Raw genomic sequence first — 140,761 nt, forward strand, 5'->3', positions numbered from 1 at the left:
CTGCCTCACTGACACCAAAGAGAAACACGGCACAAACAATGCACAACACCAAGCCCCAAATGTATTAATCATCTTTTTTCTTTTCTCTCTTTTTTGCTGATCCCTTTCACCTATCTTTTTTGGGAAATTCAAAAATGGCTACGGGCAACTCAGTAATTCTTCCCTCATAAATATTAGATGTACACGGAGCATGAATATTTGAGTAGCTAACTCTGACTTAGGTGAAACCAATTGCTAATAGCAATTCATTTTTTCTCAGTGACATTCCACCAATAATCAGCGTGAGTGGGACAGGATGATGCAGGTTGGAGCTGAACAGCAAACGGGAATGAAGATGCCAACTGGGAGCAAAGATGCTTTAGTGATCTGGCCCTCAGGTGGGACTTGGGGCTGTGCCTTCCCCCTTACCTTGGAGAAAGTTTGAGCAGGGAGATCTCTGCTCAGCAGCTACATGTGGATCTTTAGGAACCAAATATGGGAAAAAAATTTTAAACTGATTTTTATTATGCCATCAAACTCCCACCTCTCAGTGTGTTATGCCCTGTGCAGTGTCACCTGTGTGATGTGCAAACTGCAGTAGGAGAGACCCAGTTGGTCCCAGCACCTTAGGATATACCACGCCCCTACTGTTGGGAAAGGCTTTGGGGCCCTTGAATGTCTTGTTTCTCAAGGCAGGTGAACCCACCCTGCTGCACGAGGGCTGCAGGGATGTGTTGAAATGGTGGGGGGGTGGAGACAGGGCTGTTCCATTTGGTGATACCAGGCTATCTGTAAAATTGTGTGCTTCGATTTTTAATAAAAAGTAGAAATTGTGATTTTATGCCTGAGGCATAGAAAAGAAATGTAGTGTCTCTGGACCTAGGGAATGGCAATGAGTAATCAGGTGTGACCAGCTCAAACCTCAGTTGAAGTTCATGCTTACATGCCCCAGGGACACCAGTGCATACCTATCATTTTATATTGGTCCCATATTTGCCATTACTAGATAGATATTTTATAATCCATTGCTAATACTTACACACATTTGTCTGCTCTAGCATTGGGCTCCCCTTGCATGTACTTTGGACAGGAAAGATCCCACTGGGTCTCTGAAATCACCCCAGAGCAGCTCCTCTGTCAGGGCTGGCTGTTTGGGTTGGCTCCCTCTCTCCATCACAGCTGGCTGGAGGAGTCTGTCCCCATCCACACAGAACAGCTCTCAACTTGCAGAGGCCAAAGACCAGTGTGAACAGAGCCATTGCCCTTGCTGTGTCCTTCCCCCAGGCAGCCTGGGCTCCAGTCCCACACCAGTAAAACCATCAAGGCAGCACTCAGCCATCCCCGTGCCTGGGCTCTCCCGCCTCTGAGAACACTTGTGCCAGCCCCAGGACACAGAGAACACGCTCTCAGTCTGAGAAAGCAAAGAAAAAACTTCACACTGAGAGAAAAGCCCGCTTAGTTTACAGGTTGCTTTTATTTACAAATATACCGAAGTGTAATCTCTCTCTTTTTTTCCTTTTCTGCTTTTGTTTAGAGTGTGTGTGTGTTTGTGTGTGTGTGTGCACGTGCACATGCACGTGGGAAGTAACACAGTGTGTGAGAAACTCATGGATCTTAGCTCCAGGCAATGGTGGCAGGAAAAAAAATGCAGTGAAATGAAATTTAAAAACACTAATAAATAATTTAATAACGACAAATAATTAAATTAAAAAAAATTCCAATCTACATACATTATGGTGGTTTGTTTCCAACACAGAGGGAAAGGAGCAGCGAATCTACAGTGAAAGGAGCTGGTTAAATATGAGAGAGCATAGTCATATTTTTTACAAGTTAAACAAATTGTAACAGACAGCTACAAAATACTACATTTCGATAACATAAATACAGAATATATAAATATACAAGTAATACAGCCATACACAGCTAAAAAATAGGGTGTTCACTTAAAAACAGAGTTCCCAATGCAAGGTATCTGCAGCCCCTTCACAGCTGCTGCTGAGCAGAACCAGGGTGCACTGAGCCAAGGGGACCTGGCTGCAGCCATCAGTGCAGTCAGATCAGCCTCAGAGGAGCAAGACCATGCTGAAAGCCCACCAAAGCCAAAAGACTTCATGTGTCTCTTGTGACCAAGTATCTCCCTAATCAAGGAGCACAGGTGCCCAAAGCTCTGGCTATGGCTTCCCTGTGCCCCCAGGCTAAAGAAGAGGGGCTGGGGAGGAACCTGAATGCACAGGGAGCAGCTGCTGGTCAGAAATGAGTGAGGTGGTTTGGGCATGGGGTTGTGTAAAGCATGATCTGGAGCACTGAGACTCTGGGTACTGTGGCTCCAGCTCCCACAATCGTGTCATGCTTCAGCAGGCTCTGTCCTTTCACTGCTGTGACTAAGCTCCGGGCTTGTGAGAAACCTTCCCTTCCTCACAGTTCTACTGTTCATTTCTAGTGACCTTCAGGAATAACCAGAGTTCTTATGACAGGGTTCATGGAAGTGCTCTTGCAAACCCTAGCTCACAGCATCTCAGCAGCATCCCAGAGCTGCCCTCCCTGGGGCACCTGGGGTGGTGGCTTGGGATATACTTCTGACTCTTAAGGGAAGTGGAAAGGAGTCCTGAGCTCAGTAGGAAGAGGTAAGTGAGTTCACATCATCCCTGGAAGGTTTGCTGTCATGAAGGACCTTCCCCATGCCATGAGGTACAGTGAGGTGGCTGAGCAATGGCCCTTCAAAGGACCTGGTGATGCTCATCCATCTTCTGCAGGATGGGTCTGAAAAATCCACTCAGCTAACGTGAGCCTCACCTCATTGTTAGCTGCAACTGGGCCACGTCATCTGGATGGTTTTGATGACAGTTTAAAGAAGAAAAGGAGTTCAAAATGCCCAGGATGGTGTTTCAGTATAAGTTGTTGCAACCACCACCCTTTACTTACAGTGACATAATTGTGTTCCATGTCATGACTGTTAAACACATTTGCCACCAGCCTCAGGGTTTGTCCCACAGTGTGGTGGTAATGGGGGGCTGAGAACAGCAGTGCACAGTAGGAATCATCCCCTCCACAGCCAGCCATGCCAAAGAAGGTGCTGCTGCTCAGCCCCGAGCCTGGCTGGGACTCAGGACCACCCAGCTCAGTAACCCCTCCTGAATGCTGGGAACAATCTGTCTGCCACCATCACAGACCTGCAGCTGCACAGTAAGGACCTCTAAGTTGGTACCCAGCATTCTGATCTCACCATCGTCTTTTTTATGCATTATTGAGCAAACACTGAAACCTAATCAATCATCTTTTACTTAATTGCATCTTGTCACCACTTTAGCTGCACACGTATTCTTTGATTAGCTAAAACAACATGATTGAAACACCATGAAGAGCTCACTTGATGCATTTCTATTAGAGAGGGGTTAATTTCCTAGGGAAAATGATCACTGTAAGGTGCACGTAATAAACTGCTGTCATGACCTCTAGCCTTTGAGCTCCCATATGTGCAATCATTGTTTGTGGTTTTCGTGGAAGTGCCAGATGCTAAGAATTTTTTGGCTAGAGTTTATCAATTTGACTCAATGTAAGATATTACTGTGATATGGCCCATTAAACATTTTACTTTCACCTGATTGGGGACATTCCCTTGACAATAGAAGAGTAAAGCAGAAATCAAAAAGGTCAGAGGTTGCTGTATAATCTTTTACTGCAGGTCCCAGGTTAAAACCACAATGATCACACTCCAGTAGAGTAATTTATTCTACAAAAAGAAAGTGACATTTATTTTGCTTTAATGAACTTTGGCCTTTGCCAGCTATAACAGGCCCACTGGAAATCCTTGGCTATGCATTCCTTCCCTGGACCAGCAGCAGCCCACCATGGCACGGAAAATGTCACACATGCCAAGGGCCTGACTGTGCTCTGTGTGTGGCTCCAAATGTGGCAGAACATGGGGCAACAAACAGCTAAGGCATCACCATACAACACACCAAGGGAAAGGAGATGGTATGTACAAGAAATGAAAAGGAAAAAGAAAAGGTGGCAAACAGTCGTCCAAGTCATCCAAAATCAGCAAATTATGATGGTTACTTCAACTATAAAATGGGATATCTGATTTTTTCCTTGGAGATGGATTGTTTTTTCAACATCCAACCCAGACACAGAGGTAGAGTTGGGACAAGGCAGTTCTCCAAACTGTAGGTCACATTAGAGTTCTCATACGAGTCCCTGTAAACACTAAAAATGCCATTTTCGGCCTGCCAGTAATGAAATATGAAGCAAGGTTGTGCCTGTGTGAGTAGTCTATAAACTGGTATGTCTGAGAGGGTGAAGACATTTTCTATGACTCCAAAGTAGCACAGCAGAGGGGTGAGGAGGGAAATGACGAATCCATTGAGATTGGTGGTGACAAATCTTTATATGTGCCATATGAAATCTGCTTGCCTTCTGCCCTGCAAGCAGTGAGGATCACCTGAGTTTTTTAGATGTTTGCTGTCATGCAGAGAGAAAGGAAATTGTTGTTTATTTTGATACACAGGGAAAGGGAAAAATAATTGAGTGGGATGGGCAAGAAAAGAAGATCCTTTCAATTTCAAAATATATCGAGGGGCTCACAACCCTCAAGTGAAAACCACATCCCTGCCAGAAAGCAGGGAATGGTCGCTAGACAAAGCATATGGATGTGATGGACCACCTCCCTGGGGAAAACAGCAATGGAAACCTGCAGGGACAGGGACAGGAGCATCCCCAGCACCCTCACAGAGCCACCAGTCCCTTCCCTGAGCAAGGCTGTGTGTGGCAGGCAGCGGAAGGGTTGGCCTTGGGCTGTGCTCTGCGCCCCTGCACCACACACACACAGAGCCTCCTCCACAGTGTTGTCCTTCTCTCCGGAGTGAGAACCCCTGTGCTTATCCTGCAGACAAAACTTGACTTTCTCAAGAAACCTCCAACATACTCGGTACACATTACCCTGCCATTGGAAAACGATCTCGTGTTTTCCCTTGGACCCATCATCCTACCTTCCTACCCACGCCTCCGGGACACCTGGAGGACCTGTCTCCATCAGTGATGCGGGGTTCCCAGCAGGATCACCCCCTAAGGCCGAGGACACAGTGCCCCCAGCAATGCTCCTCCTGCCCTGGGTGCCCAGGCTGCAGGAGTCCTGCTCTGGCCTCCCCCTCCAAGGCAGTCCCAGAGTCCCACGCTCCCGGAGAAGGTGCTGAGCCCCACAGGGACACTGCAGTGCTGGCCTGGTACCAGTCCTCAGCCTGGAGGAGTTAGATTAACCAGAGCTTTGGACTTGTTTTTCAGCTATTATGGTCAATATATTAAAGGTATTTATTTAAGAAAGTGCCTATCCTGCCAATCTTTCCCCGTGAGCTCTATTTTGAACACACCCTATAATTACTGATATTACCCTGGCAAATTTTCCCCATGAAGTTTTCTCCACTGAGAGCCATGACTGTACTTGTCTGCCTCTCCACATTATAATTATCACCAGGCAATATTTATAGCTATACTATTATTATTTATGATATTTTATGCCCTACAAAAATCTATATGACATATGCTCAAACTTCAACATCAGAGACAATCAGACTTCAGCTGGGACATCCCCTTCCTTCAGCATACCTGTTCTTCTGGCACTGGCACTGCCCGGGTGATCGGAGCCACAGCCAGGAGTCCCGGCAGCAGGAGGATCTGCAGGACTTGGTCAGACTCCAGCTCAACATACCTGAACTTCCCAGCGTGAGCTCTTTCATACTTTCCTGTTCGCAGCTGGTGCACATTTCAGGACTTCTGGTGTTTCAGGCTAGAACTGTGTATCCTCGATTCTTGCTGAGGCAAGATAATTAACTAAAGGAGTGCTTAATTATTCCAGATGGACAATAGAGCACAGCATATTTATGCCTCATGCAAAACATAAATAAACAGAACAGAAGGAACAAACACTTGTTTGCCAGTTGTGGTCTAGGCTTGAAATTTGGCACTGCAAAACTTACAAACAAATGTAAATGTTTTAATCTCACACTTAAAAAAAAAATTAAATAAAACTGTCTCGTAAGCACCCTTAGTTTTAATTATTTAAGATCAATGCTAACCTAAATGTCTCTGTCCCTAACATGCATGTCCTCTCCGGAGTCATAGACCTTTCTTATTCTGAAATCACTGGCTTTCTCCACAAATACTGTTAACCAGTTTCCTCAGTATCATATGCATAAGGGCTATAAACTAATGAGCAGATCTAGGTTATGTAGAAAAAGTGTAGAAAGGAAACAAATGTTGAACATCACATTTACATTAACTTCTCACAGTTCAAATGGCAATTTATCCACAACATAGTATGAATCATGCAGTAAGAAAAGGGAGGAATCTCCAGTTTCTTTGATTTATTTGTCATATGGTCAACTGATGTCAGTATCAGCGGCTTTAAAAAAAAAAAAAAAGTTTAAACATCCAAAAGAAAGGAAGAGAGAAAGGAGGAAAAGGTCTAGCTTTCCACAAAATCCATTTCCTTTAAGATGACGAGCTCAAACCAAACCAAATCAAAGGCTGAGGACGAGCAGGTTCTTCTGTTCCTTCCGTGCTTGTCTCGTGGTCTGGTGCAGGCTGGGAATCAAGGGTATGGGACGGGTGGATGTGTTTTGTTTCTCTATATATGTATGTAGGTAGGTAGGTATTAAAGTATATATACATACATACACATATATGCAAACAGAGACAGTCTTCCTAAAAAAATGCTCTTTGCAGTCCAGAGGCAGCAGAGTCACTGTGAAGGAAGAGCTGGGCAACATATGGCTGTAGAGTCTGCACTGGAAAAGTCACTGGCTAAACACACGCCGGCTGTTTGTTTTCTTATTTTCATGAGGCGAAATAGGAGCTCTGCATAGAGTACAGCCTGTCAATGGGGTTTCCTACTCTAGCCTGCATGGAGTTAACTTCAGAAGAGGCAAGAAAACAGTCGCTCAAGCTAGTTAAAGAGGTATCACTGTCGATATCATGAAAAATGGAGTCATTTCCTGCAAACGAAACGTACATGTTAAGCTGAGGCTGTGCAGCCAGGGGAGGACACAGTACTCACGGGTGCTCACAGCAACTGGGAACGCTCCTGGTTCTCTTATCACATGTTAACCTTATCACATGTACTTTGGCTCTAAGGGTCTGACCTATGATGATGGGGACTAAAAGCCAATCCAGCTGGCAGCAGTGCTCACCAAACCTGCCAGGATTTAATTAAGGCTTCAGTCAGCAGCACAAAAGGTAGTCTCGGCTGACAACGAGAGTAAACAGTGCTGGGGAGGAGCAGGTGCCCAGCTCTCCAAGGGCTGGGATCTGGCACTCCTGAGGGCACCAGGGCTGTTGAGGAAGGTGGGACCAGATACCAAGTGCCCGTGACAGGGAAGCATGGTCTAAGAGCCATAGTCATAGTGGTCTTCATTTACACACAAGGCAAAAACCAGTTCTACCAATGTGACAGGACCCAGGAGGAGACCCAGCTTCCCTGGCCTCAAGTGACCTACAATCGTAAATGTGCTCTCCTTTCAGAAAACTCCACTCTTTCAGGGCTAGTTTGGAACAGCACCTTTTATTTCCCTTAGCAACTAAGATTTCAGCTTACTTCAACTTCGAAGGTATCAGAAAAACCTCTAGCTCAAGTGCTGGAGGCTTTAACAAAATGTTAGTCCAGTTCTTTTTCCTCACACACTTGTTTGAAAGGGCTTTCTGCCATCCTCTGTACTCTTTTCGGAGCACAGAACCTGCCTCCCAAGAAGTTTTACTCAGAAAGCCCAGCAAACCAACAAAATCACAAGTCACCTATAATGCTTGAGGGCACTTTGTATGCCCTCAGCTCCTTACAGGACCTCCCAAATTTCCTGGTGTGCAGCACTGACTTGTCTCAGTGGCAAAAGCACTGACACGGACCCAAAGCAGATTTCCTGTTGGCCTGTGCATGCTGTGCTTGTGACAGTGATGCACACATGAGCCTCTACAGTGAAGTGTCCTGGTCAGCAGAAAAGAGTCAGAAACAGGCCCTTGTGGGCTACTGCAAGTCTGAGAATCACAGTCTGAAATATCCTCAGAAATTCTTTTTAAATGCCACACTGCAATTGTCCAGAATCAATTACTGGGCATTCAGTACTTGTAATGGCTCTGATGTGTGGTCAAGCAATCGTGAGAGCAAACCGTCATCTTGATATGGGACAGAGAACAAAACCACGCAGGAGAAATGTCCTGTGGTAACCCATCTCTTAGTAGCTCAAAAACTGTTCTTTAACAAATCCACACATCCAATCTGCGTGATTTTACAGGGCTGCTTATTCATTTTGGAATGAATAGATTACTTCTCTTTATTTAAGGCACTTTTTTCTCAAAGCTTCTAAGAAAAAAGGAAAAACTTGTGAGGGATCTAGAATTTGGTACTGTTTATTTTTCAATGTCTTGGACAGTGGTTTGAAAAAGTGGAGCTGGAGAGGTGATGTTTCTTGCTTTACCATTTATCAGAATCATACTGTGAAATAATTTGGAAGGGTGTCAAGAGCTTGAGATGAGCTCTGTTCTACCTCCTTATGTGTACAAGAAATTACACATGCAAAACTGACTGGTACAAATTCCCTGGTACAAATTCCAGAAAAAATATACTAAAAGCCAGCAGTGCTGCTGGCCTTGTGGTGTGTGATGCAGCACACAGACCCTGCTACTCCGGATGTGGCAGAATGAGGCATGCCTTACCATAGGGGTTCATGTGGTCGCCTGGCATTTGTGGAGGGGTAAGACCCTGCTGAAACGGGTCTGTGCCATAACTGCTTTGCTCCATTGCTACAATCTGCTGCTGTGGTGGTGCAAGTGGTGTGTAAGATGTCATCATCCCTTCCATTCGGTTGGACATTACTTCTGCAAAGCAAAGAAGAGGCAGAGTCATTGCTGGGGACCAGGGCAGCATTAGTGGCAACACTGAACCTGAGCAAATACAGGTAGGGGGATCCTGTCAGTCAGAGGAGCTTCCCAAATTTTGTTTGAGAGTAGAACCTTGAGCAAGTAAGTTGAAAGACTTGTAATTTCTCACTAAATCATTTCTGGAGGTCCTGGGTGCTGGACCCTATCCTCCCGAAGTCTGTACTGTGTGTGACAGAGCTTAGTTATTCTCTAACTTCTGTTGGTCCCAGTTCTTCGGGCTCTGGGTAAAGAAGAGGATTTGAGACTGCAAGGCCTTGGGAGCTGAAGACACTCAAGAGTACCCATAGAGCAGCAGGGCATGCCCTGGTGCCTCTGTGCAGTGCCTGCCCCAGGGTCCAGCCACCTGTGGAGGTACAGGAGGGGCTCCCCATGCCGTGCCTGGGGCAGCAATGCTGACACCCCTGCAGATTTCCAGCTGAGCATGGTGCACCTTACTGCAGGAGAAAACCAACTGGAGGATCTACCTGGATCAAGCCTCACGGAGATTTCCTCCAGTGGAAGTGCCTCCATATGGCACATTTTTTCTAGAAAGGAGGTAACAGCTTCTGTGTGAGCACCTCTGTGCTCTGGCCCCATCAAAGGAACTTGGGGTAACCTGGCACGGGCACTCAGGCACCCATCTGTGTGCTACCACTGCTGATGGCACGCCTCACCCACAGACCCACACACCACCTGGATGGCTGTACTAAGGTAACGTGCAGGAATGGCACTTCCAGACACCTGCAGATTCCTTCCCTCTCACTTTGCTTCATCACAAATCCCCTACCTTGTCCTAGTCGCTGCGAGTTCTGTTGCTCCTGCTGCTGCTGATGCCTTCGTGCCAGCTTTTTCATCTGAAAAAGAGCAGAACAGAACAATCTCATGGTTCTGAATGCAACAATTTCGCTTCCTTACAAAACTCTCTGCAAACATTGTTATCAGTAAACACAGACCATTTATACTCATGCACACACTGCTGTGGGTTCAGTTTCAATTCTAAGCTTAAACATCTCAGTTTCCTGTTCAGATTTGCATGCAAAATTAACTCCCAACCCTGTGCTGCTTTGAGCAACAGTGGCTGTGTTCGGAAGTTGCCTTTCTAGTGTGGACGTAGAGAGTGGTGCAAGGCAGAACCTGCAGAGCTCAGCCATGGGACCTCCACAGTGTGAGCTACATCCAGGGCAAGAGCCTGTGCTGAGGCATAACCTGCATTTGACTTTTGAGAATATGATAAACAACGTACCTTTGCTCTTTGGTTTTGAAACCAGACCTGGACGACTCGCACGCTGAGCCCTGTTTCAGCTGCTAGTGTTTCTCTGACCTGCAGGAGGAAATGCTTATATATGTTAACCAAAACAAACCACTAATCAGTTTTGTTAGGATGAACATTTGTACTTACAACAAAAAATTGCATGTATGGAATTACTTTTAAAAATTCCTCATATTTTTGCACAGTTTTTTCAAGTTCTCCCCCTGATGTCGCTACCAGTTCCATGAGTCCTGAACAGACAGTCTGAGCTGAGGACAATGACGCTCAGTCATCTCATGGTTTTTATTTTACCCATAAAACAGTTCTGTGCAAAAAGAGTGCTTTGCTCTCACCCCAAGGGAACTGCTGCTGTCTTGGGAAGGGACAGGGGCTGTCTGGGGCTGTGGCCTGGAGTCAGAGCTGACTTGGTCCCTGGTGAAGCACCTACCTTTCTACAGGGCTTGGAAGACACTTCAAAGGATGCTTTGAATGCTCTTCTCTGCTGTGTAGTAAGTATTGTCCTTGGTCGTTTAGGTCTTCTTGGGTCCTTCCCATCATCACTTCCTTTTCCTTGGGTTACTTGGCCTTTGGTGGGCTTAACATCTCCATCTTCATCATCACTTTTAACTAGTGAAAAGCAGGATATATAATTGCACTTGTTTCACCAAGAAAACAGGATGTTTGAGAACTGCTCTTCAGTCAACAGGTTCAACTATTATCCCATGGTTATTTGCATACCTAAATCAGCTGCAGGCAGGAAGAGACTATCTTAGATTTGTGTGCTCTGCCTAAATCAAATGGCACAAAAGCATAAAAACGTGTTCAATTTTTAATTGAGAAAGTGGGACTGATAAGGGGATAGAAATTCAGAATATACTTTAATATTTCCAGGGATCAGGTAGAGAAAGACTTTATGCCCTTCCAGCATCACTTGGTCTTTTATGTGCTCACCTGCTCCAACCTCACCACCAGATACACACCTTTCCCTTAGCAGCTGAGGTCCAGCTTCTCCTGAAGCATTATCTGCAGACAGGTACTACTGCCTGCACCGCTACAGCAGCAAAACAGCATAAAGTAAGTACCACACAAATATCTCAAAGCCTGTATAACTAAATATAGTGCAAATTCCAGTTATTGTTCTGAATTTTTTGAAGCTCTAGAAAGAATATTAAATATAATCTTTGCCATCTCATTTCCATTTCCCACAGAAAACATTGGTATTCTTCCTCTGTGTCTGCATTTATAATGTGTCTGGATGTACGAGCATAAACTTCTCTTTCTCAGTACATGCATACAAGTATCTATGTGTTTGTGTAGACCAAACAGATTCTTTATGTTTTCTATAATTAAATTCTGAATGTTCATACAATCTGGTGATACTACATGTGTTAGTATATCGTCCTGGGAAATCTCAATTGCAGTGGCAAAGGTTGAAGGGTAAACACAAATACATTGTGAAAATCAACCTTAAGTCAGCATATTTTATTTGACCAGACTACTGATTTTTCTTCCAGAAAACACTATCACATTATTATAGGGATTTCAACATGAAGAAGCACACTGACATTTTTATATGCTGAAAGATTACATTTGGGGAATCAACAAATTAGACTTTAATTCATTTTAGGGTCTGATTATTATGCACCTAGCAGTCTAATCACCTTTTACTTTAATAAGCATCTTTGGCCTAATGATTAAAGAGAAGCTCAGTCATTTTAATAACCATGACATTATTAACTTTCCAGTGTGCCATTTCTAAGGAAAGGTTTGTGAGGATTAATTCTGCTCATAGGAGAGTACTTTTGTGTCCAGTGGATAAATATTTGATTGAAGCAGGACACGTTCTCAGCCAGGGCTCTGCAGATCGTGTGCTCTCACACAGGCCCCTGGGAGATCAGTGTTTTCAGTGTGTTAGACAATGGGAGACAAACAACCTATTTAACTTGTCAGCTTGTTTTTCAGGTTTGGGTTTGGCAAACAGAGAGTAATGAGGGAAAAAAAGCATCTCTGGGAGTAAGAAACTCCCCCTTGTGCCAAAGGGAAATGAAATTGAAACCAAGGCTGGTTTGTGCTACTGTGGTTGCTCACTGCTGATCACAAACCAGATCTGATCGTGAAGAGGAGCCCACCCCTGCCCAAAGCTCATGGCAAACAGCTGCCAGTACTGGCATCTATGGGAGGATGTCTGTGCCCAGCCCTAGCCAAGGATGGTCTGGCTCCAGCTGCTTAAGGGGGTTTGGCTGGACACGGGGCAGGTGCCCAGCAGGATGCTGGAGCTGGCGGGTGGAGCGACACGGTGATGGGTGAGGAGGAAACTCACGTGCCTCGGGCACGTTCAGCAAGAGCTGAAACTCTGTGATGTGAGATTTACCCAGCAGAGACTCAAGGTCCTGCAAACACAGTATGGCAATAACTGACACATAACAATAATATAATTATTCCTATAATAATAACCATAACTGCTCCAAGAATGATCCCGGTTGCACACATTCCTGAAGCTGCAGAGACCTTTGGCCTGTGCCATACCTGACACAGAAATACAAATTTCAGCCATGTGGACAATATGGCTCTCAGATTAGAGACCAGGGATAATTTCTGCTCTTAGATAAAATGGAATAACACATTTTCCCATAAACCAGAGGTAAGCATTCATGTCATTCGTACATTTAATGGAATGGTAACTATTGATTTTCTTACACATTTTCTTGGGAAACAAGTGTGCTATTATAATAGCACAAACCAACATCTCAGTTTCTTTCAGACTCTCTTCAGTACTTCTGTGTTGTACTTGTAATTTTTCTTAAAGGTACCATTTGTGATTGGCAGAGAGAATCCTCTCGAGAATCATATTACCACTGTGCCACTTCCCTAGCTCAGTGCTGGAAGTGTACGTGCAGAAGATCCCCTGAAAATACATTAATGGGTGGAAGAATGTCTGTGGAGAACAGCATACTGAGGACTTACTTGAGTGAGACCTCGGGTAGCTGAAGGCAGTCTGATTCATGTTTTATGATCTTGCAGAAAAATACTTCGATGAAAACAAAAGGATTTTGTCCTTTTACTAAGCAGCAAGTTAAGGAAGGGAATCAGGTCAGGGAGAACAGACTGCAAGTAGGGATGTTTTCAGCTGTGCCTGTGAATTTGCATAGGTGGCATGTGCATACAGACAGAGTGGATGTGAAAATGGATGTAATTCCCTATAAGAAAGCTGCTCAAACTAACGCAGCTTTTCCAGTCAGGGCAGGTGGGGGAAAAGCTCACCTGAGTCTGAGTCGTCTGGGCTGACCGAGCTCAACAAGTCCTTCTCTTTCTCATAGTCACTTTTGCAGAGCAGCTGCCCTTCCTTGAGGACAAACTCGTCCCCTTTCCTCAGCTGGCGCTCGCACACACAGCAGCAGAAGCAGCTCAGGTGATACACACACTCCAGGGCTCGCATCACGAACTCTGTCGGGGCGATCTTCTCCATGCAGCCGCTGCACTTGGCGGCAAAGAGCCTGCAAGGAAGAGGTACCACAGTCAAAGGGAGTGTCAGATCATACCCTGCATGGATCTAAATCCAGCAAAACCTGCACAGATCAGCCTGGCTCGAGCTCCTGCACACTGTGAGACTCGTGTCCTTAGGCTTGGAAACATCACAGGCATGCAATTTATTCAAATCTCAATCCCTTTGGTTTTGAGATTCCCCAATCGCCTTTGCTGGATAAAGCCCACTAAGATCTGTCCTTATCGCAATGTTTTTTTCCTCTTCAAAATGAGAAACAAAAGGGAGCTCTCAGAGTTGGATAACTTGCCCAAATCCAAATGTATTTTAATTTACCTTTTAGAGAAAGGACCAGCACATGCTTTGTTTTATGCAGGCTCTCTGGTTTCAGCACTTAAACCCTTTTCTGAACAGATTTCATGGCTTTCCATTTTTGGTATTGTCTGTCTCCGAGGACACTGATGAACGAACACAGAAATGAGCAGGAAAACTCAGTGCTCTGGCTGAGCAAAGCCAATGCACACACATGCGACTGCACACATGCAATCGATAAAGAGAGGACTGCAATAAGAAGCCTTTTCTTCGGATGTTGAGTTATTCCAGAACAACCTGTCTCTGAAGGGAATACTGTGCATTTTAAATGGTGTGAAACATCCTTTGGCAGAGATAAGCAGTGATACAATCTGCTAAATTACCACTATAATCACAGACTCTAGAACACACACTGTATCCAGACTAGTTCTTATTAAACCTCTATAAACCTCCTCTTTCATCCATCATTAATTTTCTAAGATAAAGTTAGAATTATTTAGATTAATTTTATTTTGCTTCTCTAATGTCAGCTGGGAATCTCCTAAGTGAGCTTTTCAGAAGAGGGCTGCCTCAAATAAAGACAAATCGCTAAGTTACGTCCCTATGTCACACAGTGGGCTGATGATTTGAAATTCAGTGTCTTTTAAGGCAATACATCACAGCGCAAGGTGTGTGAACATTTACATTTCAGCTAGGAAATGAACACAACTGCACTTGTGTGTTCACAGGAAAAAAACTATATTCTGCCTTTCAGTGCAGGGTCCACTGATCTTTCTTTTTCATCATCAAAATTACAATTTTTTACAAAAAAGGCAATTTTCTTTGATTTTAGAAGACAGAGACTGTAGTAGTTACTCATTCCTCCAGAGCCTCCATTTTGTCTGAGCTGAGAAGTGCAGGAAAATGGCAGTCACAAGCCTTCAACAAAGGACTGGAGTCAGAGTGGGCAGGAGGGAAAAGCAAATGTCAGTGTGGTTGCTCACAGCATTCAGCGAACATCTGAGAGCCGGGAATGGGGGTTCCCCAGCTGTACCAAGGAGCGACTGCACTGGGAGCCTGGCTGGCTCAGTGCACACCTTTGTACAACCACAACCTCAAGGTAACAGCTGTGCAAGGTGGACAGAGTGGTTTGTTTTGGGGGTATGAAATGAATTAACTCGATCAAAAGGAAAGTGATGCCACACAGGACCCTCGGGCACTGCCACGAACGGGCCGGCTTATTTCATACACTCGGTTGGCTTTGTCCACAAGGTTTTACTTACAATGCTTTAGCCAGCAAATTCCTAAGCAGAAAATATTTTTATCTCTACACAATAACATATCTGAAAGGATTAACACACAAAGGGAAAAAAAAAAGGAGCGCTGAAAAAAATTGTTTCTATTTAACTGCTTGAACCTATCTGACTCATTTAACCAAGCCTGGCCCCTCCGTCCCAGGGGCGTCCTTAGGACGGGGCATACCTGGAAGCCCCAGGACTGGCAGGGCTGGTGCGAGGGCACCGTCCTCCCGCACGCACGCTCGCCCGCCCCGCCGGGGCTGGGACGCTGCCGGAGGGTCGGGGCGGCCCCGACGTGCGGATGCCCCGCTCGGACCGGGACCGGGGGCTCCGGCCGCCCTCGGGCCCCGCAGCCGTTCGCGTGTCCCGTCAGCGCTGCTGGGCTGGGAAACGTTTAAAAACGGGCTGCAGGACCCCGTCCCGCCGCCCATCGCCGCGGGCAGGTGCCCACCTTCCCACCCCAGCGAGGGGAGAACGGGAGCCTCCCCGGGGGTCTGCGCCGGGGGCGGCGGTGCCGCGGGAGCACAGGGGTGATGCGGGAACAGAGCGGGGAGGGGGGCTTGGCCCTGGCGGGGCTGCGATCGCTCAGGTAGGGCTGCGGCTGCCTCTGGTTTTCTCCCAAGTAAACCACACAATGTGTCACCATCCAGTGACAGGGAAAACACAGTTGTAAACACCATTTACAGATAATTTCAAGGAGGAAAGCCCAGGAAAGCATAAATACCCCGTACCTTCCCTCTACCTGGGACATGAGAAAAACCTTCTTGTCCTATGGAGTTTCCCTGAGCAGCACCTCCACTGTCACATTGCCTTACTGAGTGTTTGGGTTTTTAAATTTTTCTTCAAAATAAAAATGTCTAACATGAACAAAAAATATTTTGTGTTATTTACTAGTAATTGACTATCCCCAGAAACCTGGTGCTTTTGCAGCAGTGCTTCCCAAGGCAGCCTTTTAGCTGTAACGAATTACACTGACATCAGTGTAGTATTAATTCATTCAAATGAACATTAAACTGCCCTGACAATACTGCGTGGACTTCGTACCTAGAATTTGCCCACTGTCAAGAAAATTCCCTCCTCTGTACACAGGTATTCTCTGCACTATAACATGCACTACACACACACAGAGGGCCTTGTTGGATTGAATTCTGAGATTATAAAATCTTCATTACATCTATCTTATAAAGCATTTATAGATATTTTTTTAGCTTCCCAAGAGGAACTCAAGGTTATGCACTCCTTTTGCACAAGGCAATCTCACAACAGGAAACTAATCTTGACAAATGACCAGACTTTGATAGCTGTGATCTAAACCACTGCTCGTTAGACTGTTCATTTTATAAACGAATGGTAATAAACCTGTTGGGAAGTGTAGGATAGCAGGAATACTTTACAGATCACCCCTTTACAGGTTTCAATCAAAGTCATAAATTTTAAGTGGAGCACACAGATATTCTGTGCTGAGACAAAGCCTCTGTCCCACACCAACTGCATTTAAAGGAATATTTCTTTTGCTTTCTATACATTTTACAAATAATTTGCATAACTCAGGCTTTTCACGCCCATGGCTGATTATCTCCAGATCTCTTAAGTTAATGTCAAACCTCAAAATCCTTGGACTTGTAAAAGTATGTGGAGAGTGGAAATCAAATGCCTTTATTAGAAGCCCCAGGAAATCTCTGACTCCTAAGCACAACGAAAACATTCCAAAGAAAATTGTTCAAAGCGGACAAAGCAGAAAAGTAGAACAAGAAAACCTTGTTTTGAATCAATGATTGCAGAGTTTTATAAATAAATTCTGTTGCCTGGACAATTTTGAAAGACAACTTAATAGGTTTAGGAGTTTTTAAGTGTGTTTGCCTCTGTGCCTGGAACACTTGTGAGATTCAGCCAAGCTAAAGCTTGGAACAATGGCCTGTCTGTCCATTGGAGTATCTACAACAAATGCTGACTGAGTATCTACAACAAAAGCAACTTTACAGTACTAGATAATCAAAAAGTCTTTACCAGCTAAAACTGGGTGAACTTAAATTAATTTGTATCAGGGGCAATGCAAATGCTAAGACATGTGGTCCTGTCTCTAAACAGTAGATGAAAATGTTCACCAGCGGAAGAGGCCATAAAGATTTTATTTGTTAGGATATCCCTGTGAAGTCAGGCTGAATCAGTAATCCTTAGAAACAACCACAGTTACATGATCCACTGTGCCTTCCTGCATGGCACAGCCATCTGGTGTGCAACATGGACCCCTGATTTATTATCTCCCGTGCAGTTATCTCACAGTAAGTTTGACCCTGCTTTGCTCCTGAGAATCACAGCTCTGCTGTTTACTCTCCTGGTGTCCTGACAACCTACCCTTTACCTTTCTATGGTTCACCCAGGTCCTTCATTTCCTCCTGTCTGTGGGCAAATAGATTTTAATTGTTTTATTATAACTAATTTAATCTGTGCTGAGAGACCTCCACGTGCAATGCGAAATTTGCTGTTCACATTAAGTGTGGTTCAAGAGGTTTGTTATACAGGACAGAGGTAGAAAAATAGACTAATTCAGTCAGGTTGTTTATTTACTGGGCCTCTGCCATGAAGCAGTAAATAGGAAGTTATTAAGCCGTGTTTGATGTATGCAAGAGGACAGATGCTGCTGCCTACCTATCAAAGACCTTCAATCATTTCCCTTTCTGTGTTATTCTGACATTATGTGTTGCAGGAACCACGGTAAATACCTGGCTTTTCTTTATTTAATAAATATGCAAAGATGGTGGTCGCAAGCTTTTGTGAATACTGTCAGTGTGGTCTCTAGCTCTGATGCTTTTCCCTCTGCTCACACCCTCCTGGGACTCCCCTCTCAGCCTGTTCCACCGCCAGGAACTCGTTCTGCACTCCTGTGCCACCAAACAGGGTAGAGCTGGAGTAAAATATATTATGCTTTTCACACAACTGAGTTTTATTAAGAGAAGAAATTAAATTACTAATGAAAGACATCTGTTACTTGTTCTTTAGGAGAAATTTTGGTACTTCTTTCTTTAGATGACATAGAATGGGGAAAACATTACGCGTGGGCCTTTTCCAGCCCAGGACCTGAACATTTTTGTAGCATCTTACAGCTCATGGGTGCTTACAAAGAGCAAAAACTGTTGCTTGGTTACACTCAATTCTGAACATTCAAAACATTTCAAATGCCGTAAAGCAAAACAGAAATATTGTAATTTTATGATTTGAAAAAAGCCCTCCACCCTTATGAAAGAAACATTCCATTTAAAATATTTCTCTGCAGAAGAAATAATTACATAGTTTATTAAAGCCAATTTCATAGCTGAAACTTCAGTAGAAGAAAGCTAATTCCCTTTCACCGAGTAGTAATAAAACGCGCAAAAATTAAAAGCTTCTAGGAAAAAAACTGTAATATTTAGAAAGAAACTAAAACAAACCTTTTTTTTCTTTAGGGAGAACTGAAGAAAATATTTATTTATTTATTTACCCCCAGGTGCTGTAGTATGAACACCAGCTACTGGTGACAGCTTGCATCAAATCTGCAACATGGATTTGGACTCACAGGTTACACGTATCGCCTGTCTTGGTACTGAGAGACTTTTTCTTCCCATAAATATTTTACCTGTATTCCCATGAGGAGTGCTGTACTGCACTGCCAAGGCAAGCTGATGCTAAAATAACAATTGGGACAACGAGTTATCCCATGGCAAATCTTGTTCTGAAGCTGGTGGGACTTTGTGGACACCGTCAGAGCCACTGCTCCCATCCGCGCTCTTCCCACCAGAGACAGACCCACGAATGCGGCCCCAGAGCACCTCAGGCTGGCCATACCTGGACAACAACCTGTGTCAAATCCAGCCCACAGAAATACCACCCTTTGTGTGCCTTCCTTCCTGTGAGTGCCCTCCCCATCCCTCTAGAGGTGGCCCAGCACTCCTGGCCAGCCCACACCTCTGGGCACCAGCAGCTCGGGGCGGAACTGGGATGCTCAGACAAAAGCACAAAGACACACAGAATTCAAAGCCTACATCCTAATGCAACTTGCTGAAGTGGGGCCAGAATGACCTAAATAGTTCCATCTCCCTTAACCATAAAGTATAACAACAAATGCAAAGTGCAGAGGAGTTTCTCGCTTTGAGCAGAATGTGACAGAATGAATTCTTCTCTTTGCTTAATTTTCATCCCCTAATTGTCCACTTTGTTCAACTGTCTTCCATCACTGCCATGCTGTTCTACTTCATATCATTTTTTCTTACAACATTTTGATGGAAAAATTTATGAAGAATCGAATTATTGCTGTTAGAAGGGAATTAAAACAATTTTTCATTTACAAAGTCACTGATATTGCTCTACTGTGCTCCACCTTTGGGAATCCAATTGCTCTTCTCAGCTACTCCCATTCCTCTTTATAGCACGGCAATTGCACTGTACAGATTATGGCTGCAATTTTCTCCTAATCTGTTCTGTAGAACAGAAACTGTTATAAAAGTTAAGGGCACCAATTGAATCGATAAAGCCAGGGCTGCAATTAAGAAGCCGTAATGAATTAACAAAATATGATGATTTTGTTAGAATAATATTTTTAGGCAGTGCAAACATTTGTGAAATGATGTTATTTTTGTCCATGAGTTTCAAAGAGGATGCTGCTGTGCTTTTTGTATTTTCCAAATCACACCACAGGGCTGTAAAAGCAACATATGTGTTGGGGAGTTTGTGCTTCTGCTGTAGCTCTGCCCAGCCCGGGGGTTACCAAAACCCAACTGTGTTCTTGTTTTTCTTCCTTTGGATTTTTATTCAGGTATTTACACATTTTAAACTAAATTCACCTTTATTTCCCCCCTTTACCCCCTCATTGATGTCCTGTGGTGGGGCCCCATGGCACAGTCCCACTCAGGGCTGGGACCACTGGCTCCAGCCTGTGAATGTTCTCCACTCTGACTGACATCTTATCCTTCTTTTTCACTAAGTGGCACACTGAATTTACAGTTGTCTTTGAATTTACATCACCAACAACACAGGGAAATTCTTCTAATGTAATTTTTATATGAGATTTCACCCTAAAGGCCCCATAAGCAGGGAAATTGTACTGTTGGTGATTCACAGCCCTGGCCTTCACTTTTACAGAAAAAAATAATCATATGTCAAAGCAACTCAAATGTAATTTCTAAGTTATTTCTTGGCTGGCAAGAATGACTTAGGGTAAGAATTTACACAGGGCCTTTCCTTGCAACTAAGAACATTAAGAGGAAGAAACATTATTTGCCAGTATAAAACAAAATCACTTCCTGTGCCTGCTGCAGTGATGCTGTAGGACAGCTTGTGCCCAAACTCATCAGCATAGCCAATTTAGCAACTGATTTGCAAGGGAAAGATACCTTAGTCCTGTGGTGTTAATGTCTTTGCAGTGGGGGGTCTATTGCCAGCTTCTCCAAACTCATCAACACAATCTATTATTAATACCCAGAAAGGCTTTATAGTATCTTTATAGCACAAGGCAATGAAAGCTCTGCGGTGTAATCTGTTATCTATATTGCAAAAACATGTGAAATAAAACAAAACATAGACACTTCATAAACAAAATGTTTCATCTGTTACATCTCTCTGCCTCCCCTATATATAAAGCAGTAGGGTGCAGGAAAGGCATTCAGAGAGATTTGCTGTTAGATGTGGCACTGGCTCCTTTTTAAATTCTATTTGTGTTGTGACCAGCTTTACACTGAATGAAAATTTCTGCGTCTTTCACTGCAATGGAAATGTTTGGATCTTTGCAAAATCACGCTGCATTTCACTGGTAGAACAAAGGGAGTTTTAGGAGTAAAACACAGCTCCTAGAACTCCTACAGGAAAGCTCTTTACGACACAGGGATGAGCTGGCTGAGTCTAAGGGAGCTGCAGTGGGGCGAGGAGGGGGCACAGCCTGGGGCACGGCCAGGTAGGGCTGGCAGGGCATTGCCATGGCAGGAGCTGAAGAATTTGTCTCCAGTAAGCAGCAGCAAACCCAAGTGCCCACTGGCACCTTGGCGGAGGCAGTTATTTCTCTGGAAAGCATTCAAGAACAGAATTTGAGCAGAGCTGGATCTTTTCTTCTGTTACTGATCTGCATGCCAATATTTTATATGAAAAGCCCAGAATAACCTTATGCTTAGTCCCTAGGAACAGACACAATTGGAAACATCATTTAACAGCAAAGAAGTAAATGCACAGTTTAAAACCCAAGAAGCCTTTGTTTTGAATAAACAGATTGTAGCAAAAGTAAAATGGAGAGGAGGCACGGAGCAGTTTAGTGTGCTTGGTGCATATATGCTTGCAATACAGTAAGAACTAAAAAAGCACTCAACATAGGGCTGTGTCTTATTTCCCAGATGCCCTTTTATGTTCTTTGCCTGTTGAAAATAAATTGTTCTTTTGTAGTGCTTGTCTTTTCAGTCCGACTGTTGGCTATTATTTTTCTATTTCCTCTTTTTGTCACTTTGCATTATTTTTGGTGCTGTAATTCCCATTTGTTCCCACTCCTATCTTCCTGTCTCCCATTGTTCCATTTTTTAATCTCCAGTTTTACTCTTCTTCGGCTCTTTTTTGGCCCATTCTCAGTAGGGTTTGAGAGAATACCCAGGCGTGACTCCCTGCTATAGCAACCACACCTCCCCAGGAAAGCCACAACAATCTCTTCGGGAGGAGCAAAGTCTTTCACAAGCTGGCAGCAAAAGTAAATCCTTCTTCAAGGAACAAGAAGGATTAGCAGGGAGCAGTGGGCTGCAGACTTAACCCTACCCCTCATTTCTTTAGAGCACCAGTCACTCAGAACCCTACTGTGATGTACAATTAAACAGAACCCAAAAAAATCCTGAATGACACAAGAGCAGGATTGTGTAAAGGTTTAATTCCACTTTAATACCTTTCCAAGTTCAGAACTCAAAGATAGCAATTTAACCCAAGAATCCCCATTCGAGCATGAAAAGTTGCTGCTTGTTTTACAAAAGTCCCAGCTATATTCTGCTCTAAATCATGCTCTCTTAGCCTGACCTTTAATAGATGAAATTTTTCTCTCCCAATCATCTCACACAGTTTGTCTTTATTGTCCTTTCACAAACTTTGTTCTTCTGATAAAGACAGAAGAGTCTTGCCAGAGACATGAAGCTTTGGTGAGAAACTCAGTAGAAAGGACCCCTGAAAAAGGAAAAGGAACACTAAAAAATCCCAACCTAACCCCCAAAACCCAGGCAACTAAAGATGTCTCCTGCAATGTCTAGGAATGGTAATTTATTCTTGTAATGTGGAATAACTCTTACTAGCATTATGTCAATTACTTACTATTAATATTACGATGGAAAATAAATATCCCTATTAATACAGGCTTTTTTGAAGACTCCAAACATCTGATTCATCTCTTTTAAGTTAATGAACAGAGGAGCCTAGTCATTCTAGTATGGATGATTACTATAGCTGCTCTATAAACTGAATTTTTAAGATTAGACACAGAACTACCAAAATCTCCTGGCTTCTGTAAGGCCAAATATGGCTGACAGAGTCCTAAGACTCAGCTATCAGCATCTGTGTTTGTATTCAGGCTTTAGGAAACTAGATGCTTTAAAGCCATACAAAGAGATTTATCAGTAAGCAGGGCCCTACAGCACGCCCAGACCCTCCTCCTGCCTTGAACGTCTGCACAGATTTTAAGTTATTCCAGCAGTCAAACATATATCACACAGGACACTTCCACATGTGTGAAAATGAAATCCCATTAGACACCAACAACATTATTAGGCATGCAAAGAGGATTATTCCCTTAAGCTCACTAGACTGAAAGGTTTGTCTAAACATTTTATTAACTTTTTCAGATTTTTTTTTAATTAAATGAAAAGTTGTAAGTAGGTCAAAGCTGGAAAATACTACTTAACTTTTGGTTATGTGTACGTATATATATCATACACACAAAGAGAAAAAATAGAGATGCCTGTTAGACAGAAAATGTACAAAATCCCCCCCATATCTTATCAACATAGCATTCCTTTCTTTCAGAGAGAAAATTTGTATGGCTTGAAATTGTTCTATAAAAGCACAGAAATGCCTCATGGTGTTGCTGAGGGTTCCATAGATGTTTCCAAAAATGAAGTGCTTTGTTGAATATCTAGTTGAAAAGAAATCCTGCTCTGACTGTCCTTTCTACAAAGTTGACAAAACACATTTTTTTTAAACACAATATTTGCTGAAATGCATGGAAGTTTGCTCACCAGGAGCTCTGAAGTTCTTGAGATCATCTGCTAAAGATAAAAAGGGAGGAGAAGCTGCGTCAGCTTTTGCGTCAAGTGAGTGAGATGCAGAACTCCTTAGGCAGCATCAGGAACAGGATTGGGTCCTCACTGAGAGGGAGGATGACTTTAAAAATGTTCAGCTCCACTGGCAGTTCAGTCCTCCCTCACAGAACCCCCAGCTTTGACATTCAAGTGTTGTTCACAGTATCTCAATTTGTTGTTGGAAGGAGAACGATTCCTTTTTTGGATCTCGCACCAACACACATCACAGTTTCACAGAACAGCTGCCCTGGGAGTGCTGTGAGGGCTGCAGTGAGATGCAGCAAACGCTCGTCCGTGCTGGTCCTGACGGACACGTCAGACTGTCGTGTACGGGCGCGGCTGACCCACACACTGCTCTTGTTCTTACTCCACTGACAATAGGCATTAAAATATTTAAGATCTGCTTCTAGCACTGCACCGAGCAGGCAGGAAATGTAGAAGCTTGAGTGTACAAGTTAATGAAATATGGTTGGGTGAACATAAGCTCTTCATTTAGACAATAACAGTTACCGCCGGAGTGTCTTTGTATCCGCTTTATGAAAGTCATAAACTCTCCAAAGAAAAGCGGAGCTGTTTGAGCTGCTGCACCCTCGCGGTCTTTGACTCCCTCTCACTACCTGCTGGCGCAGTTAGAAAGTATCAACTGCCTTTGAACAGATTAGGACCAAGTTAAAGTGTGACAACATCTTAAGCTTTCTCCACATGTAGCCAATGATTTCCAACTAAAGATGTTACCCTCATCACTTCTGCCACAATGATAAGAATCTATAGCCCGCTCACTTGAGGAGATAAAAGCAGTTTAGCTGGAAGTATAAAGTACTCCGACTTGCTAAGCTGAGTGATTGGCTGTCCCAACCAAGCTGAATTTTTTCCTCTACAAAGCACGAAATCCTTATCATTAGGGGCTTAAGCTGCTTTTTATTTTGAGACAAAAAGAATACTGTTTATTGGCATCCAACTCAAACCAGCTGTAAACAGTTGCTTTGATGAAGAAGCAGCTACAACTTCAGGGTGCCTGAAGGCACAAACCTACCAAGTGTCAATCATTAAAGGAAGAATGTAAGGTGTATATAGGGTCAAAAGAAGGCCAAGGGACATTTACGACCTCAGGGATCCTGGAGAGCTTGCTTTGCCTTTAGAACCAGAAGAAGAATTGAAGCTATTCTGCTGTATGACCTCTATCTCCTGTGGCAGCTCTGGGCTCAGCTCAGCCCTGAGTTTACCCACGGGAGCAGCAGACCTGTAGTGTAAGGCTTTCCTTTCCAACATGACTATGGGAGCCACATGGTGAACTTTGATTTGACAGGGCCTGAACAGCTCCAGGATGCTGTACCTCATGTCACACCCAGGGCTCATGCAGAAGGCTCTGGCAGCAGGAATCCTGCTGCTGCCTATAGACATTTGAATCACTGATGTGAAGGTCATTTTAATTCTTCTTGTAACTTACTTCTTTCACCAAGAAATACTTTACTGGATGCAACAACTATTTAAATAAGAGATGCCCCATGAACAATTTAGGTGTCACAGCCAGACTGACATTGACCCTTACAGAGTTAAATGCCAGCTGCTCTGGGCAGCCCAGAAGGATGGGCTGGCATCTGCTGCTGGCCCTCCATCCACCCTCCCTCTTCCTCCTTGACCTCTGCCTGGTGTCTGTCAACTGTTCTATACTTCCTCCCACTTCCCATCCCTGGCACAGCATGAAGTGGCAGCACGAAGGGTTTCAGCACAGAATGGTGGTGCTGGCTGGTGGGGTATGGGGTTCCTGCTCCTTCAGAAGACCAGAGCAACTTTTCAGTGGGAATTCAAATGCTGAGTGAACTCAGCTACCAGGTGGACCAGGCAAACCATATCTCAGTCATGCCACATGAGCTGGAATATTTTGTAGGAATGCTTTATTCCTGTAGAAGGCCCTGGTGCTACCAGAGATGTGGGTCCTCTAGGCACAGGCTCAGCAGCTCCTCCTCCTCCCAAGGCTGACAAGATACACACCAGCATTACCAGTTTTTCAGGCAGAAATAGGGCACATGTCCCTGCCCACATTCTCACAGACACGACAAACAGACACTCTGGTTCAGGGGGATTCAGTTCAAAATTGCCACCCAGGCTTGGAGCCCTCTCCTGAGCTCCTGCCAACCTGGCAGTCTCTCCCTGGCCATACTGGCACCCCCTGCCCTGTCCTCCCACTGCCCACTGGCACAGCCACACCGGGAGACAGGCTGTCTGCACTGCTGCTCCCCCACCTCTTCACCCTCCACATCCTCAGTAAAATCCCTGGCCTTGCTGTCCCTGCCTGGCTTCAGCTCCCAAGGTCCATGCAGTGCAGGGGTTCCTTCCAGGTATCCCAACATGACTGGAACTGCAAGCATTATTTTGGGCTCACATGGCAGGCAAAAGGCAGTAGAATGTTTGTGATGCTGTTAGATTATACAACATTACACACATAATACAAAAAAAGAAAAAGTCTTTGCAATTTATTCTGTTAAGAAATTTTCCTGCATAAAACCTCATAAAATTTTTTTTAAAAAGACAGTGGTTCATCTTTATTGTCACACTGATATCTTTATAAACTTACTCTAGTGATCTACAGGAAAAGCAAACCAGACAGCTCTGTATTTATGGGCATATTTTAAAAGCCTCTTATATTTAACAACTGCATTTAGCTGTGTTAACTGCGAGTTGCAGTAATAAAGGCTCTGCACACTTCGATGCTAAATTAAAAAAAGTTCTGCTGTTCAATAATACATAGATGCCAGTTTTTTTCATTACTCTTTAATATCATTTCCATTTAGTTTATAAATAATTGTAGCTAGCTAATGAAACGAAATAAAACCTGCCTCCAACCCATTCCCTAGAGCAAACTAAACTCCTCTTTTTAAAGCTTCTTAATCACCGCCCAGTTCTTAGAAAATTAGCATAGTAATGGGCTTTAAATTGAGCCTCTTTGTTTTTTAATTAAGCTCCCAGCAGGTAAAAATAAAACAGATTATTGAAGAATATGCCAACACTAATAGCCTGCAACTCTTTTGACAATTAAAAAGATCCCATGTTAACCCTTTTAAGGAATTCTGCATGCTAATTAGTCACTCTGAGGCCCAAATCCATCAATATTCCATCCAGACACCTTGTAAGGTTGGGATGGCAGAGCTGGCCTGTGTCCACCTGCCCCACTGCCCACAGAAGGTGAGGCACAAACCCTCAGTGGTGGCCAGAGTGTGGGTGGCTGCATGCCAGGGCAGGATGGCATTGGCACAGGTGGAGCTGCCACCACCCTGCACTGGCTGGTGCCCACTGAGCTCCCAGACCGGGCAGAGCTGCAGTCCAGGGCCTCCCAGTGCCCTGCAACTCACCCTGTGCCCAAAAACCCCTCTCCAAACCCTTTAACTTCAGCACTCCCTGTTTGGCAATGCCTCCTTGGAGCCCATGCCACGTTTTGTACAACAAAAGGAATGGAGTGCCAACGGAGCAGTCCCAGCCCTGGGGCTGGTTCCGAGTGTCCACAGCAGCACCAGTGCCCCAAACATGCCAGACACACGATGACCCTGTTTTCCTTAGTAACATCAAGCTGCCCCAGAGGCAAAGGTAAATCTGGAGTAGAACAAAGGGGTTAAGAAAGAGCAACACTGGAGCCATGTCACGGACAGCAGTGATTCTCTGGGAAAATCTGCTAGACACTGCTGGCAGCCTAGAAACAGGAATAGCACCGAGCTTCCCTGGCAGTTCTCTGTCAAATACTTGGAAAGCTCTGTCTGAGTCCCATTCTTAATCTTCAGTGGCTGTTCTGAGCATCAGTGCAAAGTGCTGGCTGCCCTCCACTCGCATCCAGCCAGGATGATGAATTCCCCTGGTTGGGAGTACTGTGTCCATCCAGAAATGAAATCAGCAACATGAAAAGCCCATTCATTTCCACAGACACTGATCACTCTGCATCCTCCAGAAACTCCCTACAAATGGAGCCAAATGCTCTGGTGTACCCAGTAAGGCCCTGCCAGGTCCTGGAAGCTGCAGGAACTGCTGTGAGTTGCTGCTTTATATTACACCTTAAAGCGTGAGGGTCATCAAGATGGAGTTAAGGACCCACAGAGAATGGGATCAGATTTAAGGGCCAACTCCAGCCATGAACATATGTTGTCTTCTCTGAAGCATTCAGGAGTTTCTAATATGTACTAACATTGCATTTTCAAAGATAAATGACATTTCTTGTGCCTCTTAAGTGATACCAGACAATTCAGAGAAGGAAGGATGCACTTTGCTCATAATGAATAGAAATTCATTAGGCAAAGATCTGCCCTCTGTGTAGGGACAGGCCTTACCACTTCACTGGGCACCAGTGAATCAGGGCACCAGTGAATTGCCAACAGAATCATTCAAAACAATGTCAATCAATCACAACTGAATTCACTTCCCCTGAGCTACACTGCAACAGATCCCAGACAATGTACAGCAGAACTGGAGAGGCTGGACTGCAAGATGGTGATCATGACCTGGAGTTTCTCAGGTGGGATCCTTGGTCCCACAGTCCCCCCACCCCACTCCAACTCCCACTGGGCCTAAAAGACAGACAGCTAATGTGTACACAGATGCTAATTCCTCCTGGGACAATTTCAATTACGAGAACCTCTCCAGAAATCTATTTTCTTTAAAGCAAAAAAGCCACAGTGTTGAGAGTAAGCTTGTAGTTTTTCTATCACAACTGGTTGAGAACAGCTGGAGAGGCAATATCGGGTACAAACTTCTCTATCCTTATTCTTGAGGCTTGTCAGCTGTTGGTGGGGCTGCAGGGTGGCTGCAGAAGAGCAGCAACTTGTGAGTGACGCGTTTCCCAAACTCCCAAGAACTGACTTTAGAGAATGTAGAATCCCCTGCAGCGAACAACTGAACTCCCACCATTTCATGCTGAAAACTTCTCAGCAAACTGAGGAAAACAATTCCCTATGCCTACAATATTTATACAACAGATTGCAAGCTGGAAAGCATGCTTATATACGTGGTACATTACATACCTCATGCCATGTCACACGAAACAAGCCATTCTATGAAACTGTGCTGGCATAACCATTTTGGAAACATGCATTCACCCTGAAGTGTCTCAAGAACACAGAATGGTGTATTTAAAAATGCTTCTGCCTTTTTTGAGGGTTTTTATCAGGCCCAGAGACATTCATTACTATGTAAGTAACTCCTCCTCTACCACAGAATCAGTCAAAGTGGGAGAACCTTTTTTCCATGTCTAATCCTGACTGGGTTTCAGCTGTGGCTACAGATGGAGCTACAATGAACCCACCATCTTCTGCTCTGTGTGCACAGGCTGTTATCTCCACCAGCATCTCACCTTTAGCAACTGTGATCCAAGGCAACCTTTTACTATTACTGCAGCAGTAAATGCAGTTTTTCATGTAATTCTCAGAGCAGCATGTTCTACATCAGTAATTGGTACGCATCAGAAAATCTAACCTCTCTGCTGTGTTGGGTTTATTATAATGGCCATCCCTATAGAGATGTACAATTTTATATGAACCTTACATGAACCTAGCATTCATATTGCCAGGCCACTGGCCAGCAACACCTTTCAATGGGCAGTGCAGCTGTCCAAACAGTGCCTGGTGTACCTGAGCAGCATAGAGGTACTTGTTTACTCTCTTCCAAAATACACAGAAACAATTCTTCTGGATTTCATCACCATCCCTTGTTTTATGCTTTATATTCAACCTCTCAGGAAATCAGAGGAAGGTATTATTTCCTAACAAAAATATCTGTCATCTGATTGCAGCTAGCCTCAGTCTCCCTCTGCACCCCAAACGTAGGCTTTGGCTTAATGTCTCCTTGGCAGGAGTGTGTTTTATACTGGCACAGTGGGATGTGGCTTCTTTTTGATAAATATCCAACCATTGCTTGTTGAAAGCTCCAGTGACAAAACTGCTTTCACCCACCCGGTGAGGACAATCACACTCCCAGGGGCCTGGGGGCCTTTCAGAGCAGTTTCCAGGTGAGTGCCTGCTGCAGCCATTGGCACTCTGCATACAGGTAGCAGGTGAGAGAAATCCTGCACCTTCAGCAGCTCCAGCTCATGCTTTCTTACCAAGAAATAAACGTAACTTGACAGCAACAAGGAAAGGAACGGGTCAGGTGCCATTTCTTTTGGTCAGGAAGGCACTGTCTCATGGCTGTACACTATGAAAACCTGTGTTTGCTAATGCAAATGACTAAATCTTACCATTGACTAAATTTATGAGCTTTATTGAAATCTGATGCTTTCACACGAGTAAATCGTTACAATCAAAATACTTTGTCACAAGAATGCTAAGCACGAACCCAATCAGTCCCTCCCCTCATCCATGCTCTTTACAACACATATTTAAGTGAGATAGATGACAGGTGGGTTGAACCACTGGGTTGCAGTCTCATTGGGGAAATATACTCCAACTCTTATTTTCAAATTCTGTCAGAACTGGGAGAAAACAGCGCAGGTTTGGTAGTTCCTAGCACTGTAGAAAGCAGCAGTTTCCAAACACAAGGCTCTGGATAGATGTTGAATTACCAAGACTGTGTGCAAGAGTCACCTGTAATAAATTCCCAGACTGGTCAAGAAAAGTTCACGTCTCTTTGTGATAAGTACAGGAGGAGCTGCCCCAGCTCCTCCTCCAGCTGCCAAATGGCAGAAACCACACAGGACAGAAGCAGCTGGTGCTGAGCACCAAGACCAGAGGTGTCATTTACTCCTGTGGTTTCTTCTGCTCTCCGCATGTTCCTCACAGAACACGCCGGCCACAACTATCCCAGAATTCCAATAATGAGCCCTTGGATAAGGGCAAACGGTGGCAAAGCTTCAGGCACCGATCACTTCAACTGAATCCAACTCTGAGAAAACCAATTACCCCTAAAGCTGTCATTTTGTCATATTGTGACCATTTCTGCCACCCAAATCACACATGCCACATCCTCCAAGTCCACCCTCTACCTGACCCCCATCAGCCCTTAGAATTCCAGCAGTTTTTGTGATTCCCAATAAAAAGACAAACTCTGGACAGTTTTGTGCATAAGGCAGACTTCTACCTGGCAGTAACTCAGCAAAAAATTCTGTAAATCTGAAGATCATTAAATTAAAAGTAGTGAAATATGTCTCCTGTGCTCAAGACATTGTCTTCAAATTTTCACTCATATATTTTAAGCAATATTTTCCAATTTAATTTTTGTCTATTTTAAATAATATGAAAGTGAGAGAATCTACCATGAATATTTTATTATTTGATATTATGCAAATTAGAGAAGTTCAGACTTAACCATAAGCTCTCAGCCCCCAGAGGACTGCTCCCATGACTTCCTACTGACTGAACAATGACCCTCAGCATTCTTCTGCTCTGGAGGAGCTCGGTGCAGTTCTTGACTCGACCCTGTAGGGGTAGAGTGACTGAGATAGGTTGGGACTTTAGGAACCAGACTGGAGAGCAGAGCTCCTCTGGCTGCTGATGGAATCATAATTGTTTTTAAAAACTTTCCAGTGTAAGTGACACACAGCAAAGAGACAGAAACACTATTTGTATGATTCCCACTCTCTGAAGCAGCGATTTTGATCGGGGTCATAGCACTGTAGTGAATTACTTTAGCAATTCAACCACTCATCTCACAAATAGTAGGGAAATCCACAATTAAAGGCCAATTGAAGTGCTCAACTCCAAGTCTTCCAACTTGTCTGTTCCTCCCCTGCAATGCAAGAACACAAATCTGAGCAGCACCTAAGTGCAAGCACAGCCCTGCAGTAACCATCAGCCTCCTGATCCAAAAACTAAAGGAAACAAAAAGGTATTTCTTAGGGAACTCTCAAAATGATCATTACTTAGAGCACACAGTTTATTTGCAACTACCAAACACTCCAGGCTGGATGAATCTCCAAGCTCTTCTTTTTCTTACCCTCCAGAATTAGAATTATGATATGCTTAATTTAAACCATATTTCTCCAATCTCTAAGGGCTTTAACAGAGCTGGAAAGCTTGTCATCCTGTAGAAAATGATTTTATGTCATTTTTCTACCAAAAATTCACAAGCACTAATAAGTAAACTGAAAAACTAAGTTACAAATGCATTTGTACATTCTTTACCCATTCTTCACATACATTCTTCCTTTCACCTCTATTTTCCTGAGCCCATGGCAGACTTTCTAACAGCATGTTGCACTATAGCAAGATGCATTTGCTACAGGTATGTAACTTAAAATTGTTTGTAAGAAACATCCTAAACATGTTCCTTGCTGTAAATGTGACATCTTTACAGCATATGCTTAGTAAATGAAAGCCCTGGGAAAAGGAGGAAAGTCAGGATACCTCCCATATAACTGATTGTAAATTCTTGGGCACCAGGTTTATATTCTTAATAACCTACTAGTTAGACTTAGTGTGTCTGTTCCATCTAAGTCAATTTAAATGAGGTGTACCAGATACAGTACATAAAGTGTTTCATACTTGTGGAGATATGTTTAAGTATTGTTTCTTTAGGAAAATCTAATAGCTAGTTCCAGTTAATCACTGTCAGATGTTCTACATGCTGCAAGTGGTAACTTCCTTGTCACAAACTGCTTTTAATCAGGAATCTCCAGCATATCTTGCATACATCTCAGACTGACTTTTGTGATACACTGAAAAGTTTTTATAGCATTTAGGTTTTGGTCATGTTACCCTGGTTTACTCTTTGGTTTACTGGGTGCCTAGGGAAAAACCCCATAAGATAACTTCTTCTTTCCCTGGAAAAGGCCATGAATTCCATGGGGTTTCATAAAAATTAAACCACAAACGCAACCCCTCCGCCTTCCCCTCCCACCAGCGCTCACCACACGCACTTGGAGCCAGGGTTAATGCAAGCAGTGCTGTGAAAGCAGTGCCAAGCCCAGCTCTGGCCCAGGGCAGCGTTCCTGCTCCCCCCAGGCCCAGTGTTTGTAAACACACCTCGGCTGAGAGCATGTGGCCAGAGCGCTGATAATAAGAGCCTTCAAACTATGTTCTTTAACTTCTCTGACTCTTAAAAAGGCAATCAAAGCCACCCCACAATGTGTGATTAAATATACGCAGGGGATAATCTCGCCTCCAAAAAGCTGGAGAAAAGGTGGTGTCGAGACTGGTTTGAAGTGGCCTCCTTAATAGAAAAGGACGGTCCCTTTCTGTGTACATCATGATTTGCTTTGGGATTTCTGTTGTGCCCCGTAAGCCTACAGGATATTACAGCAGCTTTTGTGTCGCTGGTGACCCAGCTGTTCATTATTGAAAAATTCCACTGCTTGATGCTAAGGGCAGGAAGGCTGACCCCTCATCTTATGGACGTTACTATCTTTCAAAAGATACAGGATTAAAGGGCCGAGTAAAATCTGGAGGAAAGCTATGTCTGGTTTTCTGTGTTTTCATTGTCTTTCGCTATATTGGCCCAGAGAGGGATGTTTGTACAGGATTTAATTAGTTGGAATCAGGCTGAGATTATTGTTGAGACTATTTACTCAGCAAATCTCCAGTCTGAGCTGGAGCTTGAAATGAGTCTGAATAAGAAAATCGAGGAGTGCTCAGTCTTACTGCTCATATTCTGTAGTGAGTAGCAAGACGTAGACATAAAGGGTCTGATCATGTGAGGTGCTGAATGCCCTTTATTCCCACTGGGATCAATAAAGTGTGGGGGAAACTATCATTATATCACATGATTGAGCCTTAATTAGCTATAAATAGCAAGCGAGAAGATCACAGAGGCCCCCAAGGTTTAAGAAGAACTTTTCCTGCATTCTCTTGGGGAGCTACAGCACTAGTGCACGATGCAGCACAGGAAGCAAAAAAAGGCATGTTGCTATCACTCCTGCAGTTGTGGGGTTCCATTATTCCATACAGATCAAATTTTTGTAATAGAAGAGGTTAGGAATAGACTTTTTTTAACATATTTATTTTTTAAATTAAAGCATTGAGATTTGGACATTAGACTTGACCCATCAGCTTCAGTGGCAAAGAAGACATTGCATCTGCTAGATACAAGTAGCTAGAAGAGACACGAATATGGAGAAAGCAAGGAATACTATTCTGTAGCAGGACATGATGTCTCTGGGAACACGGCGCATTTGCTGCCTCCCCGGTCTGGGGAGGGAGGGAGGAGATTCTGTCAAGAGATTCCCAGGGATTCACATCCTAAATTCTTTAGTAATTCCAGGCCCTGAGCTCTCTGCATTTCAAGGGGAGGGCAGTCAATCTTAGGGAAGGTTTGTAAAGGTCAATAAGCTGCTGTTCGTACTTTTTACAATAACAGAGGTGCTTCAGCCCTATGTGCAAACACAGCAATATGGACCAGGATACTTCTGGAGCTCTAGAGGGTGCAGAAGTGGCTTCTCCATCCACTTTTCCAGTAGTACTTCTCTGCAGTGCTCAGGTGGGAACCACAGCAACACAGAGTTCCTGGGCTCCATTTCCTTGTAGGAGGACCTCTACCAAAATCATGAATAGCTGCTTGCAGACACAAGCAGTCACTGTCCAGTGATTAGAGGAGACACTGAGATTACTGAGAAAAGAAAAATGTGCGGGGTCAGTTCCCCTTACACAGGCATAATACTCATCAAAAAATTACCCCTTGTGATTTACTAGGCTTGAAATCTTGATGATGACCCAGAGCTTGCTGCCAGGACCTCAGTTTGAACACTAAACCAGCCCAACAGTATTATTGCAACAACATCCCATGGCTAGCTGAGAGTGCACAGAAAGCAGACAATTCTTGCCAGGCAGAGGATGTTGCTGGGGTTGCACTGGTTACTATGGCACGGACCTGGTGCTGCCGGCCAGGGGCCGGGGGCTCTCCAGGCACGATGGGCTGCAGATGTTACCATTCACAGAGCTGCCCTCTGAGAAGGGGTAAAGCCCTTCCCGCAGGCCAGAGGCCCCTTGTTGCCTGGCGGCACTATTTCAGTTCAAATAATATTGTTTTAAACTTTCCAGACTGAAGAGTAAGAAATACAGAGAGAGCAAACACAGAACCACAGCGGATCCTCACCACGTCAGACACCAGTGACTGCCTGCTCCAAAAGACAAAAGCAGGCTCTGACCCAGCCTCAGAGAAGGAGGCAGCAGGCATACTGAACATCTCCTCAGCCCCTGGAAAATTCAAATCGAGCAAGGAACTATGAGAAAATTCAGTGCTGCTCTTAGGTCCCACATCTGACTTTTTACCAGTTTTGAGCAAACTCTTGGCATTGGCTCAAAAGGCTTTTTGTGAGCAAGCATGTTGTCAGCATTTTTTCTTTAAAGACATATAACCTAAAGTAAAAGAATAAAGGCAGACTGAGATTTATGCTGCAGCTTTCTTTCGCCCCCCTCGTCTCCTCCTTTGGCAAGTTACTGATGTTGCTGTATCAGTCAGCTCTGCAAGCTGTGGGCATGTGACTTCAAAGGAAAGAGGACAGGATGGACCTTTCCAGCCCCAGGGGTGTGGATCCTGCAGCTGAGCAAGGCAGAAAGGCATCTTATCTGTAGCTGCTGTGTAGCACTGGGAACTTCCCCAGACCCTTGCCAACTGTTCTCAACATGCCTGACGGATAACAGGGCCTAAGGAAATTATTGCCATGTTTATATTACATGGTTATATTATCTGCTTGCAGAAACCACAGCCCCCTTGTGCACTCAGACTCTTTCCCCTAAAGAAAGGAAGAGAATTTGAAGAGAATAGTCTGAATAACAGTGAGATGCAGCACACAATGAACACAAAAATTGCTTTCAAATATTTTGCTGGCGATCCTGTACAAAACAGCAAGCCTGCATTCCTCTTGGAATGCACTGTGAGCTTTCGTAAACAAGGATTTTTCTGAAAGTTCAGATTTTATAAAATTCAGAACATGGAGGAAGAGCTGCCCAGCTCAGCTCCCAGCTGGTGCTTGAGAGGCCTGATCCAGCTCTGCAGCCAGGGGGATCAGGCTGTGGGAGGGAGATGGTGGGGCTGAGCTCTGTGAGTGCCGAACAGAGATCATGTCCTGTAAAGTGGGAAAACTGTTCATCTCCTCCAAGAGGAAAATTGTATCTACTCACTGAATTATTGAGAAATTAACCAGGAAGGTCTCTTAGTTTTTTTTTAAGTAAAGGAAAAAAAAACTTGATAATTTTAAACAAGGAAAGGCTCTGTGAGGACTGGCTCATTTAAAACAGCCACGCCACAGAGGCTTGGGTAGGTCCAAGCTTCAGTGAAACTCAAACCCTTCTGTTTTAAACCTCCAAAGCACAAAGGCAGGAACAGCACAGCCCGTGAGCATGTCTGCAGCACAGGCACTGGCTGGGCACAGCACCCTGCAAAATGACCATTGACCTGAGAGCAGGTTTGGGGCTGGAATGCCTGGGGGACCTGGGGTTTTGGTGTGCTTTGGCAGACACAGGTAGATCATGGACAAATCATTTGCATCCTTTACTAGTGATGTAAACAAACATATGACTGAGCATTTGTGGAGCACCATAGCTCCAACTCCAGCCACAGGCCAACAGGCATCAGACCTTCATAGCCCCTCAGACAGTCAAACCAACCTACAGCGCCAACAACTTCAGGACCCCTGCCAGCTTTGGGACCTCCTGCCCTGGCCAGCCAGGCTCCTTGTGCACATGCCAGTGCTGAGGACCGGGGCTGTGGGGTGGAGGAAAGACAGCGTGGGCAGCTGAGGGGCAGGGTGTCCCTGCACAGCACCAACCCCTGGTTTGGCACAGCACCCACCCAGGACCGCAGCACTGTTGGCAAGGATGCAGCAGCTCGGCTGTGGAGGGGATTCCACTCAGGCTGCAAATTCAGAGCTGTGGCTGTGTGGTTATCCATGAGATAACCAGAAAAGCATTGCAGTGAATATTCATTTGTCGGGCTTTGCAGCCACACTCACTCCTTTGTTGAGCCACAGGAACAGCTAAATGCCAGCGGAAGGTGTCTGGCTGCCAGTGCCACGCTCTGTCCATCACAGCCCGGGTGCCCCGCTCAGCCAGGCAGCCACACAGCACACCACGAACCAAATCTGTGAAAGCCCTTCCCCCTCTTTTTTCCCCCTCTCTCTTCTCTTTCTCCTTCTCTTCACAAAGGGCAAATGGATGGTTAAAAAGCCCTGATCTGATAGCTCTGTCTAGGCTGCACCTTGAGAGAATGGACGTTTGAGCTGCTGACAGCCTATTTCCCTATCGGTTCATCCTCCCATGGAGAGTGACCAGGGCCAACACTTTTGATGATTTATAAAGAAAACTGTTTTCACAGACACAACATGAAAGACACAAGCTCTAGATTACCACCAAGATTATCATGCAAAAATGTATTTGAATTTCTGATCAGCAGGAGGCTTCAAAGGGCCCAGGCGCAGATTAGCAGGTGTTACGTTGAAAAAGGAGAGAGAGCTTTTGTGCTACAAAGTTGCATGAGTAAAACAAATATGTCTTTCACTTTGAAGAGCTGGGGAGGAATTTGTGGCCATTGCCATGGAAACTCAATAGGCCTTACACTGCAAAGCCAGATTTTGGAGACAGAACTGTTCTTATGTCTGTATGCTGCTGAATACGTGTCTTTATCAGAAGGCTGGTGGGCAAAGTGAAATGACAATGTGACATCATTATGACACCTTTGTTTGGTTCAGCTGAATTTCCATTATCTGGAAAAGGAAAGAGCACGGCAGGCACTTCCTTTCAACAATGGATCCCCTGAAACCACATTAATTTGGAGAAAGAATATATAGTTCCAGAGGACCTTGATTATCATTAACATCTAGCTACATTTTCTGAGCCGATACAGTCCCACCCAAAATTGCATAGGGTCAGTCTTTGGCTATACATTTTGAAATTCTTTTTCCACTTCTTTTTTCATTCTTCTGGTGTCTGCATCATAATTGAATGGCATTCAGGTGAAGCACAAGGCCCTGACTAGACAGCAGTGACCTTAACCAAACCAAAGCATCCTGGAGAGCACACTGCCACTGTTCTCAACACCCTCGGTCCCCTTGTTTGAGCTGTGACAAGCCCACCTCCTCAGACCCTCCAAACGGTGCCGTGGTCCATGGCTGGCCATGGGGACAGGTGGTTCCATGGCCCCCACAGAGGTGCCCTCACGCACCCAGCCCCAGTGGCCATGAGCAGCTGACACATCCCCAAAAGGATGGGGACAAGTCCTCCTCAGGGTAGCAGGGAACAGGAGGAAAGGGCAGGGCAGCAAAGGCAGCAGACAATGGAAAAGGCCCTCTGCAAGGGGCAGCAGGACTGCAGGCTCTGGAGCTGCTCCTGCCCACGTGTGTCTGCCTTTGGCTGCCCCGTGTATCTGGCCCTGGTTAGAGGTATTGTTTTATAAACAGAACACATCCACAATTAACCAGTTAGTCCACCACTAACTCATCACCATCAGCACAGTTAAATCACACAATTAATTAACTGATGCCAGGATATTATGCTGAAAGGCCACAATATCTCCCTGCTTCCTCCACAGTAGGGCTGTGGCTTCTCTGGCAGCATGGTGGGGGCAATGATGGGGCTCTACTCACAAACCACTGTTGTGGGGGCACAGACCCCAACTGCCACAGCCACCAGTCGGGGCACGTGGGGCCTCCATCACCAGAGGGCACCCAGCCGAGGCCCTACAACCACAGGAGGTCCCTTCATGCCTGCTGGAAAACAAGGAGGCAGTGAAGGCAGAGGCTTCCCCCAGGGCAGAGCATCCTGTCTCCAGGCACCTCTCTGAAGGTATTCAAGATGCTGTGCGATCCTCCCAGAGGACATTTTACCTCACAGGTTCCTGAGGGACTTCAGGGCTTTTAGGGGACTTGGGGGGGGGCTGAGGGCAATAATTCTTAGCATTGCTCCAGTTACATCTGGCCTTCCTAGAAAACCCTGGACAGAGGGATCCTGGCACTGCATCAGGCATGGAGCCAGCTCAGAGAGCCCTGCTCACACTTGGCAATGCTGCTTTCCTCACTCTCACACAGGAGTGTCAGAAGATACTTCTTGGATGCACTGAGTTTTGGTTAGTCTGTTCCTGTTGAAAATCTGAATTGTTATTTTAAAAAAATAATCAACTGGCACCTGAGTGAGCTTTATACAACACCTTAAAAGGCTCTGCTGCATTAAATAAGAACATATTCTGTGAGAGGCAAAGCAGCAGCACTGTCCAGACATTAGCTATCAACCACCTGAGAAAAAACCCGAGTGTAACAATAGCCACTGTGAGTGCTTGAAACCCAGTATACTTGCTAGAACATGTACTCCCTGTCTTAGATCTCATTTTTAACTTCCACAACTCCTTGCATAAGAATACCGACTTCCTCTCCAACCCGCCCCACCTTCACTGGCTTCATTCATGTTTGCAAGAATGCATTTTGCCCGGAGAAATCTGGCAGAAAACGAAAGTGCTGTCCTTCTCTCCTTGCTGGCTACTTATGAAAAGACTTACAGTATTAAAAGCTAAAGAACTGGTTCCACAGAATTCCAGAGAGATAAACACACAATTTGATGCAGATACTGCCTGAATTTCAGCGCCATTTCCATTCAGCTAAGAGGGAGCAAAAACTTTTGGTTTTCATCACTAACTAGTCACATGCCTGGATACACAAAGCAGAAGGCAAATAACACTTGCATGTGAAAAAAGAAGTATGCTTTAAAATAATCATCCTTGAAGCATACTTCATACAGGCCAAGCACTTCTAAACTAATTAGTTACACCCATGTATTTTTTGAAAGCTAGGAAGGGAACATTTAGATCTTCCTCCGCACCATGGGTTTATGAAAAACTACTCCTTCAAGTGTAAGCATACAAGAAATATGCAAACACATAATTTATCTAAATGAAGTAAAAAATGCAGTCCTTACATTTATAGCCTGTTTACATTTCTAGTTAAAAATATTTAAGTTAATATTTAATTCCAATATATATATGACACAATAAATATAATCAAACCAAACCAAATTAATATAAATTCAATGTATGAGTTTTAAATGCCCAAACATTATTCTGAATGAAGAAAGAAATTTTATGATAGAGACCTAGAAGTTGAGGGAATAACTTACAGTCAAATGCCAAAGTTTCACGCTGTCAGTTATGTAAAACAGGATAAGACAAGGCAGCTGAATTTGTAACTCACAAAACCCTGACAAGTGTGGTCAACCTCCTGAAAGCAATAATTTATTATCAGAAATGTCACGCCTACACAATAGCCTTATTGTTGATTCATTAGGTAATTTCCCTTGAAGACCAGCTGTTTCTAGTGTGGTGGGATGAATAATGAGAAAGATATTTAATGTTCAGGGTACAAATGACAGACATAAGGAGGTTCTAACACCACCAGTGTCCCACCGCCTACGGCACCAGTTCTGTTCCAGGGGGTAAAGGTCCTACGCCTCCCACTCGCACAGAAAACCTCCCAGGTGTCAGATATGCTCAGAGGGCAGGTTGCTGTGCAATACCTTCAATAGAATCAGGAGACCCATGTGATATGGCCAAGCAGGCCTTGGGCTCATTGTCACCTTCTATTTCCATTGACATGCCCCAGGGGTAGATACTTTCTCCTCCCAGCAGACTCAATTTATTTCCAGGTGCTCCTGTGAATGTCTCACCACCAGTGCAGCTTGCAAAGGACAGTCCCCAAGGCTGTGCTCCAGGCAAGCTTTTATCCTATTTTGCAGAAGTGCCTCTTTTTTAACCTTAAGCCAAGTACTATCTAGATAATAATTATTAAACTGTAATTTACTACAGCTAGTAGTACTATCTGCTAGTTGTTTGGTTTATTTTTTTTAATTTTACACAAATACATTATTTGTCCCTCAAATGATCCCTCTGAGGGCTACATCTCCATCATGTTAAGTAACACTGCAATTAAAGTGAGTTAAATTCACCAATAAGCAGACAAGCACCATGTGCTGTATGGCCAGTGTTCATTATGCTCAGTAAATTAATGCCAACAGTTTGTCACTGCTTCTCCTGCTACAGCCACCCCAACTGCAAGAACCAGGGAAAAAAAAAAAAAAAAAAGGAAAACTTGTCTAAAGTCTGCAATTGGTCAGCCCTTTAACAAGATCCTGAAATACAAAAATCAGGTGGAACCATTTCCGCAGCAGCAGCGAGGGGAACCGCCCTGGCTCTGGTTGTGTTTCTGGACACTGCAGCAGGATGGAGCCTGACCATGGACACTGCAGCAGGATGGAGCCTGACCATGGACACTGCAGCAGGATGGAGCCTGGCCATGGACACTGCAGCAGGATGGAGCCTGACCATGGACACTGCAGCAGGATGGAGCCTGACCATGGACACTGCAGCAGGATGGAGCCTGACCACGGACACGCTGGCAGCCGCCTCCACAGCCGAGTCAGGGAACCCAACAAGGTGCTGACACAAGGCTCAAAATTTTCACTAAAATTTCAATAAAAAGAAAGATAACCCACTCTACCTTGCCTAGTGATAGCTTAACCTTTGAGATGATGGAAGGACAATTCAAGTCCTAAAGACCTGTCACTTGCAAGTGTCCCTATTCCTGCTACATTTTCCTTTAAGGTGCAATTATCTCAACACTTTCCATTAGACATGGCTTTAGGAAAAACAATAGAAATGCCAGACATTATTCCTTTAACATTTCTTTCTGAGGCCAGATGCACCAACATGGCACATCAAACATGATTGTTTTTCAGTGACAGCGCTGTATAAGGTAAATAATTTAGTAAACATCTTCCTCTCAACTCTTACTTGTGCTGTGGCTGAGTTCAAAATCTAGTTATTGCCTTTTCTACCTATGGGGGGGAGTCCTGGATTTACAGTTAATCAGATCTGCTGACTTTGTGACTTCTGTCTGCATTTTAGTACTGCACCATTGCTGAGTAACTTCATATCCTCCGACACCAAAGGAGGTGTTCTCCATTACCACAACCACACTGTAGTAATTCTGTTCCCCTAAATGCTTTAATTGAATGTAAAACAGAGTATTTTTATTATTACAAGAAATTATTTGTGAAGACTTTTTTCCCCTCACACAGAGGAACACCAGCCCTTAGCGCAAGCTCCCCACACTGAGCTCTGTGTCTCACCCCACAGAAAGGTGCCCATTGCTTTGGCTGTTCTGGCCTCACTTGGCAAGCTTGAAACCTTCCTCCAAATTTTAAGTGTGGTTTCCAAGATCCCTAAAATATTGGCATAAATCATGGCCTGATGCTGTTCTCTATAGCAGGGTTTTAAATTTGAAGCCACTATTTGTCTAAATATAAACAGAGCTGAGAGAACTGATTGGGATTAATATTGCTAGAACCTTGCCCTTGTATTCCCTTCAGTCTGCCTCTTTAAAACAAGGATATAGATCCCCATTTCCTTAAGTCACAGGGGAAAATCACAGGTACTCATGAGAGGGTGTCACTGTGGCTCCAGGTGTGCTCCTGGGGCTCACATATTCCACACCCTCCTGTCCAGGGAGGATGGGAACACAGTCCTCCAAAACATCCTGCAGCCAGTGCTGCAGCCACTGGCCATTCTCATCTCAGTAGAATCTCACTGCAATTAGGATTTAATCGTGTGCTTCTTTCTATCAGAGAAAGGCACTTTTGATCACCACAAATCCAACCAGAGGAACCTGTTTGCCCTTCCAAGATGCCTCCCACAGCAGAAGCATCCCTTCCATCTTGGTGCAAGTCTTCTCTCCACGAATGACAGAGCACACTGCATTAGGATCTGTACACATTAGGAACCACCAAGAGCTGAAGAACCCCTCCCTGGTCACTTGGCTCAGCAGTCCTACAGAGACACAAGCCATGCCACTGAGTGCTGTGAGACCTCACCACGTTTGAAGAAGGGGATTGGACCCCCTTTCCTGTTTTTTTGCCTATTGGACTTTCAAGTCCAAACCTGGAGATGTGCTCAGTGTGATATCTCCACACGGAAATTTATAAACCGTGCCCCAGAACAGAGTTCTGCCAGGAGAAGAGGTTTCACAATTAACAACACCTTGTCCACAGCTCAGTTTTAGAATCTGATTATTGTTCTACATTTATCTTAAGCAAAGTGGCTGACAAATAACTGCAAAATAATGTGATAAAAACCATTCATAATGCCAACTTATTCCAGGTCTTCCTCCCTAACTATTTATGACAAGGTAATAATGCTGGTTATGCATTTGTCTGACTTTAAATTGGTTACTTAGAACCATGATGGATGAGGGGAAGGATCGCCTTATTTGGAAAAGCAGTCTTGATTTCTGATCTCATTCCTGCAGGTAATGAATTATATCTAATTAGTAGGTTCCAAATCTAATCAAGAGGTTGAGATGTTGACCCAGAGCAGCAAAAGAGGGTGAGAAGGCCTACTTTTATGTTTCTGCTTATCTTAAATAAAGAATACTTATAAATACAGTCTTTGGGAGAGCACTGACTACACTGGCTAAAGATGGAATCAATTTTAAAAGTCACTGTTTCAGTTAACAGTTTAATGAAACTCATCTCCACAGATGTATTCTTTCCATTGGGAATGTAAACTCCTTATTCCCCATTATGGTATATTTATTCTATTATTTAGGAAAAGTATGAGAAATTGTTGTTGTTGTAAGCAAATCAGGCTCCAAGTGAAAGAATTTATTTTTGATTCTATGAAAAAATTGTGTGAGTTAAGAAAAATTTCCATCAGAATTCTTGATAAATAAACATCTTAAAAAAATAAGGGAGCTGGAATGGAAAATATAGCTGGACAGATTAAAAAAAAATTTTTCAGTTTTACATCATAATAGCTGCAAAGCAAACAGAGTTCCACTTCTAATCACATTTTGCTCTTATAAGTGCGATTTTCTCCACCAGAGCCAGCAAAGTGAATATAGGAGTACAAAATCTACCCCTCAATTCCATCAATCAGCAAGTCATGTTTGTTACCTTTTAGCTTTCACACTTGACCCAAACCCACTATTTTACACCTAAACAGGTTCAAAGGTACCTTTGCAATGTTAATACCTGTGCAATAACCTTCTATCACCTGCCCAGTCCTGCCTGTGCCAGGGATGGGCCTGCAGGAGGATCCATGGCCACTGCACCGAGCCTGAAATGCAGAAGGACCTTTCACAGCCTCTCTCTTACTTTCCCTTTAAAATTATTTTTAAATTCTCTGTTTGGATCTTTTAAGAAGCGTCAGTTATTAAAATAAAATGCACGTTTAAAAGACAAATATCTTCTGAATTAGTAATCAGGATTTATGTTGTATGGTTTACATTCATAAAAAAAAGCAATATATTATACGAGTTCTTGAGATGCTGTAGCTAAAGCTAAAATAAATCTCTGTTTCAAATGAAGTCTTAAATAGGCCTACAATTTTCCTCCATGACCCGGCCAGGCTGAGTGCACCAGTCTCAGAACTGCTGACTGACCTTCACTTTCCCAGGACTAATCAGAATTTTATGTAATCTATTAAAAGTGAAGTAATGATCAGTCTTCTCGTATTTTTACCTGCCAGAGTTACTATATAACTCTTATTTCTTGTTCTGATCAGAATTTGAGAATGTCTTCAGTGCCTGGCACACAGTGTCCAGATCACTGCCCTTTCCAAGGATGTTCTGCCAAGCCACAGACCAGCTTTGTGTAGTCAAACAACACAACGAGACACTTACAAATCCCTAATGACTGCAAAGAGAGCATTGAACAGAATGAGCTGGAGCCATCCAGTGTCCTGCTTATGCTTAACATTGCTAAAACAATGCTACAGAGTATGTTACTGAAAGGAACAGGACTTTATTGTTTTATACTGGAGCACCTGTGCTCCCAGGTATTAAATCTGCAGAGCTCACCTTGTTTCAGGGCCTGGCAAACAGGTACGATGCAATAGCTCTTTGGGAAGAGGAGCATTTGCTTGCCAGGCAGACTAGTAAAATGACAGATTCATAGTGGTCTGTCTTTCATCTAACGAGGTTAAGTGACCAGTTCCAATTATGCCTGTTTCTCAGGCAATACCAGTTTTAAGAGCTCATTTTTAAAGCCACACAACTCTATTTTTTGTATTTATCTATTTATTTATGCATTTCCAAAGATCACCACAACATTTACTCTGTTATTAAACTCTGTGTGTCAGGCACTAATGGCCTGTAATTATCTTTGAAACTGGATTTGATGTTGCAAAGTTACATAGTGCAGACAAGTGTCCTAATGACGTCAGTGTCATCATTAAAAACTGTTCTGCTGCTGCAATTCATTTAGAAAGCACACCTCCCATGCAGATACATGAAAACAGATCAACAATAAGCCTGACTTAAAAACTAAACCAAAGCCCAAATGTCCCAAATCTGTATGTCAATCCACTTGAAAACGCCTGAGAAAACCCTGTTAGCCCTGCTCATATCCTGCTGCCTGTACTCCCCTGCACGGGCATACATGAACACATTACTACTTTTTCTTACTTAACAAAATAGTTCACAACATAATTCCACAAAATTATCATAAAATCAAATGTTCATGAGCGGTGTTCCTTTGTTCCCCTCGAGCCTGGCCAAACAAGCATGTTCTGCCATTCTTTCCTGTGAACAAATGGCTGAGAGCTATTGCTGCCAATTCCCCATTAGAGCCCTTGTGCTCGCTCATTCTGTCTGCAGAGAGACCAGAACCCCCCCAGCACCAAAACACGCTGCCATTAATTCAGTTACCCTGGGAATTTCACACCTTTGCCAGGCCCTTTACGGTTCTCATTTTAGTGCAACCTAATCTCCAATGGATGCTGAAAGCTGTGAAGAAGGGCAGCTCAAGCTGAAGGCAGCAATTAAATGATAATTAGGGCTTTACTTCTTTTTGTGATTGATAGAGGTTTACCGGACCCAAACTGCATCTTGTCATCTGCTAATAGGCAAGATACTCCACTAAGTCTGAAGGATTCTGCCTTATCTCAAGAGAGATAATCTACTCAACAAGTCATCTCATGCCTGTGGTAAAGTGCCATTGTGTATTTGCCAGGCCAGTATTCTTCATGCTTCAGCTCCGAACAAACCCTAGCACTTCCTTAAGAGCAAGGAAGCCAGGGCTTTCCCCTCTCATTTTCAGGCTTTTGGGTGCCCAGTTTTTGGGTCTCCCAGTTCAGCTGCTTCATCTTCCTTGAGCACGGCCCTTCCCAGCACAGACCCTCACAGGAGCCACCACCTTGGAATCCCAGGCACGGAAAACTTTTGATGAGTTTTCAGTCTCTTTCCCGTTCCCGAGGAAGGGAACTGCCCTGCAGCCCCATTCCCGAGGAAGGGAACTGCCCTGCAGCCCCATTCCCGAGGAAGGGAACTGCCCTGCAGCCCCATTCCCGAGGAAGGGAACTGCCCTGCAGCCCCATTCCCGAGGAAGGGAACTGCCCTGCAGCCCCATTCCCGAGGGAGGGAACTGCCCTGCAGCCCCTGTGCTGAGCGTGGCGGGCAGGAGGCAGCGCCCGGTGCCCACGGTCCGGGGCTGCAGCTCTCATGCTCCTCCCTGTCTTTTGGGCCTTTGTCAGCCCAATTACTTATTATAAACAATTCAGTTTATCTTTATCAGAATCATTATCTAAATTGGCTACATGACACATGCTGTTCTCCTAACTGCACTCCTGGGAAAGTCTGCTATAAAATCTGTGATTTTGTACTTTGTAATTATCCCTCTATGGGCTATAAAGCATTACACTGGTGTTTAAAATAGGTATAGCTAGCGTTTTCCACTGCTCGAATTGGAACATTTATTCTACCTCAGAAAATAAAATGCAGCAAAATATTTGGTGCAATCAAGCAGAGGTTTGCTGCAGCAAAGTCCCGGCTGCTGGGCCGACTCCACACACAAAGGAGTTTCTCATGATGTGCTACATTTTTATTATGGAGTTTCTTTTCTCTGGGCAAGGCAAAGACGACCTAAGTTAGTGTCAAGTGAAACATGGCCCTAGCTGGCATTTTAGTCTGGAAATGATGAGGTGTCAACAATAACAGCTAACAGGATCATACTCCCAGTGCCATTAATTTTCTCTTTTCAAAATCCTCCACATTTCCTGTTGTAAAATTGCTGGCCAATTCTTCCCTGTTGCTGACTTTTGTTTTCTTTACTGTTTTGAGAAATTCCTCCTTCCTCAGGATTTCTAAATCTATTTCACACAGTGCCAAGCCAGCAGCTCTCCCCATGATTAAAACAAAACACTTTAGTTCTAAAGAGCAAAGACCTCACCTCCCATCTTGCACAACATGAGGTGTCCCTGGCCTCCCTTTTTAGATGATTCTGCTTGCTTGATGTACTTTCAGAAGTTCAGTAACTAGCAGTGGAGGGGTCATGTTTGCCCTCAAGTTGCTGCTTTTCATGCTTGACATGTTTTTCTACTGTCCGGTCCCTTAGCTGCAGCAGGGTCAAGAGGATGGAGGGAAGGGTGGGGGTTACAGAAAGGGTATTGTATTACACAAACCCCAAAAGGTTTTGGTTACAGAACGTATATTGTCCATGTCTATTGGGCTTGTGGAGAAGTATCAAGTTCACCACATTCTCATTTGGGGACTTTGATCCTTTCAGTTAAAAAGAAGCTGCTGAGAATTACTCTGCAGAGCAAAGAAATGAATCAGTTGTACTCTCTCACCCAGCACTGAGGAATGCCAATATTTCTGTTAGCCAGCCCAATCCTAGAGAGATTTACCCAGCTGCAGAGAGGCTGGAAGGGGCTTAAGTCTATCAACACAACCACAGGCTCCCCCCTCCTTTCAGAAGGGCTCAAGCACCTTTTATGTTGCCTGACTTTCAATGATGTGGAGCCCTTTAAAATCTCTGGAAACGCATGTAATGCCACGCTGGGTTTGAGTACTTTTATGCTTCTTCTGCAGCTAAAGTAGCCACAGGGACAGCAGCCATGCATCTTGTCCCCTCTCCCCACCTCTGCTTCTCTAGGTTATCCATGATCACCCAGGTATTCCTGCTTAGGTAATTTATCAGAGAGATAAAAATATACCTGGAATCATCACAACAGTTGTTTCTGCCACTCTAACTTTCCTGTCCCCCCAAGAAAGGCTAACATGTCTCATAAACTTTAATTCTCCCCAAAAGTATGAAATTCAGTAACTGTTTTTTCCCCTAGGAGTCCCTGCATTTTTTGCCTGGAACATATTTATGCATATACTGACGTTTTGGGGTTTTCTTCCTTGCATTTACATCAGTAATCTTTGTCAATCTAGTTTCTACAGCCTGGTAAGCTGTGATGTGCATTTTAGCATTGCTAAGTCAGGGAGACCTTATTTATATACAGGGGTTTTGTCTGCATTTACTAAAATAAGAGAGACTCAGAGCCATCAGGTGTTTCAAGGTCCACGCCTGAGCTTTATCCTGAGGGCAGAATCTACCCATGACCCAGACAGGGCCTCAGAAACTGCTGTAATACAAAGAATAGGAGTGTTAGGAACTGGCTTTCCTTTTGCCATGGAACAGTTTCCTCTGGGCTCCCCTGACCAGGACAGGGCCCTGAGCTTTGCGGGGGGGCTGCAGGTCCCAGTGCAGCGCTCGGAGGGACTGTAAGAGATGCCTTTCAGCATCCCATGGTCGTGGGGAGCACCACACGGGCACCCACACAGTGCCAACTGTTCTGTGGGGAGCGATGCTCCTGTGAACAGGGTCAGAAGGGACCCAGAAAAGCATCATGAGGCATTAGCTGATTTTTCAAGGGGCTCTGTTTTGTTGCATTAGCAATTTTCTACAGCATTAAGCAGTTTCACGGTACATTGCACTGCATTGCCTGAGATGGGACACAAACTATTTTCAGCCCGGAAAGTTGAGCAATTTGAGACTTTAAACATCATGTTAGGGAGGGAGACTAAGAACAGAACAGCAGCCATCCACCATAAGCTTTCTATTCACCATACCTGGTCTCTCTTCCCAGGCCTGCAGTCTTGACTGCTTCAGAGCCCTGCTTCAACCTTTTGGTGAGCTGCAGCACCAGTGCCTGGGAGAGTCCACATCTTCATTAATCACCACGTGGGCCTGCCTAACCTGTTCTCTCTCCTTGCTCCAGCCCTCCACCCTTTCCCTTCTTTCTTCCTTACATTTTCTCTTCTTTTTCTCGGGGAATTTTTTCAGAGATACTAATAATAAATAGAACAGCTTAGATAACTGTAGGGTCAAGAGCTCCCTTTTTATATGACAAATGCAATATATGTATTTCAATCACTACTTTCAGTTAAATTTAGATTTCTGCTTGTCCCTTCCAGTTACACCAGAACAGCCAGTTATTGGCATGTCCACAGCTCAAGCAGCTGTACAAGAGGTGTCTTCAGATGGATTTTCAGAAAAAAAGTTAGGACTTAGGGAAAAAGAAAAAGTTACAGAAGGGCTAGATGATATATCACCTGTATGACATAAGCTGCACTCTGGACTTTCAAGAAACAAACCAGACCACATCAATCTGGGCATTTTAAAAACAGCACTCAAGAGCAGCATGAGACACAATACAACCTGCACAGCACAACTGGGCTCCACTAAATGGAGCACCATGAAGGGCCACACCAAGGCACAAAAACTGCACTGCACCTGACTGCACCATCTGAAGATTCAGATGGGACATGAAGGAGAATCTGGGAATATCTGCAGGCTTGAAGGGAGGTGAGGAATTCTGCCTGGCTATAGAGGTCTTTATTCTTTAAGATCTTGCCTTTCAGAATCACATAACATTTCTAAAAGTATTTTTATTGCTGCTTGATTTCCAGTATATGAATCAGGTTGGAAGCTCTGTCCCACTTGAAATTTCACAAACATTATTAGAAATTATGGTTATATAATTGTCACTGGAATATTTCATAGAATATGTTGAGTTGGAAGGGAACCATCAGGATCATTAAGTCCAATTCCTGGCCCTGTGTAGGACACCTCAAGAATCACACTATGTGCCTGAGAGTGCTGTTCAAATGCCTCCTAAACTCAGACAGGCTTGGTGTTGTGACCACTGCCCTGGGGAGCTTGTTCCAGTGGCTCAACCACTGTCTGGGTAAAAACCCTTTCTTGATATCCCACTTAAACCTCCCCTGACTCAGCTTCAGTTGTTTCCTTGGGTCCTGTCACTGGTCACAGAGAGCAGAGGTTGGTGCTCCCCTCCACTGCTCCTTGTGAGGATATTGAAGACCACAATGAGGTCTCTTCTCAGTCTCCTCTTCTCCAGGCTAAACAAACCAAATGACCTCAGCTGTTTCTCTTAAGGCTTCTCTTCCAGACTCTTCACTATCCTTGTGGGCTCCTTTGGATGCTCTCTAATGGCTTCATGTCTTTTTTATATTGTGGTGCCCAAAACTGCCCCAGTACTCAAGGTGAGGCCACACCAGTGCAGAGCAGAGTGGAACAATCCCCTCCTTTGACTGGCTGGTGATGCTTTGTCTGATGCCCCCCCAGGACACAGTTGGCCCTCCTGGCTGCCAGGGCACTGCTGACTCATATTCAGCTTGCCCCTGGCCAGGACTCCCAGGTCCCTTCCTGCAGCTGCTCTCCAGCCTCTCGTTCCCCAGCCTATACACACAACCAGTCTGGGCTGCCCCATTCCAGACACAGAATCTGGCACTTGGCCTGTGTTAAACTTCAAATGGTTGGTGATTGTCCATGGCTCTGATTTGTCATGGTCTCTTTGAAGGGCCTCTCTGCCCTCAAGGGAGTTGACAGCTCCTCCCAATTTAGTGTCATCATCAAACTTAGCTAGTATTTGTTCAAGTCCTGTGTCCAAGCCACTCATGAAGATGCTGAAGAGCACAGGTGAAGCCCTGAGGAGCCCCACTAGTGACTGGTGCCAGCCTGATGTCACTCCAGTCACTGTCACTTTTTGTGCCTGACCTGTGAGCCTGTTGCTCACCTATCAAGTAACACTGTTATCCAGCCCTAGGCAGGACATTTTGTCCAGAAGGATCCTGGGAGAGACAGTATCAAAAGCTCTACTGAAACCCAAAAAGATTACATCTACAGCTTCCTTTGAGCAACTCGGTGGGTTACCTTGTCATAGCAGGAAATCAGGTTTGGTAAGTGGGACTTCTGCCTCATGAAGCCGTGCTGGCTGTGACTGATGACTGTGCTGTCCTCTAGTTTTTTTTCAAAACCTCCCAGAATAATCTTTTCCATGATTTTACCAGTAAATGCTGCTTTTCTTCTAGAAAACAACTTGACTAAATGGAACTCACCAAACTCGAATTTCCCTCATAGAGTAGCAGAAGGCTGCCTTTTTTGTTAATCTAAATAAATTGTCACTAAAAGAACATTTTTAACAGGCAGTCCTCTCTTCTCAGCCAGACAAATTCTGAATAAAAGAACACACTAAAAGGCATATAAAAGTACATATGTGAAGGAAGAGCTGTTAGCTGGAAATGGCCACAGATGGAAATCCCTGGAAATGTCATCACGGCACTGTTTGTAGATACAGCTGTACCCCTATCACTAAATTACAAATGATAATGAGGTGTAAAGATTTTATCAGATACCTGGCCGGCTTGAAAGGCCTTTGTGTGTTGCCTGGTGTAGTCTCATATTAGGTGGTAGGAATTTTGTTTTCTTTTCTAAGTGGAACATCAGATTACACAGGTCTTATTTCACTGCTGATTGCAGTCATCCACTTAACATCTTGACAGATATTCAAGAATGGAGCAAGGCTGGTGGCGCTGCCGAGTGAGGTGCACATCCATCCATCATCTGCTAGCAGATCATTTCAAGGGCCAGGCCTCATGTCATTAGCCTGCCATACACCACAACTTGGTGGCTTTTTTTTTTTTAATTTCTGCTAACTAGGTTTCTCAACAATTTTGTGGCAGCCTGTTAGCTGTCATTCCTACAAACAAAAACATCAACTGAAATATCCTAGGCCAGAGCTTGAGTAACACAGTGGGGTTTTGATATATTTTCTAGAGATAACACAGTTGTGTGACGTTTTAGCCTATTCCAAGTGAGCACTGCCCCTGCACAGTCTGTACCACCGAGTCACCTCCAGATGCTTTGTTTACTTTTTCACAGCAGCAGGACTATCATTATCCAACACATCCTGTGCTCCCAGCCCAGCCCACTCTGGTCCCTCCTGTGGAAGAAGATGGGCTCCCAGTTGAGGCCATGCCTCTGCTGTCTGAGGGGACAGCAGAGAAGTCGAGGGCAGGGCAGTGCTTGCAGCAGCCCTGGTCCCCAGCACCCCACTGAGGTCATGCCACTGCTCTCGCCTGTGCTTTGGCAAAGGTGCCCGAGGAACAGTTGCTGCCTGTGATCTGATCCCTGACTGGCCTTCCTTAAAAGCAGGTTTCTAGAAGGGTCTGGCAGAGGTTCTCCCTGACTCCAGGTGACCTCCACACCACCTCCACTGGCACTGGCAAACCAAGTGTCCAGCTGTGCTGTGACCCAACAGTGATGCAAACCATACAGGACAAAATGAGGACCTGAGAAGGACTTCTGCCCCATCAAAGGAAATGCAGCAGTTGACAGTTTCTTCTCTAGGTAATTGCTTGTGCTCTTGCTATCTAGTAAGTTCAGAGAAAAACTGGGGTTTTTTTAAGGAAAATTTATTTGGGGGAAAGATTTGAGGTGAGTTACAAATATCAATGCTTGCCACTGCTGCCACGTACAGTGCAAGAGGCAGGAGCATCCCTGCCACCGTGCTCTGAGAGGCACTGGGAACCTGTGCTTCGGTAGCCATGTCACCCAGAAAGCAAAAAGATCAGTCAGCCTAACACTGAAATGTTTTGTGAAACACAAAGCCGATTGTTCTATATTCATTCATTTGTGCTTTCGGCACCTTGTTCACACTCCTTTGTGACTCCTTATTTTTGTCGACTTTTCTACTTGGTTACATTAAAAGAGGAATTCTCTTGAACCCATTTAATGTTCTTAAACTCAGAAACCACAATGTATGTTCTAGTTCTGTCAGCCTGTAAGATTTATTACACAAACTGGCCTTGTGTTCACACCTCTGCTGAAAGACAGAAGAAATTTTGCAGCACTCAAGAAAGAGAATCGTTTCTTATTAACATGCCACTGCGTAGTTTGACTTTACTGGACATCAGAGGAGAGTGAGGTTTCTCTCTAACACTGTTCTCTAAGAAATAGTCCCTAACAAGAAGCAATGAATACAGAAACTCGATGCTACATGCCCAGGTGAAATGGTTATCACCCTGCCTGCTTTCATCTAACACTGCAAAACCACATTTGCTTCTATTTGGGAAAAACTCAATGAAATCATTAAAAGCCATAGATGAAACCATGCAAAATAGAGTCATGTTTCCTTGTCCCAGAACACTTAACATAACAAAGGGCATATACTCCTTAATGTAAATAGATCACACTTGCACAACACTATTCTAAATAAATCTGGGGCTAATGCAGTTTATGAGATACACCAAGGAGGTTAAATTGTTTCTGACTAGGTGGTTAATTAAAGGATTTATTTTGCAGTTGCAGAGGACCCATAACTCATGAGTTACTGCACAATAAAAGTGTTGTAGATGTGTAAAATAACACCACGATTAACTCCCCCAAGCCACCCAGCCCCACACAGCTTTGTGTGCCCCTTCATTCTGCCAACGGCCCCAACCCAAAATACGACCGCGCTGTGGCTTCAGTTGGGGTTGTTGTTGCTAGTGGGATTGGGTTCTGGTTTGGGGTTTTTTTAGCAAAATAGATGCATCTAAGCAAGTGGTTGGGTCAGGGCTTTTGCCAGCTTCAAAAGAGGAAAAATATACATGGAGAATTAATTATCAAGCAAAAGTGGTCTGGAACAGAAGAGAGAAACAGCCAGGGAAGACTTTTTAATAGATGATTCTCATTCTGTTTCTCTCTCAAAAGGCTCCTGAGGAGCTTTGAGCTGTACAGTGAAGCTTCCATCATACAACACACTGCACTTGTGTTTCATTTGGCAAGGTCCAGCATTTGTTTTACCATTTCCTCAAAGTAATCTTAATGTTTAATGAAAAGTGACAAAGGAAGTGTGAAAAAATGCAACATGGTTTTCCTTTTAGTTAAAATTCTGTTTGCTGTGGTCCATATTAAAAAAATTATTATCCTGTATATTTAGCCCTCTAAAATCCATGCCATTCGGCTACCAGAATTAATGATGTTAGGGTGAATTATACAGAGAAATCAAATTTTCCGTAGCATTTGAACGCCATTAAAATGCCAAACAATAAACTACCAGACTGCAAATTAGATCAGTGGAAATATCAAACACATTGCGGTATAAAATCCATAATTGCATTTAGCGCTTTGGCTCCCAGGGGACAGGCTGCTAAAGATCATCACCGTGCCACATATGAGAAGCTATTGACAGAACGATAAAAATCGACAGGCTAACCAAATAAACACTGCAGGCTTCATTAAATATTCAGCAACTGAAATTTGACTATCATGTGCCTCTTTTCCCACTAGATGTGTCCTGCTGCAGCGCTCGGGGTGTCACGGTGACACGGCGTGGGCGGCTCTGCCCTGCAGGGCTCAGGCAGCACCCGCAGGTACCGGCGCCATCAATAAACACGCTGCAGCCCAGACAGGGTGATTATTCTCCTGAATTCATTATTAGCCTTGGCCCTGGGAATACCTGGCTCCAAAGACTTTAATTAGAGGAAGTATAATATCTGCAAAAGTTTAGCACTTCTGCTAGGAAGACAGGGACATCTTGTCCCTAACGAGGCCAAGCACTAAAAGACTTCCTCTGTGGCCCCTTCTGCAGGTGGGTGACACAGCAACCACGGGACCCTGGACACCCGAGACAGGAGTGTGCCCAGCTATTCCAGGCTGGCCAGGATTCCAGTGGAGTCCAGGACCCACGTCCGAGGAGCACAGAGCAGGGTATCTACTCCAACAGCCCAACCCCATGGACAGAAGGCACCTGTGGGTGCCAGCTCTGGGATGCCCAGCTCTGCCTGGCTCTGGCCTGAGGAAGCATAATCTGCTTTGTGCAGCTCCAGCTTTACACAGAAAGAGGGACACAAAAAGAATGAGTGTCCCTGGCAGAAGAGAGGATGGTGCTAATTTTAAATTTTATTAATGACTTATTTTTTGTTGCTCTCTTGGATCACCTGCTGCCAGGAAGAGCACCTCTGTGCCCTTCACAGCCATTCTTTCTGGTGACAGTGAGACAAACAGAGCCACAGGAGAGTTGGTACAGGCAGAAGGCACAGAGCCATGCCATGTGCTTGTGGAAGAAAAAGGAACCTCAGAAAACCAGTGTGTCCCAAGGAGTTCTAGAACCCAACAGTACTTGCTGCTTGTGGACCTGGCCTGACCAAAAAGGCGAGACACTTTAGGTACCTGGGAGAGAGCTTAGGTACCACACTGTTTAAAATATTTAAAATATACTGTTGTATTTCTTAAAATGTATTTCTTAAAATTACATTGAAAATTTCAAATCCTGGAAATGGTTCCCAAAACCCTGTCAAGACACATTTTTATCTGCTTGTACGCTCACATGTACAGAGTGGCACACTTACTGCTGCAAGAGTAAAAACAACAACAACAAAAAGGCTGCACATTTCCTCTCTCTGTTCCTACAGGCCTTGAGCCTGAAATTAGAACAAATAAAATGTATAATGCATGCTCTGGAAGCACCCAATAGGGTTATAAGCAGCCATTCCCTCTTCATGGAGAAAAAGTTTATGTAAATGACTGATGACAGTGTTATTGTGTGAGGAATATCAATGGAGTAATTACAGTTACATAGCTTGCTGCTGCACTGCTGCTCTAAGCCTGTGTTAATTTTTCACACCACTCCCCTGGGAAGGATCGCAGTGTGCTCCTAAGAGCAGAGCTAATAATCGGAGCTCTGAGCCACTGCCGCTGAAACTAGCCCCAAGGTCTTTCTGAGCAGACTGCTAAACACTGCCTGTCTCCCCAGAGAGAAGAGAACAGAGATAAAATGATTAAAAACTGCCAAATTGGACTGGCAATCACTTGGCTATACTGTCAGCCCAAGACAAGACAAATCTCAGTTATTTTTCCTTTTGTGAGCTGGAGAACGAGGCCAGCACAAAGCAGCACAGCTGCAAGCAGAGCAGTGGGCTGCCCACGTTCCGGGTCCTCATCAGTTCTGTGTCAACATCTGCAGACACAAATGATGTGTCAGTGATTGTATTTAGCACCAACACAAATCTAGAATCTGAGAAAACCAAGTTCTATTTAGGCCTACTGGGACCCTTATTATTAGGAGTCAATTCCACTTGTTTGATCCCAGGGATAATTTCAGAAGTGAGCAGATCACAGACTCAGAAACTACATCTTCCTCTATATGAGCAGTTCCCTGAGGTTAGATACTGTTGATACTATTTGTGCTAAAATTTTAGACAAATGACATATTCTGTCCAGCTCCATACTGTGAGAGGCAATGCAAGGATTAAGTGACAGAACACATCTTAAATCGCCCAGTAAATGTGTTTTAAAGACTCAGGTGAGATATCTGCACCTTGGCTGTGTGAACACAGCAAGAGGCTCTCAAGCCACAGCTGATGATCAGTAACACAAGGTACTACTTCTCACAGAGCTGGTAGAAATTCTCCATAACAAAAGAGAAAAGTAGTCATAATTAGCCTACCAGCTAAAAGCAACAGCCTACACAAAGCAAGCTTGCAGTCCTGACACAAACCACCTAACAAAGGTGCACACACCTTTCTTGGTGAGGGCACACAGAACAACAGCCAGAATGGCTGTGGAGAATCCCATGCACTGACCTCATAGAGGGCTGGCCCACAAGCCCTGTGCAAACTACGTTTCCTGTGTGAAACCCGTCCAAATCGGCCAACACAGCTTCATCCCTGTAAAGGGCAAAAGGGTGACAGCCAGGAACCTCTTCTACCGTCCCCACAAAGTATTTTTAGTTTCAATTCACTGCATGAAATCAGAAGTGCAGGTGTCAGGATTTGTGCAACCACCTATGCAGGCCCTTTTCCAGAGTCCAATTGTCAAGTGGCTCATGGGTAATAATAACAAAAGTTACCCCAGTGTGAAACCGGGGCTCCCCAGCCCCCTCCTATTTATCCACAGAGAGGGGGATGATACAGGGGCTTTTCTCCTATGTCTCACAAATTTCTCAGACATTTGTTTGTGATTAAAAATACTTTAGCCAATTCCCTTTTGAATCAAGAGGAAGAAATCTGGCAAGATTGAACACTAGCAGCTGGCTGGGATAAACTTGGGCTACAGGAGGCAACTTGTTTTGATAAATCCTCCAATTTTTCCAGTTTTCACCGAAACATGCCTGCTCCCCAAATATCTCATTTACAGGACAACTACTGGAGTCTCACAGGAATTAAGATGACCTCTCATCTCTGTTTCCCTATAAGCCTGTAGCAGTTTACCCCGGGCAGGGTTGCCAGGGCACCCACGTGTGCCTGGGCACTGCAGCTCCCTGCACATGTTTGCTGCACTGAGGGAGCAAACCCTGCACCTGGGGCTCTGCCAGCCCCAAAAACCCTTCCAGAGCCATGCCCAAAAACAGCTTTGTGCATGAACAAACAGGGTTTTGGTCCTCCAGGTCCCAACAGGGGTTTGGAAGTAGGACACTTGAAAACCACCAAGTGAAGGGAGGGAAGGAGGAAAGCAAAGCACCCCCAGCACAGGAATTATTTTACTCCGTTTCCATTTCACAATAGACCCGGTATAATGGTTTTGCTTTCAGCTCTGCATAATGTCTGGGGTGGGTAGAAGGGGAATTTGCAACAAGCCAAGGTATTCACAAGGGGAAGGTCTGCAGCAAGTCCTCCTCTCTCTGCCCCAGAGAGGGAAACAGGAAGAAGTCTGGCAAGAGCTCTGCCCCGAGGGCTGCCTGCCGTGAAGGGCACACAGGGACACTCCACGCAGGGACACTCAGGGCCTGGGGCTCAAACACTTCCCCACGCAGGGACACTCAGGGCCTGGGGCTCAAACACTTCCCCACGCAGGGACACTCAGGGCCTGGGGCTCAAACACTTCCCCGTGGGGGATCAGCAGCTGAACACAGCCTGTTCCCCAGGAGAGCAGCGTGCCAGGGTGGGCCCTGCACTGCTGAATGAAAACCACATCTGAGACAGAGTATACTGCAGTTATTAAATAGGTTTTAGTTTATTTCATTGATAGCTCATTTTTAGCTGATTCTTTTTGATATATCTCAGTGTCTTGTCTGACGTGTCCTGCAGGTCCACCACAGCTCTCTTTCTGGCTGTGTTGAAAAGTCCCATCCCTCCCTAAGGCTTTTGTTTTTCATCAGACTAAGACAAGTTGAATTCTTTCCACCTATTCCAAAACCGATCTCACACAGAGAAGCAGCAGAAACACGACAGAGAACTCTGCAAAATCCCATTTATTACCTCCCAGTTATTTATCAGTTAAAGCAAATGTTTCCTCTGCAAAAAGAAGTTGTTGGGGTCTCTAAAATACAACCCCTTTCCCCTCAACTACACACATTGGTACATTCACACACAAACTACTCAATTAAGAGAAGCTAAATAGGCACGTACTTGCAGCCTGGAAAAGTTTAAGTTGCTGGAGCTCTCTGTGGGGTGTTTGTGGAGTGGAAACACTTTAGGTTGCTGTAGCTCCAGTATAGTAAGGCAGGTCTTTGTGGATGAGACACAGCCCTGACAGACATCCCTCACCTCCTGTCTTCAACATAACACAGCCATGCAGCCAGCTAACAGACATTTTCCAGTGTTAACAACATGGGCTTGCTTACTGTGTTTGTTTTCTCATTTCCAATCTTAAAAAAAATAATCACTATAATCTTAAGTTTCATACACAGGAATACATCTTTTCACACATTAAATACATACCCAACACATGCAAGATGCACTTAAAGTTATTATGAGCATAGGGTCATATTGTAAACAGAAAAACAACTTTCTACTTCAGCTGTTCTAGATCCAGATGCTTTCTCTGTTCTGCAACACTCCAGACACATATGATTAAAAAGAACATACCAGGTATTACAACTATTAAACTGTTAGATACAATTTACAACGGCAATAACTCCCTTGTCGTTGGTCCTTGCTAAAGTTAACCAGAAGTTTGTCAGATATTTAACAGCTCACGGAGCGAACTGGGTTTGTGACTTGTTTCACATAAGTTTGGTCAATTATTTCTTACAATCGCCAGCTTTTGTTTTAACTCAGTTTGTTCAAGTTAAGGAAAACACGAGGCTAACTGGTATAAGGCTTCTTACTTTCCACCCATTTATACAAAGTGTCACTTGTACTCAGAGCAGTTCAGACCCGAGTCCTGCTCTGAGCTTGTAGAGTTGGGCCCAAGCACCTCCCGGGGGAGGCAGGCAAAGGATGCTGTGGCAATGCCAGAGCCAATGCCTCAGGACTCAGCTCTGGACAAAACCACCCCCGAGCCCCAGGGGCTGACAACACACACTGGGCATAGGGGTTTGCAGCAGGGCCACCAGCCTGTCCCCTCGGGGCTGCCCGCCCCACACAGGGACAGAGTGTGCCCATGTGTCCCACCACAGAAACGTGGCTGGGGACGGTCACCCTTGGTGTCCCTCCAGAAGTGTCCAAGGGGATCACTCAGAGGCAGAGGGATGTCTGGTGGATCATTCTCCAGAGCAAAGGCAGGAAAAGGCAGCAGACAGGCCTGACTGATGCACTTCCCTGGCCTCCCAGCACACCAGGAGATGCAGGGCACAGCTTAGGCATGGACTGAGGTGGACAAGGGTGGTAGGACTAGCCAAAAGACAAGAGGGAAACAAGAATCCAGTCGTGTCCTCATTTTATGGGAAATTTAATAACTTTGGTAGAGAAGTATGAACCAGGAAAGCTGACAGTGCTCATTCACTGAAAGTAATGAGGTTTGACAGATTTTTCTCAAGGATTACGGGTTATAGGCTCCCCTACTCATCCAAAGCAAGATGTTGTCTTGGTGGATGTCTACCTTTGCCACAAAATCTGAAAAATTTAAACATGTGAGAGCACGTAGAAGTCATCATAAAGTTACTGTCATCTGTGTCCCCTCTGGGGTGAGCACTGCAAATGCAAACCAGCCTGGCCTGGGGACACCCACCAGCACGAGGCAGCCTTGGGAAGGATCAGCAAGAGCTGAAGATGAGAAAATGACCGGATTAACATTTTCTCACTACAGGTCCCCAAGCTCAGTGTGTTGCCTGCCACCCCTGGCTAAATTCACACAGAATTTAGCCCCAAGCCTCCCTGGATTTTTAGCTTAGCAAAGGATCCCTGGCCTTAGCAATTCCACCAGATGATGAGAAGAGCAGTTTAAAAAATGTCTTAACTTTCTCAATGTATTTCTGGAGAGCTGATAATCTAGGGCCTGACACCACGTGCAAGTCTTGCCTGAGCAGGAACGCTGTGTGGTATAATCGCTTCCTGCTGCGAGGGCACAGTGTCTGGATCAAGGCTCACAGCCCACACACTCCTGCCTGACATCAGGCTGGATCAGCTGCCTCTCCATGCCACTGGCACACTCCCGACACCGTTCCTCACCAGCTCACTTTCTCTTTCAGTGGCACAAGTGGCATCAGTGTATGAGCTGACTTTTTTTTGATTTTGCTTAAGTTCTCAGGGCAATGAACTGGGAGGTGCAGATTTTATTATGCTAATGAAATAAGAAGACAACAGTCCTCTGAAGCGTGCAAGCCAGAGTCCAGGGGCAGTGCTAAAAACTTCTCCCACAGGAAAAACAGATACAAGGCTGGCTTTGAGAGTGGGCGTCTTCTACATGAACCACCACATTGTCAGAAACCACAGCTGTCCACCACATGAGCGAGCTCAGCTGGGACTGCCCTGGGCGTGCTGACAGGACAGTGCCTGCAGCGTGCTGCTCCCTGGCAGGGCAGCTCCTCAGCTCGGCGCCGGCAGCCTCGCAGCCCAGCACCCGTGAGGAGAGGGAAGGCACCAAGCAGAGCTGTGCCAGCATCTCCCTGTCTGCCTTCCTAAAGGCACAGGGCTAAACAGCCTTCCTAGAGTTTCTAAAACAGGAACTTACACACGCATGTGTGTGACAATTTTTACTGGTGCACATCTTTCAGCACAGCACCAACATGAGTCCACAGAACAAAGTAAACCTCCAGCTGAGCACCTGCACCATCCCCATGGTCTGCCCCAGCTTTTGAGGTGTTGTGCATGGTCCTTCTCTCGATCTGTTGTTTGCCCTGCCATGCTCTTACAGTATATGCAGAACAGCTTGGGTCTTCCAGGAGAAAAAACACACAACGAGCCATTATTAAAATGAGTTTAGTAAACAATAATCAGAGGAATAGTTAATAAGCACAGCTTTGCTGTGTTAAGTAGGAAATTAGATCCACTGCCCCATTACTATTTTGAGTGAGAAAGCAATGATGCCTTTAATTATGCATAGTCTGCTTTATTTGAACTGTGTTGGCTGTTGTGAGGGAAATAATCAATGTAAACGCCTCCCGAGGTCGCTCCTGAGGCAGCCATGAAATGAACTAAGTGAGCAGAGCTGTGTGTATAATCATATCAAGCAAATCCCCAGGTACCAGCCCAAGAATCACACACACATATGATTTATACACTCTCCACAACTCAACACTGACACCCCGAGCCATTTTAACAGCAAAGCCTGCAAATTGCTCTGAATTCTTACCTACGCAGAATAAGTCAGATTTTTGAAGCTGGAATTAATCCCATGCATTTTAAAATTAACACAGTCTACCCTGAACTCTGTGGGAATCCTGCTTGATTAGAGATCATGGAACTCAACTCCTGTTTAAAACCAGTTTGTATTCTAGGGGCTTTGAGCAGAACTCCTCAAAGAATTTCTTCAGACTAAAGTTAATCTTCAGCAGAAGTTCAGCATGAAATAAAGTTTTGAACCAAAGCCTACTGTAGTGAGAGGGGCAAGAATCAGGCTGGAGGAATTATCTTTTAATTTCTGTATTTATCCAATAGCAAACTTTGATCTGAATTTGTTTACAAAGCTACTCAGGTTTTTGTTTGTTTTTCACGTTTTTGAGTTCAAGCAAATATTTTAAATACAAGTATCCATCTTTAGTGTGAATTGGCAGCACCTGTGCTAAACTGTGAAGGACAGAATACAACATCCAAATGACTTTCTGGGCAGGTTCCTTCCCAACTGCTTTTCCGTGATTTTCACCCCTCACGCACATTTTAACTGCTGCAGAAGCTCCACTGAGAAACTTACTTAAAAAAAAGAAAAAGAAACACGGGAAAAGGGGAGTTATGTTGTGATTCAGATCTGTTTCACTGCAACAGCTTGTAGGGAACTCGCAGTGCGCACATCCTGCCCCAGCACAGCGACTGCAGCCTCTCACTGCACTGCAGGAGCCCACCCTGCCCTGGGTGGTGGCACAGTGGGGGTCTGCACCCCTCACCTGCCCACAGCACCACCTGCTCACACGGGTCGGGTCGGGCAGTGCCCGACAAGGCCACGCTGCACCCACCCCTGCAGAGCCAAGAGCCTTCTGCCCCTCTCATGCTTCCCTTCCTGACACCCACGTCCTCACACATCTCAGTCTCTGCTGAACTCTCACACTGGTGCAGTGTCCCCCCCCGAATAAAGTTTCTCAGCTGTCCTATGCAAGGCCTCCTGCTCCAAAAAGCACAAGAGGAAGATTTTTTTCTCACAGCTGACCCGCTACAGCATTTGCTCAGCACAGTTCCCTGACATCTCGTCACTGCCGGGGCAGGGACCACGTCCCAGCAACACTGAGGTTTCCCAGGGCACGTTTGGGTGTCTGCGCACGGACATCTGCTCTCCACTCCACACCCAGGATTTCTGCAGGTCCCTCATCCACGTGCTAAAGGGAGTTTGATCTTTCACAGACATGCACCAGCGTGAACTTCACCCTAAGCAGTTAAATCAGCTTTTGCTGGGGAAACTCACAAAATAAAAATAGATCCTCCTGCTCTAAAAGATTTGCACCGTGTGTGATTTAAGGGCCCTTATTGAACTATCCTGCATGGTTTGTTTTGTTGCACAAAAATCATATTTGTCAAAAATTTCTTTCTTTCACCAAGATTCATTTGAATAGGTGCTGCTGTACTGGCCACAGGATGGGAAAATACCAGCCTCCTCTTCCCAAATGGAAAAGGCAAGCTTATGCTTCTTAGTATTTTGGCTAGAAATAGAAGTGTTAAGGAGTAAAAGCATATAGTACTAAAAATATCAAACAAGAGGTTAGGGGCTATTATTTGAGTTCTTTGTTGGATTTGACTATTTAATGCTCTTAAAATTGAAACACTGTAATGATGATTCAAAAAAAAATATATATTCAGTCCCATGTTTTCTGAGAGTTGGATCTCAGGAGTTTATATTGCTGATTGATTTTAGATTTTGGGTTTGGGTTTTTGGTTTTTTGGTTTTTTTTTTTAAGAGGGCTGTTCTGGTCACCTGACAAGGCACATCCAGTCACCATAGCCTTGACAGGCCTGGAAAAAAGCAACTGGCATGAGCTCTGAGTAAGGCTCATGGTAATGATCAGATGAACTATCACCTTACTACCTGCTCAGGTGGCACTGTGCATTAAGGATATGATCTTTTTAAATAAGAGATAGAGCATTTCTAATCTCAGCCTCTCACTTCACCACCCTGTAACATGTACAAGATGTAAAAGCACCGTCGCCGCAGTTTCTGAGCTGTGAGTGCCACGGAGTCAAGTTCTGGGCACTGCAATGCTTGGCCCATCTGCCAGCAGGACTGGGACAATGGGCTTTGCCAGTGCATACAGCCACAGAGCTAGAGCTGCTTCAGGAGCCTGGATGGGCTCCTGTGCCTCACACAGAGCTGGGATGACCTGGAATTCCTGTCCCTTTCTCGTGAAATAATAGGGGCAGAGGCAAAGTTTGCAGAGTGGGGCACCCTGGAGAGGCCAGCCTGCCTGTGGGGACACGTGTCACAGGCACTGCCACCCTCCCACACACCTGCAAGGCTGCACTGCCCAGGGCACGGCGGGCAGCCCCACGGGCTTCTCCTTCAGGCAGAACCTGAGGGTTGCACAGCAAGACACACGTGCACACAAACACATCTGCACACGCTCACATTTTCCAGCCCCTTAAAGAAAATAAATCGCATGAGCGTTGTGCATATTTTAAGCTGATACCCTGGGGGATATTCAGACCAAAAATGCCTCAACCAGAAAGCTTTGTGTTTTCCTTGCTCTCAAAAACTCAGAAGAATTCATATACAAACGATGACAAATACTTCATTCAAACAGACAGTTGCTCCCAGAGCAGAAGGAATAGGGCCAGCTCAAGTAGTTGGGATGGCTGCATGCAGCTAGCCCCTTTGCTTCAAGACCACAGGAATTGTTTATCACTGAGACTCTCCCAGGCTAATTGAAACCAGCCCTGACTTTTGAACCTGCCAGCACTAAAGAAACTTTAAGTGTTTTCTCCTACTGAGATTTGGCCTATGGGGACTGCTCATTGCTCACCCCTCAGTTATTTTCAGTCCATTTTATTTCCACCTTGAATGAATCCTTAGTCTAAAAGATGCTTAAGCAATTCTCTGGTAAAACACTTTATTTTTATGGCAATGAAATTTTGAGACCACGTTGCTCATGTTGCATCCTTCTAAGAATGTTAAATCCAAATTTGGATTCATCATTAAGGACTCCAATTTTAAGACAGTTTCAATAGTTTCAATAAGTTTCACTAGTTGGGGGTTTTTGTGTTTTGCAACTTGCTGACATTTGAAACATTCAGCATACTCTCACTTAGGATTTTCACAGGCTCTTGGTAGCAGAAATTTGAGCAGGGAAATGAAAAGACAGTCCAGTTAACATGAAGCTGGTTTAACATTTTCTAAAAGCAACCTGAAGAACATTTCCATCCAAAGGCAGACCTGCATGGTCTGGACTGGACAGGTGTGCTGGCCTACCCTACACAAATGGGGAATGATTTTTATCCAGTACATATCTTCATTTGGAGGCTGTGATAACAGGAACACCAGTGTCTAATGCTGCCCTACAAAAAACCACACTGGAAAACATTGCAGCCATGACTAGCTCTACTGCTGACATGTAATCCACAGACTTATCATTGACAGAGAAACCAATACAGGTCACAGCACCAGGTCCTGGCAGCCTGACATCCCATGCTCACTTCCAGCCCTCCTGATTCCCCCAGGACACTGCTCAGTGCATCACAGATTAAGTCAGGACAAGCAGGCAGGCAGCAGCACATTTATCTTCTCTGCAAACATCAGTTCCAAGAGAGATTCCACAGATAAGACAAGTTCATTCAAATTCATTCATCTGAGAATAGAAACCTGAGCCAAAACTAACATGCATTTTATGCTTATTTACAGACCACCAGAGACTAAAGGATTCACCAAGAAATTCACAGGTACCTTCTCTGCAGCAGCAGTGAAATGCCACAGACTCATTCTCCTGGGAGGTTCACCGCACACCAGCCTGAAGTTCAGCCTCTTCCCAGGGCTCTTCTCCTCCTGTGGTCCTGCTTGTGCTGCAGAGCTGATCTTGGCCCATGAAGCAGCAAGGAGGGTACTCTGTGCTTGGTGCTGTCTGGACAGATGATCCACCTTGGTACCATTGCAGCCAAACAACTGCAAGTCCACAGTCCCTAAGAAATGCTTGCAACAGGATAACAAAAATAACTTCTCTGCACTCTTCGACTTGAGCACAGGTACCTGCCCAAGAACTCAGGGTGCCCTGAGGAGCAGCACTACCCTTGTGCCTGCAGCCACCCTGGTCCTGCAGCCCAGCCCCCAGGGAACAGCCAGGGCGGAGTCACCATTTTCAAACTTCTGGAAAACTTGGCAGCAGGTGAAGCCAGTAACAAGGAGCTACTGCCCTCACCTGTGCCTCTTGGGGGAAGAGGAGCAGAGGCTCAGGGAAGAGTGATAAAATGATTTAGATGTTTTTCTTCAGGATGGTTCCAAGATGCAGTCATGATACACTGCTGGATCCCTTGCTTAAAGTCCCTGCAAAGACCAGCTCCTTCCCTGACACTTTTTGTACATAGTACATGCAGATATTCATTGCCTCAGTACATGGAATACAACTGATGGCTTGAAATAAGAGGCCAGTAAAGTTTAAAACTTCGTGTGGGTTGTGTCCAGAGGAACCCTGTGCCCAGATGTTGACAGTTCAGAGACAGTCAGTAGTCAGGTCATGTTGTATGTAAATAAGACAGTGATGATGCAATGATGTCAGTGAACAGGAGAGAAGGAAGAAGAAAGAACTTTCTCAGTGAACATACGTCATAATCTATTGTAGACAAAAGGACAAACCCAACCCTCTTTTTCTTGTTATGAGCCTTTTTCCAGCCTTTCCTCTTTTGAATGTGTAGTTGATAGTCCAAGGACCTCATCAAAAGAGGACACAGAGCAGCCATACCTGTCCTCGTGGGAAAGACACGGGAGAGTAAACAGCATGTGACAAATGTTACTCATAGTGCTGACACACAGTGAGATGATATTTGGGTCTGGAGACTCTAAATGCTGAGACATTGAACTACTAATAGCAGTAAGGCCAGAGGACTATGTGCCTTAGAGCTCCATGTGCCCCAAGCTTCAGCCACTGCAGCAGGGAGAGCTGGAGCAGGAGCTGGAGAGACAAAACTGCCCAGGGATGTAACAGGGCTCCAGTGAAAAGGGGTGTATGGGCTGGACACATGGATATGGCTGAACCACTATAACTCCCATGTTCAGTCAGGGCCCTGTTCACTGCGCCCACAGACACAGGTTCAGACAAGGAGGCTGATGGCTGTCTACTGCTCACCTCACCAGCACTTCTCCAACAGGCTGCCAGTAGTGCTGATGCACATCAGCAGGAATAACAACTTCCAGGAGCTCTGCAGACCACAGCATCAGTATTTTCCACACATGCCAATACTTTCAAACTGTGGGTACTCCTTCTTGACAGGATTTGGGAATGCTTGGGGGCTTTGGATTAGCTCTTGGAGCTGGAACAGCCATGTCAGCACGGCACTGTGCCCAGGCTGAGAAACATGGGGGCGTAAGAGTCAAGTTCACGTGGAAGTGGGACAGGGGGTAAAACAGCTTGGGAAATGCTGACAGAGTGTGTTTGACACTAAACCTGTCCTGAGGAAGCCTCAGGAATCTTGCTCGGTATCGTGCAGGGATCAGCCTGGCAGGCTCACACGTGCACACCAGTTGTTTCCCCCAGGACTGAAGCAGCATCAGTAACATCTCTTCACCTTGTATGAGGGAGCAGTTCCAGTGCCAGTGTTGATGCAAGTGGAGAGTCACCCTCAGGTGGCAACAGGCCAGCCTGCCAAATCTGCTCACCCCACACATCCTCAGCCCTGAGGAAGGGAAGAGCTTTCCTGTTCAGGCTGCACTGCGGCGTCTGTGCCCCAGTGTGGGGGCACGTGTGCGACATCTCACCATGCACAGCACACGGCGTGTCCTCTGCCAGGGGAATGTCACCTTTGTACCACACACAGACAGTTCCACACAGACCTGGGAAGGGTATGGCGTAAAGGGGTTGCTCATTCTTCCTTTGTGGGATACACATCAATGTATGTTACCCTGCAACACTGTAAAGAGCAATTAGGGCTTGACTACGTGGTCGTATGGAGAGGCCCTCACCTGCACGCTGCGAAAATGACTGTGGACTGCAAGTCCGTGGGTTTAGGACATGGGAGATATCAGCTCTCCCCTCTCTTTGAGGGGTTCACACCTTTCAGCAGCCTGGAGAACACCCTCATCTGCAAGCTACGGGGTGTCTGGGACAGGTCCCATCTTTACCCTCCACTGCACAGAGGAATCACTGGGTGAGCCTCCCAGGGCTGGTGTGATCTGGGTGGGCAGTGATGAGGACACTCATCTGGCCAAGGCCACAGGTACCAACCTCTGCTCAGGGCTGCCCACTGCTGTGGCCAGGCTGCTGTCTTGGAAGCCTGGCCCCGGTGAGCAACCTGGATGCTGCAGGAGGGAGGAGAGGGGGGGGGGCACCACTAGATTCTCCTGTGGTAGTGCTTTAAGAGAAGATTTTGACTGATTTTGACTGCTGCTGCCTTTTGTGCGAAACCTGATCTTGTCAGCGTGCAGGGTGAGCTCTCTGCAGGCCTGTTTGCCTACCGCGGCGTCGAGCCCCGCGGGCCGGGCGCAGCCGCAGCTCCTCTTGGCGTGCAGTCAGCTGGGAGTGGGCCAGGGCCTCTGGAGAGCCCGATAGCCCCAGCACCCACAGAGCACTGCCCTGGCACCCACAGAGCACTGCCCTGGCACCCACAGAGCACTGTCCTGGCACCCATGGAGTGCTGCCCTGGCACCCACAGAGCACTGCCCTGGCACCCACAGAGCACTGCCCTGGCACCCATGGAGTGCTGCCCTGGCACCCACAGAGCACTGTCCTGGCACCCATGGAGTGCTGTCACAGTGCCAGTGCAGCAGGCCTGACGCAAGGGGCAGCTGCCCTGCACAGAACATGCTCCCAGAACATGCTGCCTCCCAGACCGACTCGACACCTTTGGCTCGGTGCTGAGTTGGACCAAAGTGCTCACCTCCACCAGGGCTCCATGGCAGCTCCTCTGCCGGGTGCTCCCTGACCACGGGCAAGACAAGGAGCTGGACACCACACCGTACTGACCCAGCCTCCCAGGGCCTCCAGAACAAAATGTGTTCCAGGTGTCAGCGGGAGCAGGAACATGGGTCTGCCCCAGGGCAGTGCCACATGCAAAGCTCACACGACCTCGCAGTACCACTGCCACTGAAACCCCCCAGGTCCTCACAGCCCTGTGCCACAGAACGGAACAACACCCAGGACAGCATTTGCACCAGCAATAGATGTACCCTGATTGTTGCCTGCATGCACATCCTTCGCTGGAATGAGATGGAACAAGGAATTTGAGTCAAACCTTCAGAGTAAATAGTTATATATTGAAACTGTACAGCCCAAAGCTTTGAAAGGCTCAATCCCCCACCTGGGAAGTCTCAAAATTACAATTCCCCTGAGGCTGAGAGAGGTCATGGGGCAGCATCCTCCCTGTCTCACCCTCTCTTCTCTTGAGCACTATCCTCACCACTGTCAGCACCTGCCCTGACCCTCACAGCCACTCACACTCCTTATGTTCTTCAAGTGAACCAAGTAAATCTCCTGCCTTCCAAACAGAAACACAAAACCTGTTTCCATTCATTTAAAACAACAACACATGTTAATTATAGCTATTAAAAGCTACTCTCTATTTATACTTAATAACAGCACCTTTATTGGGGGATTGAGAGTTCTCACTCATCTGACAGCCCTGTTCTGGAAGGTCTGAGCTGGATGAAGTTGCATAAACTTTGCACTGGCTTTGCTCTGTGTCAGTGGAAGTATTGTAGATTTACACTGCTGCAAGACAAAAATTTGGCTGTAAAAATGTGAAGTTACAAACCTAACCTCTAAAAAATCCCAGCGTAACACAAGCTGAATTCAAATTCCAGGCACAAAATATTTTCTTTTAAAAACTCTTACATTTTTAAGCATGAATCCATTCCAGCCCATGTGACTCCTGCTGGCAGCCAGCTTAGCACTGCTCCCTACTGTCAGTCCCAAACCCAACAGGAATTTACAGCCTTTCCTCCACTCAGCATTGTCACTGAGCAAACTGCCGAAACTGAACAGCCTTCCTCACCACAGTTTCTCCGTCTCTCTTTTGCACATTTTCCATATTCCAACCCCAGCATTTGTACTCTGGTCATTATCCACTGTAAGCCACCACACACCGCATCCATGTGTTACTTTGGGCAATCTCTATTCCCAACCATCCCAGCATTACTAAATGCACATTGTGAGACTCATTTTGAAGAATAAACAATAGTTTATTTGTTTTGTTTTCCACAAACACATGTACAAGTAAAGCTTAATGGCCAGCCTGCTTCAGAAAGGGGATGCAAAAGCATATTTAAAATAACTGCTTTAAAATAAAAAGCCAGGGGAAATGTTTTCCCCATTCCCCACTCACAGGACACAGGGAGTGCTGTTCTAACGTCCCTCGGGGAGGGAGTCAGGATCATGTCCCTGCCTCTGGCCATTTGCTTCCTTACACTGCAAGTCTGTGACCAGTCTAGAAGAATGGAGATGGCAAGAAAAGGAGAGGAAACTGCAGCCAAGGTGATGCAGAACACCCAAATGCTCCTATCTGCCTGACGAGCCTCACTGACACAGAGGATGCACATGGATTCACTCCAAGGCGGAGATTCAATTAGTTCCCACCTATTGGTACAGTAACTGGCTAACTGTGGTATTGTCCTGCACCTACATAACTTAATTCATGTGGTTCAGCAGCATCCCAGCCCCCATTCCCTACCCAGCCATCTTAAAACATAAGATGGCACTGATTCTGAGCTGTGACCAACCCCAGCTTGATAGCCCCATTTTTTTCATGGGGTATTAATCCATAAAAGATTCCACAGATCCACCTAAAGCTCCTTCCTCTCTGAATTTCCTCATGATGCAATCCATTGAAGTTTCAGGATGGCCTTTATTACAGCATATGCTGAGGCTTCATATGTAAAGCAACATTTTGAAAAGGCAGCATCTGTCTGCAGGCAGGAAAACCCTTCTGTTGCCATGTTGAACTCTTATACATAGTGAGGGATGCAGTGCAAGTAGTAAACTCTTGATCTTCACTCAAAAGCCTCTACTTTCACTTATCAGCCTGACATCTCACAGTGGGGCCACCTGAGCAGATGATGGGGCTGGCTCCAGGGCTTGCAGACTGGAACCAGACCTCCAAGGGATGGAGGTGGCCAGCACCATGGGACCCTCCAACACAGTTCAAAGTGACACGTTTCAAACAGCCCTCTCCTCCATACCCCATGGCCTTCAAAGCACAAACAACTTTATTGCCTGGAGCACGCTGGAGATCTGCTCGGGGATGTGCAGTCGCTCTGAGCCGAGGACAGAGCGTGGCTCTGCAGGGACCTTCGCATCCTGCACTCCCAGGGCTGCTCCTAAACCAGTTTAAAGCTGACTCCATTCTTTGATTTCTGCCATCCTACTTCTGCCAGATCCTTGCAGTTCTCTGTCAGAGCTCACACACAAAGAATTTTAAGCAGAAATACAGTAACAAAAAAGGAAAAAAAAAATCCTCCCCAGCAATTGGACTCCGATGTTCAAGACAAAACTCCTCTGAAGTAGAAAATGAGTTAACACATAATTAGGGGTTTTCCCAAAGAGACTGAATAATTTATGGAAAGTTACTGACATGTTCCTGACATGTTTGGTCCAGTTACGCCTTTGCACAATATTAGGCTGTGACATCACAGCACTAAAAGACAATGTTTTCACACAAAAAATCAGTTATTGTTAAGCCACCAGAGCAGAAGCTCCAGAAACTGCTAAACTTAGACCATTTTCTTAAATCGCTATTTTATAAAAGGAAAAGGAAAACATTCCTGGCTGTGTGAAATGTGTGCAGAAGTCACAGGATCCCACTTGTAACAACTTTCTTTCCCTTTGTCACAGCTCAAATTAACGGCGCCTGGGAGGTAACGAGCAGAACCGGAGCATGCTGCACATCTCCTTCAGCAGCTTGTTACCAGAACTGTTCCCGGAGCAAAGACCTGCTCACCACCGGCCAAAGAGTCACTCTGTATAACTGGACAAGTTTTCCATCCGGATAAATGGATTAATGAAGCACACGTTTTGCAGAGAGCTGTAGGAAAACAACTGTCCTCAAACAACGTGAGGGTGCTGCTCCGTGTGAAGACACAGACGCTGTTTATCTAATGGCTGGAAAGTTTACAAGAAAACAGCAAACTTCGTGCTGTGGTTGTTGAACTGAAGTAGTACTTTACTAGAACCAGGTTTTTTCGGTAATTTTGCGGTTGTAACAACTATTTTCTTTACATACTGCTATAGAAAAGGGACTCTTTTTAACTTAATTGAAGACACTATCAAGAGTAAATATACTGAGGCTTTTAATAAAAACAGTATGAGGGGAACATTCAAAGCTAAATAATCAGAAGCAATTTGTGTTCATGAGCAGAATGATGTGTCATTTTTTTTCCCTTGCAATGCTCTGTACTGGATCAGTTTTGAGATTGTGGCAAACTTTAAACCTATCTTAAAATAATGAACAGCAGTGAGGGTTGAAGATAGTTTGAAAAATACACTGGAAAGAGAAAACATATGCCACAGAGTGTGGTGCAAAAGTCATATTTCATGCATGACTTTAGAGAATGTTAATAAGGATTAGAACCATACTTCAGCAGAATAACAATCAGTCAAAGAAGTGTAATTAATTTTTCTTTAGATCTCTGTTAGATAAAAATACAGGAGAGATAGTAATGTTGCCTATAGATTTTGATCCAGTGAAGAAATACAGCCCTGAAATACTCCTTGTAATTGTACACTGTAACTGCAGTGTAGTACATGACTCATTTGCTTTCTAGTTGTTGGCTTTATAATATTATGAATCCAAAAATATTTTAAACTTCTTTTTTTTTTTTTTTGCTTTGGCCAATAACTATGATTAAGATAATACATCCAAAAACATATGTAAGCCGTGTACGTGGGACATATGGAAAGCAGATGTGTTCTTAATTTACATATGACCTAAAAAATCAGCTGATTACCAGAGATGGTACTTTGTGGAGCTGTTTTGGATGCAGAAGAATTGTTGCTAGCTCAGCACCATTTTAAAGTAGGCAGTTTGCTTCTCTTGTGTCTGAAATCCCAAAGTCAGTGCAGCAGACAGACTATCTCTGGAAGAGTGGTTGTTTGGCTTCACAAAGAACAGCCCAGAAATGGAAAACCAAGGTCATTTGTTTCTAAACACAACTGTTATTGAAAACTTCTTTTTAATATAAGCGTATGTTCCAGTATATGCTTACAAAACTGCAGTTGTGCCTGTAACAACGCTCCTTCAACCATAATGATAATAGAGGCCGTGCTCAGGTTCCATGATAAGCCCAGTGCTGAATGCCAAAACCAAAAGGCAAAGCTGCGTCTGTCCGACTGGTGGGGATCCACACCAAGGTGGGAGTCACCTCTTCAAAATCACAAAGTCACTTCTATCACAATCACAACAGGTCAGGAAAGTGGCTTCTTAATTAAACCCCTGTGACAGATGTTCTCTGGGGCCTGAGTTCTGGTTTCATTTATTTAGCTATACCCATTAAGAGAACAGTAACTTATCATCAAATAAAAAAGGCCCAAAAAACTTTGCTCTCGGTAGCAAACACAACCAAGAAGGAATGTTCCCATTCCAGTTAGCATCAGAAGCCAAAGCTGGGCTGTGAAGTGGAGCACCAGAACTAAGGGGTTCCTAATTTTTTTTAAAGCAAAACATTATCTAGCCCTTTCTGAGCAGAGGTGGTTCAAATTGCGGGGGGACTGTCAGAGGGATGAGACGGCTTTTCCAAAGCTCAAGCTAATTGAACACACCACTGGTAAATAAAGACACATTTTTTCAGGCAGGCATTTGTCACAGTTAGGAAATTCTCACTCTTCTGCCAGGCTCCAGCTTGGCAGCGTCCGCGGGAATCGCTCCAGCCAGAGTCCCCCTCTCAGCAGTGCCAAGACACAAACCCAGTGCTGCCGCCTCACCCTGGTGCTCGCAGCGCTCCACAGCCCTGCCTGGAGCCACGGTGAGGGGCTGTGCAGGGTCACTGAGGGGCTGTGCAGGGTCACTGAGGGGCTGTGCAGGGTCAGGCACTCGCGCTGAGGGCGGCAGCTCCAGCCGACTCTGCTGCACCCCTTCACCACCCCCTCCTGCAGCGGGCCCAGGGAGCATCCTCCTCCCAGCAAGGCAGATTCTGGAAAGACCTTGCACGGCCTCTTCATTCCCCCTAACCAACAGGCAGCTGGCTTTTTTTTTAAGCAAATAATATTTTAAAATCTGTCTCCTCCCTCCTTGCTGCAGACATGCAATTTGGGATTTGCTAGTGCAGTAGTGGCCGCAGTGGACCTGGTGGGGTGAGCCCAGGCCCAGTCCCTGCTCACCTGCTCCAGTAGCAGCACATGATGGGGCTTTCCTCCATGGCTTCAGGGAGTCTCACCAAGAAAAAGTGCCCACTGTTACCTCCAGATGTGCTGGGACTGCGGGTGAGAGTCTGAGGTGCTTGCACCTGTGTCTGCCTCAGTGCCCAGGGTGATCTCTTGGGCATCTCCCCATTGTGATTCCTGCCTGGGGCTAAGGCCATGGTCAGGAACCATCCTTGAGTCCCACAGGGCCCCTGGAACCTAAGCCCCACACTGGGTATGGACATGTTCTCTGTCCAGCAGAGACCACAGCATGCACCCAAGCACAGCAGGACTGGTATCTGCTGATTCTCAAGCCTTAAACCAGATAGAATTGGGGATTGTTTCCCCAGCTTGGGTTCCACAGCCCATGCCACTCTCCTGGTGCTTGTACACATGTACAGCCAGCCCATTTTTTCACAAATCTGAATGTCAGATTCACACACCTCTCTGGCCCAGCAGTGATGCTGAGGGATGCTTGTGCAGGTTCAAATCCCTGTGCCAGGGTTGGCTCCCAGAACTCCTGTCTGCAGGGTGGGTGCTGCCCCAATGGTTCCTCTCCACTCCTCCCAAGGGCAGGAACACCAAGATCAAAGGCTGGCACTGGACAGAGCCAGCATGACCAGTGGTCAGTGCCTAGATGCTCAGCAGACGTCCTGCTGAATCAGGATCCTGAGTGATTTCTCCTCCTCCTCCTAACTCCACCAGTATTTTTCTTTCCTTGTCCTAGAACCTCTCCTCCTTCCAGGAAATCTCTGTTTATATCAGAAAAGGCAATAGGACATGCCATTATTGTTGGACCCTTGTCCAAAACCTCTTGCTCCTCTGGCTCAGCTTCTCTCAGACAACCCTCCTCCCTGGGCCACCAGCAGGACTGGCAGCATCCACAGCCCAGCCCTGCCACCACCGCTCTCGGTGCCCCTGCCACCCCCAACATCTGTGGGGCAGAGAAGTAACACACTTCCCAGTGAGAAACTAAAATCCCACTCTGCTCATCAGAGCTACCTAATGCAATAAGCACTGAAATTCTTCCATGATAAATCCTAAAAACATAATCCTGTGAGATGTGGCATCACTACACCAAGAAAAAAGGGCTGCAGAGAAAACCCCAGCCCAGAGGCTGTTGGGGGCATTTTCTCATTGTCATCAAAGACTTCATGATCTGAAACATCTGCATTGTCTTACACTGATCAACAAGACCCACTGTCCCTCTGAACTCCAAATGTTTCCCTTCTCTGTTGCTTGATGCCTCCTTGGGTCACAGGCCCTGGCTCACAAATCATTTCAGCCTTCAGAGGGGGCTGAGTGGAAGGCAGGGAGGCTCTGAAATTCAATCCCAAAAGGTTTTTTGTATTTTTTTTTTTGGTCCAAACAAAAGTTATTTTTCTTTCAATGAGAATGCTGCAGTATCAAGTCCTGCTAACACAGAAGCACCACCCCAAACTCACTGTGGGTAGATGGTTTTCCCATTTACTGACCTTCTTGCTCAGAGAAGGGCAGAACGTGTCAAGAGGAGCAGAGAAGCTGTTGTGTAAAGTGTCAGGGCACACAGTGAGGACGAGGTTTGGTTCCCTCTGGAAGATGCAGAATATGCTGCATTTCCTACACCCTTCTGAACCAGACACGTTCTGTGTTAGGGTAGGACACTGCACACAGGCACTACTGCTGGTGGATCCAAGGGGAGCAGTGAACAGCCTTCAGATTCAAACCCAGGAGACTAACAGGATCTCAGATGCTTTCTGAAGTCCCCTTCTCTGACATACAGGCAGCCTCACACCACATCTATTCTGTCTGCATTTAACACTTCAGATGTGTTAAACACTCCTACTCTTGCATTTCAGTGAGGCTTTCGATGATGTTTTGATGTCCTTTACAGTTTTACTGAACCTTCTCCCAAGCTCACCCTGACATCACACTGTCTGCTCAATTCACTATCAGTGAACTGACCTGAGAAGTTTACAGACATTTATAGACTCCTGCACTGGCCTCAAGGATTCACAGGGTACATAACGCCCTGTTCAGCTCAGCACCTCCAGCCCTGTCCGTCCTGCAGAGGCCACAGCAAACTGACAGAGGATCACCCTCCTGAGATCTCAACAGAGCTGGCTGTTCAAAGCAAATGTGCTCTGCTACAGGGAAGCTGCAGCCTTGAGAGTTCCTCTGCATGCTGGGTTTTCTAAATAAGGCCCTGTGTACGTTCCCCTGTTTGCACTGGTCAGCAGGTCAGCAGCCACTGGTGCTTACGGTAGAAAAACAAACTCAGGTGAAGCAGCAGCAAACGACTCTGCACACCCCAGACATGAGAACGTTCCCATCCTGACTCCTGGGGCAGCCTGGTCCTAAGAAGACATGGGAAGAAACAGTGTGTTCCAGGGATAAGCGCGCCCAGGACAGGCCCCAGCCTGCAGAAACCCCAGGCAGGTCTCTCTGCAAAGGACTTTGATATCTGCTGGAGCAAAGAGCCATGTGAGACAGAGCATCTGCCCAGGACGAGATGTGAGCACCCACTGGGGTGCACGAGGTCGCCAGGAGCCGGGGCGGGGGACAGGGAGGAGAAAGGGGAATTCCTGAAGAATGATTTCTTAAAACATTTAATTAGCACTGACTTTTTACATCTAAAATTACTTTTTAAATGTGCATAGAGATGAAAAATACAGAGAGGCTGGACACACCTTCTCAAATGAGGACAGTGAGTAGTGCCGATGGAACCAGCTTGTAGCAGATGAGTTGGAGGAAGTTTGACACAGTTTCTCTGCCAGTGGTGCCAGGTTGGATGAAAAGAAAAAAATCTTAAAAACTTTCCCATTCCCTTGCTTTTGATTACAGCTTGAAAAAATACTTAATGCAAGAAAAAAAGTAATTAACTAGACTATGCCCCAGAAAGCAGCATTCTTTCAAAATTTCTCAGACTTCTGTTTCAAAAATTACAGCAACCAGCATAAACTTTACAAATCCACCAAGGAGGCAACTCTTCAAATACCTGTGGTTTCCCACATTTTCCAAGGAAAACAAAAAGATTTATAGTTTCTCATGTTAAATCTGAGGGGTTAAACTTTGAGAGACGTACTTGCCCACCTGCTGCACATGTATTAGTTCTAGCTGAAGAGAAGTCAATAAAAATGGAGAAAGAAGAATTTGCAGAGCTGGTTAAAGTAATAAGATTTGTTTCAGAGCATCTGATCTTTAGACTAACAGACTTCCAAACAGTTGGACAAGTAAATAAAGCACCACAGGGAACTGCTAGTTCCAATAGGTTACCACAGGGATACGCACAAAGGAATTCCTACAACTAAGAAAGGGCTGGTCCTATGAAAGCTAAAATACCAGCATTGGGATGGATTGCTGACTTCTCCAACATTGATCCTATGCTTCTGAAAAGATAGGGGGGTTAGTTCCACTTACTCTTTTGCCTGGGTGCAAAGTTTGAAGAAGCTCAATGACACATTTCACTACATGATCTTACAGACACAACGCAAAAGAAAATGTTTCCTTCACGGCCCTTCCTTTCTTCAGAGAAATAAAAGCAGAATCCAAACAAAACCAGTTAACCTGTAAATCTCCCACCACCTCCCTGGGATTTTCCTGCACCCTGTGCACAGCCTTCCCCAGGGCAGCAGCAGGGCAGTGCTGGGCAGGGCACAGGAAGGCCGGGCTGGGAGCAGCAGGGCTGCAGTGCCGTGGGCAGGAGCACAGCACAGCCCGAGAACAAAGCGTCCCATGTCCCATGTCCATCCAGCGCCGAGGGGGTGGAGGTGACACTGTTGTAAGGTGCCATCTGATCAGGACTTCTTTTCTGTGCTTGACATGAATAAGGGGATTAGGACGGCAAGTTTCCGTGAGCTCACTCTATCGGACAAAAGGCCCCAAGGTTTAGTGTCACACTGCCTGATAAAAGTACAGGAGGCTGTCAATCACAGGCTCCTAGGTACTTGTGTTGGTGACATAATCTTATTAGAAGATAAACCAGTGAAATCCTTTTCATGATGAAAAGTTACATTTAATTGCTCCTTTGCTTTTCTACTCTTTCTCTTGTTCATTTGCCCATTTAACTTTGTTAATGTTGGCTATTACAAGAATATAACAGCACACAGATGCCAGCTGTTCCCACCACAGCCACGCTCCAAATACGTGAACGACCAAGGGTGCTGAGGGATGGTGGTGTCTGGGCAGGAACAGAACCAGTTGTGATCCCTTAAACAGAAGGTCAAAAGAGTTACTGAATTAATTAGCACAAGTGCTCATGCACAGGGATAAAGTTAAATTTTTTGTCAGTTGCTTTAATACCAAAGAAAGCTGACAAAAAGACTAAAACATGGTAAAGCTCAGTCTCTGTACAACAAACAAAGGGACTTTTAATATCCTCTTATGGGAGCACATGCATATTAGCCTCAGTAATGGGACTGTTTCATTTCCAGGTCGCTTCTTTTCAGTTTCACAAACAGGCAGCTGATGCTGACAGCATGAATCACCCGGGAATGAATCAGGAGAAACTTCCCAGAGCCCGGAGGGGCAGCTCAGGGAGCGTCGGTGTCTGCACCCCCCGTACCCGCCGCGGCGCCTGGTCCCTGCCGTGCTGTGCCAGGGGCTCGGCCAGGAGCCTTTCAGAGTCAGCTGTGCCACACAGGCCGGGGTGACCGGGGAGCCCTGGGAGCAGGGCACTCCCCTACCCGAGGAAGGCTTCAGAGGACACGTGAGGTCTGCACAGGACTTGTTTCTGGGAGAGAGGAGGAGGACAGCACACTGCCCATCGGGCCTCGAACCCTGGTGCAGAGGAGGAGGCTGCACTGCCCCTGGACACCCTGCAGCTGTGACTGCTGGGACTGTGCAGCCACTCGTGAGCCCAGAGCCGGGTACCTGCCCTGGACAGCGGGCAGGTACCAACACACAGCGAGCTGCACCCGAGCATGAGAAGATCTCCTTTACTGTGTGGGTGAGAGCACATGGGAACAGACTGCCCAGGGAGGGTGTGGAGCCTCCCTCACCAAAGATACTCCGGAACTGTCTGGACACAACCCTGTGCCACGTGTTCTACGATGACCTTGCTTGAACAGGGAGGTCAGACCAGGTGATTCCCTGTGGTCCCTTCCTGCCTTATCCATCCTGTGATCCTGTGAACAGCCAAACCCTTGCTGGTAAAGGAGAGGAGCTGCTCAGTTTTCTTCGCCCCAGACTGCCCCAGAAAATGCCTCTGGGAACTAAATGATCACTCAGCACACAGTTTGGTCACCCCAAGGCCCTCAGTTTTTTTACCAGTTGTGCATGTAACTTTGCCATGTAAATTGCTACTGAGGAGACTGAGTAAAATTAACCAACTTCTAACTGCGAGAGTGCAGCCCAAGCCAGAAGCTTTGATTCTCAAAATATAGATTTTTAAAGCATCATATAATTGTCTCAATTAATAAACTACAAGCATATTCTCAGTAAATAACTAGTGCCATTTAGTGCCATGGAGTCCCACTAGAATAAGCTTTACACAAAGCACCTGAGTGTCCATGTTATTCATAAAATTTAGCTCCACAAATGCAAAATGTTCAAAGAAAAAATGAATTCCATTAATTTTACACATATTGTCCCTTATTTTATCCAAGTGCCTGTCAGACTGAGAACAAACTAGCACTTGGAGCTGAAATGCTCTGAGAAATTAAATGTGTAACTCTCTCCCATAACTCTGATGATCTTAAAGGAATAAGTCCTCCAGACTTCTAGAAAATCACATTTTCATTTAAGGACTAACAACAAAATATCTGATAAGTGACTTAATACTTTGCTTGTTTAGTAAGAGTTTGCGTGAAAAATCATAAGAGAGAAGGATCAGAGTGGTTGATGGCAGAACAAAAGCAGCTGAAAAATGTGATTTAACATTGGTTAAATCAGTGGTAGTTGGTAATTTAGTGAAAAGACAATTGTTGGCTTACTGGGCTACTGATCACATGTCACTGGCATTCCACAAAAGTTTTTCCAATGGAAATCCAACTCCAGCTTTTGAGAAGGCAATTTCAAAACAGAGCAACACACATATAATAATAAATTAATTACCTCACTAATTTCTCTCAAAACAACAGTTTCTATATCATGCATATTTACAAAATCCTTTATTACATTTTCAAATATTTATTCATGTTTCATACCTGCCAGTTCTACGTTCATCTTTAGAGACTCCCATTACTACACTGAAAGCCTGTCAAAAATATTTGTATACAGGTTATTTGCTCAGCACCCAAATTCCTCTGACATTTTTTCTGAAATCAAAAGGAGATGCAGAACAAGTTCAGCCCCACTCAGCCCCTGTCCTGGCCACCTCCATTCGAGGCTGTGGGAGCAGCGTGATCCACACAAACAAGAGTTTCAAAGCTTTCAAAGCAGCGATGAGGGAAGGACGAGGGGTGAGATCAGTGCAGAAATTTATTTTTACTGATGGAACTTAAGCAAATCCAAGGAACAATTAGGAAGTGCTGTCAAGTAAAGCCTGAAATCTAAGCAAGTCGCCATTCAAAGCACAGTAGGCCCTTATAAACAGTTAATCCACGCAGCTGCAGTAGTTAAAGCAAACACACTGCCCTTCACTGCGCCATCAATTACACCTTCCCAGAAAAAATTACACAAACTTGGTAGGATTTTTCAGAGAGAAGATGGATTCTTTTGGAGACTTGAGGTCAAGGCTGGACTGTTTAAAGTATATTATTAACAAATAAACATTTATTGCAAAAAAACCCTATAGGCCTTTGGGGAGGAAAATTGTGTTATTTTTGGCATCAAATGACACAAGCCATTTATGACATGAATGGCTATCACCAACACCCTGATGAAATGGCAAATGTCTCCCACTTAACTTCCCCTGGCTTCCTGAATAAACTTTTTCAAACACTTTTTTCCTTCTGAAATGGCAATAAACTCCATGTAATTTTGGTTTTCTCTCTGTTCTAGCTGTTTCAAGATCCGTAGCTGGAAAGGGTTGAAGGTACTTCCAGATGGAAGCTGAAGACTCCCCAAAGACTGGTAAGGTGATGAAAATCACATTGTTGGGATCCAGGGCCACAGACTGCCCTTGTCTGTGTGTATTCCTGTCTGATTGAAAATGTGCAGTTGGCTTTCAGATGGTTGGGTGAAAAATTCGAGGTTTAATTGTTCAATTAATTTAATTGAATGTTATAGCTCTTCTCACTGAATGTATCCACTACACGCTCACACAAACCCCTGCCAAAATATGAGCTGATTTTTTAAGTAAGAAAAAAGCCACAAATGGGACAGGCTTCAATTACTCAAGACAACTGTGTTCAAGGGACATGCATGAAACCAAGACAGCACACTTGCCTTGGGCCTGTTTTCCAGCCGTTCTGAAGGACACAGATCAGCAGAGTGAGCTCCACTGCTGCTGGTGCTCAGTCCCGGTGCCCTGGGCCAGCCATGGAGCACGATGGGACCATGGACCACCCGCTCCGGGCTCTGCCACAAGGGATGCTGCGGGTGCCAGTGCTGCTTTGCCCTGCAATCCCTGGGGATTCTCCCACATAAAATGAATGCAGGCACCATCATGGCTAACTTATTGCACACTCACAAAACCGTGCTGGGAACCAGACCCACCACGGGCAGTGAGGCCGAGGCAGTGCGAGCGAAGGAGCTGGCAGGAGCTGTGCACCCCAGAGCAGCTCGAGACACCCCCACGGGAGCTCAGGGACCCCACAAAGGTCATGCAAGCCCCACAGCCTCTAGTGCAGGACACAAGGGACACAAGGGACACAAGGAAAAGCTGCTCCTGAAATACAAACTCTGCTCCTCCACAGCAGCTCCAGCCAGGAGCAGCCAGGGCACAGTGGAATCCCTGTCAGTGGGATCTGCCTGTTCTCCACTACCGAAGTAGCTGCCTGTTAACACCTTCTGCTCCCATCAGCTGAAGCGCTTGCTGCAGCTCCAAGCGCTGAGCCCAGAAGTTTCAAATTAATAATGCCAAGCAGAGATAGCATTGCTGCAACATTTCACAGGCCATTTCTTCCTTCAAAGTGTTTTACTCCATTTCTACTTTTGCACCATTTCATAAGTTGCTCTTAACAATAACCAGCCTCGCTGCCGGTGCCAACATTCGCGTAGGGCCCAACCACACCTCACACATCAACTCCAGTGTGAGTGGGGCTGACCCCACAGGGTCACTCTCCACAGGGGAAACTTGTCACCAGATGAAGCCCATGGCAAGATCCAACTGCAAAGACAACCCATGATAAACTGTGACTTCTACTTAGGGTGGGTTTCACCTGTGAAGAGCCACATCCCCAAAAACTTCAGCGAGCAACTCCACTGAGCTCTCACTAGACACTCACTGTCAGGTAAACTGACCTTGCATGACACCACAAGCTGCTGCATGTCAGAGCAATTGGCTTCACTGGCACTACTGGGAGCAGGGATTTGCTGGCTCAGGCCCTCGCCAGGGCCTGTCGAGTGGCAGCATTGGCCCCTCCGTGCAGGGAATGTCCCCAGCCGGTGCCGGGCTGCTGGAGATGGCACTGCCAGCCCCCGCAGCACTCACGCCTGCTGTGCATGCTGCTCATTGAGGAGGCCTCCAAAGGTAGGACAGGTACTGACTCAAGCTTGCACGTACACACAAATCTTCACAGAGCAGATACTTAGTCTGTAAACCAGGATTGTTAACAGCAGGGGTGGAGGAGGAGGGAGGATCAGCTCTTTCTCTCCCAGAAAGTCAGAAATGCCAACCTCCGGAAGACTGACCTGGACAGGTAACCCACGTGGCCCCACCCCACACAGGCAGGGAGCACCAGCTTGCTCCTCCAAGCCAGCAGCCACCCACCCACCACAGCCTGTGGCTTTGGACCCCTGTGAGCCACCAGCCATGCCAGCACAGCTCCAGCATCCTGAACACGTCACTTGACTAGTGGGGAGGATGGATGGTGCCTGGCCAGTTCCAGCCTGTGCAGCCACAGTGGGGCCTGGGGAGCTGGGTCAACCCTTCCTCCCCATGCCCACCACCTTCCCACAGCCCTCCTGCAGCACCTGGTACTCTCCTGTGGCTCCTGACCATTCAAAAGGTTGGGACTAGGCTCATGAACTGGCAGAGCCTGCTCCCGGACACAAATAGCCCCAGACCCAGGGCGAGGGGCACAGCCAAGGCACTGCTGCACTCTAAGATGGCTCAGAACAGAGCATCAACTACCAAAAAACATCTGCAGAAGATCCTGAATATTTATGATCAATGCTGGGGTTACCAGATTGTCACGTACAGCTGGACCTCATTGTACCAGGTATCCCCACAATCCAGGTACCTTACCTCTTCTGCAGTCATTTCAACATTTTGGTTTGAGGTTTTTGTCTTGGTTTCATGATTTCCTACAGTGCTCTATTGTCATTGGCTAATAAACCTCTTACCATTTATCTCACTTTACATGGGTTATCAAAGGAAACCTCAGCAAGTGCAACTACATCCCCTCAAAAACTAGATTAAAACTGTGACATGTAAGGAAAAATCCAAACAGAGAGAAGCTTATTCCATTGGGAAGGAAGGAACTGCACTATCAGAGGATAGAATAATACAAGCTCCTGTCAAGATGGTTCTGTCAAAAGACAGGATCCCACAGGTTGGAAACCTGGGGGGTGGATGTTAATGAGAACTGTAACCTTTCTCACTAACGAGGTTTGGCAGGTATTGTGCTGCAGCCCAGGGTCTGGTTCCACGGAGGTGCCGAGGACCCCGGCCCCAGCTGCACGGGTGGCAGTGCCCAGTGCCCTGCCGAGCTCCCCTGCTGGGGAGCAAGTGCTGTCCCCACCACACCATCATGCTGTCCCCATTACACTGTCACACTGTCCCCATCACAAAGCACTGTCCCCACCACACCATCATGCTGTCCCCATTACACTGTCACACTGTCCCCATCACAAAGCACTGTCCCCACCACACCATCATGCTGTCCCCGTCACACCATCCCCATCCACAGGTGTGACACACATGCTCCCTCAGTAACACACAAGGAATGCACCAGAGCCATCCTGTAAGGAGCAATGGTGCTTCTCTCCATCACAGTAACCACTGGCTGTAACCAGAAATGTTTTAATACAATATTCATAATTTCTTCTGCAAATTCAAGCTTGCTTTCTCTCTATCATAATACCAATCTATGACAAAAGCAGCAACTGCCAAAAAAAAAAATTGATGCAGATTATTATTCTTTGTTTGGCCTTGTTTTGGTTTTGTAATCAGTGAATGGTAATTCAGGTTACACCAAGGAATGAGCACGTGACAGCAAACTTCCCAACAGCTACCAGGAGGATTTGGTCCTCAGCATGTGCACATAAATCCCATCAGCTCTTACTGGGAGAGTGCACAGGCACTCTCATACATTATACATAAAACACCAATTGCAGTAAAATCAAGAGCCAACTTCCCTCCTTTGATGAGCGAGGATGGCTGTCACTGAAGCCAATAGAACTGCATGTTCACGTCAATGTTTGCAGAAGAAAATTTTGTGCATATTAAAAAAAATATGTTTTGGAAGCAAAGCAAATGACCTCCATGATACAGGTTCTCTGTAAACCTATTTGCCTGTTACAGGAGAATCACAGCACAAACCTTTATCAACTCCCCAAGAAATGTGCTATTCCTTGTTATGTTGATATAATGTTGGCATTTAATTGATTTGTGCCACAGCAGTTCTGCTGTACCTGTGAGGAGATCACCGTAAAATTTCAAACCCAAGAAAATAACGAGCTGAAATTAGTCATATTAACAATTCCTGTACTGTAATACAATCTCACAAAAGTCTACTTGTTCGGTTGCCCACAGGCAAATAGTTTTTGAAAGGTGAGTAAAACCCCCTGCTCTGTGGAGTGAGGTGATGAGCCGTGCACAGGTGGGCTGGGCCAGGGTTCTGCAGTCCCAGCTCTGGCACACACTCGGTGTAACACCCCACGGGCCTCTGTCAGTGCTGACCTCAACATTACACCCCCTCGAGACAGCAGATAGTTAATGGGGACTACAAGTACTTCATTTTAAGGATTTTGCTTCAACACAATCTGCATTAAAACTGTATAATATGCCACACACGGTGTTTCTACCTACAAGGTACATTCAGCATGCCATAAAGGGCCACGGCAGCACAACTATTCTGGGTACATGTCGGTCATATAAGAGGAGAAAACAGTTATCAGTATTTTGTTCGGTAACAACCAGAGCCTATTTTGCAAAATGGCTGCTTTGGGAGCAGCGTGTTGAGCCCGAGAGGCAGGAGCCTGCTCCATCCACCCCTGCTCCTGGCAGTGTCACTGGTGCCAGGGGCTGGCTCTGGGCTCGGGGCTTCAGCAGCCACGGCCACTGACACAGCTGTCACAGTGTGGCCAGAGCGACCGTAGGACAGTAAAGCAAGGGTAACACAGTATTTCAGTTCAGTAGTAGCAGTCTAGCCAAAGTAAATCTAGGAACATAAAGTACATGTAAGGTTAATATTTAAAAATAAGTTAAAAAAAGAAAAACTGCCTCAATTTTATATTGAATTTGAAGAGGCGTCTAAAACCAATGAATAGTTTGCCTGAACAAGGCACTGAAGATTCAGATCTATATTAACATGTGTGTTAGAAACACTAATATTACATTTCAAATCAAAACTCAGGCTCATTTTACCTTACGAGTATTGTGATTTTTTTTCTCTTTTATAGTCTCTACTCTCAAACTCAGAAGTCTAGCTTGACTTTCAACATTTATTTTAAATTAGATCTGAAGCTGTTCATATATTTTTTTACTTAGTTACTAATAGAGAAAAGCGATGTCTCCTCCCTAAATGCTACCAGCACTGTTAAAGCTTCCACTGTTGCAAAATGATCTTACCTCTCTCTGTTACATTTTATAAAATACTGTAACTCAGAAAAGACCTCTGCTTTTTAAATAAATTCTCATACCTTTTTATCAAAAAGATCGGTTTTCATTCATAGCTTTGGCTATAGTATACCATAACTACACAGTCTGCAAGGTGGATATTTGATGAAAACTTCCTGCCCACTTCATTTAGTTATTCCAGATCACCTGGAGAAAGGAAATTTCTGTTCCTAATTGCACCCACTTAACTCCAAAGTAACTCCTTTAATTCCATCCTTTGGCTGCTGAAGACTCGGCTGCTGAGGCTCAGAACACATTGTTACTTATAACTAACTGTGTCCTTTGTTTCAAAAAAAACGTGCAAGTTTTATGTTCTGCAACGAACAAGAAACTGTCATTTCATTATGAGTCAATCTTTGCCTTGTGAGTAACGTAATCATCCCAAATCATGCCAAAACCCCTTCCTACCACACCAAACCATCCCAGAGCAGTACCTGGTTTGTTTACTTTTACTGGAGATTGCTCTCCAAGTCACTTTACAGTTTTATTTACTTGTTTGTTTCTCACTTCACTCAAGCAATAACATGACTTATGATGTGGGAAAAAAACTGTAGGCAAAGAGAAGCATTTTTCCCTGTTCTTTCTGCAAGTCTGTCATTCACCCTCGTACACCTCTACAGAGGACACAGCAATGGCCCTTTTCCATCTTGCTGCGGTTTAAAATTCACGGCCTTTCTCTGACTCTGCATTCTATGCAACTTGTGGCATGGTCCAAGCCAGCTCAAGCAGTAGAAAATCCCTTTCTAATTTTGTCATGAAATGTTGCTGTTATATTTATACTCCACACTCTCCCTAAACTGCCACAAGCACCAGGCAGCACAGGGAGCTCCACGCACAGCACACAGACATGGACCCTCCTGCTCTGCCTGGCAATGACAACAAACATGAAGTATTTCCTGACCCCTCTCTCCCTCCAAAAGCACCCCACTGAACCACGCCAGCCGTCCCTGGGTGCTCGGGGTGCCTGTGCGTGTCCCTGCGTGGGCCCCAGCGCGGCCGCTGGCACAGGGACTGTCGAGTGTTCCATTACAGCCAGGAGGGCCCCGGCTGCTCCTCCGGCACCGAAACCTCCCAAACCTCCCACTGGCCTCCACACCGAGCACGAGGGGGTTCAGATCTCCTCTAATCACTCCCTGCATCTGCTGCACTCGCCATTCCAGGAGGAGGCATTAAATAAAATGAAATCAATTCCTGTTACCGCAAGAAGTAGTCGACTTAGTATAAATCCAAATTTTGTCCGGAATAAAAAATAAAAATCACAGCTGTGTTAGGACAAGCACACTCCTTTTTCTCCTGAATATTTCTGCCCAGATATCTGACTAAAGGACACAGCCTCTCCCATTACTAAAGCTGCCCCCCCACTTTCAGGTTCACCAGAGTGGTGAGCACTTTAGGACGTACCAGGCTTTACAGGCTGCTCCACAACAGAGAGAAGCCAGAGGAGTGTATATTTACCACTGAAATACACTACTAACATAATTAATCTAAGAAGAGACATTATAATCCAGCTGGTTTATCATGATATATTATTGACAGTTGGAAAGGTGACGTATGCCTTTGAACTTCAAAAGTTTAGGCCAAAAAATAACAGACCTGACTTCTAAACAGAACGCAAAATATTCCTGTTTATTATAATACTCAGTGAAGACATTTTCGCAGGATATTTCATATCTATAGGTTATTTTTTCTCAGGTTAGTAGTAAAGCATTATAAACTACACTCCTGTTAATTTAATTGCATATCGCCTACATTGCACAAAAATCTTCCCTCTGGTTTTCTGCCACGGATCAGTGCAAATCGCATCTTTTCATTGCAATTATTTTGTTCAGCGTTACCACGATTGCAGCAGAAAACCAAAATGTCTCCCCAAATTCTCAAAACACCCCCGTCCCAGATCCCTGCCAGCACTCGGGCAGCCCAGCCCGACCCGGCGGGTGGCCGGTGCCCGGCGCTGCCGAGGTGCCGCGGGGGCCGTGCCATCCCCACCCGCGGGGACGGAGCCGCCGACACGGGGGACCCGCGGGGGCTCAGCCCCAGCACGGCCACTCTGCTGACGTCACCGGCTGAAAAAACAGCCACATTTCCTCAACACTCCCGCTTTGGGGACTATTTCGAGGTGCCACGAAAGCCTGATCGTACAGAGGATTTTTGATGGGGTTGATGTGACTGATGGTGCAGGACTGGTGGCATTTTTGCTGAAAAGAGTATTTCAGCGACTTTTAAAAGCATTTTTAGTGGAAGACATAACTTTAATCATTACTCCATGTCCAGGGTACTCCTGTGTCTAAGTTTCACCCGGTTTCTGTGCTGTCTCCCAGTGACCCACGCACAGGGACCAGTGTCCGTTCGGCACAAGGCGAGGGCAGCTGGAGGGACCCCCCGCTCCACATTATTCTGCCGAGCTCACGGTGCTGCACAACTGCACCCGTGAGCAGAACAGCACGGCGGGTGCTCCTCGGTTAAAAATAAAACAGGAGAACTGAAAACAAACCAAATCCTGTCGTTAGCAGATTGCAATTGAATCCGGGTAGCAGAATGCAGCCGAATCCGGGAGCTCCGGTCCCTCCTGCACCGGGCTCCTGCCACATTCCACAGCCCGCGCTCTGCGAGAAAAATAACAGCCACGAAACCAAGAGACACTCACTGACGGGAAGCTTTTGTTGCATTTTGAATATAAAACACAACTCAACTGGGAAACATCAGCCTCAGAGTTATGCTCGTGTGAAAGCATTCCCAAAATCCGAAGAGGGGAAGATTTCCCCACAGCACCGAGGCTTCGTGGGGTTTTCTTTCCTTCCTGCGGGGGACGTGCTGCTCTGTGCTGACTGCACAGCAAAAACAAGCCCAGCCACCGACAAGAAAGAACTCAAAGAACAGTACAAAAACATACCAGAAATACATGGCGGATCTTTTGTAATAGCATCCAAACATGATGCTAAAACAATGCTTGACAACATTTAAAAGAACAAAAACCTGAATGTTATCTTTTCTACCCTAAGCAAAACTTAGAATGCATTAATGAAAACTTATGAAATAGCTACTCTGAGCATTTGCTATTCGGTCCCTTCAATAAAAACCTCTTTTACAGCCTCTATTTCCAAAGCTAGAATAGGAATACAGATATTTCTATAAATTATGTGCACTGCTTACATATGAAATATGTAACCAGAAACAGTTATTTTTCATAACATATCCTTTTTCACTATCAGCAATAACTAGGACAAATTGTTATGTAAGACTGAGCAGTTGAAAGAAAAACAAACCAGAAAAGCACAATCACAAAAAAATGGAAATATACAAATGGGAAAAATTGTAGTATTTATAAATACTAACGTTTTTTAGAAGGAAGCACTGTTATGAATGGTACAATACATAAATTAATTTAAGCAAAGTGCCAGAATACAACTACTGCAAGCCTTCTATTTTTGAAAAACAAGCATTCTGAAGGTTTCAGTTTATCTGAAAAAAAAAATTCTTTAAAAAAACCACACCAGCATTAAGTGTAAGGTTCCAAATGTGCAGCAATTTGGTAAAGCTCTAACTAAAATCAAAGAGATTCTGATTGACTTGAGCTTGTGAGATCCAGCCTCCCTGGTGCCATTGTACCGCTCTGGACTTTTTCCCTTAAAAACCTTGTCATCAAATGCACCTGACCCTCAAAATTCTAAATTTTAGCAAAATAAGTACTTAAATGTATTGAATTCCTTCTTTAAAAAGAGACCAAAATACGTGCCCAACTTGTCCCGCTGGTCCCACTGACATATTAACAATATTTTTGTGATAAATTACTTTTATCAGGTACCTCTGAATACTTCAAACTGGGCTTGGGCCACTAATCCACCTCCCCCAGGATTTGTTCTAACATTCCAGAGTAGCTTCACACAGCCAACATTATAATTTAAAAAAAAAAAAAAGGAAAAAAGAAAAACTGTTTTCACCCTTCCCCCTAATGTGAAATGCCCTCATCCAAGGATGGGCAGCAATCATTCCTGACCCAGGGAAAGGTGTAAGGTCTGATATCTGACCCATCAGAAGCTTGCTTTCATTAGAAAGATGAGACACCAGTTTCCCAAAGATATACACACAGTGCTTGATTATAGTCCTGGGAGTTCTGGAGAAATCTGACCTTTAAAATTGCATTATTACGTACAGAAAAATCTATTTAAAGCAAATTTCAGGAACTGAGATATTTAAGTAAACTTTATTCTCCCTCTTCTTTTTTCTTTTTTTTTTTTTTTCCTTTTTTTTTCCCCCCAGAGATCTGTAAATAAGACTCAGGATAACAAAAAGTATCTGATATTACTGATCCCTGTCTTCCTCCGTACCGATCCTATTCCATCTCACTACCCCAAGGCACGATCACTGAGCACAGAGGCATTTCCCATCCCGGTGTTCCAGCACAGGACTGTGGCTGTGCCCCCTCGCTGGAGCTGCCTTGCACAGCTCGCTCATGGCTTCACCCCCCCAGTCTGACGGACAAAACTGACCCTCTGCACCGCACAGCCCAGAGCCACTCGCACGGATGGACAGCTATTTTTATCTTCTAGCTACCATAAACGAGTATTTCTCCAAGTTTGAAAGGGTGCACAATCCGTGTCAGCATAGTTTCACATGTTTGCTCTTTTGGGCTAATAAAATCCCAGAGAAAACAAATTCTGATTTACCATGTCTCCCCTCCCCTTCCCTTCCCGTGAGCCGCTGCCGCTGTCAGTCCTCGGGGGCACACACAGCAGGGCACCATGTCATGTCACACTAGGTGCTGGGATTCAACAAAGGCCAACATGTTGATATCTTTTTATTGTTCAGCAGCCTGGTTACTCTGTTTCCCCCCCTCTACAATTGGACACCTTTGATAACACGGGAAGTTCTGAAGCAGTAACATTTCTATTTTCAGTCAGGAAAGTATTTTTGTTTTTACAAAGCAATAGTCTCTGATCTTGCTTTTTAGGTTGCTAAGTACGACCCTTTATTTTACAGAAACTAATGATGGGACTTGGGAGGGGACATTTCTTTGCAAATAATGTAAATATTTACATTGCCAAATAACACTTTCTTAGGTAGCCTGAAGACTGTTCTAAATTCTTCCCTACTCAACAAAAATATCTAAGGTGTTACTACCCACAGAGGCAGAAGTTTCACTGCTCTACAACTACAGCTACCACAGGCTGGTTTATTTTGTGTAGCAGTAAAAGGTAAATCCCATGGATGTGCTCCCTGCCCTGCGAGGGTGAGATGGCAGCGGCCCACGGGCAAGCTCTGGGTTATTCCATGTGCAGCGCTCGGGCCATGGAGGAATCTCTGGGAGTTGGTGAGGGCTGCGGCACGAAATAACGTGTTTTGTTGTAATTCCTAAACAGGGGGACATTTATCTGGGCCATTTATACAAGAGTTATAACCCTCACAATATTTATACTCAGCATGTCATGTTAGCATTTACTACCCGTTTCCATGGAGATGGATTTTCATGCTGTAGCTATGAAATGCACATTGTTGCCACTAAGCCACTTCAGGCCTTTCTGGAAGCCTGCTGAATGCCTGACAAAAGTTGATGCAAACCAATAGTTGTTGTTCTTTGTTTGTTGCCAGACTTCTAGCAGAGCCATATTATGTCCTAGTGATTGAAGTGCCCATGTTCGCCCCCCTCCCGGCACAAAAAGGATCCTCAATTTCGGTGACAAGCATGAAGTGGGCTTCTGCTGGGGAGGGCGGCCCGGCGCGGGGCCGGGCTCTGTCCCCGCGCGGGGCCGCGGCGCGGCGGGGGCCGCTCCCGACAGCGCCTGACATTTGGGGATAAAGCCGGAATAACAGAGAGAGCGGGCAGCGCCGGGGCCAGCGCCGAGCTCAGCTCCGGGCTCTTCCCGCTGCTGCTCCGGTCTCTCGGCCGGGCCCCGCCGCGCTCCCTCCGCGCCCGACGGCCGCTCCGCCGGCCCGGCCCGCGGCAGCGCACCGACGGCCCCGCCGAGCCCCCGGCCCCGCCGCCGGGCAGTGCCAGCGGGCGCTCCGCGGGCCGGGCGGTGCTGGGGCGGCGGCGGGACGGGGCTCGCCTCGGGCAGGAGGGATCCGCGGGGCGGCTCCGGGCGCTGCCTGCGCAGCCCGGGCCGGGCCGCCCCACCGCCGTCCCCTCCGACGGCGCCGCAGGGTCCCAGACCGCGGCGGGCCCGGGGGCAGCGCCCTTCCCGGGTCGGACGCCGCGGCTTGGTGTCTCCGGTCCCGTCCGTGCCCGCCACGCCGCCTGCGCCGGGGTCCCCGCTCGCCGGAGCCGCCACCCCGCAGCCGTGGGCCCCGGCGCGGGGCTGCTCCGCTCCGCCGGGCTCGGCCCGATCGGGAACACGCTCGCAGCCCGCAGCGCACCCCGGGCCGGGCAGGGCTGCCCCGGCGGGACCCCCGTCACCCCCCGCGCCCTTACTGTTGGTAGTCCTGCTTGCAGTAGAGCTTGCGGTCCCGGAAGTAGCAGCTGGTGGTGAGCGCCTGCTGGCAAGCGGCGCACTGTAGGCACTCCTCGTGCCAGGAGGACTCGTTCACCCGCATCAGGAACCGGTCCGAGATGGGCCGCTGGCAGCCCTCGCAGACGGCCTGGTGCTGGCACTCCGACCCTGCAACGGCAGACGGCGGCGTCAGGCGCCGGCTCTGGCCCCGACACAGCCCCGACACAGCCCGGCCCCGGTCCCCAGCCCCGGTCCCGGGCAGCCCAGCCCGCCCGGCCCAGCCGCGCGGCGAGACCGAGCTCGACGGCTGCCGCCGGCACCGCATCCCGCACACGCGGCGAGACAGTCCCGCGCCCGGCGCCAGTCCGGGTCTGAGCGGCTACAGCCCGCATCAGCCCAGGCCCCTCGGACCGCAGCCCCGGGTACCGAGCGGAGCGCGGGGGCCGCTTTCGGTGTAGCCGAGAAGCGACCGGCAACTCACCCAGCAGCACTCCCAGCGTGGCCGGCCCCGAACGCAGGGGGTGGTCTTCCATTTTAATACCGTCCAGCATCTTGGCGCAGTCCGGCGGGCCCCGCGGGAAACACCTCTCCAAGGACTCGGGACCCGTCGCGATGTCCATGGGCGGCGGCGCGGCCCGGCGCTCTGGACGGCGGGGCGAGGCGCTGCCGGGCGGCGGGGCCGGCTCAGCCCCGCGTCGGGCCGGGCGCGGGGACACTCTGCGGCCGGGAGGAGGGAGTCGCTTTTATTTTTATCTGGGAGACATGAGGAGCGTTTCCTGCCCAGGCTTCCAGAGACGGGGGGCAGAGGCAGGAGCCGGCGCCGCCGCCCATGGGGCCGCCCCGCTACACGGGCGCGCACATGCCGCGCACACGGCGCCGGGCAGCCGCGGTGTCACCTGCTCGCCGGCAGCGCCGGACCCACGCCCTGCGCGGCGCGGAGGGCCCTCCCGGGGCGGGCCGGGCCGGGCGGAGCGCGGGCGCGGTGGGCCGGGCGGGGCGCGGGGCTCCCGGCGCTCCCAGCCCCTGAGCCGTGCGGCGGCCCGAGGAGCCGCGCCGTTTAGAGCAGGGGCCGCCGCGGAGGAACACACCCCCCGGCGCCTCACCCCTCCTCAAACTTGCTGACATTTGAACTCCATTGGTGCGCGCCGTATCGCTGCGCCGCGGTGATCCGTCTCCTCGACGTCAAATAGTGCCCTGGCCCCGCCGGGCCCCCGCGGCCCCCGACGCGCGGCGGCGCCCGGGGCGCGGGGCGGCCGAGAGACGCGGGCAGTGCGGGCCCGGGGCGCGCCCCCGCGGGCCGGGGAGGGGGAGAACGATCTCGGCCGAGGGCGGCGGCGGAGCGGGGCCACGGCTGCTCCGCTCCCCCGTCCGCGCCCCGCGCCGCTCCCGACCCGACGGCTGCTCCTGGCTCCTGCCCTGTCCGGGGTAGGTAGCAGCGCGCGTCCAGCGCCGGGCCACGGGCAGGTGGCGGCGGGACCCTCCCTCGGGGCGCCCGGCCCCGGCGGGGACGCGGGTCTGTCCCGCGGACGGCGGCGGCGCGACCGGCCCCGGCGGGGACGCGGAGCGGGGCGCGGGGGGTTGCACCTCTGAAAGGCGGCCCCGAACCGTCGCGGCGGGGCTGCGGGCGGGAGAGCTCGAGCAGAGCAGCGGCCTGAGGGATGCGGATGCTCCCTCGGCCGCGACCCCGCGCCCGCTCCTGCGGCAGCGCTGCCCGCTCGGGTTGGCCGCTAACGCGTTGGAACGCGCAGGGACTCGGTGCGGAGCGCAGCGCGAGTGTTCACACCCCCCGTGTGTGTGCGGGACAGCCCTGTCCGAACCCACCGTGCCGGGATTCCCTCTGAGGAAACAAAACCGACGGGAAAAGCGATCCCCACCAGCCTGCCCGTGCGCACGGAGCACCGGACCCCGCGCCACCGCCTCCCTTTCGATTTTGTTTTTTTTGAGGGAGTTGTGTTTTGGATTTTTTTTTTCTGTTTGTTTGTTTTTGTTTTTTTTTTTTTATCCGATACCGTTAAAAATCTAAATCTGAAGAAATTAAAATCCAGAAAGGATTCCGTGAGGAGATTCTTAATGTGACCCGTGATATGCCATGACCTTGTCAAAGGAAGGAGTTTATTTTGTAATGCTCCCAAAATATTGATACTTAATAAGCAGGGCAAGTGTTAACTTGAATTACTTAATGCTTCTCTTTTTTGGGTCTTAAGATAAAGCCTCTTTTTATGCCGTTTTCATGCGCAAAAATCTCAGAAAGAAATTCGTGACTACGTTTAAGTTAAATATTTTGGAAAGGGTTTTCAGTAATAGGGCTTATTTGGTTTTTGTTCTGGAGAGTACAAATCTGAAAATCTTTGTCGCTAATGCTGAAAAAATAATATATGATTATTTAATTCTGAGATCAAGATAAAGGCTGCTAAAATTTCAAAGTTCAATCAGCGGCGAAAAAGCTGCTCGTTCACATTAATATTTTATGTTCCCTTCCTATTTTCTCTTAAGGATTCAAAGTTCTCCATCACAGAGGGCTTCCGTCAAATTATCTTCCACAGTTGCGAGGAAAATTAGAGCCCCCGTTTCCGCAGGAGTTTTCGTAAATTCTCGTTATAAAAAGAAGAACGAAAAGAAGAAAACCCAAAACCCAGTCAAAAGGCAGCTCTAAGTGGCGGGACTTGGAAGCGGAGCGGGAGTCCCTAGCCCCGCAGCCGCAGCAGTAATTCCGGCTTTGTTCCTGGGTTTTTACTCGCAAATATCACACCAAATTGCTTCTTGCTGTGTGTATGTACGAACACTGTGCCGAGTAAATGTTATCCCCGCTCCTGCCCTGAGAACAATTCGATGAGGTGTTATATCGCTTTATATGATGCTTTTAAAGAAAAACAAAATGCAATTAAAACACCCACGCGCAAAACCATCACAGAAATAAACCCAAACCAGACTAACGCAGCCCCACCTCCCCGCGGCTTCCTTCGAATTCTCCGTTTATTTGCAAGGCACATCTCCTTGTTTTGGGTTAATTTTGAGAGTCGAACAAGGAACGCAGCCGGACTCAATCCTGCCCTTCCCAGACGAGGCAGGAGGAAGAAGCACCGGTTTAACGAATAGTGGCCGAACCCGCGGAGGAGCCGCCGCGCCGAACGCGCTGCGACAGATCTCCGCCGGCCTCCGGGACTAGCCTCCCGGTCCCCGCTCCTCGCCCGTCGGTCCCGCCCCGGTGCACACGCACGCGGGTAGCCGGCTCTGCGGGGAGCGCAGCGGGACCCCGGCGGTGTGCGGGACAGAACGGAGCGTGACCCGGGGGGGCCGCGGGCGTCTTGGCACGAGGGCAGGGTGGCGCCGGGCGTTTTCCGCGTAAGCGTGCGGGCCCGGCGGGTACGTGTCTGTGCACTCTGGCTGCCCCACGCCCCGTTTCTGCCCAAGCGCATTCTCGGATGCCTGCACGCGGATTTTTCCCGGTACCGACGCGCGCCGCCCGCTCCCGCGGTCCGGTGCGCGCCGTGCGGTCCGGCCGTGCGGCGGGGCTGCCCCGCGAGGTGCGCGGCCGGACCCGCGCGTGGGGGGTGCCCCCGGCGGGCGGTGACGGCGCTGCCCGGCCCGGCCCGGCCCGGCCCGGTGACCCCGCTCGGCGGGGCCGGTGCGCGGGGCTCGGGCGCAGCCTGCCCCCTGCCGGCGCGCGGCGGCACGGCCGGGGCTCGGCGGGCGCGGGGTCAGCCGGGGCGAGCGGCGGGGCCGGCGGGGAGCCGGGCAAGGGGGAGAGGGGCCGACCGGCCCGGGTGCTGCCCAGCGCGGCGCTTCCCGACCCTGGGCGGGGCGGACCGGCCCCGACTCTGCAGCACCTCGGCGGCGGGGCGAGGGGGGAGCCCCGGGGCAGCCGGAGACCACCGGCTCACTTTGTCCTGTTTTTCTCCACCCACAGCTGGACTCTGCACCTCGCTGCCCTGCGGAGCCCCGACTTTCCCCGCTCGCCAGCCGAACGCCGAAGCATCGGTGCACGGAAAAACGCTCACGGCAGGAGCACTGAGGGAGCGCCGGGGCACGGGGCCGCTGGCACGGCAGACAGCTGCCGAGGTTCGGCACCGCCACAGAGGCCGGCGGGCGCCCCTCTGGCGGACTCGCTGCCGGTTGCCCGCGGAGCTCCCCATGCTCCCCAGAACCGGGCGCTCCCCAGACCGGCTCTGCAGCCCGCAGCTCCGACGGAGCCTCCGGCGGCGGCACCCACCGCCCGGTGCCTCCCTGTCGCCAGGCCCCTGCCCCTGGCCGCCGTCGTGCGGGGCAGTCCCACTACCTGGCCCCGCTCGCTCGGTAGCCCCGGCGGAGCGGTTCCGGCCCAGGAGGAGCCGCCGCCGGCCACGCATGGAGGCAACTGATCCAACCGACTCTCCCCGCCTCGGAAGGATGGATGTGAACGAGCTGCGAAGTGTAGTTACCAATAACAATAACAATAAATTATCGGGCTGTTGCTCAGTAGCGCAAACAAATGCTTCGTGAACCACGCGGAGCCTCCCCGTGCACCGCAGCCGCCCTACTGGGACCGGCCCGTCCACCGACCGGCTGAGCCCTAGCCCCGGGAAGGGACCCTGTTCGTCCGGCGGCCTCACGGAGCAGGTCACCGGGGCCGGCCAGAGCGGCTGATGGGGGAGGTGGAGCCGGCGGTATCCGGCAGAACGCGGTCGGAGGCCACGCCGCGTGAAAAGCGGCGAGCACCGAGCCGGTATTTTAATTAAGCAGGATCTCTTTGATACAGGCCGCCCGATGCTATCTCTGAGCTCTGTTCCCGTCACGGCAGCATTTGGGTAGGAAAATTGCTGAGAGAGGCGGATCAGGCAGAGCGCCGGGGCCGCGCCGAGAAGCCGGAAAGCCCCGGGGAGCAGCGGGTGCCGCGCGGCGCTGGGAGTCCCAGCCCCGCCACGATGCGGTGCCGCCGTGCGCCTTTTCGGGGGGCCTGGAGGAACGGGAGCCAATTTACTATGATTAAAGGCACAGGCGAGGAGGCGCCACGCATTTGCATGCGCCTTCATCTTCCCTAAATAGATTTTTGAGGGCAGCGCGGCAGACAGGCTCGGGCTTCGCTTACCCTCCGCCGGCGGAGAGCCCGGCCGGGCGGCTTCAGGGCATGGAGATCTCGAGCTCCCCGCCCGCCCGAGGGAGCCGCAGAACCTGCGCCGGCACCAGGGCCCTGCGGGGCCGCGCTGCTCCGGCGCGGAGCCGTTCCGCCGCCCGGCCCCTGCTGCGGCTCCGCACTGTCCCCGCGGCTCCCAGGGACCCGCGCACGACGCGCAGTGCCTGCGCCTGTGATGGAGGCTGCGCCTCGGCCTCACCAGGACCCCGGCTCTCGCTGCCCGCTCGCCCGGCTCTAGCAGGGCCCGTGTTACCGGCGCAGCCCTGTCCCTCACCCGCCTTGACCCGCACGGTCCAGCGGTCCGGGCAGGCGGCAGAGGCCCCGTGACAGCAGTGGCGGACACCTGGCTCAGGCCCGGCTCGGTCCGAACAGAAGTGCTCTCGCTCCGGTCGCTCACCGTCCCGGGGCTCCCGGGGACAGGGACACGACGGGGCGAGCGGGCCGAGCCCTGTCTGGCAGCAGCGTGTCGCGCACATGTGCCCCCGCGGCGACCGATGCCAGGTGCGAGGCTGGGGGCAGAGTTTACCGCCAGCCTCTGACGGCTCCGCGGGTTTCCCAGCATGGGTGCTGGGGGGGTGGGTGGGAGGTGGTGTCTTTTCCCAGTTCAGGGCAAATACCTTCGTTTCACTGGGAAATTTAACCTCTCCTTGGAGCTGGATCCATTATACGGGTTTAATATCCGCTCTTTTACAGCTCAGTGTTGTAAAAGGCAGCAGCCAGGTCTGTGAACTCTGACATGTGCACCAGCGGGGGGGTGCGGGGGGGACAGGACCTGCCGGCGCGGGGCACGCCTGCGAGCGCAGCCTTTCATCTGCGGTGCCTCTGCACCAGCCCCGCCGGCCGGAGCGGGACGGGGGCGGCTGCGGCCCCCAGCCGTGAGGCCCGCAAGAGCCCTCGGGGCCCCCGCCGAGGTCGCGGGGTTCGGCAGCCCCCGAGGCGCCCCCGGGGGTCTGGCAGGGCCCCACCGCTCCCGGGGAGCGGACTGGGCCGGCGCGGCAGAGGCCGTGCCCGCATCGGTGGCCTCCCCCGCGCCACCACACGGCAGGTGCCCAAGCAGCGCGGGCAGAGGCCGGGAGCCCGAGTGAGCGGGTCCGGGCGCTGCTTGTCCCGGGGCTGTCGCTGCCGGCGGGACGCGCTCCCGCAGAGACCAGCTCGGCAGAGCCGCGATTCCCGCGCTGGTGTGAGCGGTGCGGTGCGACGGAGGGACGGGAAAGGACGCGGCCACCCCGACTTTCCGCTTTTTCTCTCGAGAATTGTCAGGTGCGTGGAGCAACCCGGGAGGGGGTACTGGGCCCGGGCTGTCCGCGGGAAACGGCGAGCGCACAGCGCCGGGCGGGCGGCGCCGCGAAACGGGCGGGAACCAGCTCCGCCGGTGCGGCGGCCGCGCCATCCCGGCACCCGCGGGACCCGCCGCTCCCCGAGCAGCATCTCCTGCTCCCGGGGCGGGCGGGCTGCCCGTGCCAAGTTGCACTGGAGGCCGTCGGGCCGGGGCGGCGGCAGGAGCGCCCGGCTGGCGGGGGCGGCGGGTCCTCTAGCCGGGTGGAAGCGGGTTCCCGTCAGAGGGGCCAGCTCCTCGGAGGCGGAGGGAGCTGGCCGCTCCTCCGCTTTTCCGAGGCGCTGCGGAATCATTTTCTTAGGTTTAATCGAAGTTCTTAAATACAACTCGATTTTGCGGGGGAAAAAAATTAAAACAACGAGAAATCGTTTCCTCCTGGTGCTGGGAGGCCTCTCCGTTATGACTAACGTGCCGAGAGGACCGCGGGCCGCGGCCGCCCTGACCCCTCTCTCCACCCCACCGGGGCCTCCCAGAGCCCCGCGTGGGTCCGGTGTGGCGCGTGGGCCAGGCAGGACCCTGCAGACACCGCTTCGCCGTCGCGCCCTCCGCTCGCCCACGCAGGGCCGGCTTCTTGAAGAGAGACATGAAAAACAACGTGTTTGGGAGGAAGAGAAGAGAGGAGAGGGCTCTGCCTGCAGACGGCGTCGCTCTTACGTAAAGATACGAACAGCAGGAGCTGCAGTCGGGGGTGACGGCGTTGCAGTGGCTGCTGGGGCTCTCCGAAGCTGCCTTTGTCAGCACAGAACGATCACGTAAAATGGGAAATATCAGAAGCCGCGCGAATATGCAGCGCTGCCCTGAGCGGAGCGCTCCGCTCTGGTTTGTATTAGCGATTATTGCGCTGTCATTGAGGAATGCAGGGGTGGAAGGATTTGCTTTGGAACTCCAAGTACACGCGGTACAAGAGAGAAGCGAAACGCTGCAGCTTGCGTGCCGCACGAAAAGCAGGATAACGCTGAACAACCCCCAAGAAAGGCTGAGGGGGAGCCGGGGGAGGCCGCCCCACTTCTCCCACCCCACTCTACCAGTCGACTCGTCCCGAGGGCTGCTCCTGCCTCGTTCCCTCAGACCCTCCTGCTCCCCAGTACCACGCGCCTGGTAGCTTGTCATGCCGAGCGGTGTGTGATGCAATTCCCAGCATGGGATTCCTCACCTGCTGCCAGCTGATCGCTCGAGAGATGCACGCTAGGCTGCAGGCTCTCCTGGCAGCGTTTCCTTGTCCTCTCGCCTTTTCTTGCATGTCTGCCTTATCTGACATGTTGGGTGCTGGCAAGGCGAAACCTGAAGCAGCCCTTGGAAGGGTCCGGGAAGGGAGGGCTCCCATCGCCCCGCACCCTCTGCCCCCGCTGCTGCCCGCGGTCCTGCCCCGTTCCGGGACACCGGCGGGCCTGGAGAAACATGGTTATTTTTTCTCTCCCATTATCAATAAGCCCAAATTATTGCTTACTATTTCTATTTATCTCGAAACGTAAATTTCAGCTGTGGCATTGGATTGACGAGGAATCCCTTCCCAAGGTGTTTTCCTGAAATAACCCCTCCGATTCCGCAGATCAGAGGTTATCACGGACAATAAACACTTTCACCCTCAGCCTCAGTTAGTCAAGGATAGATGAGCCCATCTTGCCCCCCTCCCCGCACCGCAGACTCGATCCTCTCAAAGCGAGGAACCTGCATGGTTTTCGCTGGAGTCGCGGTGCCCGATTCTGCCTCAGCTGAGGGGTTTTGGTGTCTCGTAGTTCCGCGTGTGAAAAACGGGGGGAAAGAGTCAGAGGGCGACAGAGCTGGGTCCCCCATCCCCTCCCCCCAGCCTCGCCTTTGCTCTTCCCGTAGAGATTCCCTGGGTATTTCTGAAGTTCAGTATTTGCATAACACACAGGGAAAGGTGTTCCCCAGGAACAGCCAGGTTATCCGACACACGCGTACCGAAACGGTCACATCTACCACTAATTGGAGCACCACTCTGACCTGGGCGAAAAGGGACTATAAAGAGAGAAAAACAGTGGATGGAGAACTTCAAAGTGTGGATTTCGATGTGACCCCTGCAGATGTGAACGCATTCGTTTGCAGTCTCGGTCAACTGCAAGCTCGGGGTCAACATACCAACCCCCCCCGACCCCGGTGATGATCTTATGCTTTAGAAGCAGCGAGTTCCACAGCACAAACTCCGATTTGTTCAGTCGCTTGCCCACGTACAACGAGTTCCGCGTGTGCACAACCCTTACCGTTGTTTAAACCCGCTTTAGAAAACAAAACAAAACCAACTCCCAGCCCGAAATAGCCCGTCATATAAACTGATCGACAAATGCATTTACACTCCTGATTCTGGCTGCAGCGGTGGGATTGAGGCAGCGGGGCACCGCAGCAGAGCAGACTCTGCTCCACGGCCGTGGGCGAGCCCCTCACCGCACCTCTGCATCGCTCCGCCCGGCTCGGAAAGGGAATTAACAGAAGGAAAGGCAGGAGAGAGCCGGCCTGCCCCGCTCCCGGTGCGGGCTCCATGCCTTCCCCAGCGGAGGCTCCCGCCCCGCGGAGCCCCGGCCGGCGGCGCGGAACCCGGGGCAGCACCGGTCTCTCCCCGGCGACGGAGCCACGGTTTGCTGAGACAGACACTGAGCTCAGATTCTTAAATATCAACAGCACACGAGCGCCTGGGTCTTAATTTTTACTAGTGTCAAGGAATAACCCATTGCTCATAAACGTAGGGGAAGACCGAGATTTTTTTTATATGACAGGTTATAAGATTACTCTGGAGGCCAATGCAGCCTGTAAAAGGGGCTCCCACGTCATGTTTTCCTTAGCTGTGAAAGCTGGTGAAGGATGAGGGGTCACACACTCAGGTTCCCTCTCTCGCACGGAGGAATCTCCTCGCAGAGCACACTGAGGGCATGGTTCCTCCCTGAGCTGCTTCCCAGCCATCAGCACACACCGACAGCCCGCAGTGCCTTCAGAATTTCGTTTCTGACACTTTTTATGCTAGAGAATATTTTCCCTGCCTTTGTAAAGTCAAGGATGCCAAGAAAAAGTGTGGTTAATTAGTAAAATTTTGTATTAAAATAAGTTATTAATAAGATACATTAATGTAAGTTATTGGGAAGACATTAAAATACTGCTGTTGAATGTGAAAAGACAGTTGTGAAGCCTGTTAGACTTTGAATTTCAAGCTCAATTCCACAAAGAAGACGGAGAAACGCTGCACGTTTTCATTTTGTTGTGAAGTCTTAGAATATTGTTGCTGCCAGAGCAGGGGGTATAGAAGGCAAAACACAGTAAAGATGAAGAAGAATTTTCAGGGTAACATTTTGATTCCTTGTGGCAGGTGAAAGACATACAGAGTGGTTGGTATTGGTGGCTAAACGAAGTTTTCAGTGCTCTGAGATACACAGAAAGAATGTGTGCTTCTAAAATACTATTACCTTGGAAAAAATATAATTTTAATTTCAATTACAGTTGTTCTATGAGAGACAGATGTGAACTGCTAAAATGTTTATAACGTCCCTAACAGTAAAAAAGCAAATATTAATTAAATGTGTTTCACTGATGGGATTTGATTGGAATGCTGTATTAATTACAGGACTTTCACCTCTGAAACTGCTGTTCTAATCCTGACAGTGTCCAGGGAAAACAATTTAAACCTTGTTTATATAATCTAAAATGATATAGAATCATGTAGGAATCTTAAAAAAAAAAATGGATTTCAGCCTTGGTTTCACTACAGTGAAATTCTTAAAAGAAGCATCTGCCGACACATACATTCTGGTCACCATCCTACAACACAACCTGGAATATTTCAGACACTACTACATGCAAATCATATCTGTTGGATCCATAATTTGGAATGAAAAGCAAGATGTTACCCAAATTTCTCTTGCATGACACACCAAGACCCACAAATCTCCAGCAGGTGGAGGCAGGAATACTGCCTGTTGTTAGTGAAATAATAGGAATAAAATAATCAACAGAGGGAAGCTGGTTCCAGTAGCACTAAGCCAAGGTGCTCAGAGTGCATCACTTAGCTCTAGAGAGCTCATAAGTGCAGTTTAAAAGCATAGGATATGAAAGTATCCTTTATTTTCATTCCTAGTTACTGAAGCAGAGGATTCTTTCTGGTCGTATTTATAAGTTTTTCTTCTCAGGCAGAAAAAGAAAGGACTTTGTTCTTAACATAAAGCTTTGCTCTAGGTGTGCCTTTATGCAGGGAAAAGCCACACTTCTCTCCACTGTGTATTCTGCACAGACTGAGAGGAAATGGGCCCACGGAGCCAGAACCAACATTCACACCTGCATTACCGGGGAGGGATTCCGACCCCTGCCAGCCTCAGGCACCTCACATCCCAGTGTACCCACAAGCAGGGAGATACCAGGATCTTCTCCATTCTGTGCCTGTGAGAGCACACAGTGCTCTGCCAGGCTTGGAGGGCACCTGCAGACCGTGGGGAAGAGAGCTGAGCTCTGCCGAGGGAAGGGCATTCAAACCCTTCCCATAGGTAAGGGATGGAAACAGAAGGGGAATAAGCCATTCCTTTAGAGCCCAGAGACCTTCAGCACAAGGAACCTCTTTGGCCCTTGGCCCTTAAGCTTCCACCAAACGTGAGGGCCCCCTCTGCCCAGAGTGGAGCAGAAGGAACGGGCCCTGCTGACTGGCATTGCTGCCCAGCAGTGCTGCCGGGCAGGGGTGACAAGAAGCACAGGCAGCCCAAGCCCTGCAGCCACTCCCTCCTCAAGGCCTCAGCCCTCTCCCTGCTTGCCTTGGGGCTGCATCTCTGTCACCAAGACCCTCACGGGTCACATCCAGAGAGCCAATGGTCCATCAGCTGCCTGAGGAGGAATCCTGTGTGGGATCCCAAGGGGCCTGCATCACCTGTGGGCTAATTTAGGTAAATGAAGGCAATCAGTTTGCAAAGAACAAGGCTGGTTTTTTCTCTGGAGCAGAAACACCAACATTTGAAGCACCATCATGTTGTAAGCAATTTAGTCCCCGTGCCAAAATGGGAGTGGAAATAAACAAATCTGCACTAGGATAATATTTTGAATGATAAATCCCATTTTAGCCTATTCTGCATGTTCTGTGGCCGGGTACTTTATGTGATTTGGATACAACTCCACTGGCACATTAAAGTTTATTTGTGTTGAAAACAATGGCTGCATCACTGCTGATAGAAGACTTGGTGTTACACTGTCCATGCATATTTTATTTGATCTCTGTCTTAAATAGAACTCAGACCTTTGGGCTCCACACAGAGTTGGACTTTAGCCTTTTCCTGTAATTATTTGGTGTCTTGTTAACATTTTATGAGCACATCTGCTTAAATAAACTTATTTGATGTGCATTTGTTTTGGCTGTAGCATGCTGCATGGGATGGATGTGCTTTTCTCTTTGTCTTTCGAAGGAAATCAAAATAAAGCTGAACAATGGAACTGCAAGGGGAATAAATTTAAATATGGTGTTCATTTCATTTAACAACAGTATGATACTGTTGAAATCAAATAGATCTGACAAGGTTTTTTACTAGGATTTAATATTTATACACTAAGAGTAGAACATTTGGATACTTACAACAGTAAAGCATTGATTTGTTTGCCAGTTGCATTGACTGATTGACATTGGAGCACTACAGGCACAATGTGTTGGTAGTAATGGACTGTAAAAAAGGATGGAGTTTTAGAGGCTTTTTAAAACCACCCTTCTACTCTTTTTATTCACCTTCTGAATACTTTTAGAGAAATAGAATATCTTCAGAATTTTTCCCTGTTTGCATGAAAAGATCTCACTCATTTGTTGCTGTTTCTGCAACGGTGGCAGTATGTGGAGAAGGGGCATGGGGAGGCTGAGGCACGGCCAGCCCTTCCCAGCCACCTGCCCAGGGGTCTGTGGAAGGAGAGCACATGTCCATCCTCCTCCTCCCCCAGACCTCCTGCAGCCAAGGAGCCCCACATACCCCTCCGAATACTGCCTCAAGAATTCATTAAGCTGAGCAGATTGTGCATTCTCTGTACCTCTTAAAAACATCTGATTTATCTCCTTTGGATCTGTCAGTACCTTTGGTCATGTACTAAAAGTGTTGTGTGAGAATTCAGAGCTGCCTGCCAACCCCTGCCTCGAGTGTCCCACCTCTGGAGTGAAGCTGGCCTTGTCACATCCAACGCAGCCCCAGGAAGGAGAATGACAGGTAATAGCAGAGGAAGGTTGGAATAATGTTAAGCGATTTGTCTTTCTCGATTTTTCTCATACAAAGTATTCCTGGTAAGGATTTAGACCTCAGATGCTGAAAATAAAACAAATGCAGAAATCAAGAAGAACTGGACTAAATGATGTCCTGTCTTTCTCTATCACCTTTCACCACAAGATGTTCAAGAGAACCTGGAGCACATAGAGATGTGTTTGCTGCCTGCTAGAATGCAGCAACTTCCAAATAAACAGCATCTTCACAGAGCAAAATTCAGCATGAGCTAAACCCAATCAAAGACACTAAAAAAGAAATAGTCTCAGTTTCTCAGAGTTGCAGGGAGGGTTTGGTATGGTCTCCTTCATCCTTTTTTGTTTCAGCTCCAGTAACAGTCCCTTACTCAACCTGCTTGAGCTGCTCAAGGCAGCTCTGATGGTCCCTTCCCTGCCCTGGCCAGCCATCCCCTGCTCCCAGGGCTGAGAGAAGTTCCCTTGGCACAAGGTCACCAGGGGAGGGAACATACAAATACTCCCATTGGTTTTGCTGAGCTGTGACCTGGACATTCACCTGCTCCAGTCCCCAAGCTCTGGGGTTGACCAAGACAGAGCAGCCAGCACAAGGCAGGACAGCCCTGGGTGGGCAGACAGCTCTGCCCCCTCAGCGAGGCACAGCCCGAGCTGCACAGCTCTGCAGAACCATCAGGTCAGTCAGTAACTATCCTGCACCAAAACCAAAGGCTTTTGTGAGCACTTGACTTGAGTTTTTTTCCATTTCTCCTGTAAGTAAAGATTTTTTTCCCCAAAATGTGGAATTAGCTTGCTTACAGCAAATCAGCACATATTCTAGAACGTCCTTGGGGCAAAATGTTACTCTTCCAACACCTTTCTTTCTCTATATCACCCCTGGCACAGCAGTGTCAAGGGCTCCTCCTGGGTTCCCTTATGATATGGTCAATACACTAAAACAACAGCACTGTCAAGAAGGCACAGTCAAATAAAATCACGACCACCAGGTTGGAAAAGACCATCATACATCAGAAAATGTGACAAAAATTATGGATGACTCTTGAGCGTGAATTTGCATGTGAGCATCCTCACTGATGCAAGTAGGACCACGAGTTCTCAGGCTCTGGTGTGCACAGCCCAAGCATTTTGCAGCAGACTTTGCTGAGCACACACCACGTCTGCGGCTCAGGGAAATGTAGGCCCATGGTTACAGAATGCAGCACCAGCCCCAGTTTGTTCAGACCAGAGAGCCTCAGAACAAGCTTGTGCCAGTCCATTACAGAACATGAATGTCACCTTCCATGTACCTCCTGCTATTGCTGTTGAGAAGGAAGTGTCTCTGGGGAAGGCCTGGGCAGAGGGTGATGGCACCAATACCCTCTCTTTAAATCTGCCACCCAGGCAACAACATTCTGAGTGCATCCTCGGGGATGCTGAGGATAATTCCTGCCCAGCTGAGTAACTTTCCAGGGCTCACTGAAGAGGACGAAATATTTTGGTGCTCAGAACCCTATTGCCACCCTCCCAGATTACTCTCATCTATCACTTGCCAGAAAAATAATACAACTGTTCTCTCTCCCTTCCCCTGTATACTTCACCCCTCAAGCTAAACTGCCTCCAAGTCTTTACTTTTCCGAAAGTCACCGTTTTCCACCGGGTATTGTGTTGGCAGTGCTGTGCATAACTATTCCCTGTATTACTTTCAAAGCACGAGGAACTAAATGAGAAATTTTTTCCTAATCGGGTCAAGTCAAGCGCTAAACCTGCACCGTGGGAGAAACGCTTCAACCCTCAAACCTTTCTTTTCTCGCTTGGCTCCATCTACTGCTGCCGCCGCAGATTGCACACGGCTGAGGCACCAGCACAGCTCTGCCTGCCACCAAGAATCGTTTAAAGGCTAATGCTTCAAGAGATTAGGCAAAAATCTGCTATCAAGTGAAAGACAAGTGCTTGTTTGTGTTTACCCCGCGGCGTTTTTACATCAGAAGTGTGAAGTGGATTACAGGGTAGGATAACTCAGTGGAAAGTGAGCTGCTTCTCGGTGAAAAGCATTTTGGAGCCAGTTTAATAACCCACCATGAGACCACACATCAAAATTGTATTTATTTAGGGAGCTAATTGAAACAGAGCCTGTAAGGAGGAGCCGACATCAGAAGCGAGACGCAGTTAAGATCAGAGAACGGGCGGTGTTTGTGGGCAGAGAGAGCAAACAGGGAGGCCAAGGCTGGTAGCCCTCACCCAGGCAGCATTCCCACTGGGTGGGGTGGGCTGCCGTCGGGAGCTGGTTTGTCAGGGAAAGGCTTGTTCGCTCAAGCCTCTGGGTAATTTTCCCGAGTGGTGATACAAGTCTGCTTCCACCAGTGCTGGCACCCTGTCTGCTGCAGACTCCTCCGAGTCCCTTCTCCGCTGTGCCAAGGTCAGCACAGAGCCACACCGTGCCCCTCCCAGTGCCAGCTGAGCAGAGGAGAGAGGGCATTTCACACTTGGTTTGGCTGAACGAACGGTTTGGAGTGTGTGGTTATTGGCATTTTGTTAGTCTGTGCTGAAGGACATTCTAAGCTTGTTTGTTACCAAAGGGGAAAAAAAAGTGTGTCGATTGGAAAAGCCTGTCATCATTTAAACCTGAACAAGCATTTTGGGGCAAAATGCTGAATTCCTTATTCAAAATAAAGCTTCAAAATCAGGTCCTTAAAATCCACTCAGGTGCCTTAAAACCATTAATATCAATAAAGTTTGAGTTTGCCTCCTGCTCTCGGAGCACTGCAAGTGGCACTGTCAGCTCTGAGCTGTGAGCACAAGGATTGGAATTTCAGTGCAAGGAGTCCCATATAGCCCAAGGGCTCCTGAAGCAAGGGCTCTAAAAGCAATATTGAATCCTATGACACCTGTGTATATAGGGGGATAATAGTCACTTATTTAAGAAAAGACTGAATAAAAGTGTCATGGGACAAACAGTTGCATTTTGCCTTTTATTTTCACTTTGTAACAGCATTTTGAGGCTCATATTTTGCAGAATTTAGTTAGAAACCCATGGTTGTTATTGGGGCAAACACCTTCAAGGTGAAGTGTTGAATGTCAACCAGTTCCCTCTGCTGTGGTCCCCTCCTCCCAGCCTGGGGCACATACTCCAAGGTAAAACTTGCTCTACTTATGTTAAACTGATAGTGTAAGTAGAAAAGTCTTTTCCCTTTTGGTTTAAATGAATCCTTGCCACTTAAGTTCATGTTTATTTTTATGACATGGACTCTTTGTCATTTATTGCTCCCAAAGGGACTCCAAATACCATGATGGTTATGAGAGAACCTGCAAATATACTTCTGAATTGCTTGTGATTTATCCTGGTTCTGATGTGCATACTAACACAGCTGTTCTGAAGCCTCTTCAAGGCTTTTAATTATTAATTTCTGTACTTTGTGTTGCACCACGTGACAGTAATTGCTGCTGTGGGTAGGAATTACTGTGTCTGTGCTCTCTGGTAACAACACTGTCATTGGGAATTTCATATTTTAGGCTAATTGCTGAATGGCTTTGGAAGAGCTTGAACTTGTCCCCAGCAAGGGGACGTGTCATTTAAAACAAAGCCCTTTGCAGGATCAGGATGTTGGGAAGTGCAGAGCCCAAGGGGGAAGGTGAGACCACCAGGAACCATGAAGACACACTGTGGAAGCAGAAGGGCAACTTGCTCTGCAAATGTGCAGCAAATTTCCACCTTCTGAGTGGCCTCAGACTCCGCTGTACCTCTTACTAAAGACAGTACAAGAACAGGACGACCCTGCATACAGGCAACTTTTCATTCCTCAGAGCCAGTCACCACCAGCTCTAATTCCTCATAACTCCTTGAAAAAGCCAACAGATCCAAAGAGGTCACAGTCTGAGGGTGTCTGTGTGCCCACCAGGGCTGCTGAGGCCTTCCCACAGCGCTGGCCGAGCAACACACAGCAGCAGAGCCCTCACCCTCCCCAGCAGCAAAGGGCAGGGTCTGCATTGCCCTGAGTGATGAAACGGGTCCGTGCTCTGTCCTGACTCATGCAACCAGCTTCCCTTGGGAGAGCTGGAGATTTTCCCACCCTGGACACACATCCTGCCAGGTGCTGCCTCTGGGCCCAGACCCACAGAACAGGGATGCTGTGGAGCTGGGTCCATGCACAGGACCTTCAGCAGTGACCAGAGAAGAACCCTCCCTCCCTGCTTCCTCCTCAGTTACTAAATCTGTTTAAACTAGGGGAGAGGGGTGAGGAAGTGAGACCTTTTGGAGAAGTCACATAGATGTTTGTTTTCCTTGAGGGTTTATATCAACACTGGTCTTGACATTTTGCCTCTTATTATGTGTGGCTCTTTAAAAGGTGAAATAATATTTTCTTTTGCTTGAGAAAAGGACAAAGTTCAGACAAGGCGCTCAACCCAAAATCATTTTCTTCTTTCCCAACAGTTTACACATTGTCTACGCTACAGCTCTGCATAAAGCACCACTCTGCAAACAGAAGGAGACTGGCAGGGAGATGCAGCTCCCCCGGGCCCACCCAGCCGACCCGGCCCCAACCACTCCATGTCCCTGCCTGCCCCATGGGCAGGGGCACACGGCAAGGCCACCCCAGAACGGGGGTGACCGACTCCAACGTGCCTCCTACTCTCTGCCCATCGAACCTGCCCTCACCTGGCAGAACCCTTTGCCAGCACAGGCCAGTGTGGCACCCACGGCGGGGAGGGCACCTCAGCCCAGGCAGTTCATGCTGCCAGCAAGTCTCCTCTGCCTTTTCCATCCATGGCCCCCAGCCACAGGTCTGGAGGGGAGGCAGCAGCAGGGGCAGGGAAGGGTCAGACACGAAGTTACTGCTCCTGAATAGGAGTCCCAGAATCAGGAAGAGTCCTACTATAGCCCATATTTATGTTTAATTAGTGTTAGTCTTTAACTCATGTGACTCTTCACATGTATCCCAAAGGGAGTAGAAACAAAAGCTTTATTAAAACACAGGCTTTAAAATTATTTTTTTGTTGCCCCTCACAAAGAAAAGAGTCATCTAAGCAGGAAACCCTGGAATGCAGAGGCTCAGATATGATTGAGAAGCAAACCGAGTAACATGGGGAAAAAAATACATATATACGTATGAAAGACATAGATGTGGGAAAACTGCTGACTTCAGAAAGCTGCCAGAGTATTCAGATAACTTCTGCTGATAGTTTAAGTGAACAATTAATAATACAGCCTGATGCAGCTCCACAACCTGCCCTGAGCCCCATCTGGGAGCCCCATCCTTCTCTGCAGACGTGGGAGCTGACTGAGCAGGCTGGCATGTCACTGCCTGTGCACCACACAAATGTGGGGGGAAAGAAATGGGGGATCAAAATTAATTTGGTGGGGAAATTCATAAAACAGGGCCAGACGAAAGCAGTTTGTGAAAAAAGATGATGCTGGGCTCACTTCTGGTCATGTTAGGTACACAAAGACCAGGCTCCTCTGTTAACCCCTAAAATTGTCAGACCCTTTCTTGGGTTTTTAGTAGATTGTGTCTTCTAAACCTGCTGGTAACTCAGCAGTGCTGATGCTTGGGGAAATAATGTATTTTCTACTTGGAAAAGCTGGAGATTTTTAGTAAAGTTGTAGTTAATTTTTGGATGAGACAAGGTTAGCCACTTCTGCTGCCCTTTGCAGACAGATTTTATTTTGTGAAAGATGATGGAATTTGGGATTGATTACATTCAGTAGAAAGTAAATATAATACTTAAATTTTAACATACTAATTGCTATAGATACAGATCATGGGGTTATAAGAACAGTATATCACTCCTTTGCAGAATTATTTTGCCCTAATATTTAATTGTAACTTAATGAATCTGCATCATATGAAATCAAATAAAAACAGACCAAAATAATAATCTGCAAACTTCTGGTAGTAAGATGGGATTTTTCTGTAACTCACGCATTTCTGTTTCAGATATATTTTTTTTCAGTGTTCGTTTTGGGAATGCATTTTACAGACAGTCTTCAAGCAATATAAGCCCATAAAGCACATATCAGCAGAAAGTTTGCAAATGTTTTATAGAGTCACATAATTGTTTGTGGTAAGAAACGAACAGTGAGGCCACATCGTGCTTCTGAGGTGGGATGGAGGGGTCACTCGGGGTGGTGTAACCTGCCTGGGTGACTCTGAGGTACCGAGGCATTCCCAGTACCTCAAACCAGCTGTTCAAATGCTGTAGGACATGCCTTGGACCTCTGACCCGCAGGTGAAGAGGGAATGAACGCAAATCACAATTCCCCAATTATTTGGGGGTGAAATGTGACACTGGAATTAGTGCTCACCAATCAGGTTAACAAGTTAGCTGAAACTTTATCTTTCCGTACTTAAATTACTGGGAAACCATCTTGCTGCCCTGATGGAAGAGATACCAGTCATTCCCTATTTCCCAAAGGGCTGCAGGGTCCCCCACTGTCTCCAGGCACGGCCCCAGCTGCCCAGCCCTGCCACAGCCCTGCCTCTGCCTCGCTCACGTGGGAGCTGAGCAAGCAGCAACACACCTCTGCTCTTAAAGCCCCCGAACTGATCCTGTCTCTCAGGCATTTATCTACAGGCAGCACGAGGAGCTTGCTGTCAGATGAGAAGCTAATGAGGATCGAGGAGCTCTCCACGTCTCCAGCACCTCTGTGCCGTTGGCACAGGTTGCCAGCCTTGTTTGGGAAGGGTGGGTGAGACCAGGAGTGCTGCCCTGGAGTGTCCAGCAGCAGCTACAGCTCTGCTGGGGGGTTGGAGCTGAGACAGGAACCCCTGGCCACCCCCCCAGTGGGTGCAGCTGTGCTCCCACACCACAGCAGCTGGGCAGACCAGCGCTGGCAAACCAGGACCACAGGCACTCCAGCATCCAGAGATGCCCCTTCCCCTGACAGCTGTGCAGTAACTCTGGGGCCCTGTTACACAAGTGATGGTATTCTGGGGGAAGGCTGATGCTTCTCTGAGAAGCTTATGATAAATATGGTGCATGCTGTCAGAGTAAGATTTATCCTTTCCTTTCATTCTACCAGCTGTCAAATGTGTTTGATTTTTCTCAAGCCTCGAGTGTTGCAGGAATTTAGCCAATAAATACAACTGATGATGATTTTCACTTTGGTTTCAAGCATCTGCCATTCATAACGAAGCCTGAATAAAAATGTAAGAAGATTATTTTTAGTTTTAGAATGTGGCAAAGCCTTGCTGCAAAAACATGGTTTGAGGCATGAATAATTAACTTTAAAAAAAAAAAAATCAAGGTATATTGAGCTCCATAAAGCAAACGAGTGAATCCTCCCCAGAGCTCTGCCTTGGCTGTTATGTATCCAGCGTGCAGGGTGTGGTGTTGCAGCCGTGCTGCCTGTGGGACGGCCAACTCTTCAACTCCCATTGAACTTCCGTGCTTTTATCCTGTCTTACTGGCAGTGAGTTACAAGTTAGTGACTCCCTGCCTCGTGAAGGACTTCAGCATGGATTCAGAGCCTGCAAATCCTTCAGAAGGCAATAGGGGAAACACAGAGCAGCTCTCCAGGTGGTGGCAGGAGCAGACAGGACTGTGGAAATTCAGTTTTCTCTCTCTCCATGGGGCTCGGTGGCTCTGTGTGTGGAGCAAGGCTGCTCTCCCTGCTCAGCTGGGGCTGTAGAGATGCAGCTTTTGCAGGGCATAACCCTTGCCAGCAGCACATACACACACAGCCAGTGTTTCCCCAGTGGGAATCTGCTCTAAGCCCTGCTGGCACCTCCCCACAGCAATATTGGGAGCCCACTGGCACCTCCCCAGAGCAATACTGGGGGCCATGGACGTGCCTGCAGCTCTCTGCTGCTGCCCCCTCTGTGCTCCACGTGTGCAGGGCGGGTGTTAAAAAGGGCTTTTCCCAGAAGCTGTGCAACAGGTAGGAAGCTGTGGCACAGAGCAGGGACTTGGTCTATTACTCCCCATCTGTACCAGGAGCCAGTGGGCAATCCTGTGGGATGGGCAATCCTGTGGGATGGGCAATCCCGTGGGATGGGCAATCCTGTGGGATGGGCAATCCCGTGGGATGGGCAATCCCGTGGGGGGGCACAGGAGATGCTGGGACACGATGGAGGGAGGTGACAGGGCTGCAGGCCCGATGCTGGTGGTGGCTGCTCTCATGCCTTTCATACTGTTGACTCCTGAGTGTTTAGTATATGGAGATGCAGACAATGAGAATCAGTTGTTTTAGGGATTCACTTGCTTTTACCCACATTACAAACCATCTCTAGTCTCTTGGAGCAAATTGACATTGACAGGACTGAATTGTCTGATAATAAATTTATCAAGATGTTAATGATCATCGGCTTCTCCGTGTACTACTTGGCAAAGTCACCACAGGTCTTCCTATTAGCTGGAAATGCTACCCATTTAGGGCTTGCTTTGAAATTTTATCTCTCTATCTTGTTTTCTGTTTCCTCCTTTTTTTTTCTTCTTTTTTTTTCCCAGAGATCTCATCTGTTTGCCAGCATTCTCTGATCAGCATCTCTCATGTGTTTCCCATTAGGGCTATGATGTGTCTAGCCATTTTACTTCTCCTGCCCTTTTAAGTGGTGTCAGTCTTTATGCTTTGCTACTAGTTGCCTTTTATCTCTGCAGTCTCCAATTCTCAGTGCACATCATTACCTAGCTCTTGAACTATCTTTCTCTTACTCACTGTGACAAATCTCCGAGGCCCGTGGCAAGCTCTCGCAGGATGGAGGTAATGACGCCTGACCAGTCGGCAGGAGAGGTGGCTGCCAGCCATCTTTGGAGCTCAGCACTGTCTGAGCATGAAATCACAGAATATTCTGAGTTGGAAGGGAGCCACAAAGATCATCAAGTCCAAACCTTAAAGCAAATAGCCCATAGAGGGATCAAACTCATGAACTTGTTTTTAGCACCATGCTCCCACCCAGCTGATCTCAGAGATGCTCTGCCAGCCTTGAGCAGAGTCTGTAGGGCCCCCAGCACAGGACCCTGATCCCTCCTGCCACTGTAGGGCCCAGGGTAGCAGCTGTGCCCCTCCACAGAGACCTGATTCTCTCCTTGGTTTCCCAGCTCCAGGGTGTGGGATCTGATCCATCGGCCCATGGAGCAGCACAGCTCACAGGGAACCCAAGATGCACCTGAAGGCTGGTGCTGGAGCATTCCGAGATGTGAAGACGTTGCTTAAAAGGGGAAAAGCTCATCAAAAAGATATCCAGTACTGACCAGGCTGTTCCTTATGGCCCCATGAGCCCTCTGAGTGTGAGAATTTGCTTGTGAGAATTCATTTGAGGTGTCTGTTTTGGCTGTTCTCTGCACTTTCATAATTATTGGGTTTTTTTTCTCTCAGGCTTTTTCTTTTCTATTTTCTCACATGGTGCACTACCTATGGTCACCCTAACATTTGGCTTATTTATTTGTATTTCATGCTGCATTTCATTCATGGATGTCACTAATGATCCACAGACAACACCACAGAGCACCACACAACCTCAATTAGTAACTAACTACAGATAGCATTATCCTACATTGTTACCAAGAATAGCTTCTAAACACAACCAAACCCTGGCCTTCAGGGTCTCTTCCATCTTGGGTGACCAGTGATCTCCCAGTCCCAGCTGTCACAGCCCTTCTGGTGGCACAAGGCTATGCTGCTCTGCCAAGGAGCCCCTGCTGGATGTGGCACTGCTGGGGACTGGCAGCAAAGACAAGCAGCCAAACAAGAAAATTAAATGAAACATGGTGTGGCCAATTCAAGGGAAGGCGTATATAGTGTCAGCCTCTGTCAAAGTAAAACTCCCCTGGTTCAGAGGAAATCAAGCCTCCACTTCTCCCTGTGTCCACCCCTGCCTCCCCCCAGAGCCAGACACAAGCCCCCTGCCCCAGGGACAGGCAGCACGCCCAGCCAGCTGCAGAGTGGGCTCCCAGATGGGGCTGCAGTTACTCCTTCCGCACAGCCATGCTGGCACTGCCAGTCCCAGCTTCAGGACACCTCAGAAACTCCTCTGAAAGCACCCAGAGCACAACCAGCTGCTGCCTTACCTGGCCCCTGCGCTGCCCACACCCTCACTGGGTGCCTGCCCCCTGTGCCAGGTTCATGCTTTAGGGTTCACAGGCACTAAAGTGGTAACAGCAGTAAAGGCACAGAGCTGCTCCTGCTCTGGCTGGAAGTGAATCTGCTCACGGCTCCTTGACAAAAGCCAATGCTTTCAATTTTTGTAAGAACAAGACTAGGTGAAGCAGAGGGCCGGGGACAGTCTCTTTGCACGGGTGTCTTTAGTGGGCAAGTGCTCCTGGGTGTGCCATGCACATGGTCATACAAAGCCTCTGGCAGTCCTCAAAAATGCCATGGGAGGGGCTGCATAGTGACACCAACAATGCTGAGGAATCACAAGATAGTCCTCATTTTTCAAGTGCAAAGTAAGTGATAATGCTTTAAAAATTCAGCCCCATATGCTGAACCAGAAAGGTGTTCCAGCTCAGTTTTCCAGGGGCTTTGAAAAGGATTTCCTGCAGTGTGGTTCATTCAACTCACTTTTCGTAAGCTAGTTTTCAACAACATCATCCAAAAGTCATTAGTTTCATTGTATGTATCATGCAGGGTTATTTAGTAGGTAGAAGGAAAATTTAAATGGACAGGTGCTTTAAATTACAAGATGGTGGAGGTGGTTAATAAAAAAAATACTAGAAAACATTGGTAACCTTATTTTAGGCTTGAAGTGGGTTCTGTAACTGATGGGCAAATGGCTTCGAGAAACACTGAGAGCTGTCAGAAGTGGTAGGTTCAAAATGCATTCAGGAAATCAAGCTGCTCCCCAGAGCTCAGCGCTCGGCACACACTTCCCAGACATTATGCACCTTTAAAACTATTTATTTCCTCTTGGATATTTGCACTCTGGGCACAATTAAGTACATCACACAAATGTCCTATATATGTGACAGAGAGAAAGCTCAAAACACTTGCATTTCTTGTCACGACCTGAAAGGTGTGAGAACCATAATGGGCTGCCTCCAGGTATGCTGCAACCAACCTGGGGAGAGACTGAACCTGCATCTGCACTTCTGTGCCTTGGGCTGAGACTGTCCCAAGCTCATTGTGCTTTGGCTGTAACCCATAACCCACCTCCCTGCTGCTTGGAGGGCCCACCTTGTACCCAGGCTGCGTAATAGGTCCCACCACCAAAGAAGAACCAAGCAAGAGGCTTCTTGCAGCTGAGCATCTGCCACGTGTGTTGGCCACCAGCATTACCCAGAACCTGGGAAATGGCCTCAGCAACAGCTTAACAACCTCCTGCCACCCCTGTAGCCCCATGGGTGGATGCAGTGCACGGATACAGCACCCAGAGGGCAGTCCTGGGATTTTTCAGCACCCTGTGACTCCTGGGGTCACAGCTCATACTACCACCTCCTGAACCTTGCCCAGAATTACCCAGCACCTGTGCAAAGGCAGAGCAGGGCAATGGCACACGGAGGAGATGGTCACACAAGTGCAGCCAGTCCCACATGCACAAGGGTCTGTGATCACTCAGAAATCCTGCCAGTGTCAGTGAGACAGCTCAGAAGGAGAGGAACAGCAGAATGGAAAAAAACCAGAAGGATTTAACAGGGAGATGAGGAGGGTTTAATTATTTCATACACTCGAGGCTACTTATTGAGATGTCTGCTGAAAGATTAGTGTTGTAATGCATTCATGTATACAGCATGTGAGGAGGGCGAGTCTGGTTTGTATAAACATTCCCCAACATCACCACATCTCACCCGATTCCTTTGGCTTGGAGATCAGGCGGGAAATCTAATGGGAGTCAACTGCTTTCCAAGATGCTTGATACTTCCTAATTATTCCAGGTTGGAAACATGTCAACAGCCAGAGCAGAGATGCTCTGGTATCTCTTAATCCTGGCCAAATTCAGGCTGTTCCTCTGTTCCTGAAGCTCAGGACACAGGAGAAAGTAGGAAGCAATTAAACTGTAGGAAAAAGCAACTCGGTGCAGCAGGCAGTAACAGGGAACAGGTAAATCACTGAGGGCATGGCTGGCAGCAAGGCCAGCAAAGGCTTTGGCTGCCTCTCCTTCTTCCCCCTCTGCGTGGGACAGCACAGGACCCCAGGAGTACCTGTGGTGGGGATGGGAGCTTGAAAAAACAGCCTCCTGCCACACATACACCTGCAGGACGTTCCCAGGCCTCAGAGGTGATTCCCTTCTGAGGCTTGAAAGAAAGTTTGTATTTATTTGCCTACAGTTTGCCTAGTCAGACCACAGAGAATGGAGCATCTGTAACTGGTTTGCTTAACACTGCCCTAGCCTGACTGAACTGGGCCCTTTCGCCACCCAAGACCTTGTTAGGATCCAACCATGAGACTAAGAAGAGACAAAATGTGCAAAGTCACAGGGGAACAACAGGAAACAGGAGGAGTAAATCCACCAAGTTATTCTGCCTTGGATGCCCTGATGATGCAGCCTCAGATGATGATGTGCAGCCAATGTTTGGGCAAGAGGACGGAGTGACTGTATGAACCCCAGAACACCAGGCTGCCTGCTCTGTGCTTCATTAGACCACTCATTCTGCAAGACTGCTTCAGGCTCATGACTGGAAATTCCAGCTTTTTTCTTTTTCCTCAGCATCTTCTCCCATGTGCATAGTTTGCATGCCAGAGGATGAGCCACTCTGCCCAGATGCTTCCCTGATGGTTTGGCTCACTGACATGAAAAGACTGAACAGTGTGTACCAATGCACCATGAAATCCAAAGAAGGGACTGCTGCAGGAGCAGGTGATGTTTTGGACTTTGGTCTGTAAAATATGCATATGTGTGTTTTGCTCTGTATAGCACACCTAGTGTGCTCTCCTTTCCAGCAAGGAATGATGGGAGAATCTATAGGATGCCTTTGTTCCCTGCAGTGCAGCACATACACCTTGATGCATCAGCACTTAGGACGGAAATGGATTTTACACCCTATCAAAATAACAGTTGTTAACAGTTTTGTATCAGGAAAGAAACATTTTAATCTGTTATGGTGGGCCAGATTCTTCTGCTGCCTGGTCATTTGGGTCCTGGTGGCATTGGGGAATCTGTTTGAAATCTGAACATACAGTCTAGTTGTGAGAAGTGCTGTGATAGGATGAGTGGGAGGTAACTGTGCCATTGAGGGTTGTATGGTTTGTGTAGTAAATATACTTTAGAAGCTTATTTTATCCATACTAGAAACCTATTGAAAAAAAAAATGTGATATTAAAAAGTTGAGACAGGCAGAATTTGGCCTGGAATCTGGATTTCACACCAGAGGTTTTTAAAATCAAAGGCACGGATACAGTAACAGAGCCACCCCAGCACCGTGGCACCCACTGAGCAGCGGCTCTGTGAGGCAACGCAGTGACCACCCCGTGCCCCAGACTGGCACCCGCTGCCCCCACAGCAGCCAGACCCTGAGCTGTGCAAGGAGAAGCCTGAGGGGGGTGTGACTCCCCCCAGCCATGGAGTGTGAGCACCATGACCTCAGGAGGTTTTCATTAAACTGAGAGCGCAGGAGTAAAACCAGGGGAGATTACACGTGGGTGCAGCCAATGCCCTGAGCAGCATCCTGACATGCTTCAAACTGAGCCTAAACTAACAGGGGATCATACATGTGTTTTAAATGTTTTTGGCATTTCTTTAGCGTGCTCGCAGTGTTTGTACTACTAAACCACAACTTCCTTCTCTGGGTAAAATAAGAATATTAGATATTCCTCTGACAGAACACAAGCAGGAGAAAAACGAGAGGTGTTTCATGTCCTGCTGGTTCAGAGCAGAGGTGCTCGAGCTCCCAGGAAAGCCCAGTTTGAGCCACCCTCAGCTCACTCCAGCCATCCAGTTGAGCTTTGTACAGACACACAGCTCAAAAAGCAGGTTCTCTCTTGCCCCACACAGGGCCACCCTGCCCCCAGTATCACCGGGGCAGTGCTGTGAGCCAGGGGACACAGAGCATCGAAAATCATATGCCTTAGCAGAATGCAGAGGTTTGTGAAACTATTTCAGTTGGATTCAAACACGAACAACGAAGCCATGAAGTCTATGAAGTTTCAGATGTTAAAATTGGACACAGGAGCTTTTAGGGTACAGAAAACCCCCTCAGCCTCTCCATTTTCATGTGTTTTATCCTCAGAAAAGCTGATTTGGACAATCAAGCCTGAGCTTTCACTGCTGCCCATTTCTGCACTGAACTGTACAAGGAACACTTGCATTGAGGTGAACCTGCACCTCATCTGGACTAGACACTTCCCAGAAGGCAATGCTTGCCCTGGCTTTGCTCATCTGCAGAAAAGCTGAATTACCTTTTCCTAAAAATGGTCACTTTATTCCCGTTTTGTCTCATTTCACTGCACTTGGTGTACTCTGTCTCCCAGCTCCGTGTGACAGGTAGGAGTTGTTGAAACTTTGTTTCACTGGTTTACCTTTTCTTTTTTCTTTGTTGTTAAGACATTGTATCATTTTATAAGAGTTACTCAAACAAACATTCAGATTTCAACAAAACATGACTGTGAAATCACCAGCTCACATTCCTTACAATGCCGCAGTCATTTCAGCTTTGCATTTTCATGCATCCAGTTCTCCCTCTCCACTCCAGTAAAGTAGCCTTAAATAGGAAAAAATGGATGAAAGAGTAGCTGCTATTTCTCTGATTTTTAAAAGCAAACAACCAACAGAAAAATTATTTTTTTCATTACACAGTTTTCCTCGTGAGAAGAGGAAAGACATGAGACAGAGTTCTCTTTCCACTCTAAGTTTCTCTTCTCTTTCTCCCCAGAGCTCCCTGCCCTGGGGAAGGGTCTTTCTGCACACAGTGCAGGGGCAGGTGCCTCTGAGAAAGGAGAGGGAAGGTCTGCAGCCAGGCAAGGGAACCATACATGTTGGTCCTGCTGAAAGCACTTTGTTACCCAAGAAAGTGGCTTTTGTACAAGACTTCACCCTGTCTCTGTTACTCTGGTAGTAATGCAACTGTTAAAAATCACGCCTATGAAATTTTACATTAGATAAATTAAGAGAAATTCACTTCAGTAAAACTTCATTAGAGCAAATCTTGCAGTTTTATGGTGTTTAGGTGTAAATTTTCCATTCTCTTGATAACTTTTTTTCTTGTTCGAAACAAGAACTCAGGACTGCACTGAGCTGGCACGAGACAGTGAAGAAATACATCACCAGCCTCGTGTGACTGGGTGTGGAAGCCAATTTGGGGCAGCTCAAGCCAGCAGAGATCATCACAGGTCCTCCAGGGAGGAACAGCCCAACCCTCAAATCACTGGTTCTCAGTCTGCCTCATTCAAAAAGGGAAATCCAGGGCCTTCAGATTTGGGTTTGTGTGTCAAGTTAAAAACCCTCCAAAACTGCAAAAAATTATCAGGTGAAATCAGTGAATTTTGCCTGGTTCCCATCCAAAATCTCACAGCCACTTGGGTTGTACCGAATCTCACACAGGTTCACCAAACCTCACACTGGTTCACCTGGTTTCCAGTTTCATTGACAAAGTTCTGCATAGCTTTACAGGAATCCCCATCAGATCCAGAGGGAATCCCTTGTGAGGTCTTAAGTATAATACTTCTATATTCTGCCTTTTTTTGTACCTATACCCAAACCACTGCCAAACTGAGGCATCTATGAGTATTGGAAACCATTCGATTTTCTAAGGGTACACACACAGTGGAGAGTCAATTAAAATCACAAACGTGCTTTTTTTGGTGGTGTGTTTCCATTTGGAAGCAATTCATCCCAAATTCTAGCAAAGCCCTTCAGAGCATATTGAACTGATTTAAGGAATTTGCATCCAAAAAATTTGAAATTTAAACAATGAAAAAAGAGGTTAAAAGGCTCATTAAGTGCTGTTTATCAATCATGCCCTCAAATGTTAAGCAAACACACTGCCTTCTTTGTTGGCAGGAGGGGAGAAAAGAGCAGGCTGCAGAAGTGTGGATGTGGATGAGGATCGGGGAGATTCCCGGTGCTCTGCTGAGGAGGCAGAGGGCAGGTGAGGGGCTGTGGCCTCAGCACCAGGCAGCAGCTCCGGGTGAGCTGGGGACAGGCAGCCCCTCTCCATCAGAGGGGCTGGACCCTGCCATGGCCTGTCACCGTGTCCTCCCCACCATGGCCTGTCACCGTGTCCTCCCCACCATGGCCTGTCACCGTGTCCTCCCCACCATGGCCTGTCACCGTGTCCTCCCCACCATGGCCTGTCACCGTGTTCTCCCCAGGACAGCGAAAGCCCCGCTGTGCCCTCAGCGTGTTGGGACTCATTCTCATGGGATAGTGCATTAGAGACAAAGGGCTTCTGCTATTCTTTACCATTTCATTTCAGCTCCACTGAGACTGAGCCTGGACCCAAAGGGCAGCATCAGCACACCTGAACAGCACTTTGCTCCTCTGCGTGCACTAACAAAAAAATGAAAAGGATCTGCCTTCATCTGTCTGAAAACAACAATTTCCTATGAAAGATCTTTAGCCCTGAGGGTGCTATGGGTGTCTCTGCCCCTCCCCATCAATATGCTTTTGCCTGCACAAATGGAAAAAATTGGGGCAGCCCCTAGGCAAGTAATACTCCTCCAAAGGTTTCTCTCAAAATAAAACAAAAAGCAAACCATAAAAAAAATCCCTAGTGACTGCTGCAGACTGTATGCAAAATCCAGAGGCTTCCCAGAATTGCTCCAAATTCAAAAATCCCTGGGGAAATGAACCTTGTTTTATAACAAGTATAGGAGCTGGTAACTCCAAAGAGGTGGAGGCACAGGAGGGAACTGCTGTTGCAGGAATTGACCCACAGGCCACGACCAGGAGGGAGAAAAGCCAGAACGTGGGGACAATCACAGACCTGCTCTAGAGCACACGGGGAGCAATGTCTGGGCCATTGCTCACTCCTCTTCTCCTCCCCACAGGCACCATCCCTGCAGCTCCCAGAGCTGCACCAGCGTGCAGCCAGATGGGCTGGGCAGGCTCGGGGCAGAGGCAGCGTCCACTTTGAGGGCCAGACACCTACTGCCACAGGAGAGGTGAGTGTTGGGAGATGCCTTTGCTCTTTCAGAACAGCAAACACCCCGGTCCCACATCTGTCCCAGCGCTCTTGCACAATGGCCTTTGTGCTGCTGGCCTCGCTGGGAATTAGGATCCAAGGTGATCTCTTTGGATCCCAAAATGCTCTGCACCAAAATTAGAGGCTTCTTGGAAAACACAGCCTAGATTAAATAACTCCCTTCTCTGGTAAGCCCAGCTCAGCCTCTCCCTCCCACCTGTGCCTCTCTGCAGACACAGTTTGCTCACACACATCTGGCTGCCATGAGGTTCCTGCTGACCTGTTTGTCTGTATTTGTGCATCCTGCAGAGCTGAATAACCACCTTTCCAAAAAAAAGGCACCAATGGAAACCTGAGGCTGACTCGATGCCTCCTTGTGGGTTCAGTTCTCTGTTTCACTGTACACAAGGATGAGTGCACCAGGAATCCCCCCTACATCGGGAAGAGAAGCCTCATTCCCTGTGACATTTTTGAGAGCATATCTGCATAGTTGTCCTGCCAGCAGGAAGGGGTCTGACACTAATCTCTCAACAGCACAAATGTTGCTGAAGAAAGTTGAATCAAACTGATACAAAACCAATAAATAGAAGCATTTGTGCTGTATCACACAATCAAAGAATCACAGAATCAACTAGGTCGGAAAAGATCTCTGAGATCATTGAGTCCAACCTATGACCTAAAATCACCTTGTCAACTAGACCATGTCACTAAGTGCCACATCCAGTCTTTTCTTAAATAACTCCAGGGCCAGTGACTCCACCACCTCCCTGGGCAGCCCATTCCAATGCCCAATCACTCTTTCTGTGAAGAACTTCTTCCTAATGCCCAATCTAAACCTCCCCTGGCACAGCTCAAGACTGTGCCCTCTTGTTCTACTGCTGATTGCCTGGGAGAAGAGACCGACCCCCACCTGGCTCCCCCCTCCTGTCAGGGACTTGTAGAGAGTGAGGAGGTCTCCCCTGAGCCTCCTCTTCTCCAGGCTGAACAGCCCCAGCTCCCTCAGCCTCTCCTCATAGGAGTTCACCAGCCTTGTTGCCCTTCTTTGGACCTGCTCCAGCACCTCAACATCCTTCCTAAATTGAGGGGCCCGGAACTGGACACAACACTCAAAGTGTGGCCTCACCAGTGCCAAGAACAGGGGAAGAATCACTTCCCTGGACCTGCTGGCCACACTATTCCTGATACAGGCCAGGATGGCATTGACCTTGGCCACCTGGGCACACTGCTGGCTCATGTATCCACACAGACCTTCCTCAAGGACACCCTGAACAGACAGAAGCTGCACACTGAGCAGCTGTAACTTTCCCACACCATTTCTTTGCTCCCATTTTCTCCTGTCTCTCACCTTTCCCTCTACATATCAGCAAAAGAAACAGGGACATTTCTCCCCAAAATAATAAAACAGCAATTTGCAAATGGTGCAAACAACAGAGTAGAGAGCTACAGGTGTGTGTGTCCTATCAGTAGAGCCTCAGAGCTCCAAAGGTTATGGGATGTTCTGCCTTGGGAAGTCACAGTCTGGCCTGAGCAGACTGGGCCAGCTGGAACCAGGATTTAACACATACAAAATTGAGTTCCATGTGGTTTCAGTACTTTAGGTGAGTGTTTACCTTTACAGGTTAGGCTATCAGCCCAGGGCCAGACCCTTACTGACAGCAGCAGTGTCATACCTGGGATCACACCACTGAAAATCCTGCAAGGGTGTTCATTTTGTGGTGAATTTCCAGGGAAAAATCCACAGTGTCAAAAAATGAGGTGCCCTGGCCAACCCCAAAGCACTGTGCTCTGGCCTGACACCAAGGATGAGCACAGAGCCCATGTCACTCCCGGTGCTGGGGATGATTCTGCCCGGGGCTGGGGCCATCCTGGCCGTGCAGGAGCAGCCTGTGCTGTGTGTCCCTGCTCTAACCCATCGCAGACCTCGGCACTCAGCTCTTTAATCTGCTCCACCACTCCTCTCTGTTATTTACAACTGCTTAAAGCACCTATTGAGCCCTGCCTGTAAAAGGCCTGGGTGCTTTTTGATCATGCCATGAATCTTCTCCTCACAGACTTCTCCTGGACCTACACAGTTTTCCTGAAGAGCTGCACACACTTCTGTTCCTCTCAGAGGAGGAGTGAGGATTACAGAGCTATAAAAGCGGAAGTGGGCTGCTTGGCAGAGCATTCCTTGAGATTTGCCAGCCTAAGCACACAGATGTTTCTCAGATGGGTGAATTTGGAGATGAAGATCTACGTGGCATCTGTCAAAGGGCTGGTGTTTCTGATCTGTGACAAACACTGTGCAGGAACACGCCTGTTCTGCCAGGCTAAGGCTGCACACAGCAGATCTACCCATCACTGATGCTAATCCCCTGTAATTTATTAACTTTCTTGTGCACACTCGTTTGTACCTCATAATTCTCTTGTCCATAATGAAAAATTATCTCTGGTTGCAGTTGTCTTTCCAGAGCCAAGGAGAGCTGCAACGTTACCCAAATGCTTTTTGGGCGAAGGACCACCCCTAATAACTACACGTTTGCCTATCAGACGTGCTGGTGAATGCTGAGGATGGAGGTGTTTCTGTAGCTGCAAAAACTTTCTTTCCAGTTATTTTCTTTCAGGAGCTGATATGTGCAACGGTGGGCAGCTGCTTTGTCTGACACTGGCATGGGGCAGGATGCTGGCAGCAGGTTCTCTTGCAGCCACTGCAGGACAGAGCTTTTTGGTCTCCAACCAGACCCCAGATGTGTTCCTCACAATGGCCTGTGCCTTGGTGAGAAAGGACTTTAACCTCAAGCAACTCAAGTGTTGGCCACGCTTGAGGCTCACACCCACCCCTGCTTGGGGCTGCCTGGGCACTCAGGGCCTGCTCAAGGGGACAACTGCAAAAGCCCCGTGCTGGACCTTCATTCCAGCACCGCCGAGAGGTCACTGAATTGTTTAGGCTGGAAAAGCCCTCTAAGATCATTGAGGCCAACCATTCCCTTAGCACTGCCAAGCCCACCACTAACCCATGTCCCCAAGTGCCACATCTATATATCTGTTAAATCCCTCAAGGGATGGTGACTCCACCACTGCTCTGGGCAGCCTGTGCCTGATCACCCTTTCTGTGAAGATATTTTTCCTATTATTTAATCTAAACCTCCCCTGGAAGGTCCTCCAAGCCCACCTTCCTGCCTGCTGTGATGTGCAAGGGGCTCTCACCTGTGCCCAGAGCTGACCTGCTCAGGGTGGAGGGTGGACAGAGCTGGTGCTGGGCCTCTCACACTCACCCCTGCAACAGCAGAGCTCCCTGCTCTGAGCAGGGGTGACACAGGAGATGAAAAGGGTGTACAAACACCAGAACACTTTTCTCATTGTGAATCCCAAACCATAATTCTTCACTTTGGAGTGTGTAATAAAAGTCCAACTGCAAAGTGCTTACAGTTGGTGTAATATTCTGTAAATCACAAAAGAAAGAGAAAAGAACTAGGCTACAGGTTTCTGAGGAGTTATGAGTAATGGATTGTCAGGCCCAGTTCAGACCTATACTAAAAATCTTTTTAACTAATGCATTAACTCTTTCACTGCTCCTGCAGATGAAAGCATTGGGGTCACAAGATGTTACAATTCCAACATCCTGCTCCAATTCATCCAGAAATACTGTAGGTACTTGTGGGACCCAACTCCCCTTTCTGCAGAGTGAGATTTCACATTCAAAGCTGCTGAGAGTGGTAATTAATCATAAGAGTATTGCAGAAGACACAGGGAACTTATGTGCCTACGTAAAAAAGTCTACCAAAAGACATCAAATGAAGAAGCCATTAAAAAAGGGAAAGGGATTACTGGTAATTCATCATAATAAGATTCACAGCCTGCAACAGGTAATTCTTGCAGAGAAGTTAAAAAAAACCCCTATAATTGCCATTCAATGCTTTTTGCTCAAACAGGGTTATCACAGGACTCCTCAGGCTCCTGCAGTACCGAGTACCCTCCAAGTAGTCTTTACATCTGCTGATAAACGCCCACAAGTAAGAGAATCCCAGTACCCCAAGTCCTGCCTGCCATCCCACAGCCCATGGGGCTGAACACCAGCACGGCCTCCTGCAATGAGGCTGGGCCAGCAGTGGGCATATCTCTGCCTTTGCTGGGCCAAAGCTGGAGGAGATCCCACCCCGAGGGCTCAGTGCACGCTCCTGGCTGCAGCAGGACAGAGAACACTCTGTTAATGCCTCAACAGCATTCCTTGGCTCACCCAGATTCACGTCACAGGGGCTCCCACAATCTCACCTCCCTCCATCAGAGGACAGAAAAGGCTGTGCTTGCTGCCCTGCGTGGGGAGTGCAGCTGGTTTTGGCACAAGGTTGGTAACACAGGGGCTCTGCAGAGACAGTGAAGTGACACAAAACACATCATGCACACTCAGCTACCTTGCATTTCTCCTTGGTGTTGCTGCTCCCTACTCCACCTCGGTACCACTGACCTCTGCAGTCAGGGCCCCCACAGAGGCTCTGGCCTCTTGCCATGGAGAGAGTGGTACTGGCCATAAGCAAGCAAGAGGCTCAGAAAACTGGTAACTTCAGCAGCAGGACAGCAGACAAGGGATTTCTGAAGTCACCTTGCCTGGCTGCTAATTCCTCACTGTTGGAAACCTCATCAGAATCCCAGAGCCCCTGGATGCTGGTGTCCTGCCCTGGAGAATTTGACTGTTCCTTCCTCGGAGCAGCTGCAGGGGAGATGTGGGTTTTGATGGGGATTCAAGCTGAGCGTCTCTCCCCGGTACTACCTATAAAATATTTTCTAGTTCTGAAGAGCAGCGGTGTTGCTGCTGTACAGACGGGCGTCACCGAGGGTCGGCGTGGTGACTCCACACCTCCCACCTGCACTCCAGCTGGCAGCACCCCCGTCCCGGCACAACGCACGCCAGTTCTGAAGGGACCAGACTTAGCCAGTCTCTCTCCCACTGCCACAAACAGGCACCGCGGGGCAGGGATGGGCTCGGTAACGGGGCCGGGTCACAGCGCGGGACACGGCACCGCCCGGGCCCCGCTCCGCCCTCTGCTGACCACCGGGCACGGCCAGGACGGGACGGACCGGGACCGGGACACGGCACCGCCCTCCCAGCGGGGACACGGCACCGGCACCGGCACCTCCCTCCGAGCGGGGACAGGGGACACGGCACCGGCACCGCCCTCCCAGCGGGGACACGGCACCGGCACCGCCCTCCGAGCGGGGACAGGGGACACGGCACCGGCACCGCCCTCCGAGCGGGGACAGGGGACACGGCACCGGCACCGCCCTCCCAGCGGGGACACGGCACCGGCACCGCCCTCCGAGCGGGGACACGGCACCGGCACCGCCCTCCGAGCGGGGACACGGCACCGGCACCGCCCTCCGAGCGGGGACACGGCACCGGCACCGCCCTCCGAGCGGGGACAGGGGACACGGCACCGGCACCGCCCTCCCAGCGGGGACAGGGGACACGGCACCGGCACCGCCCTCCCAGCGGGGACAGGGGACACGGCACCGGCACCGCCCTCCCAGCGGGAACAGGGCTGCTCAGTGCAGCCGCTACCGGGCAGAACCTTCCCCACAGCGTCACTCGCACCCAGGCAGAAAGAGATCAATATGCAACACAGGCTATTATTATTATTAGTAGTAGTAGTATTTATACAGTATTAGATGCCGGCGTGACGCTTTACAGACCAGTGAAGGGAAACGCCTTAACGCGGCAGTTTGCAAGTGTAGAGTCTGCAGCGAGAATTCCTGCACCAACTGTAGGAGAAGTGGAAACACGTCATGCCTGCAGCATCAAGACATCCCACTGAAGTCGTGTTACTTATCTCTAGGTACAGGTATAGAAACGCTTCAATCCCATTATTCCCCGCAAATCTACCTGTTAGTGAGCACCTAGGAACACTCATCCCTGCGGTCGCTGGAGTTCAGCAGCACCGTGATCCTCAGGTCTGGGCAGGATCACAGTGGGCTGCTCAGGACTGGGGCTGGTCCAGTATCTCATGATGGTCAAGGCCACCCTCACTGTCTGTACAAGGTTATCAGAGGCGATATTTCAGACTGGAAGCCAACAGCTCACACAGGACTCCCAGGAACATCAGACATGCACACCTAAACTGATAAAATATTCCAAAATAAACCCTGCAAGTGTCAGGAGCTGCCAGTGCAGAGTCTGACCCAGCCTGGCTGATCCTCTCCCAGTGACGCATTGGCCATTCTGATTCGTTGTGATGTTCATTAGTACCTGGGGAATTCATTACTAAACAAACACGGGTCACCTCCACTGCAGCTACTGGAGGAAACAGGCACTTCTGTCCTCAGTTACACATTTTACAGCGTAATGACATCAGTAAGAGGCATTTTTGGACTGGATTTAAAACTGAAAAATCCAGGCAAGCTCAGATGCCGCAGTTGTGAGGAACTGCCAGAAATACCTTTGGCAGAGCTGGATATTAAAACCTGTGAGCTTGTTTGGTCAGAGTCAAGTCATAAACCACGATGTTCAATCACATTGGAATGCGAGGGCTGCAGTGAGGCGGCAATGCCTCTGCGCTGCCATGCCCTTTCCAACAGCTGCTGCACACAAACCTTCAGCAAAAACTCTGAAGAAAAAGTAAATTCTGATGCAGAGAAAACACAAAACAATATTGCAAAGGGCAGCAATGGCCAAAAACTAATCATTGTGACACTTCAGCCTGTATGACCGCAGAACAAGGGACCTGTTGCTGAGAGGCAAAGGGCAGCTGGGCTAAATTAGCCAAGCAAGTTTGAGTCTGGATAGTGTCATTAAGAGAAAAGCAGAACTATGCCATAAACTCTAATGAATGCATTAATGGATGGCTTGTGCCTCTCAAAAGGGGAAAAAACGGTTTAAATAAAGTTATTAACACAGCCCACCTGTGTTTGGCTCTTGGACTATGTTGCTTAAATAGCCCATTAACTCTTGGAGTAACTAATCTTGAAAGTGAATATGGCCTTTCTGAAGTAGACATTTAACTACATTCATATAATTCAATTAGATGGAGCATTCTCAGTCCAAAGCCAGTGTTCTCTGCTTTCATCTCTAATAATGGTGCACAGCAAACTTTCTTAATATGGTGTTAAAAAAAAGAATTTGCATTTGTAATGGTAACCAAAAATAAATTGCTGGGACTGAACCCTAAAATATAACATGTAATTTCAGTGATATGAGTTAGCATTATTATAACAACACAGAATTTTAATGTTGTGTTTAATTCTAGAATCAGTATTATAAGTGAGCTGAGTTTTAGGGCTCTGCCTTAAACTCACAGGGGGAAATTAATAATTTCTTTAAAAAAAGAAACCTGAAGTTTTTTTTTCTGGGCACCAGAGCTCACATCAGTTAACAGACAATGCCCTGGACTGCTTCTGCTTGGGTTTGGGAGGGAGGAGCAGAGGAAGGAAAAAACCCAAATCACGGCCTGAATAAGTTCATCCAGTTAATAAATAGTTAAAGCAAATTCATTAGGAAACAGGAATTTTATAGATTTAGTTAAAGGTTTCTTCCTATTTATGTCACTGAGAAATGATAAAATTCCTTTTATCACTCTACAACTTGTTAATGTTTTACCCCAGGACCACTTCATCTGTAATAAACATCTTAACAAAATATGCATCCCTAGGGAGGAACCGTTAATTTCCTTAAGGCCTCACACATGTAATAGGGTTTTATTGCATGCAGGTGCTTTGTGAAATTGCATCAACTTGTAATAAACGTCCAGTAAAGAGCAGGTAGCACCTAAAAGGGGGAAGTGTTTGTGCACCTGTCTGAGGAGAGGCTGAGCACACCCTAATCCTCCACGGGCTTCTTCGAGGGCACCCAGACACCGCTCCGAGCCTCCCGTCTAGGGCACTGCTGCCTCTAAGCACAGCAAGGTAAATGCCTGCATTTTCAGTTCTGTTTAATCAGTTTAACCAATGAATGTGAGGTGAATTCGATATATACTCAAATAGATTTATTGCTGCTTTGGCTAAAACTGCAGCATAAATGGCAATCAATTAAATGCACCCTAAAGGACAGGGAGTGCAGCACGGCATCTCCTTTCCTCTCTAAGGAGTTATCTGGGTAAGATCGTTCATGGAATTGATATATGTTACTCATTTTTTTAGAATTAAGTGAAACCAAAGTTTAACTTAATTCTTACCAGTAATAACATACCTTAGACTTTTCAATTAGCATAGCTGTGCCTTAACTGTTTAGCTTTGAGAATTAATATTTGAAAGCATCTGAACAGAGCTGTGTCTATGGTTTCCCAAGGATGCTGATTGCAGAGGGCTATTCTGCTCATCACTGTAATTACCATGAGTGAAACCTCCCTGTCCAGCAGCAGGGTCCCATAGGTGTGCTGCAGCTCTTTGTTGTTCAAACAGTTGCTTTGCCATTTCTTTGTGTTTGCTGGGGAGCTGGGAGTTTGTGTTGTCCTATTGCCTTGAATGGTGACACAGAGTTTGTGTCCTCGAGGAATTTCTGAGTTTAGTTTCCAAGTCCAGAACTAACACAAGTTCTTCAGTAAAACCTCTCCATATTTCCTTCCACTCTCCCCCCTCCCCTGTTAATTTTTTTTTTGCCTTTCTAAACGTGGTTCCCCAGCAAAGGGGTATCAAGGCAAAATTGCAGCCAGAAGCCAAATAAATGGTTCTGGAGACCTCGAGCAGCTCAGATCAGGAATCTCTGAGATGAGATTAGATCAAATCGGTCCGAAACCCTTCAGCATCTCTGCTGCAGGACCAGGGGCAGCTGCCAAGGGCAGGACTGCAGCCCCTCGATGAGCTCCTGGCTGAAACACAGGACAAATTGTTTCAAAAGCTGCTGGGACACTTAAAAATCAACGTTCAGTTAAAATTTTTACCAAAGTGCACAGGAGAACTCTTGATCTTTAACAAGCCTATCACTAAAATACCAAAGATGCTTTTTCATTTCAAATTTGGGCATTTTAGAAATTGTAACCGTATGCAAAATTAAGAACTTAAATGTTTTGCCTAGCCCAGACAGGACATGCACGCATAGTCCAGAGCATCACCTGAAATATTTATTAATGGCTGTTAGAATCTGAAACATATTTTTAGTGCATGTTTAATTAAAAAAAATACTTACTTTTTCACCAACACCTTTCTGAGCATTTTTTCTAATGTAAAAAATTCAGCTGTGATGTTATTGAGGTCTCTAATTAAAACAAATCAATACTGAAATGAATTCTGACTTCTTGGTGGGGAGGAAGAGTGGGTAATGTGCTGATTACTGAGGCAGAAGAAAGCCATTCCTATCAAAGTGCATGAAAGAGACGAATTTAGACTTCTGTGTGGATAAATAACAAATAGTAGGGGGAAAAAAATGTACAAAAAATAATTTAAGATCAAAGACTAAAATAGTGAATTCTAAAGAAAATCTCCCTGAATTTAAAAGGTGGAGGAAAAAACACACAATAAGTAACCTCACACCTAAGATAAGATGACAAAGAAATAAATAGTCCTGCAAAAGTCAGGAAAGCATTTAAGGACATCAGTCACCCAGCAGGCTCGGAGGGGCTGCACACACCCAGGCTCTGCTGAGCTCTGACCCCCCCCAGCACCATCTGCCCAGGGATGTGGGGACAGGCCGTGGGAAGGAGCACAAGGGCTGTTCCCTCTGCACCCCACACGTGGGGGGCACAGCTGCCATCCTGCCTGGGCAGGGCTGTCCCATCCCTCCAGCTCAGCCAGGCTGAGGGAGGGAGAGCCAACAAGAGGTGGCTTTGGGAGCTTTTAGCCGGGAAAGCCCCCTGGTGCTGGGAAGGGCAGATGGAATGTCCATCCCTGGCAGCCCCAGCCCACCCTGGGCAGGATGGGTGGGGGGGCTGCGTGGTGGGACAGGGGCTGCTGCAGGGACCCTGCTGCCCCAACCCCGGGGGGGAGAGAGGTGAGATCGACTCCCGGGGCCACAGCCACGATCAGCAGGTGTTCATTCTGAGCACAACAAGACATGGCAGGAACCCCGTCCCCCTCGGGCAGGAACCCCGTCCCCCTCGGGCAGGAGCTGGAGGACACCATGACGAGCAGCAGAGCTCACTGCCCTCCTCTTCCTAACAGGCTTTGGGGGGCCCTGCTCAGCCTGAGCTGTGTCCTGTGCCAGACCCGGTGCAGTGCCGGGCCACAAACAGGCCAGTAGGATTTCATAAAAGGAAAAACGCTTGCACTTGGCAGCAGGGAGCATTGGAGCAATTTTCCCCCCAAAATGGCCATAGGAGTATTTCCTTCCACTCGAGCAGCTCCTGGAGGCTTCCCCAGGCTGTGCCATGCTGGGGGCTTCACTGCCCAAAGGCATGGGGTGAGAAGGCATGCCATGCATGCCATGGCATGGGCCATGGAGCTGTCCCACAGGGAACAATCCCCTCCTGCATGGAGCCCCGGGAGAGGAGGGCGGCAGACACCGAGAGCGGCTCTCTGGGAACGTGACACAGATGAGGGAGCACCACACCACGGGAAAATCCTGGAAAATGCTGGCCAAGGTGCAAGCTTATGTGGGTGGAAATGAGGACCTGCCACCAACAGCAATTTCTGTGATTTCTGCTGGGAAAGATACCCATTCCTGCTGGTCAAACCCACCTCCTTTTCACCCCCAAGGCTTCCTACGAAGCCACCTGGCACCAGAGCCGGTCACGGCAGTGCCAGAGCAAAGCGATGCTGCAGCCCCAGCCCAGCCGTGGGGGAGAAGGGCAAAGGGAGTCATGCAGAACAGACCACACTGCTCCTGCAGCTCTGACTGAGCTGCACTTTAAAAGGCTCAAATAGTAGGAATGATCATCTTCAAAGAGAGGATTTATAGGTGCTGCCGGGTCCCAGGCGGAGCTCGGGGCAGGCAGGCGCTTCCTTCGCTCATTATCACAACCCCTCGTTATCTCCCCGCGAGCTCTCACCCCCCGTGCTGCCACTGAAAATATTCCCACAGAAAACCTTGATGCAGTGTCCTTTTCAGAGGAAAAAAACCAGTCAAAAAACCGCACACAAACCGAGACAAACACTCAGCCCCTCTGTGCTGAGGGAAAGAGAGACGGGAGTCAGAGAGGCAAATGTAATTAGGAAACATATGAGAAGATTCAAAAGAGTTCAAAAGAATATGAGAAAGGAAATGTATAAAAAGTAAATAAAACACATTGTTTAAAAATGTTTCATATTAGACTTCCGCTATAAACATTTTACTTTTTATTTTATAGATTTCATGCTATTCTAATCAATTTTATTTTTGTAACTTCACAACTGAAACTGCAAACCTTACAGCCTGTTTTCACATTTCTGGGGTGTCCTTGTCAGTCTTTTATATCTCTCTAGATGGGGGAAAAATAAAGTCTATGAAGTGAGCCAAGAAATTCTAATTTCAAAACTTTTATAGAAAATTCTGCTGAAGAAACTCATGCACCACCTCATGGAAAGATCATAAAGGTTTGGTGAAAACAGTTCCAACTCCCAGACAAATCAAAGCCTAAATAGTTTACTGTTGCTTACCAAGGGTTTTGTAAACCTCTAAAGGATATTAATGAAGGTGTAAACTCTTACCGAGGAAAAACAAATCTTTGCTGTAGAGGATTGGAGTATTAAAATCGAGTAAACACAACACCTCATCTGCCCTAAACTGCACCAGAACCTCAGAATTAGACCAGCCAGGTAATCTAAAAAACAATTTAGAGATGCAAGGCTCTGCTGGCTGCAATCATCTGGAGGAAGGTCCCATCTCATCTTTACAATCAAAGAGTTAACTCTGATGTCCCAACACACAAATAAGTAAATGTGGGATAATTAGGAAACAAATTCTGCAAACATCTTGAAAGGGGCTGGAGACCTTTGATCTTTATAGAAAAGAAAACATCACAATACAGTCCAGCTTTTGGGGTCTGCACACATTTTATACCAAGGCAGAGGATGGTATCTTTTTTAAAAATCAAGTAACACCTAATTCCATCATACCCTAATTATCTTAACTGATTTCATATGTCTAAAGGTATTTCACCAAAAGATTAGAGTAGAAAGAGGGACTGACAAAATAATTAAATATGCAATTTGCCAAGCTTGGGCAATATGGCTTTGAAATCACCTTTTCAGGAAGTTTTACAGCTTGTTCATTGACATATATATTGCAGCCTTCAGATTCTTATTTAAGCTCTTTTGATTACTTTAATGGATTAATACCTGAGTACCATCCATGTAAAGTCTAATACTCAAACCTGTTTCTAATTTGTCCAAAGCTGCACTAGTTTCCTTTTGGTGTTATGATAAGAAAAAAATACTGTGTATCTTCTTTTTTTTTTTTTAATCATAAAATTCTTTCTTCCAAAAGTTCTGTGAACACAGTAAGAAGCCGATATCTGGTGTCCTTTTTGGTAACACAAAGTGCTTTCATGTCTTCTAAGGTTTTGGTGGCCCAACGAACAAACCCACAACCCACCAGGGTTTTACCAGGAGAGTGCAGAATTGCCACTTTAACCCTTTCACATTTATTTTGGGTGAAAAAAATGGTAGTGAATTCATGCCTGGACCTTCACCACTGCACCATTTTGGGGTATGTAAACAGGGGCTGGCAGGGCAGGACCTGCCCCAGTTCTCCCAGCAGCAGCATCCAACCCTGGCAGCAGCACCCGCTCCCTCCTCGTGCCTCTGGAGCTGTGGTGACACAGGGACAGCCCTGACAGAGGGCACACGGCCCTGACAACGGGCACACGGCCCTGACAGAGGGCACACAGCCCTGACAGAGGGCACATAACCCAGGCAGTGCCTCGCCACAGTCCCAGGTCTGTCATCCAGCCAAAGGCAGGAAGGACACTTCTCTATTTACAGCAGTAACATTCCTACTTCTCTCTCCTGCTCTGCCTCTTTAATGATGCAGTTTGCAGGAAATCTTTCCACCTAAAATCTGTGACCTGCTAAAGGAAGCCAGGAAAGGAACGACCAGAAGTGAAACCAAGGGCTGCCCGACAGAGACCCTGACAGAGGCCAGGAGCAGAGCAATGCACCCTCTGGATGAGCCTCTGGCACTCCTGAGCCAAGGATTTTCCAGGGGCCCAGCTCTCATCACAGCCTGTGGCAGTGCATTTCATGGAATAGCAACAGGCTGGGTGAGGACCCAGTGTCCTCAGCTCATTCCACACACCACAGAAAGCTGACTGTGCTGCACATGTGGCTCACTGGCCTCTCGTTAGTGGAGAGCCAGGTGTGGCTCATTCACCCAGATGAAACTTAGGAGGAACACTGCTGAAGTTGCAAGACATTTTAAAAATAAAATTAAAATACACATCCAAAGAGGTAACTTTGGCCATGGACACCAGAACATTACTGCTCAAACCCAACTCAGGCACAAGCCAAACAGACAATGGCATACCAGAGAAAGGGCAGCCAACTCCCCACACATGAGGCAGCAGAGCCCACCTCACCGTACCCAATTCAGCCACCAAGACTCTTGCTCTGCCCTGTGCAGAGAAAACAACCATCCATAACTCCTTGGGAAATGAACCCTTTCCTTCTGACCCTTGTTTGACAGAGTCTCCTGTGCTGCTCAGCCCCTGCCATGCACAGTTAGGGCTCACACAGCCATGGCCACTTCAACCAGGGCTGACCTGGCTCCTGCTCCCCCAGCCTGTGGCACCTCTCCAGCTCAGTTCAAGTTTTGTGAAAACAAAAGCAAAGACAAGCTTTAAATAGAAAAGAAATTCAAGTTCAGAACTGCACAAGGCTCTGGATACCAAAAAGGGGAAGGTCTCAGCCATTCCTCTGGAAGCCAACACACATTCTTTAATGAAGAACAGTTTTTCCTCAAGATTTAACAAAACAATCTAACCCAAACCAGCATGGCCTTTGCCTTTGCCTGAAGAATTCCAGCCTAATTATAAACTTCCTCTGAAAGATGAAAAAATATAGCTGATACTCACGGTTTGGGAGAAGACAGAGGCAGCAGCAGCTCAAAGGCAGCCATTTGCCAACGATGGCTGATGGACCCCCACACCTGAAGGCAATGATGAGAAAGGGCCACCCAGCAGGTCCCTCCTCTTATCCTCAGCTGGGAGCTGCCTGTGCAGCCTTGCACATGGTCAGCTTTACCTGTGGTCACAGTGGCTTCAGCACGACTGCCCGGCACGTTGGGTGTCAGTGCCCCTCATCCTCCTCCATAACAGACCCAGTTCTAGAGAGCTGGAGCTCTTTCCTACTGACTTTTTTTGAGGTTTATTATTTCTCTGTTCCATATTATCATAGGAAGCCATCAGAAATGACCTGGGATAGTAAAAGGGCACTTATTGACCACAAATATGTGTGAAAAGTCCTGGTCAGAAACGCTGTGGGTTACCTGCAGGTCTCAAGCAGAGGATGGAAAAGCACTGGTGGACTTTGGGCTTGGCTGCCCCCAGGGTGCTGCTCTCCTGTGGGGGAAGCAGCAGCTGGCCAGGCAAGCCCTGACCTGGTGTCTCCCCTTCCAGGGCAGAGCCCTGCCCTCACTGGTCATACCAGGGCAGGTGCAGAGGGCTGCAAGAGCAGGGGAGGAATAATCCTGCTTTGAGCTGAGATGTAGTTCAGAGCCTGCTTGTTTATTAGTGTCCATAACATTTTGCCAATGGACGCATGTTAGGATTAAAAATGTCGGTAATGTTGGAAATGTTCCCTGTAAGCCACAGTTCAGCAGACGCCTTTAAAAACACCTAACTGAACAACAGAGAGGCACCAAAGTGACCCAACCCTTCCCATCTTTAAAACCGTGTACATGCACCATATTTCAGGGTCAATTTATCACAACATGCCCCTTCCTCACTGGTGCATGGCAAAAGCGAGAGCACGGACATATTTATAGCAGGCACTGCTTATCAGATGGTATAAATATGTCCATGCTGGAATAAATCACGGTGTGGGTGTGAGTGCAGTGACCCCCAGTGAGGAGGAAACGTTGCTGAACACCTGGGGGTCCCCCTCGGGCACTGCCCAGGGCCAGCTCCTGCTGGAGGCACTGCAGGACACAGGCACCGAGTGGGGACTCACCATCACGGGCCCCTTCATGCCTACACCAAGGAGCAGATGGAAAGGATTAAAGGGGCCTTCTCTGTATTCTCCTTCTGTGATCATTGCTTGATAGCTGTTTACCTGTTTGCATTCTGGGTACAATGAAGCTCCCCAAGACAAGGGTTTGTATCAGCTTGTCCTTGGACCTGCCTCTGGTGATAGTGATGGCAAGGCACCATTAAGTCATCTCATGCTCCTCTGCTGAACTATAGAAATAGTAAATTTTTTTTCTTAAACTTTTAGCTGTTACCAATTTAATACCATTATCACTATTGTCTGAATTTTAAACCTCTCTGCAGGTGGAAAACCCCAAAGAGACTTGAAGATTGTATGGGATTAAGAGAAAAACCAACAAAGTGGGTTCCCCATTAGCCACTGCTTTTAGGAGAACAGTATCAGACACAGGGACAGGCTCAGAGCAAGGGAGGACAAGGAAAGGTGCAGGGAGTTGTCTAATTCAGGGTATTTCTGACTCACTTGTGCATGTGGTGTCTCCTGGAGCCTTGGGAAACAGCTGAGATTTAAGGTTTGCAAAACTGCAAATACAAATATATCGATAGGCAAATCAGTTTAAATTTCAAACAGCAAAACTAATAATTCAGAAATCATCAGGAGTCTCGGGGCAGAACTGCAGGAAGTGATGCACAAAATGTTCACAAAAGAATTACAGAAGCTGCACAGAAAAGGCTGGTTAAGGAGACTTAGGGAGCAAAATGCCAGCAAACCCCACCAAGACAGAGCTGCTGTGTTCTTGTGGGACTGTTTAAGATAATGCCCACTCCCGTGCAGGGGCAGTTAGGGCCTTCTAAGAATAAACTGATTAAAGAACATTTTGCAACCTATAAACTTGGTGCAGTTTAAAAGAAGTCTTTTAACCTTGGAGGTCTTACTTTCCTTATTAAGAAGTTGGGAAAGCCCTTGCCTTCCCCAGTTTGATCAGCTCATTAACGGACTGACAATATCTTGGGAGCTGCTGATGCTCAATGCTTTAATAATAACATCTGCTGACTTCCTCAGGGCCCATTTCAGAAGAAATTAGGTACAGGTTTGCATGCCAAAGTGAGCAGGGATGTCATGAATCTGCATCCAGCTGGGAAAAGCAGACAGGCTGCGGAATCGCTGCTGCCCCGACACCGCCCACCAAACCCCGGCTAAAGGAGGCAGGATCTGCTCCCAGCCCCCTCCCCTCTGCAAAGAGCACAAACCCAGCCTGCCTGTGCCCCAGCCCCCCCCCAGCATCACCCTGTGCAGGACTGAGGGGGGGTGCCACTGAAGGGGCTGGTAACCGCTGTGGGATTTTTTTAATCTAGTTTCCTATGAAAACAAGGTTCCTGTGATCCCTGTGTGCTTGTCTGTCTGCCTGTCCTGCCCAATAACTTTGAACTCTTTTCTTTACTGATTTAAACCAGATTTCACAAAGAGGTAGAAGTCTCAAGGATAATTAAGTTCCTAAAAGCCTCATATATGTAGGCATTTGGGCAGAAAAAGGAATTAGAAAAAGAACAGGGGAAAAGTTTGCATTAAGGGCTTTGAGTACATCAACTGGCTTCTGCCACCCATGACAGGTCACTGCTGGGGACTGTGGGAACAAGTCTACGTGTAGGTGGAATGGACAGAAAGTCTTTGTGTAATTCAGGGCACAGAAAGTTGCAGGAAGCCATCTCTGTGGCCTCCAAACTCGTGAAACGGATCCTCACATATCCCCAAGTTCGTACTCCTTGGGTTTTGCTGGCCCTTGGCCCAGCCCATGGACACAACAGCTTTTTCCCAACCAGTGGGAACATATTTGTCACTGTAGAACAGCGACCACCACGACCATCCCTGGCAAGGGGCCAGCCCAGTCACTCTTACCCTTCCCCTCCACTTGCCTCTGCTCACCTCACACCCTCTGCTTTTCACCTGAGGCATCACAATGAACTCCCACTGTGCTCCTGCAGGACACCCCAGGAACAGCCACCATGGGCTTCTTGCCTGGTTTTGGATAAGGACCGTGTTCAGACACTCCTGGTTGGAGAGTTCCCCTGGCAGGGAATTAACCTGAGATGACCTTTTGGCACATCAGCTTCTCAGGCTCCATTCTCTTGACACTTCAGTGACTTGGGAGGCGCCTTCTCCCAGCTCCCAGCAAACCCAGACAACCCAAATCCCAACCCTTTGCCATGAGTGTAGGAACAGCCACTGGTGTGCTCCCTGAGGAAAGGCAGAGCTGCAGGAGGAGGGACGTGCTGTTGGGCACTGCTGAGATTCAGCCTCACCTCCCCTGCTCCCAACACGTATTTGGCAAAGACTGATGGACACCACCCTCCTGGGCCTCACATGCTTCCCCTTTAGGTAGTTTCCTTAATATCCAGTGTGAATTTTTTTCATTACCATTTAAACCCAGCATTTTGGTGCTTCTGTCTGAGGGGAGGGGCCCATGGAGGGCTGTGGGTCCATTGCCAGGGAAGTGCATCCCTCCCCAGCGCTCAGCATGGCCCAGGGCAGCAAAAACCCACCCAAACCCAGCCCAAGGCACAGCCCTGTGCTTGGAAACTGCCTGTAAACGTTTTGAAGTTGAAAATCAAACTTTGTTTCTTTGCCCAGATGACAGTGCTGTTCAATTTGATGAAAAAAATGTTTGGGACAATTACTATCTTTCTAGTTCCACACCAGATTAAATTATAAAACTATAAACTATAAGCAAACCAGTGAGCAGGCTCACCTGCTTGGCACAGATATGAAAACTCCCGAGAGAAGAGCGCAGCCCCCTCCTACCTCTGCATCAGGTAGCTGAGAATCAGTTTACTCATTTTTTCAGAGATAACTGGCATCAGTTTTCCCTCCCCAGGAGAGTGCCTGTCCTGCTCTGTAGCACCCAGAGCTCTGGACTTTGGGTGAGGACATCTGCTATTTGATTTCAGGTTTCTTCACTTGCAGGAACCTCCGAGGATCTGCTTCCATCCTGCTGGACAATGGACACTAAATTCGAGCCTTAAAACCTGTAACTGGAGCCAGACTTTCTCAGTGACAGTGAGCAGATCACATTTACAGTCCCGTTCCCACTCCAGCCCCTCAAAGAGGCTGCCCTGGAGGGTGGGCTGGGCTGTATGGGCTGGGAGCAACTCCTTCCCCTGCACAGGTCCCATTTGGGAAAGGTGCAGCACAGCACAGCCTCCATCGCACGAGGTGGTGGGAAGACTGTGAAACAATTCCTGGCAGAGCAGCTGGATGAATACTCAGTTTAATTTAAGATCCCACACTCACAAGTCCAACTACAAAGTGGTCCCACTTGGGGCATTCTCGCAGCTTTCGGTTTAATCGAGTAAAATCCTGGAGGTCGAATTTCACCCTCAGCAGAAGTGTGTCACGAGGCTTCCAGCACTTCTGGTGGAAAAACCCCAGCCCAGAGCCCGTTTCCTCCGAGAATCACACGATGGTTCATTCGGGCTTTTTCTCCTTGACATGTCGCCTGTTTTATTAACTTCTGCTTTGCTTTAAAAAGAGGCATCTACCATTTTGCTTCCCTGAAGAAGCTCATAATGTTATAATTCAAGTGTCAGGACAGATTAGGTTAAATGTGCTGTGTGATTCCCAAAGGAAAACAAACTTCCAAACATCCTCTGTTTGCCTTGTTCCATGTCATGGATCGCATTAGAGCTGAACATGTAATTCTGTCGCCTAATGTGTTAAAGTTGGCAGGAATTTTACTCTCTGCAAGGTGAGAAATTACTTAGCTAACAAAACATTTCGTTTCCCCCTCTTTGCGTTCCTTCTTTATGAGATTCTGAATGTGACATTTTCACAAAAATTCCCTGCACTTATTTGTGAAAAATGTATATTAAAACCAAAACACATCAAATGGAAAGAAATCACAGATGGTTTTATTCACAAGCAGCAGAATTAATGGCCTTCTCTACTCTTTATAAATATTGGAAGCAGATGAGTTCATTACTATTTCACTCTAATAAAGAAAACCTGCTTGATTTTGACAAGACATCTACTTATCTAGTGTTTCTACTGAATAATAAATCTATTTTCCTTGAAAAATAAAAGTTATCAACAAACAAAAACCTGCCTGGAAAATTTGCCAATCAAAAAACCCCCAAACATCTTCATTTCTGATAGTGCTGAAATGGAATTCGAGGGATTTTGAAAATGTCATTAATTTTCAGAATAGAAAGTTTTGAAATGTTTACTTTGTGGTTGTCTTAAATTTTTACATCTTTCAACAAAGCAAGAAGAAAAGTGAAAACATCTGACAAGGCTTTTGAAAAGAAAAGAGTCAGCACAGGCTGGATGAAGCTGTGGGCTCCTTTATCTTCCAGAAATCCACACACATGGAGCTGAGTTTAGGAGGGTTTTTTTAACCAGGCATTCAAACACTTCCCAGTCCCCAATCCCAGCTCCGTCGGGTTTGCCAGAGCTTCAAAGTGCTGTTGGCAGCTTTTCCTGCACTGGGATAAAACATCTTACCCAGGGGAAGCAAAAGCTGAGTCATTTTTAACCCCAAACAACATTCACTGATGTGGTCATCTTGTTAGTCATGGAAATCCCATGTTAGCTCTGTTTGTGCTTCTTTCAACACTTATTAACCAAGGAGTGAAGAGGTTTTATTTTAAACTGCAGAAGA

At 47.4% G+C, this 140,761-nt stretch overlaps 2 protein-coding genes across 2 annotated transcripts; one reads left to right on the plus strand and one right to left on the minus strand.

Annotated features, from left to right (window-relative positions):
• Positions 1-1,640: 1,640 nt before the first annotated feature.
• LMX1B (LIM homeobox transcription factor 1 beta) lies at positions 1,641-92,604 on the minus strand. The gene is made up of 8 exons (XM_064676490.1): positions 92,021-92,604; positions 91,521-91,707; positions 13,394-13,626; positions 10,581-10,759; positions 10,127-10,204; positions 9,671-9,737; positions 8,680-8,841; positions 1,641-6,968 (listed from the first exon to the last, which is right to left on the minus strand). Exons 1-8 carry the CDS (start codon positions 92,157-92,159, stop codon positions 6,811-6,813), a joined length of 1,203 nt encoding a protein of 400 aa, XP_064532560.1. The 5' UTR covers positions 92,160-92,604; the 3' UTR covers positions 1,641-6,810.
• On the plus strand, positions 92,369-95,994 carry LOC135425133 (collagen alpha-1(I) chain-like). Its single transcript, XM_064677093.1, has 4 exons — positions 92,369-92,521; positions 92,969-93,361; positions 94,706-94,881; positions 95,447-95,994. Exons 1-4 carry the CDS (start codon positions 92,369-92,371, stop codon positions 95,895-95,897), a joined length of 1,173 nt encoding a protein of 390 aa, XP_064533163.1. The 3' UTR covers positions 95,898-95,994.
• The last annotated feature ends 44,767 nt before the right edge of the window (positions 95,995-140,761 follow it).

The sequence above is a fragment of the Pseudopipra pipra genome, chromosome 20 (assembly GCF_036250125.1).
Source record: "Pseudopipra pipra isolate bDixPip1 chromosome 20, bDixPip1.hap1, whole genome shotgun sequence".
NCBI lineage: Eukaryota > Metazoa > Chordata > Aves > Passeriformes > Pipridae > Pseudopipra > Pseudopipra pipra.

Coding starts and splice junctions, on each gene's coding strand:
- LMX1B (XM_064676490.1), bottom strand. CDS start 92,159: ATGGACATCGCGACGGGTCCCGAGTCCTTGGAGAGGTGTTTCCCGCGG. Junction 10,205..10,580: donor CTTCCAAGCCCTGTAGAAAG/GTAGGTGCTTCA, acceptor TTCCTCCTGCAG/GTCAGAGAAACACTAGCAGC. Junction 8,842..9,670: donor CTCGCAGCGACTAGGACAAG/GTAGGGGATTTG, acceptor TTTGCTTTGCAG/AAGTAATGTCCAACCGAATG.
- LOC135425133 (XM_064677093.1), top strand. CDS start 92,369: ATGGGGCCGCCCCGCTACACGGGCGCGCACATGCCGCGCACACGGCGC. Junction 92,522..92,968: donor CCGGGCGGAGCGCGGGCGCG/GTGGGCCGGGCG, acceptor TGTCCGGGGTAG/GTAGCAGCGCGCGTCCAGCG. Junction 94,882..95,446: donor TGGCGCCGGGCGTTTTCCGC/GTAAGCGTGCGG, acceptor CTCCACCCACAG/CTGGACTCTGCACCTCGCTG.